The 131,258-nt window shown below is 38.8% G+C and overlaps 3 protein-coding genes across 5 annotated transcripts in view; 2 read left to right on the forward strand and 1 right to left on the reverse strand.

Moving 5' to 3' along the window:
- LOC137296166 (uncharacterized) overlaps positions 1-2,553 on the forward strand; it is a 7,540-nt gene extending 4,987 nt beyond the window's left edge. The window contains exon 2 of the mRNA XM_067827869.1: positions 1-2,553. This exon is cut by the window's left edge and continues 2,014 nt beyond it. The gene's annotated coding sequence lies outside the window, so the exon portion shown is untranslated.
- Positions 2,554-11,277: 8,724 nt separating this feature from the next.
- LOC137296829 (kelch-like protein 28) lies at positions 11,278-29,234 on the reverse strand. The gene is made up of 7 exons (XM_067828695.1): positions 28,141-29,234; positions 26,475-26,589; positions 23,849-24,164; positions 22,500-22,686; positions 21,857-22,051; positions 19,873-20,090; positions 11,278-12,023 (listed from the first exon to the last, which is right to left on the reverse strand). The coding sequence occupies exons 1-7, from the start codon at positions 29,232-29,234 to the stop codon at positions 11,854-11,856; spliced, it is 2,295 nt and encodes a 764-aa protein (XP_067684796.1). The 3' UTR covers positions 11,278-11,853.
- A 2,083-nt stretch (positions 29,235-31,317) lies between these two features.
- On the forward strand, positions 31,318-117,384 carry LOC137295958 (tyrosine-protein phosphatase 99A-like). Of its 3 annotated transcripts, XM_067827556.1 has the most exons (28): positions 31,341-31,434; positions 37,929-37,985; positions 68,438-68,767; positions 72,278-72,401; positions 73,062-73,246; positions 73,647-73,825; positions 74,406-74,520; positions 75,390-75,584; positions 76,001-76,096; positions 77,236-77,411; positions 78,811-78,937; positions 85,752-85,869; positions 87,080-87,186; positions 87,896-87,993; positions 88,533-88,626; positions 89,177-89,256; positions 89,792-89,926; positions 98,696-98,830; positions 100,893-100,937; positions 105,055-105,218; positions 106,109-106,244; positions 106,502-106,666; positions 110,251-110,421; positions 110,801-110,929; positions 112,475-112,606; positions 113,036-113,181; positions 113,420-113,555; positions 114,099-117,384. In XM_067827556.1, exons 2-28 carry the CDS (start codon positions 37,955-37,957, stop codon positions 114,273-114,275), a joined length of 3,726 nt encoding a protein of 1,241 aa, XP_067683657.1. In that variant the 5' UTR covers positions 31,341-31,434; positions 37,929-37,954; the 3' UTR covers positions 114,276-117,384. The 3 variants fall into 3 exon arrangements, with proteins under 3 accessions (XP_067683660.1, XP_067683657.1, XP_067683659.1); XM_067827559.1 differs by lacking the exon at positions 100,893-100,937 and having other exon boundaries at positions 31,318-31,434; positions 98,696-98,821; XM_067827558.1 differs by lacking the exon at positions 100,893-100,937.
- The last annotated feature ends 13,874 nt before the right edge of the window (positions 117,385-131,258 follow it).

Raw genomic sequence — 131,258 nt, forward strand, 5'->3', positions numbered from 1 at the left:
CAGTCCCTCCTGGTCCCTCTTAAATATCCTGTCCCAACTAGGCCCTTTCAAATAACCAGTCCCTCCTGGTCCCTGTCAATTATCCTATTCCTCCTGGTCCCTGTCAAATATCCTGTGCCTCCTGGTCCCTGTCAAAAACCCAGTCCCTCCTGGTCCCTGTCAAATATCCAGTCTCCCATACCCTCTGTCAAACATCCAGTCTCTCCTACCCTCTGTCAACCTCAACCCAGAACATTTAGTGGTTGTTACCTTATTGTATATGACTATACTATTGTATAATAATTTTAACGGTTATTTATAACCACTCACTTGTCCATGCCCAAGGCGCTAACTTATTACTACCACAGATAACCCAACCTGCCCCTGAGGCACTAGAAGGTCATATGACATCCCGCCGGGTACCCTTCGTGAACAATTCGTGAACAAACTCACATGCTTAAGGTGAGATCACATGTATCGCATGTGCTTCGATGTAGGGCAGGACCTAAGTCCAGGAAACTCTCAGGAATCAAGCTGCCAAACACGGTCACCCATCGAAGTACTGTGTGCGACCGATCTTGCTTAACGTCACGTGATTTTTGACCTGGGCATCATGCACAGGACCACACACCACCGCAGTATTTGATTACATAGCATCCTTAGACCTGTCATCCTGTGTAGTCTTGAAGCAAGTCTAGGTTGTTATCCGATGAGTTATGGTCCAAAAGTGTGTCAGCTGATTACACCAGGTTACAGATTGGCTTAGTTTAGTGTTTCAAGCAGGAGTACATATTCCCATGTTACCAGTTCCATATTAATGACATTTGGAAAAAATGAATTACATGAATAACTTAATGTGAGAATAACAAGGTTAATTATTTTGAGAAAAGTCATCAATCTCCGGAAGTGTGGATTATGTATTATTATGTGCGTAATAATTTCTGTGATTTTTTTTTTTCTTTTTTCATTTTTTAGCGAAGTGTAATGCATATTGTGCGATTCTCAATGGTGATTGGTCACTTGACGTCATATAGGGTCATGTTCCTGAATTGATCCGGTTTTTATTTGTGGTTGTGTGGTGGGTGTGCATTAGGTCACTGTTCCGGGAAGTCATAGTTAATTGCGTCCCTCATCCTGTACAGGATTCGCTGACTGTCACTCGAGCAATCGAAGACTATGACGACCTGTTAACAGTTTACCCGTGCTTGTGGTTTTAACCAAAATGAATTACTTTTATATGTGACCCTCGGCCTTTTGCTGCAACTAAGATGGGATCCTCTTTGCCACGTTAAACATTGGATGTACAAATGTACACACTCTCACTTACATACGCACGGACGTACATATGTAGAAAAATGAGACATGAGACCGCAAACCGTTAGTCCCTACTCATCCACATGTTTACATATGTTCGCATTAACAGCGTCTGAAATATCGAATCCTGCCCGTGAAACAGTGATACTTTCTATTCTTGTAGACGTAATTATCAGAAATCCTCCCGAGTGTTGTTGTTTTTGTTTGTATTTTATTGGGTTTTTTATTTATGTATATTTTGCTGGTGTTTTTAACAGCTGTCAGTGATCACATTGACATCACAATGACGACTTGTTTTGTATATCATTATGAGTTTTGACAATCAGTAACAATTTAGAATTATGTTAGGCAAGACTTCCCGTTCACTGCGGTTTAATCAGATTAAGAGCTAAGAGTGGTATATATAGGGGTGCGCCTATGTTACAGTATAGGAGATGCAACCGTCGTAGTGCAACGATAGCTTTGTGAAACCGGACCCAGGACACAAGTATTGTCAGTCGTCATGGTGACGGATAGAAGCGCCATCCATATGACTTGGTGGACATATGGTCACTAGGTATGTATCTCATAGGTAAATAGGTAAAATAGTATACTGCACCTGTTCTGTTTCTACAATTTTGAATCTTCTTTGAAGAAAACAATTTTTCATTATTTTTGTCCTATATAAAATGTCCGTTGTTGAAATTCAGCGTTGGAATATAACAAATTAAAACAATTAACGGCAGTTATAGCAACAAATAATTTGTAAAGGATTCGAAGGTAAAACATTTGTCAAATTTATATTCGTGAAAATAGTTATTAACGGATGTATAAGTTTATGTATTTATGAATTCTATGTTCTTAGGGGTTTCTTTGTGTTATTTAGTGTCCTCTGTGCCTTCATGTACTTTGAACGTGTTATGGTCCCATTTCACATGCTTGAATGTATGTGTCCATCAACTTTGATAGTACATTGATACCTTCACAATCATGTTACACTGTCATATTTAGGAGTACTTGACACTGTTTTTATATCACCTGTGTTACCTGTGAAATCAAAAATAGGTACTTTGAACTTTGTGTGACAATCAAATGTATGTGGCGTGTTATTTATCGAAAGATAATGACGACTTGTTATCATGAACACAAATTAGCTATATATGGCCGCGCTGGTTCATGTTACTGTTAGTTTTTACTTGTTGAAAATTACCTGTCGAAAAACTAATGAAAATAGCTTACTTTCTTCGTTGGTTTGAATAAAGTTAACATGTTCTTGATAAATGTAGGTTTTTTTTAATATTAATTTGAAATATGAGCGTGTGTGTGAGCGTGTTTCTTGTGCGTGTGCGTGTGCGTGTGCGTGTGCGTGTGCACACCAAGGATGATTGATATTTATACGAGCTGGAGCATGTAACGAATCGTCTTACGACATATTTCGCTGTACAAAGTTGGACTTTCACTACTACATATATTAATAATTGTTTCAAATTGTTTATGTTTATTGTTTCTTGAATTTTTTAAAATTTTAATTAAATTTGATAGCATTTAATGAGAAACGCACCGTGAATTAGCTGCAATATTGTTGCGTTTGTGTATTGCTGGTTTTACTGACTGACTGACTCACTCACACACTCACTCACCCATTCACTCATGCACTTGTTAAACACATTGCTATGTAAGGTAATCATAAACGGTGCTTAAAGACATACTCCAAGATTAATTCAAACCCGGCATCGTCATGCGTTTATATTGAGGATCGTTTTACGCCGCCTTTAGGAATATTCCAGGAATATTCGAGCAATATTCCAGCAATATCACGCTAGGGGAAACCAGAAATGGGCTTTACACATTGTACCCTAGTGTGGAATCGAACCCAGGATTTCGGTTTGGCGAGCGAAAGTTTTAACAGCTGGGGTGCCTATGGATTCTCTCAGTTCTGTAGGCAATCAAGTGGTTGACAAGATGGCATGCATGTAATTTCAGTTGGGATACGATGACATGTGTCAACCAAGTCGCCGTGCATGCTGATCCCCTTTAGACGCCTTTTATGACAAGTTGTTGAATATCAGCTCTAACCCGGATCTTCACCAATACACACAGTAGTCACCTGTCAAAACACTAAAACAAATGTCTATACATCCCCAAACACATACACACAGCCTCTATACATGCATTTGCAGTGGACGGAAGGTAGAGGGTATAAGCAACTGAATGAATGAAAAAGTGAATATTTTCAAATCTCTATAACAAATTGTATCTCTCAAGCAAAAGGTTTTCTCAGGTAACTTCTTATTGTTTATATCCTCGTCATATGTGGACAGTGGAGGCTGTCAAAACCGGCATTTGTCCAATTCAGCAAGTTGTCAAAACCGGCATTTGTCCAATCCAGCAATTTCAGTCTTCTCTGTGGCATGTACATTTATCATCATCTCTACAATCCAGCACATTGTCTAAACCGGACTATTTGTTCAGACCCAGTGAGTGCCGGTTTTTAGACAGCTTCCACTGTACGTTGCTCCAAAATGAATTGTGCAATAATTGCTTAGTAGGATAACTTGTGCCCAATCCTTTTCTTGAATCAATCAACGAACTTGTACGGCTTATTGCAGGTGAAATCGGGAGGTGCATGTACTATACATAATTATAACAATATGATTGTGATGAAAGCATCTCTAACATTTGTTGATTCAGAATGCAAAACTCTCGTTCGCCAAGCAGCACAAAAGCTCTTACGAGGTAAACAGGTGTCCATTTTGCGGGAACTTGGTCTATTTTCAGTATTCCCTGTAACTCATCTCAAAAGTTGCAATAAAACGTGAGACGCTTAATATATGAACACATGGTTAATCAGTACGGTACTATCATATAGGTGGAATCTCAGCTGTTCATTATCCTCTAAGTTAACGAATTAACTTCCCGAAGATTGCTACTTGTTACAGCGGATAAACTGAGTTCATTTCAATTACTAACCTGGTTATTTTTAATTCTACCATGACTTCAGTAAATACTGGATTTTGATTGGTTAATCAAAGTCATTCAGAGGTATATAATCACACGCGTTCGGTTTTAAATCAAATTTAGAGCTATTATAATTTCGTTTTACACCTCTGATTTTCCAACACAGTATGTTTATCTCCTAAGTATGGACGTACTCATTGCAGTGTTGCGCGTTATTAATCCAATCAATGGCAGGGAAACATATTTACATTAAGATTGCAAAGTTAACATTATGTTTGGAACGGTGAGCGTTAATGTTTGATTGTGGAAATGTTTCCAAACGTAAACCTTCAAACACAGAAGTGAAGCAATACCATTGAGACATACGTAGGTTCTGGTGAAAGGATTCATGTTCACGTTACCATGTTCTCGATATTACGTTTGGCGACATTGTTGGGAAGCATGTAACCATGTTGTGGATATTATGTTTGACGACATTGTTGGGAGGTATGTAACCATGTTGTGGACAATACGTTTGGCGACATTGTTTGGAAGCATGTAACCATGTTGTGGACATTACGTTTGGTGACATCGTTGGGAGGTATGTAACCATGTTGTGGACAATACGTTTGACGACATTGTTTGGAAGCATGTAACCATGTTGTGGACATTACGTTTGGTGACATCGTTGGGAGGTATGTAACCATGTTCTGAATATTACGTTTGACGACATTGTTTGGAAGCATGTAACCATGTTGTGGACATTACGTTTGGTGACATCGTTGGGAGGTATGTAACCATGTTGTGGATATTACGTTTGGCGACATTGTTGGGAGGTATGTAACCATGTTGTGGACATTACGTTTGGTGACATCGTTGGGAGGTATGTAACCATGTTCTGAATATTACGTTTGGCGACATTGTTGGGAGGTATGTAACCATGTTGTGGATATTACGTTTGACGACATTGTTGGGAGGTATGTAAGCATGTTGTGGATATCATGTTTGGCGACATTGTTTGGAAGTATGTAACCATGTTGTGGACATTACGTTTGGTGACATCGTTGGGAGGTATGTAACCATGTTGTGGATATCATGTTTGGCGACATTGTTGGGAGGTATGTAACCATGTTGTGGATATCATGTTTGGCGACATTGTTTGGAAGTATGTAACCATGTTGTGGATATTACGTTTGGCGACATTGTTGGGAGGTATGTAGCCATGTTGTGGATATCATGTTTGGCGACATTGTTTGGAAGCATGTAACCATGTTGTGGATATTACGTTTGGTGACATCGTTGGGAGGTATGTAACCATGTTCTGAATATTACGTTTGGTGACATTGTTGGGAGGTATGTAACCATGTTGTGAATATTACGTTTGGTGACATTGTTGGGAGGTATGTAAGCATGTTGTGGATATCATGTTTGGCGACATTGTTTGGAAGTATGTAACCATGTTGTGGATATCATGTTTGGCGACATTGTTTGGAAGTATGTAACCATGTTGTGGATATTACGTTTGACGACATTGTTGGGAAGTATGTAACCATGTTGTGGACATTACGTTTGGTGACATTGTTGGGAGGTATGTAACCATGTTGTGGATATCATGTTTGGCGACATTGTTGGGAGGTATGTAACCATGTTCTGGATATCATGTTTGGCGACATTGTTTGGAAGTATGTAACCATGTTGTGGATATTACGTTTGACGACATTGTTGGGAAATATGTAACCATGTTGTGGACATTACGTTTGGCGACATTGTTGGGAGGTATGTAACCATGTTGTGGATATCATGTTTGGCGACATTGTTTGGAAGTATGTAACCATGTTGTGGACATCATGTTTGGCGACATTGTTGGGAGGTATGTAACCATGTTGTGGATATCATGTTTGGCGACATTGTTTGGAAGTATGTAACCATGTTGTGGATATTACGTTTGACGACATTGTTGGGAAATATGTAACCATGTTGTGGACATTACGTTTGGCGACATTGTTGGGAGGTATGCAACCATGTTGTGGATATCATGTTTGGCGACATTGTTTGGAAGTATGTAACCATGTTGTGGATATTACGTTTGACGATATTGTTGGGAAATATGTAACCATGTTGTGGACATTACGTTTGGCGACATTGTTGGGAAATATGCAACCATGTTGTGGATATTACGTTTGGCAACATCGTTGGGAAATATGTAACCATGTTGTGGATATTACGTTTGGCAACATCGTTGGGAAATATGTAACCATGTTGTGAACATTACGTTTGACGACATTGTTGCAAGAATTGATAACGTAGACAAACGGCATATTTTTTGCAATAAATGTGCAAGACATATCACAATAAGTGTCAATAAATACTTAAACAAAAATAGAAACAAAACTTATGCTCAGTTTCCAATTCGCCAAAACAGTCCAGACTGGAATTTAGATTTATTTTTAAATAAATAGATACATGAATGAATGAATGAACGAATGAACGAACGAACCAACCAACCAACCATCCAACCAATCAATCAGTCAGTCAGTCAGTCAGTCAGTCAGTCAGTCAATCGAAATTTAAGACATGGAGAGCATTACTGAATTCAAGTGCATGTATAGTTTATCTGACAGCGTTACGTGATAACAGTATTTCATCATCACGTTGTCTTAATTAGGTTATCATGACATGCAGAATCGACATTTGTGTCTGTGTCATCGCGGTATGAACTGTTGTCATGACAACGAAGCCTTTTACCGCAATCGTGATATCGTCCAGTCGGATATCAAATATCCATTTACGCATGTAGTCGGGTAAACTTTATGATCAGAAGGTTGCATCTGTATCAGTTGACAGTGACCCGTCTGATTCTCTCTCTGTCTCTCTGTCTGACTCTCTCTGTCTCATACTGTGTGAATGAGAGATAGACAGACATATACACTGAGTGACAGAGAAATTGTGTGTAAGTGTGAGAGAGTGTGTGTGAAAGAAATCGAGCGTTATGAGAAAGACAGAGAGTCTGTGTGCGTGCGTGCGTGTGCGTGCGTATGTGCGTGTTGAGAAATAGTGTTCACATTACTTTGCCCATCGACCTTTGGAGTCGATCTTGCATTTTCGGCGTGATAAGAGATCGTTTTATTCAAACGGGCCTGCGTACTAGCATGCGTAACCCTGTCTTAACCCTGTCAGAGATTGTGTTTTATTTACCGGAGGCATTAATATCAACAACTGTTGAAGTCCCGTCATTTCAAGATGAACATTACAGTAGATTCAATCTCAACACTATTTCAGAGTAAGCCATTTTAGATAACATGCTTCTTTTTATGAACAAATCGATCATGTCTTATGGCCTGTAGAGTTTCCGCAAAGGATCTAGACAGGGTTAGACTACATGTTGTTTAGGGTTTCGTGTTCCGGACGTCCAGTGTTCCTTCTTGAGGGATATGCGTTGTCGTCCATTTCAAGATTTCATTGAGTCCATTTCGGCTGCAACCAACACCACATATGGTCCTCTAGCTCCCACTGACAGCCTCATCCATCATGCTGCGTTATCAGAGCCGCGACGTTACCAGTGTAACTCATTGGAAGGAGATTGCTTTTAGTTCCTGTGTTGACGAAACCCTTGACGCAGAATTCATGTTTGCTTATAAGATGTTGCTGTCAAATCGAAGATTAAGTAAGGTGAAGTCTTTTTTTCAGTTTTAGGTAAAGTTTAATGTCATGTGTAGCTGCTTGAACTAGACTCAACGTATCCGGTTTTATACAGGTAAACACTGCAAAGGACGCTCCGATAGAGAAAACATGATGCCAGCGTCTTTCCCTGTGTTTCCCACAATCTGACCTACCTGAATTTTCACTCCAACGCGAAATAATACAAAGTTGTGTTCTCTCAATATTCCCCGCCTCTTTGGCTCTGGTGTGATGAAACGTTATTGATTTTTTAGTAAAATCGTTACTGATTGTTTGTTCACATTTTTCAACGGCTCGCTTTCGTGCTTATTGAAAGGTAGCATGTTTTCTCCCTAGGGTGGGTAATAGCAATAGCTATCTTTAACGTCTCCATGACGAGGCCAAGGGGTAGAACTATACTACTTCCAGCTCCGGGTGGATGCTATGGTTTATACCACGTGTTATGATATTCATACTACAACAATAAAGGCATTTTCTCATTCCATTGATGCATATGCGAAATTCAAAGCGGTGCGGTGCGGTGCGGTGCGGTGCGGTGCGGTGCGGTGCGGTGCGGTGCGGTGCGAGAGTCGTGCAACACAGTGGAGTCCCGTTGAATTCCGTTCCAATGAATGCTATTCATGTTTACGTGAACCATCACGTAACGTTAAACTTTTGAACATTTAAAATCAACTATACCTTATACTCTGACATCAATGTTTACTTGTGAGTTTGAGCGTGTGTACGTTTGTGCGTACGTGTTTCGGGAATCTGTTAACTGACTCATCTATAGGAGCCTTCCTTTAAATGAGCATATAGGTTTCGTAGGTTTCCCTCAAGTGATAAACGACCCTGTCGGAGATCAAGATTCGAGTAATGAAGTAAGAGAGTACTCTTAGCGCTTAAATCGCTTTGTGCTTATGGGCCCTGCAGATCACTTCGGGTTGTGTTCTCATGAGAGCGTTACGTAACTGAAGTAATGGATGATACTCAGATACACCCAGACAAAGATAGCAATTTGACTACTTTCCTTAGCAACCGTCACATGATGACCTTCACTATCTCTACGTTTAGTCGTACAATGCTTGGTGAAACCCGACACTGACAATCGGTGCAAAAATTCTTCAAGATAATCTCAACAGGACACGTCTGCTCGCCCGATATCAGGTGATCGTCCCTCCGCTTGAGAGGCGGCGTCGCAGGAGACGACATGTGTCGCAATTCCCACCAGTGACACAGCAGCCGGCGTGTGAAAGAAGGCTTTCCTTGTCTCGATCCATCAGCTCCAGTACAACATGTGGAGACTGGCATTTTACCAGTATCCAAGCTGGACATGATGATCACGCTCTCAAGCGTCTTCACACAACTAACTAAAGTAAAGTTTGACAACCAATGTTTTCACGCTCGAGTTTGAGAGTGTGAACATTCCAACAACTCACAACTTAATAAAAAGACCGTGTGTTGTCCAATTTGGGTTAGCCACGTGAAGGCCGATTAACTCTATGTTAAAGAAAGTAAAGAGAGTGAGCTCAGTTTTACGCCGCACTCAACAATATTCCAGCTCTATGACGGCGGTCTGAAATAATCGATCGTGGACCAGAAAACCCAGTGATCAACAGCAGCAGTGAGAACCTATCCCCGCAATCGGAAACCAATTCATTTGTCAAAATAGTCGACGAACCTGACCACCCAATCCCTTTAGTCGCCTCTTACGACAAGCATAGTCGCCTTTTATGACATGGGTTCCTGAAGACCTATTCTACTTCACGGCTCTCTATGTTAAAGTACGGACGCTAAGATAGGTCTAGCTCTGGCACTTTGTGATCGCGTTGTGATGAGCATCTTCTATCTGTGTTGTAAGGATAACAAGTACTTATTTAACGACTAGCGTAAATGTTTTAGGTATATCAAGACGGTCGAGGCAGAACATGGGGTGGGGAGGGTTGGGGTGTATATCAAGAGGTGACTGACGGATCAGTTGGTCCCACTGACTTAGCTGGTGCATGTCATCATCGATTGCTCGATTGCTTTAAGTTGTTCACTGGCCACGTACGTTACCATGGGCGGATGTGCCACTAATGTTTGTTCATGTACAGGCTCAGGGAACATAAACAAATTCTGAGGGTACTTCAACCATGGACCAGTGAACAACGTATTTATCTTACCGAACACCTCAGTGTTAATTTTGAACTGTTTGAAGCACGGGTATTGGATCATAAGATAAGGCGTACCGGAGTTAGACAACCGCCCAAACAAGGAGTACCAAACGAAAGCCCACAGTTTGTCATTTCCAGCGGGTAACATTGAAAATGTTACTCGATTATAAGCGTGGTACATTGACTGGCTAAGCCAATCAGAAAACGACATTTATGTGTGAGGTAAGACACGTAGATGGAATCAGTGACGATGTGTGATGGAACACTGACAACAAACAAAAAACAAAGATACTATAAGTCTGAAACAAAACATATTATCCATTTATTCACCTAGAATGATGATATGTCTGTTCTGCCTATGAAGGTAACATGAATGCTCGAACTGTCATCAGTTTATCTTGATGTACTGGCTAATAAATCTGAGCTAGCTAGCACTTCATGTTAAAGCTCTAGCCGAGCAACATATCCTAAGTTTGCAGAGTATCAGTGCTATGCAGATTTACACTGATGGATCTAGGGGCCCAGTGGCTGGGCCAACTTGCACAAAGTGATCTCAATGCTACAATGATTGTAACCCCCATTCTCCGATATAGGTTTAAGATAGTCGTAGCGCTAAGATTCTTTGTGCAGGTGGGCCCTGGTCGTGTTGGTGCAAGTGTCTTCATAGCCACTGATAAAAGAGATATTTCTTTCACTTATCAGTATTTTCTGATACACCCGCAGCTATCATTTAAACTTTGCGTTGGATCCATTAAGACCTGTCAGGGTCATTTTCAAAGATTCTGTTACAAGCCATTCGGGCAGGGTCCTTCTCGGCTGGGGCGGTGGGGTAGCCTAGTGGTTAAAGGGTTCTCTCGTCACGCAGTTATTCCGAGTTCGACTCCCCACATGAGTACTATCTGTGAAGTCCATTACTGGTGTCCCACAACGTGATATTGCTGGAATATTGCTAAAAGCGATGTAAAGCCGTACTCACCCACTCTCTATTTCTCGACGAGGCGAGACTTAATCAATATTTTACTCGTCGATCGAATTAAGTAAAGATATTTTGGATGTTGAATTTTCAAGGATACCTGGCCATGTTGAATTACATGGAAATGAACAGGGGGCTGTTTCACAAAGTGACTGTGTATATCCACGCTAATCTCCTGTTCACAGTGATGGTAAACACTAGCGACGCCATATGACGTCATGTTTTACACGGACTTGTGACTCTTTTCTTTCCATGAGCCAATGAAGAACACGAAAATCAAGATTTCATTTCTCAAGTTTTATTCCAAATATACACTTTGAAATGATTACCATGTACAGTAATGTAAAACGAAAGAAAATTATTATCTATCCTAGCATTACTACCTGTACTGTTTTCGGGTGATCATTTTATAGTTTTAAAATTAGTGTGACATATATCTACGTGTAAAGCATTCTCTTATGATATACATTATTGCAAAATATAATATTTATTATATAAATAAATATAGTGTTATATTCCTCATGTATTCCTCAACATGATGTTCTAACTACGGTAGGGTGTACAATAGTTTTTTAAAAGTATATATAACCTAACTTCTAGTACATTTGAATAACTTACATTATAACTACTCTTAGGTTTCTAAGATTTTTACAGCATGTAGATATCATGTTGAACAAATAATTTCGCAATTATTTGTATTCCTTACACTGATATTATCTCGAATAGGAAAAACAAACCTGTGACCAGATATATTTTTAAAACAACATTTTCATTATTTGCATATTTCTCTAACAATATAAAAGGTAGGTAAATGAATACATGCAGTACAGTTCAAAACGTTGTACACGAGTCCAAATCTTAGGAATCCATGTTGGCATCAAGGGTACAGCATGATATTCCCAGTGCTGCATGTGTGAGCCAGTCTGTTCCCTCCAGCCAATCACAGGTCTCAACGTCAAATACCTCCACGTCAGCCAGTGCGTGGTTGTCTGATGACGTCACTCCACCAACGATGTAAATCTGGTTGCCTGAAATCAATCAAAAATATAAAACATCTCTAATGATTCAACAAAGTTTTACGCCACTTTGAGCAATATTCCAGCGATATCATTGACAGGAAGGGGGGCACTAGAAATGGGCTTCACACATTGTGCCATGCGGGGAATCGAGCCAGGTCTTCGGCGTGACAAGCAAACGCTTTAACCACTAGGTTACCCAACCGTCCGAACACGAAACAAGGACGATGTCAAATAACTGCCAAACGAACCATTTCGCAATCGGTGAAGAACGATCAGCTAGTTTAACCGTACATGTATTGATGATCGATCTCATTTTTGTTGTATGTGTGTGTTTTAGGTTTTAAGAATTGGTCTTCAGCAACCCATGCTTGTAAGAGTTGACTAACGGGATCGGATGATCAGGGTCGCTGGCTTGGTTGACACACGTCAGCATATCCCAAAGGCGTAGATGGACGCCCATTGTGTGCATCACTGGATTGTTCGGTTCAGACGCTTTACGTAACGACACCATGTAGCTGGGGTATTGCCGTGTGCGGCGTTAAACGACAAACAGTTAAATAACAATTATTCCGTGTGAAGACAATTTTCGCGCCTGAAACACAGCAAATCCATTTTATGATGAGCCAGGCTCTGAACTAACTTTAAAAAGGTCACAAGAGTAATCAAGAGTTATACCCTTGAACTGCCCTGCTCTACCTTTTACCTCGACAAGCACTTCAGACTGTAAATAAAACATGATGAAAGAGTGTAATTTTCGCGAACACGTTAACGCTTAATATCTGACATATTGTCCATCACAACATGAGAGCAATGGCCGATAAGCCGATAAGGTCACGGGGTCACGAGGTTATCCTGTACGGGATCGGCTTGTGATTCAACCAGCACCATGAACTAAGGCAATGTGAATTGGGTGATTTGAAGTTTATATTCACACCAGTGTGACCTCAGTGGTTTGTTATAGGATCAAGTCTAAGACTTTTCTGACTTTGTAAAATGTGTATGTGTATTCTTAACTATATGACTATATGGACAGAAATTCGTACCTTATGACGATTACAATTTATCATGTAATAAGATATGTTTAAAAAACACCTTCGAGGGCAAACATGTCGAGAGGTTCATATTTTCCATACGATGCCCTTCAAATTTCACTTTACGAGGAGGTGTTCCATGTCAAGCCTCGATTTCGAAGGGAACCAATCTTTCATTCATTAAATTTTACCATGTTTATACTTCGTTCATTCACAGATTTCGGAGATAACCTGAACTCGAGCTTCGTCTGCAATATTATTGTTCTTAAAACAGGGTTGTTCATTTGAGTATATTGTTCAGTGAAATACATAAAAACATATTCTTCTGTTATTATTTAAATCAAGGATTACAAATAACTGTCGACAAAAATGCGTACTTGTTTTATATGCGTATGGTAACTGTCGGTAAGTGGTGCTAAGGTCTTCGCCGAATTACGTTGATATTTTCTTCCGCCGCTATTACCGCTGATCGAGACGATATTATATAAGCGGATACTTCGTTTCGAGTTTAAATGATACATAATTCTTCGGTAACGAACAGAATATCATATTCGTGTCCATGTCATGCAGTGTTTACATTAACAGCGCTAAGGTGACTAAAACTCCCATACATTAACATAGACTTATGGTAGTACAACGGCACTCTAGACAACAGTTAAAACTGATTTCGTGGGGATCTTTCTTCAACAAGAATTTGCATACTTTCATTTAACCTTCAAAGCGTTAAGCGGCCTTCACACGGCAAACTTAAGTCTGACGACACATGTTGTAGAAATTTTAAAAGTTGTCAAACACATGTTGTCAAAGTTTCGTATCACTGGAGCGCCATGTATCTATCGGTGCGGCCATGTGACAGTTTCGTTGACTGTGATTGGTTGTTTCTGAACAACACGAGTTTGATAACACTTTACACGTCAAACTCGAGTTTAACCACATCGAAAGTTGGTGAGAATAAAGACCGTTCCTATTTCTCGACAAGGCGAGCTGTTGTCAAACTTTAGTTTGTCGTGTGAGGGCCACTTCAAACATTGCTTTGAAAAAAGTGATTGCCTCAAAGACAATTTGAATAGGAAATATGAAATCTAGGTCCTGATCAAGAACGCTCATAATTCGCGGCCGAAGAATTGCAGGGCAGTCGGATAACGGTATACATAGGTCGCCGCAGGCTGTTATCAACACAAACGGCTTATCAGTAGTATGTCCTTGGTAGAGAGTTCAAATATCCAGATATTGGTCGGGTAGAAGACTGTGCACACAAGCCAACATCCGGGGATCACCACGACAAATGTACATATCCCAAAGAATTATTATTGTTCACAGGAGGCAATGAGCCTCTATATCTCAAGGGTATACGACAATATACCAACCCATGACATGTCGTCCTTATACATAATCTAATTCCTGACATTCGTTTAGCGTTCTCCAAGAAGCCAATCCCATCGATTGAACTGAATTGACCTTTCTCTCTCGTAGATAGCAAGCAGCGACACATGATCCAAGTACTGACTGTACAAAATAGATGTATATGAAAACAAATAGATATAAGACAGCAACAAAAAAAAAGACAAAACATCCCAAAGAAAGAAAAAATTAAAACAACAACAACAAACAAACAAAAGAAAAAACCCAAACAAAGAACCCCCCAAAATATGTCAGTATATCACCGCGGTCAGCACCAGAAATGGGCTTCATACATATGGGCAATCGAGCCCGGGTCTTCGGTGTGACAAGCTAATGTTTTGAGCACAAGGCTGCCCCACTACACTTACTGCCATAAAGAAGTCGTACAACCATGGCCTTTCAAGGTCTGGCAATCACTTGGTACACGTCATTTACCAAGTCTTTGAAACATTAGTGCTGATATTAATTCTTCTTCGATTTTTAACAGTACTGCGTGTTTCTAGTCAGTTTGCAGGTATACCACGAACAGACAGAACAGTTTGTACCTGCAGTCCGGATACAAGAGCACTCAATACGAAACACCATGCACATATCAAAACATAGATGAACCATTACTATTGGTGGTGGTGAATCACATTCATCACGCACGTATTGTGTTACAAAATGGCAACTCGATATAACTAAATTTAAAATCAAATCTAGCTGTATTTAAAAGACGTTGATCTAAACCAATTTTATTATTTTATTTATGCAATATAATTGTAGAAAACATACAGATTTGACTTGCAAAATAATTTGACAATTCCTTAATTGTGTATGCTTATCACTATATTTTGAAATCTTGAGAAAAGGCGGCCAGCTAGAATTAATGAAAACTTCAGGACTATGGCACTCACACTGATAACATGAGAGAGAGAGAGAGAGAGAGAGAGAGAGAGAGAGAGAGAGAGAGAGAGAGAGAGAGAGAGAGAGAGAGAGAGAGAGAGAGAGAGAGAGAGAGAGAGAGAGAGAGAGAGAGAGAGAGAGAGAGAGAGAGAGAGAGATTGCATTTTGTTTTCTGATTTCATCGGATGTTTGTTTACATAACACTCACACGTCTGGTAACGTGAATGGGTCATTATGCAACTGTGTTATCGACAAATAGATTGCTAATCTATATATTGAACTTAATAAACCAGTACGACCTCATTTGCATACATATCGCATCGTGATGCCAGGTTTATCGGATGGTCCGTCACGCTGTCTACTCCACAATGATAAGTATCCTCATGAAGCGTTAACTGTGATGACGGCTTACACCCGTTATTCGCCCCGTTTCCCTGGTAACAGACAACTAATAATGCACATACCATTAGGTGACAAATGCCATCACCACGGTGCATGTTTTTTTCTTTCAAAGTGACAACGTCGAAATTGATCTTACAGAGGACGACGACCTTGATTCTGAATACGCTTTTCGCGTAACCGTGAGACGACTGCGCTTTCTAATCAAGATATGCGCTGACACAAATGGGCTGATAGATTGCATAACGGTGTTTACCAATCCTAGCAGCGTCACACGAAATGACCCTAGACATGACGACTGTGACATTGTGGACGTTAATATCTGCGGTATCAGTGACTGTGCATAAGTCAAGGCCACGTGAAGTCTGGAAACGTTATCTTTACATAATCACTAGCATGGGGATACCTGATTAAAAGAGTGTGTGAGTGTGGAACTTTCACTGTCAATCATTACCGTAAAAACTCTGTAGACTTGAACGTTTCCCTGTCCCCTGATAATGACGACGACGACGACGATGATGATGGTGATGATGATGGTGGTGATGATGATGATGATGATGATGATGGTGATTACTATGATATATGTAAATACCCTCCCCTGTGAACTATGAAGGACCGACAGTTTAACGGTTTTGTTATTTTGTGCTAATGGGTGAGTGAGTAAGTTTTGTTTTAAGCGGCGTTTAGCAGTATCACAGCAGGGAGTGGGGAGAAACACCAGAAATGGGTTTCACACATTGTAGCCATGTGGGTAATCGAACCCGGGTCTCCTGCGCGACTAATGGATCAAACATAAGAGGATTTACTGCCTGCGAGGGCGAACACATCGGGGTTCATATTTTTCATACGACGCCAAAATATAACTTTGTCATGGTAACGTGACGTCATGAGCGATGTCATGACGTCATGTTTCTTCTGAGACGTTGCGTTCTACATGCGGCGGTAGCCAGCCTGTGTTTGAAACTAGATATGGGTTCATTTTCCCCAATTTGACGACATCGGTAATGAACACAATATTACATGAACGTTTATCGTGCCTAAATTTCGATATATCCCTCGCCCTCGCTCGGGAAATATCAACATTTAGGCACTCGTGTCGTAAACACATTATGCCATGGACACTCATTTAGTATCCTCCATATATTCAGATTCAGGAATCTGTAAATTAGGTTAATGTAAAATGCATATCTGAACACTATTGTGAACGATTTTGGCGCGTCGTTTCCTACACGACTGGGTTCATTTCATAACGCTACCTTCATACCAAATAGCCGGTTTGGCAAAGGGTGTTCTTTGACACGGAGTCAAACCTTGTTTGGTCCCTAACTGTTCACAAGCATGGTATTTAAACTGGTTGTATGATGTGATCTGGGACAGAACAACCAACTCATTCTCTCCAGGCAGACGCACAATCGACTGGACTACTGAGGCGCTCTGGGGCTCCTCTCACAGAGCAACCATTACCTTTAACATTGCACTAAGGCTATCTTATTGACTCATGAACACCTTAATGCTTTGTGAAAGGTTAACTGCATGGTAAATAATTGGGCAAACACTGAAAATTCGATACGAGCCTCGGTCCTTATTCTTGAAACGTTCGTAGCCCTAAGAATTCTTAACTTTGATCGTAGCCAATGTGTTTAGAATGGGCTTAAGAAGTTCGTAGCGCTACGAACGTTTCGAGAATAGCTAGCCTGGACAAGTACATGACACACATGCGCGCGCTCACGCGAGCACACACACGCGCGCACGCAAGTACATCATCAAATAAACACACGTTTATTGAATTTTATTTCTTGGCATTTACGTATTTTAAGTTTACCCTCGTGAATGCACCTGAACATGAGTCGTACCATAAACGGGACTGCTGCCCGTCTAGAGGTGCATTCATGTTTGTATAATCGGGTACGGTCAAGGCAACAGCAATATTTCCTTGCACCGTCACATGACGAACAGTAAACACCAGCTGGTATTGCAGTTTACATGGCTTATCCACTTTTGAATGCCATGCTGACATACATGTATCTAGCTTCAGAAGAAAAGGTTATGCATATCTTACGAAACCATCCGTATGCCCCTCTTTCTAGACATTTAGCGTTGTGGGTGTCAGTGTTTAAAATAACCACACATTACGCAATATGGCTCGGATAGTTGACGTCAGTTGTTGCATAGCGTAGGACATGAAAGTCATAATTTAGGTTCAGATATACGTCCTCAAGGCTGTGTATTCAGTCAGTTAATTGAGGGATATAAAATTCAGGGCTGTTATTCTTGAAACGTTCGTAGCCCTAAGAATTATTAACTTTGATCGTAGCCCATGTGTTAAGAATGGGCTTAAGAAGTTCGTACGAACGTTTCGAGAATAAGAGCCCATTTTACCTATACGGTAATGTCCCGTAGTCTCGATCCCCTTTATTCGTCAGGTATGGTTCTCCATAATACAGACGAGACCTGTGAAGATGCGGGTTACAATTGATCTTCAGTAACCCATCTTTGTCTCAAGAGGCGACTGGTGGCATTGGGTGGTCAGGCCAGGTTCGTATTGTAGTGACTACACTGTAAAACATCCTTCAAACAGGTTGCTTGCATGTTGCTAAATACCGACCTCAGTAATGTTCCTGACCGCTATATGACGACGGTGTGTAACTATTCGTGTCTCTAGTGAATGACGTCAATAGCATTGTCCAGCACATATATTAATTGTCAAGATGGTCAGAAAGAAACCATCGTTGTATTTTCGGGTGATGAGCATGTGCACGGTATCCATTAGAACCAATTAATAAGTGTCGTAAGGTGAGATAATCTCAGCACTTCGGTTTTTATAACTCCCACTCTAAAACGCTTAAGTTCCACTATCGTGGGATCCCTTTGACCATCAGGTTCATAGCCCCCAGCACAAACCAAGCACAGCAAAGGTCTTGGTGTGTTTTTGCTTCTGTGTTTGTAATTTGAGTCGTATATGTAATACTCCCGCAAAATTCCAGCGGCCTGTAGGTATGCTGTCGGCGTGAGTTTGGACCAGACCAGCTAGTGCTTGATGTTTGAGCACCTGTCGAGTACGATGACATGTCACCAGTCTGACATCACGGAATTCGCCTGTAGCGACCAGCTGGGTTTACTGCTGACAAAGGGTCATCCATGTTTCTATATTTATCTATATTTATATATATTTATTTCCTTTGAAACGTTAAGGACTTAACCGGTCCCTATTAAGCGGAGGGTCTGAGGGTTTACTGAATTAATAAACGCCCAAGCACTTATTAGGAGAAATAGGGTAATTGACTAAAATATCAAGATCCGTGTTGTGTCTTCGTGGGGTACATATAAGCAAATACCTGATTGTGCGCCCGTGGTCAGCTACTGATTTACACAACCTATGTTCATTTATACACATGCAGGCGTTATATATAGCTGGACTAGTGCATACCGAAACACATATGGCTCATTAACCTATTCAGACACTGACCTACTTTTCTACAGATCCGAATTTTCTCGTTTGAAAGTGTAAATTGACATCACAAACAACTCTGGTTAAACTGAATTCCGATTTCTTGTTTCATAAGGGTTAATCGTATTTACAAATGAATTGCAATTTTAAACTTTAATAACACCGTCTTTCTACACTTCATGTCGAGGTTCAGGCAGCGTACATTAACTATGGAATCACAGACTGCCCCTGTTTGATGAGGCCCTGAAATGATTCACAATGCACCTGGCTTACTGGTTAAACCTGTTATGTTTTTCGCGCTTATTCATCGTAGTTCTGTAACAACGTAAAATGAGCTTGATGTAATATCAGTTCCGTCAGAGACCGCCAAACCTTTCTAGCGGCAGAGCCTCGTTTTGAGATTGCCACGATTTCAAAGTTTCCAGGTTTGTCAGAGCTCGCTGCACGACAGAGCACGCTGTGGGACATGTTGGCTAGGATGATAAGGAGCTTAGTGTTGCCATATACAAGTGCATAGACTTATCAAATCATACTGATTAATATTTATGCATCCAGTTAAATGACATAGTCTAACAATTCTGGACTGGTTATCGCGCTAAGGTGCGCCATAGGACGTACCACAGGAAACGAGACTGTTCTGTAATCAATTCTTTGACATGTTATGGCGTAAAACAAAACACAGTCACGATCTTACCGATCGCAGTAACACCGGCGTCGTGTCGAGGCACCCTGAGTATCTGCACACGATCCCACCGGTCGTGGTCGTCATCAAGACGAAGAATGGCGTCGAGGCTGGTGATGGCGTCACTATCATCGTAGAAAGTTGATCCACCAACCAGGAACAACGTGTCCTTGACCTCCACGAGACCGGCATGGCATCGGGGACCCGGAAGTGGATTCTTGCACAACCACCTGTCGAGGAGGATAAAATGTCCAACTGTGACATGTATATTTTGTTACATTATGAGGCATGTGAAAGTTCTGTAGGTGGGTGAAGCGAAACGAATAACTGATTCATATGTAGGTACTTTGTGGATGTTTCTGGGACAAAGGCCAGCATAAACCATAAAGGTCTAGAATAATTCAGCGACGAAGAATGATATACGGGATAGTTTTCCCATGTGTGCACCTTGGCCTTGTTTTGTTTCATGTGTCTGTTGTTTAACGCTTAACTCAGAAATATTCCTCAGTGTTCTGAAAAATACTACACGACATCGCAAACTGATTTTCATCATCATTTCCGTTCACAAACAATGTAAGAATGGATGATATCGTTGTTTCAAAGGGTCCATGATAACTATGTTTTGAAAACGTCTTTGAGTGGAGTCATTTAGAACGAGTAATATATGGACACGCTTTATGAATGAACAACTTCTATATTCAGATAATGATAATAATAGTGGGTATTTGTAACCGCGCCTGTATCCGTGCATTCGATGCTCGCTACAAAAAAAGGTGAATGTATGTTTAACGTATACATGACGTTACTAATGGTTAGAATTAAAAAAGGAAGAAAGATCTAAGAGAAGGCTATGGAGAAGTAATGGGTTTTCAGAAGTGACTTGAAAGAGTTCAGTGACTCGGCACATTTGATGTCAGCAGGCAGTGAATTCCAAATCAATGCAGCGGCGTACAGTACGGGCAGCAGCATTTTGAATTGTATGGAGTTTCTGTAATTACACTGAGTTCAATCCAGCATGGAGGCTATTACAATAGTCAAGTCTAGAGTAGGTGAGTGAGTGAGTGAGTTAAGATTTACGCCGCACTCAGCAATATTCCAGCTATATGGCGGCGGTCTGTAAATAATCGAGTCTGGACCAGACAATCCAGTGATCAACAACATGAGCATCGATCTGCGCAATTGGGCACCGATGACATGTGTCAACCAAGTCAGCGAGCCTGACCACTCGATCCCGTTAGTCGCCTCTTACGACAAGCCTTTTATGGCAAGCATGGGTTGCTGAAGGCCTATTCTACCCCGGGACCTTCACGGGTCCAAGTCTAGAAAGGACAAGAGATCTCACTACGGCATGGGCACAGTCTGTGGTGATGTATCAGCTGATTGAGCTAATGCTTCTGAGGTAGTGATGGCAGACATTACGTAGATGGTTGATGTGGGCCTCTAGTGATAGATTGGAGTCTATGTTCACACCAAGGTCCTTGGCAACTGAGCAGGGTTGAATGACAGAGGAGGCTACCTTGACACCTGAGACTGATACTCCATGCAGTTGCCTATGGCTGCCGACTATCAATAGTTCGGTCTTACTGTCATTGAGCTGAAGCATCCTAAATGTCATCCATCTCTTTTTGTCAGACACACAGTCATCTACAGTCTGCAGGTCTGTCAGTGGTGAGCTCCGTCTCAAGATGGTAGTGAGCTGGGTGTCATCTGCATATCCATACATGATGCGACGTTTTAATACAAATTTGTCACGCTGGTTTGAATTTGTATCGAAACGTCGTATCGTCTGAATAAAGAAGCTGTTCATCCATACAGCTTGTCATATATGTTTTGAAAAAATTTCTGCAGTGTCAGCACAACTAGCAGGTGAGTAAATGGGAGATGAATTAAAAATTATCACGAATGGGAAACATCAGTCTTACCGCTAGCAACCCCATTTCTAAAATCGACGTTAAACGCACTCAATTACTTACTCTGAAGTCACATAGGTACGTACCTATTTTTCCTCGGGTCGTAACATTCTACAGTGCCGAGAACAACCTTCTCATTCTCTGTTTCAAGGAAGCCACCGACGACGTAGACGAGGCCGCGATGTCCTGCCGCAGCCGCTCCTATCTTCGCTTCCGTCATGGCGCTCACTTCGCCCCACGTGTCGGTGTCAGGGTTATAGAATTCCACAAATGGCAAGCTCCTGGGTCAAGATCAAATGATTTAGGGTAAAATGTTAAAAACCATTGCTCAAGACACTCTAACCTATATACACTCGAATGGCTACGAATATAATTAATCAAAATCTCATTAAAACATCTACAAGCTGATTAGCTCAGCTGGAACAGTTACTGATACTATATGTACCTATTTTATAAACTTTTAATCTTTTGTAGGCCAAGAACAAAAAATGTCAATTAAGCCATACCCGTGATCCCACTGGATTTAATATGAAAACACATGCATCAGTGAGTGAGTATGTTTTTACGCTAAAAAGCAATAGTCCAGAAATATCACGGCGGAGGTCAAAAGGCATGTGGGATCTTATTATTGATTGAATCCAAACTTCAGTTACCCTCGCTTTATAACTGAAATAATTTCCTTCAAACTGAAATAAAAAAAATATATTTAAAGTACAAAATTTCACATACTCCCCAAATTCATTCTGCCCGCCAATGGCATACAGAACTCCGCCAAGAACGGCAACTGAGTGATACATCCTCATGTGGTACATGGATGCCACGCGTGTCCAGAAATTTCCATGTGGGTCATACCGATAGCAGATGTTGGTAGGGTTTGCCAGATCCCCGGGGTCGCTACTCTCAACCAACGACCCTCCTGGAAATAAATAAAACAAGTCACCTTTGCTGAAAATGAAATTATACGAAAGCGACATTAAATCCTTGACTATGTGCAGAGTTTGCTGTATTTGTTTTAAAAATATAGTTATCGCATTTTCGGTATAAAATGTGGCTTCTAAGTTGTAGGTACATGCTAAAAAGGCACGTTTATGGTACATGCTGGAAGGACGACATTAAATACTTGACTATGTGCAGAGTTTGCTGTATTTGTTTTAAAAATATAGTTATCGCATTTTCGGTATAAAATGTGGCTTCTATGTTGTAGGTACATGCTAAAAAGGCACGTTTACGGTACATGCTGGAAGGGCAGACGAGACTGGTGAAATGACGTCAATATAGTGTGACGCCATGCGAAAAGTGTATACGCCTGATAAAGTGCTGTAGGGGCCTTTGATGTTTTAGCAAATCATCTTAGAATTCAAGGCCCCGTTTCACAAAGCTCCCGTAACCCTAAGATCTCGTAAGTTTTCTCGTAGCATTCGCACACCGTATGTTACAGTGTCGTAGGTACGAATGCTACGAGAAATGTTACAGTGTAGAAGGTACGAATGCTACGAGAAACGTTACGGGATCTAAGGCTTACGGGAGCTTTCCAAAACGGAACTTAGAGCAGCACACATGTTAGTTTAGTACACATAGGGAAGCAATGAGTTGGGATTAGCGCCGCATTCAGCAAAAGTCAGAGGTCCACATGCACAAAACGATGTTAACCGCTAAAGTGATAAAACTCCAGCTTATATATAGAATTGTACTTCAGCAACACATGTTTGTCGATAGAAACGACTAACGGGATCGGGTGGTCACTCACTGACTTGGTCTTGGTTAACACACGTCATCGTATACTACATGTTGATGTTGATCAGTGGATCAGCGGATAGTCTGGTCCAAACTTGATTATTTACAGACCGTCGCCATGCAGCTGGAATACTGTTGAGTGGGGCGTAAAACAATATACAAACTAATAGGTTCTAAATTGCGCAGATGGATGCTCATGCTCTTGATCACTTGATTGTCTGGTCCAGACTCGATCATTTACAGACCGTCGCCATATAACTAGAATACTGTTGAGTGCGGCGTAAAACAACAGATAAACAATAAACCACCGGCATGTCATTCTAGTACTGGCTGCTAGGACTCACCGATGACGTAAACCTGGTCGTCCAGAACCGCCGACCCATGATGGTGCCTTGCATCCGGCAGTCGAGTTAACAAGCCCCAGGTGTTGGTGTAGGGGTTATACTCTTCCACAAGTCGACAGGGAACATCTCCGTCCACGGACCGGAAGGGGTCGATCCCTCCACTGGCTATCATTAGCGGAGGGCGGGGAGGGAGGGTCTGGTTGTGGGCGCTGTTTTTTGAGCTCAGTGCTACCAGTGGCGTCGGAACATAACAGTGTGCCCGGGTGAAACTTGTTGTGACGGTTTTCGGGTCTTCTTTCGTGGGGATGATCTGGAACTGAGAACCTCTAAATAACGTAATGGAACAAGGACATTTACACACTTTACTGAAGAAATACACAAAAGGGATTCATCTTCTTTTGATGCCAATTAAGAGTGAGTCGGGTTTTACGCCTCTTTTATTAAAAGCCCCGTTCACATGCACAATATTCACGTGTGTAAACATATATATATACGTGTGTAAACACATATATACGTGTGTAAACATATATATACGTGTGCAACAGTAAATTTACGTTGAGTTCACATTGAATTTATGTACAGTGAGTAAACTTGAAAATATGAATAATATATTGTCAAATTGTCTTATCTTGCCTCTTAAATTCAACAGAGAAAGATGCTCTCTTATCACTGATAAGTAGTGCTCTTGGAAGAGGTCAGTCTGTTTGGTGGACGGTCATGAATAGATATAGCAACAACAAAGACTGATACGATACTGATCGAATGAACAAACGTGTTTTTGATCTCACCGGCACACAACTTCAGGGTTACTTGAAAGCTAGTGACCAGGCTGTTCGCCAGGCTTTAGATGTACGAATGAAAGTTGCAACTGCCATATGCTAGATGCTTTCATCTTCAGACTATAGATAGAACTGTGGTCAATTTGTTTAGTGTTGGGAAGTCCACAGTTTATAAATGCATTCTTGAAGTTTTTCAGACCATGTGTGATGTTTTGCTTCCGGAATATGTAACTTTTACCCTAAAAGATGACATGACAGAGTATGCTCACATTGCAAATTTGCACGTGTAAATATACTTTTGTACCTGGTCCTGACTACATGTAAATTTGCATTTGGGGGTGGGTGGGTCGAATTTCCAAAGTAGGTATCTAGTACACTTGCAGCTATGTATGTATTCTCCATGTTACAACTCTGTGTATCACTTGCTCGATAACGGCGTTAGTACCTACGCCGAAACGTCGCACCCATTGCTACAAAGAAGTTGACTATCCATAGAACTTGGCTTTCCTTCACCTATACAACTTCTAAGATGTCTTTCAAAGTAGTCATAGTTATTGTAATCCACTTCGATACTGTGTGTGTGTGCGTGCGTGCGTTTTCTGCATGGAAAGGGAAGGGTAAGGGAGGTAACTCATATTATATAGAAACTAAACTTTCCGCCAGTCTCAATGAACATGAAGGCATCCTTAACATCGAAATGTTTTTTTGAGAACTTTCATTCGTTTTATTAGTCATTCAGTCAGTTTTATTAATATTATACTTGTTGCAAACTTGATTTCGAATGAGACTGACCACCACGGTATTACTAACCACTTTGAGGATGCATGGTTTATAACTCGAATTCTAACTGGCCCTAATACCTAATACCGTAGCCAATCGAATTGGAACATGGAAACTTAGGGCGGGTAATTTGAGATTAGGAGTGAGTGAGTGAGTTTAGTTTTACGCCACACTCAGCAATATTCCAGCTATGTGGCGGCGGTCTGTAAATAGTCGAAAAAGCCAGTGATCAACAACATGAGCATCGATCTGCGCAATTGGGAACCGAACTCCCGAGGGGCGGAGCCCCTAACATATATATATACCGTATATTGATGGGTAGTTACAACGTAGATGATCATTAAATGAAGCTACACAACAATAACTGAAGCGCGCGTAAAATCAATTTAACGACAGTAACTATAAGTATATAATTTAACCCCACCACCTTTCCCGGCCCGGTTGCCGTGCGGTAGAGCGTCTGTCTGCGGATCTGACATTTACTGTTCCTATCCCGCTTGGGAAAACATATGTAGTATCTTGAAAGATATTTTTCAACTGATTTCAAACACCCATCTATCATTTAAATGTTCATGTAAAGTTAGGACAAGTAAAACCTGTTCCTCCAAAGCAAAAACCTCAAATGTGGTTATTCTGGGAAAACAAGAGATGACCTAATATATAGTGAGAAGCGCACGTAAGGTTTATATATCGGTTGAAACCCATTTCTGATGTTCCCCGCCGTGATATTGCTGTGGAACATTGCTAAAGCGGCGGAAACCAAGGTCACTCAATCACTCACTCACTCACCTGGCCTTGTGATCGCTTAGTAAAACGCCACCCAGCCAGGTTACATAATAGATTTGCAGAAATGCGAGTCATGAACATAAAAAGGATGATCCACAAAATGTGTGATTAGTATTGGCCATATGATATAAAACTGCGGAGAATGTAAAACAATACCTACACATGTGGTTTTGAACGAGAAATAGCCTTCCATCCGTAATGTAAACAGTTAAGACATGTTTGCTCAGACTCAGTATACCATCAATATTCTACATAAGGAAAGCAGAAATGCGGTACTTTACCGACGACTTGCGCTTGCTGATGTTGACCTCACTTTCTCGTGGATGATACTGCCGTTCAGGGAGCACCCGCTGTGATGACGTCAAGGGACTTCCGCTATACTTCAGTGCCTGGTATCTGTAAGCACAGCAGTGATTACCATTATTAAATATTTAACATGTTAACATACTTGAAGGTTCCAACATCCTTTTGTTAAGTGGGGTGTCCAGCCCTTCATGGCCCTATTAAACACACCCCTCGAATCACCACGAACTGACAAATTTGAGAATTCGTAGTTGAAGCGTTATCAGGTCATTCTTAATTAATTCGTAATATAGTTGTAGTCAGGTCTTGTTATTCTTGAGCAATTCCAGTCGAATCCAACGGATCCAACTTTACCGTACCTGTGTCGTAACCGAATCGTGGAGTCACGAATTGAACCAGAAAATTTGCACAATTCCAAGAATCCTCACGAATTCTCAAATTTATCAATTCGTGGCTATACGTGGGATTCGTTGTCTGTGTGGAATAGGGGCATTACACGAATTTCGGTCGATGGATATCATGAAATATTTAGCAGCCGAGCGAATGCCAAAATGTTAAATGTGGTATTTCATTTCATTGATAATATATACGCAAAACAAACTAAAATGAATACTTATGGCTTACTGTCAACCGTTTGTACGTATTATTTATATACGCCAGAATACTTTGTGCAAAGTAGATAACTCATATAAGCTGCATAGGAAGCCTGTCTTCTATATGCACTAGTCTGTTGTGTTTGGGTGATGTGCTAGTGTGTTTCAACATCCTTGTTTTTGACAATGTTTCACTTCACACAAACTCGACGAATATTGAATCGGTTGCTTTACTGCATGTTCTAACATGTCGACTAAAGTGCCTATTAAGCGCACAAAAAGTCGCATTTACCTTAGAGTATACATCACCTCACCAAGTTTTAGTAGATACATGACTCTCAAGATTTCGGCTGTTCCCATACTTTTTTGTAGTATATGTAATACTTTGTTTGTAGTATATATAATACTCCATGTCGCTTAGTTTTAGCCTGTCAGTACCAAGTCCATATTGCAACAGAGAGTGAAGGCGCATGTACCCACTGTATCTATATTTGTTCTTAATGTCTTATCTACATTTGAATATTCATATAAGAAGTTTGTACAAAGTGTAATGATGAGACTGTACAGCCCATGGGACACAAATGAACATCAACTGTAGGGGTTAGTGATGTAGCAGACATATTCACTGGTCCACTGCCGGGTCCTTATTGTTTGATAGGTGCTGGTTGTATAACGAGCACTGACTGTAAATTTTGCTTAGTAGTGAGATGACCTGTTGAGCTGTATGCCCGTTGTATGGTATATTTGAATTTCACGGATGACTGAGTGAGATTTACATCGTTCTCTTATATCACGAGGTATCACCTTGATATAAATGTAATGGGTGAGTTTTACGCCGCTTTAGCAATATTCCAGCAATATCACGCCAGAAATGGGCTTCAAACATTGTACCCATGTTGGGAATCGAACCCCTGTCCGAACCTATGATCGTGTGTGTCTAGCGTGCTTAAGGGCTCTGCGATTCCCCGCGACTGGCGACTGGTCAACTTGCTTGTGCGAGTTAAATATGGTGATCATCCAGAAATGGTAAACATGAGTGCTATATGTATACCTGAATACGCCCATCAGGAGGTCCTTGCAGTCCTCAGTGGGAAGGGCTTTAGGTTCGACGTGAGAGACCATCTCCTCTGGGGTGATATAGGCAAAGCGGACGCACCCCAAGACGTCTTGAAAATACTGCTGCCGGTCCTGTCTGTTGTAATCCAACCATCTGGTGGCGGCAAAGAAAATATCCAGTTCTTTCTGAACACAGAGGTTGTCGTCAGAAAGGAGATGACAGAGGTCTGCGTGACTTGCGCGAAGAAAACTATCTGTTTTTGTCACTTTGTTGAAATTGAGACACACGTAATCGTAAACGTTCGAATAGATGTCCAGCAGTTCGTGTTTTCGTGCTATTTTCATCACTTCTAGTGCCTCCTGGACAGAGTGGTCCAGCAGAAACCGCTTACCTTGTTCCAGCAGATCTGTGATGCTAAGGTATTTGGCACAAGAGAGAACAGAGTCTACATTTTGCAGAGTGATGTCAATCTCGGATGTGTAGACATATCGCATCACCTCTTGCGCAGCTTCAAAGGAACAGTTCGGGATGGGTACATGGGTCACGTCCGCGGTATTTTTGTTGACACAGAATTTGTTGGCAAATCCTGGACTATGTGCTGCAAGAGCTAGCTTGTGTCCTGGAAAATCGTGACCGTCCACTTTCAATATTATATCGCACATGCGCTGGGACTGCCACATGTTAAAAAGGCAGCCAGCAACGTTTGATCCTTGTCTCTCTTTCGAGCTGGCGGCCGACGGATTAACTTGTTCAGCGTTTGCTAAGTTTTGGTTGTCGTTTCTTCTTTCGTTTGAAAGCGATGCAAAAGCTGAATTCTGATTTTCGTTAAGATCAGCAATACGTCTTGTTTCAGATTGGATGTTAACTTGGTCAAGATCCAAGGATGGGATTTGTGACATTGCTGGCTTCTTTTTCTCAACACGGAGACGATCTGCAATTCGTGATGTGGCTGAAAGACTCCTGGGTTTTTCCCTGACACTTTTCCTTTGAGGTGTATATTCAAATCCCGTGTCCTTCACAGGTATGTCCTGAATCGGAGACACAACAAATGTGTTGTGTTTTCCATATGTCTTGTTTAGTCTCTCCATTTGGCCAGTGAGCAGTTCAGAATCGCTTTCGGACAGGTTCAGGCTAATGGAAGCTTGGGATAGACTTACTGGAATCCTCTCTTGATTTTCTAACACTTGGAGACAATTCTCTGTTACCACAGCCAACACGCACGAGTCTCTTGGAGAGGCATTGATATTATCTAGGTCATATCCATTTGTGTGTGAATTTACTTGAATCCCGGAGCTTTCCATCTCACCGCCATATCTGTAAAAACGGAAGATATGACGTCATGCCATTGATGACGTCATCCAATTGTTTCTCGTCACACTACTGATGACGCCTAATGTACCCACTTACGTTCCAAGTCCAAAGTGACCTTGTGTGTTCATACTGTTCGTAATGTATATTACATTTGGTCTACCTTTTTGAAACGCAAACCTTACAACGCATTAAATGATAAGGTGCGTTATATTTAATATCAAATAACCTATCGGTGTGGTGTGGAGCCTAAAAAAGGAAATAATTACAACATTATCATTCGTAACTACTCGCCTCTTTGCGTAACGGAATGACCCGAGTAGTTACGAATGCAACATTATGTGAGATGATCATGCTTATGGTGGTGGTGATGATGACGGTGATGCAGCAGTTGTTGTTGAAGACTCTTCTTATTCTTTTTATTCTTATATTCTTAAATTCTTATAATGATGGTGGCGATGGCTTGATATCAATTTTATATTCCTGAAAATCATCATCACACCCTCACATAAACACCCGCTCGGTCGTTGATTGGTTGAATGGTTGGATGGTTAAAGTTCATCTCCGGATCGTTTTTCAAACCCTTCACCCAACCTATCGAATTTTAGCGTGTCAGATACAGTTTTGGACAGACTGCAAAGCCAAATATGACAATCAATTAATTCACAGAAAGAAATGCCAAGTGAATCACGACAGTTTCTTTTTTCAAACTTTGGATGAGGGCAACTGCGGCGCTTCGTCCAGGGGCATGGTTATATTTTAATACGCTTCTCGCACTCTGACTTACAATTACTTCCCTTGCACTAGTGCACCATTAATACTTCACGATTGAGATCAATAATCAGTTCAAAACTTTTCGTTTGACAGTAAAATCGCTTTTGTTCAAAGAGACAAAATAGTTTGCAAAATTACGGAGTTTTCACCCATACTTGTCTATCTTAATCGGCTATATACATACGCATGTATGTTAAGGTAAACTTAAGGTAAATATCTGTTCGATTTATAATGTAGCCTGCATAATACATTTTACAGGTTGTATGTTAACTGTGGTTAAAACATCGTCCGTGAGAGTGAAACACAACATGAAAAGCACTATGCGCAATTAAGGACATGTTTTCAGTTACCTGGCGCGCAGAAAATATTTGGATGAATCTTTTAATGAAGCGATATACTCTGTATTTTGATCTATATATTGATCTTACTTCCCATGCGTTCTTATTTGCGTGTTGTGATGTGTGCTTTAAATGCGATGAAAGTTGTGTTTATTTCTTTAGTGGTACACTAGCATTTTACAGTCACCGACACTTTAATGAAATATTTTCTGTTTTCTTATCCGTAATATTTGCAAATATTTTTTTCTGACTAAAGTCCAAACTTTAAATTGAATAAAATATTAATACATTGCCAGCCGTATAATGGTAGACATTTATATACCCAACAGAAATGGTGAGACATGTATAATAAATATGGTATCCACTGAAACGTGCTATTTTTTAAAATTGAAATAGGAAATTTTTATCTGTTGGTTTTTAACCGTCTGAACTGAATATGTTATCCTCTGAAATTGCTCCAATAACGTGTCGTCTTGTCAGATTTTGGGCGTACCCATCATCATAGAACAACGTGAGTGATAAATCTGAAATAAGTATGGTTAAATAAACAGCTCACTTGATATACAGAATTTTCGGATAAGATTTATTTCATATCATTATTATATTATTTCAGATCTATTCAATGTTCAGAATAATGTTATTGGGTTACCACGTAGACAAGCATTTATACTTCCGTCATTTGAACATCTACAACGTTGAATCAGTCTATGGGAATGAGAGGCGCAGCATTGACAAAGGGCACCGGGTACTCACGTGACCGGAAGTGTTGAAGCTGAGGAAGATGGCGGATCCGGACGAATATATGTGAATGAAATTGATAACATGATAGTGATGTAATTATTGAAGAAATACTGATAATATCCCTCTTGTAAGTACACACCTTGAAAGTAAAACCTTTCATGATGCATATGTTCTCATGAACACGCAAGTGAAACGTAATCGGGGTCAGAATTTTTCAATGGTAACGGTAAATTGGGTCTCTCTTCGTTCACATAATCATTTTATCTGTGAATGTCAGCTATGTATTTTGAAGATCGTGCAGTATTTCAGCTGCGATAATTCACCGTAGGCAGTATATTTCAGATTCTTCGTTACCTAGAGTGTATGCATTCCCTTGTGGTGAAATATTTACGTTAGACTTGGTCGAACTGAAACCGACATTTATACCAGATGGCTTGACATTCAACTGACAACTGACATGTGTCTGTGGTATCATTCATTGTTTATTCCTTCCTGAGCACGTGTATGTATACAGACATGCACTGCATATCTTTACGGTGGAAAAACCTGTGTGTCATGTTCAAGCACTGAGAATAGTTTTTTTTTTTTATACATCATTACATTTTTCTCACAGTCTTTTCCTGATGCATGTTTGAAATACTAAGGCATTTCCAATTTAAACATGCTGAAGGTGTCTTTTTCGTACATCTTCACAAGATGAATTCTGACTAAGTGGTAATATGTTGACAATTATTGTTTCTTACCATTAATTAATGTTCACAAAATGTGAAAAATACTGTATGAGTAAGCCGCATTCATGGTAATTGGATCTTTTTAGAACCTTTTCTTTCTATAAGTGTTAATATTTGCAACTATGCAACAATCCTTTTCTCATTTTAAAAATTGTTCTGTGGGAATATAATTTTAACTACAATGAAAACAAGTACATTATGTCTTTTGGTCAGAGATACATGATGATGATCATGATGGTGCTTAGCTGTTTATGCCTGTTCCAAAAATATTTTGTTGGTGCATTTATTATTTAGACCCTGAGACATCTCCAAAGCCATTCTGTTAAGTCATATACAATTTGAATCTTTTCATTGTGATTTTGAAAAATGCACATATTTATGCCATGAAATTACCCAAATTGGCTATCAAGTTTTGAACAATATATCCTGTGGTTGCATCACAAGCTGCTATTGCTCATGTTTCCTCATGACTATACTCACATTCCTTTCTATGTTTGTTTAAAATTAATGCTTACTTTATCCACGTGTAAACATCATGATGTGCATATATATTTGTAAACTGTTTTTTGTAAGGGTTGTGGTATATGTTTTAAATCGTACACCAATCTTACTCAGTATGTAGAGTAGATGTTAAATCTCCAAATCGTTTATGTCGCCTTTAGCAGTGTTCCAGTAATATCGTGGTGGGGTCACCAGAAAAGGGCTTCATGAAACCTAGAGTGGGTGCCAAGGTAGATTCATGAAAGTAATAGTGGTCAGGTAACTGGACATTACATGTTGACTACCAATATACAATTTACATATCAGAATAAATGCTCACCATCTGTATTGATGGGTGATCTCTGCATATAATTCATGGTCAAATGCTAACAACGTGCAAGTCTTGCTGGTTTAATGCTTGTATGAAACCACGACCAGTGGTTTAGACCATGTACATGTAATACACGACTAGTGACTCGCAATGTGGGTGTAAAATGGGTGTTTCCATATGTATCTGAACCAACTTCCTGGAAGTCAAACCCATGAAGATCTGGGTAAGAATTGGTCTTTAGTAACCATTGTAGTAAGAACCAACTAACGAAATCGGATGGTCAGACTCAATGACACATCATCATATCCTAATTGTATGAATTAATGCGTATGTAATTGATCACTGGATTGTCTGGTCCAGATTATTCACAGCTCACTGTCATACATTCTCTTCCCACAGAGGTTACTCCTGTCATATCTTCCTAACCTAACCTCATATCTTCCTAACCTCTGTTCTAATACTGCCCTTTCATGGTGCAAGTGTTCAAGACTCGCGATTGGAGGCGTTCAGATTTAGTTGTGCAATCAGAGACATTGTTCCAATAGTGATCATTCGCAAGATCGGTAATTTCCGAATGCATCGGGAAAACTTGCCACGACCAGTTTTTGTTTCTACAAACATATCATGGCGATTGATGCCTGCACTCTGTATTGCCAGTTGCTGATTTTCGGTTAAACAAGAAATACCGAATCTTTCCTTCACATGTTGCTGAACCAACCAAATGGGGGCCACCATATATTGGAGCTAAGTCTATTTAACGCATGTTCTGATTGGATAGTAACAAGGGAGATAATTCCTGCTGCGAGTTTTTGCCGCAAGGGGATTTCGCGATCTGCGGGAAATATGGCCATATTAGAACAGAGGTTAAGTAGGAAGATATGACAGGAGTAACCTCTGTGGAAAGAGAATGACTGTCATATCGCTGGAATATTGCTGCGGGAAATACGGCCGTATTAGAACAGAGGTTAAGTAGGAAGAAATGACAGGAGTAACCTCTGTGGGAAGAGAATGACTGTCATATCGCTGGAACATTGCTGAGTGTGGCATAAAAACAACCAACTTGGATGTTGAAAATGCAACATTATATACCAGATCCATCAATTCTGTCACAGAGTGTATTTTTGATTCAGTAGAAGAGAAGAAACACGGTTCAGATGCAGTGAAACAAATCAGAAATTGTGTAGCTTCTTAGATAAAGACACAGCAGTAGAGGGCAGAAAATACAATTCAGTCATGTGAGTGTGCAGGCTCACAAGGTTGTGAGAGGATTATAGAGATTACTAACAAACTGTGTCAAATATTGGTTTGCAGGTTCTTATCTCTATCTGCTTATTATTGTGATTACAGGACGTATGGAATCATTTGTAATCATTGTTGAATTTACCATAGAGTAAGAATGTAAGTGAAGACTCTGGTACACAGTCGCTGTCATTCTTATTGCTAATATTAACCAGACACATTTATTTACACACATTCATACACATACCAAATCATATTTTATGAAGGATATATAATGCGTGTTGCTGAGTCAGGAGTGAAGCATATAACTTCATGGATGACATAGTCATTGTTTTTGCCTCTGAAATGGTCTCATCCAATTATGTACCACTTGTTATTTAATTACACGCTTTTGTAATGTTAATCTGCTGTCATAACATACTGTGTATCAGAGCTCCAGATAAGGTGTGTATTTGCATAGTTTACTCAATAAAAGTTACATTTACTCAATAAATTACAAATTTGGGAGTACAAAAAATGCATAAGAATGTCAAGTATTTAGAAATGACTGTTTGGCAATATGACAAATATTAAAAATTGAGATGCATCTATATTTATATATTTGGAAGAGTTGAGTACCCAATAAGGATAAGAAACTCTTAGTAAAAGTACTCTGTTCTTTTAACTAGTGGGTGTATACAAAATGCTAGTTACTCCTAAAAAAATACAAGTACTCATACTTAAACAGACATGGGAGTAAATACCCAGTTGCTCGAAAAATTATCTGGAGCTCTGGTGTATTGACATTGAAACATTGCATAAACAAGAAGTTGTCATCCATTAAGTTGAAATCTTCATTTTTGAAGGATATATAGTTAGAATCTACTTAGATTTCTCATGATGAAGAATACTTCAGAAGACTCTTGTGATTAGAGATGTCATGATGCAAAAGTTTCTTGACTTGATATGTATCACGATACTTATGTCATGTTTCGATACGTATTATGATACTACTTCACTTGGCATTAAAGTGTAAATTTAGTTATATTCTGAGCATAGATATTTCATATTTAATTAATGTCCATGAAAAGGTCAACATTTTTCATTCTCACAGATTAAAAAGTTCAAATTTCTCTTCTTAGTGAATGAAGAATAATCATTTATAACTTTCATACCATCAAAAAACATGATACCATTGCAAAATGTAAACGATGCATAAACATATTTAAACAATACTTTCAAAAACTAAATATCGATACCATTTTGTATTGATAATGGTATCGTCTGAGGAAAACTTGATACATTGAAGTATCATGGCATTCCTTCTTATGATTGTTTCCAGTTTCGGACATTACATACACAGTTTTGGTTACAATGTATAAAATCTCCCTCAAGGTTTTGTGTGTGGTTGCAGACATGTCAGTGATTGTAAAAAGTAATTGATTTGAATTCTTTGCAATTTACAACTGTACAACATGCCAATCACCTTCCTAGCTTATGCTAATTGGGTAATACTGATTACGCAACCAGTTTGTCCAGTTTTGAGTTCATGCAACTGTCATCTATGAGCTGAGACACCTGGCCTTGCACAGTTTATGTGGACACAATGCTGATTGAACGCAGTACATAAGGTATTAGAAGTGACAGCTTGGAGTGCTACAGGGATCTATATACACCTACTCAAAGGCTGGTGTTTATGCGTGGGATGGGGATTATGACAAGTACAGCTGAGTCTGCAGTTTTACATAGTAGTTCGATGTAAAAAATGCCATTTTTAATCCTGGATGAACTTATGTCTGAAAATCTTTTCAACCACCATGCCATGCCTTTCAGCCTTATTGCAAATGACTGATGTTTTTGAGTATGCTGTGCTGGTTTGGTTTACATCTTTGTCATCTGAGCATCAATGAAATATAATCTTTTTAGTATATGGTTTATGGTGTAAATGTTACAGAATTCGTGCATGGTAGAAAGGAACAAAAAAGGTCGCTGGTCTGAGGCTAGTAAATATATAGAGGGACTAGTTGTTTTCTCTTACTTGTCACTAGCTTCTCATCCAGAATCACCTCTGGCTAGTTACATGCAAGTGGTTGGCGCCGGCTCCTGGTGGTGTTGATATTGTGATGTTGCCTAACAGATATGTTATGAACTTACAGTTTAAAACATCTTAAATGGTATGGTAGGATTGGCTTTTGTGGCATGAATTTCCATTTCAACTCTGCTAACACATGGGAATACACAGATCCTGGGCCTGTTTCACAACGCTATCATTCTGCTCTGACTGTCATAAGTCTTTGTTACAGTATAGGAGATATGACAGTCAGCAGCCCTATTATAACTTTGTGAAACAGAGCCCAGTATCGTGTTAAAAGATGCAAATCTCAGGAGCCCCCAAATATTATGCATTGAATGGTCAAGTAATCTGAAGATCTAGAACAGGTCTATATGTTATCCATTGTCCATACGGATTTCATGATTGATCCATGAGCAAATCTGGAGACAATGTGTCAAATAGATGGTGCTCTACCACCTGATTTTGATTCTTACTGTACTGTTGTAATATAGTGATGCCTTTGAAGTTCACAGCATTACTGTCAGACCAGTCTGAAACCCATTCTATGTTCAGTCATGTAATTCAAAGGACTTGGTGAATGTTATGTTTGATTTGGTCTTAATCCTGGTATGTTGGAAAATATCTGGCTAAAGTTAATATTAGTATGTATTTTATAAGAGGAATAGTTATGTAAAATGGTTTTTCCTTTTTCTAGTGAATGTTCAGGTGTTAGCAATCAAAAGCATTTTCACAGCACCTGATATTGAAATGACTCAACACTGGGTATGATGTGTATGAGAAATTCAGCAGACTGGAGGCTAATGACAGAATCAGTGGTTGTTAAGAATCCATCAGAAAACCAGGACTACAGGTTCTGTAACATGGATAGGCTCAGTATTGAGTGGATGGGTTTGTTTAATGTCGCTTTTAGATATATTCCACTTATATGACTGTCTGTAAATAATGGAGGATAGACCATACAATCCTGTGATCAACAGCATGAGCATCAATCTATGCCATTTTAATGTGATCCTAACAACCCGGTGTCTTTGGCATCTGTTAGTAAGTGTTAGATTTAGATTAAGGAACATATATGTAGTTTTGTAGTTAAGCTTGGAAATCTGTTGAAATATTTTGGATGCTGTTAGCATGATTTTAAAATATTGTGAGGAGTATGTCTAAATTTCTAATCATTGCAGAGCCATTTATCCACAGGGAATAGGGACAAGTTCTCACATGTTGCTATTGATTTTGTGAAGACTTCATCATTTTATAATATAAATGCTATTTTGAGATAACAATTATTTATCTAGACCTACTCTCAGGTCAATATTTGCCTAAAATCTGAAGCGAATGTCAGTAAAAAATAAAAAATTGGAATTAAAAATTTGCCAAGTGATGTTGTTGCAGCGATAAGTAATGTTATTGCTTATATAAAGCCAACTTATATTTCACTGATAGCAAGACCAAAAAACTAGACGATGCCTTTGATGTGTAGTTTTTCATTGAATGGAATATTTAAATACCTTGAGTTTGAAAAAAATGGTTTTAAAGAACATTCTTTCCAGTCTTTGATAAGTCCTTGCTTATCAAACTGAATGGCCATATACATATTTTCTTGAGCGGCTGATAATTTTTGAGAATATGTTTATGAGTAGGCTTTAATGACTTGTGTTTAAAAGCAAAGAGTGTGCTAATGCCTGAAGTACAGGTTAAATACAAATTCAAATGGATTATTGTTGTTGGTAGACTGGTTGTTTGTTGGTTGTTCACTAGTATTAATGATATAATTTTGGTTGATGTTTCAGCAAAGGAAGAGAACAGCCTAGTCAGTATGATTGTACTGGTCATTCTATCACTTATAGGTAAGTTTTTACTTATATTTGTACACCGTTTACTGATCGAACAATGCACTTAGTAATGGGGACAATATCATGAGCAAGACATGATGTTTTCATGTCAGTACTTGTTCTGAAAATGACAGCTGGGGAAGCTAAGGTCTGAAGAGTTCCTCGTATGACATGGGATGGTTGAATGTCATTTTAATCTGATGGTTAGTCAGTCATACAGACCCTGAAGCAAATATCTAAAAGAAAGCCCATGCAACTCTAGAAAATGTGGCAAGTCTAGATTTCCACATCTGAAAATGAAAGTCTGAGGGCTCTTTTTTATTATATATTACTATTTTCTGTATGAGCTTTATTTCTGTAAAATGTGTTCAATATGCATCACAATACTGGTACCTGAATCACAGTATATTGCAGTACAGTGTATTTACCAATACACAGCCCCAGTAATTTATCTGGACTACTGACTATGTTCACAGTTGCACCATTCTTATTGCATCAGTTGACTTAGCGCTAAGATGACCTTACGTGGCAATTGCCAGATGGCTTGTGTCTATCACTGCTCAATATACTGAACTTCCTGGCTTGTGTCCATCACTGTTCAGTATACTGAACTTGCTGGCTTGTGTCCATGACTGCTCAGTATACTGAACTTGCTGGCTTGTGTCCATCACTGCTCAGTAAACTGAACTTCCTGGCCATTCATGATTTGTCAAACAGTAAAACATCATGCTGAAAATGTGTTTTGCATTGGAGGGCTTGGCTAAGCCTTTCGGAATATGCGAAGGTGCAACCGAATACGGAAAAAATGCAACCTAATATTTATGTCCACATGATACAGCTGCATGTGAAAGATTTTCAAAATTAAATCTGCCTAAGTTTGCATGTCCACACAAAGATGATCTATGAATACATGCCTTTGTACTGATACTAGTCCCTAGTATTTCCAGTCTGTCATGATTTCATTGACTTCCTTCAGTTTAGGGTCCTCCAAGATTAGGTGTGCATTTATCAGATGAGTTTTCCAGCAGAACACAGTTAATTAACCTGACACAGGCAGCAGTGCAGCCTAGATTTCTATTTCGATAAGTTTTCAGAGACTATAGACTAACGCTTAGTCTCTGAATATACAAGATTTTGATAGTAACAAAACATATTTAAATTGAAAAGTAGCCAGAGGGAGAGCAGAGATTCAGAAACCAAGGAAATCTAGACTTGCTTTACTTAGACTTTAGCATTGCAGAGAGGGCAAGGCAGTTGGGAAAATAATATGGTTCAGGGACTGTGAGAGAAGACAAGACAAGAAAGATGACAGATCAACCTGGTTTTGTCTAACTTGGGTTTCATTTCACTGTGAACCTGGTGCAAGTTGCATCAACTTCCTAAAATCTAACACTGCATCGCTCTGATCACAAGGATATGGGACAGTTTCTGGACACGCCTTCTGTTAGTATTGCTCCAGCATTAGATTTTATTTATTTTGGTGTGGCATATTTTCTGTCTGGGCAAACTTGAAATGAAATTGTTGTGTGCACTTCTTGAAATCTGATGCCTGCTCCTAGGAATGGATACGTTCTTGTCATGAAAAGGTTGTATTGGTTTGGGAATTGAGGCATGTTAGGGGAACAGTATGTCATCAGCATGTGAAAAACTCATCCAAACTGATAATGTGTCTTCATCATGTTTAAGTCCAATTTCTTTGATTTGATTCCACAATATATCTATCAGGTATTTCAGTTTGTTGTATAAAAGCTGTCGTCCAGAACTTTACAGTATTTCATCATAGACGTTTTATCAAGATGTGAAGGGAGTAGAAAGACTGTTGTTGCTCCATGTGTGTAGCAATTCAGCAACATTTGTTGATTAAGTTGAAATTAATTCATTTGTTCCATAATTAATAATCATAGTAATATTGAACTGATTAGAATTGCTAATAATCTTTTTATGAGTTTGGTTGTGAGTAACTTTGTCATGCCTAATACCAGTTTACATTTGCCTTGCAATATGTTTAAATTTTCACATTTTTTTGTGATGGATGGTTTCCAGCTTTTATTACATATTTGTTTCTTGTCTATACTGTGTGCATGTTGTGTATAAAATAGCTATTATTAAAGTTCTGTTTTTCCTTTGAATGTCATTTTAAGTCCCTGATAAAATAAGGGGGGATGTTTTATGGATGTAAACTTCATTATCATGACTAACTCAATCTGTTGTAGTATATTCTTACCCCATTAGGTCCATGAAAATAAGGACGATAATGATTTGGAAATTTAACATGCTTTTTCTGACATAATGCCTATTTGGCACACACACCCGCCAGGCCAAGTAATGTTCGATTGAAAGAGAGGTGGTTTGACCATTGCAACCTGAAGCAGTATGCAAAGTTTCCAGTTTTGCCAGACACCCTGGCTATGCCTGATGTTTAATGTTTAGGATATGTAGTAAAAATACAAAATTAAGCATAAATGTCCAGTGCTCCTAGCTGTAACCTAAATATGAAAAATCATATGCTAAAGAGTCCTGAGATAGAGGTACTGTTGGAACAAATCTCAAAAGCCCCAGAACCTCACCTACTTTCAAAAGTCTGCAATTTATGTTTTGTGTATCCTATCCCGGCCCACCTATTGAGACAGGTATTTCTTGACAAATTGTATTGCTCAGTAACAAACCTAACTTCAGAGCAGACCAGTGTACTGTTTTCTACACATTCCCTCAAAATATGATACTGAAGTTGAAATTTACTGTCTATGCACTATAGACCTCCAGTTAAGTAGCCTTCAGGTCAAGATGACCTCCAGGCCACCAGGTCTCTCAGTCGCCATCTGTACTTATTTCCCCTACTTCCGAGCCTCCCCTGCAATACTAAAGCTCTAAATGAAGCAAGTCTTGATTTCCTCAGATTCTGAATCTCTGGTCCTCCATAGGGCTCCCTTTCAATTTAAATGGGTTTATATGTTGCTAAGAAGCTTATATATATTCAGAGACTAACCGGTAGCCTGGGTCCTGATGTGTAGACTTTGATAGATATCTTGCCCTGAGACAAACAATTTTATTTCACCCTTCCAGACATTTTCTAAGAGACAGAAGTTATTCCTGCTTAAACATCTTGAGAGTTTCATCAGGACCAAAAGAATAATCTTTGTGAATAGTTCCTTCTGAAAAAAGTCTTTGATTTTTTCTATGTAGTTCCTGGCCACTTTCCTTTGACTTCCTGGTTGAAAACTGATAATCTCTCAGGTACACAGTTGGCTCTAAACCTTTTACTTTGTCAGGAAAAGGAGACAGTGGTTTAACAGGCTACAGCCAGATGTATTCTGACAAGCAACATGCTTTTAACTGGGGCAGACAGGATCGTTAGTTAGCCGTGTTGCTTGCACATAAATTTGTATGTGTCAATATTTCATTTTGATTGTAGTGCCAGGTAGTTTCTTTCATTAGTTACCATTCTTTTGCAGTAAAGGTGCTTGGTAGGTGGAATGTTTTTTTTTTTAATCAACTAGAAATTTCAGATTTGATTGTATAAATGTGTTGCCATCTGTGCAAGAGTCATGTCAGACATGTAACTTCAACCTTTACGAGCAATCATGCATGTACATTAATTGCAAATGGAAAAAAAAACGAAGCTGCATTCCGTTTTATTTCGTTTTTAACTTTTCTTTTCATTTTGAAATTAAAAAAAATTAATGTGTAGTTTAAACTTTTTTTTTTAGTTTTATGTTAACATGTGTCTATTCCTTATAAAAATAAATTTGCTGATGAAATAGAAGAGACCTGCTTAAAATATCTAAACCGACAGAAATTGGTGACGGGGTATGCTTTTTGACCACACCCAGTTCATATGAAGTTAATGCATTCAGAAGAAAAATAGCTGGTGTTATTTTGTTATATTGTTGGAGGTATCTATGTCATAGGTGACATAACCAGCGTGATTTAGACCAGGACTACCTCAGTAATGGTATGCTGTACATGTGAACTGTTTGGAACCAGTGGTGTGGAACAGAGTATTTCAGTGCCGAGCTTTGTTGACATTTGAGCATGTTAACTATTCACGAGGGAATAGGTATTTGAGGATTAATGCTAGAGTAAACTCTGGTATTGATACATTCGTTTGACGACAGATTATTCATGACTGAAGTGTTCTAAATAAAACTGGGTCCATGGGGTCGGCCATGGTATTTGAATCCGAGAACCCTTAAATCTTAAACATTTGGCATGTTACAAGGACTCCTTGTCCTTCGTGCTTGACTTCAGCTTTTCTGTCTTTAGAAGTAGTAGTGGGGTAGCCTAGTGGTTAAAGTGTTTGCTGGTCCTGCTGAAGGTCCTGGTGCGATTACCCACAGGGGTACAATTAGTCTGTCTCACAGCCACATGTCTGTAAGCCACATTATTTCCCCACTGCCTAGCTGCTCCTGCAATGCTAAAGCCCTAAATGAAGAAAATCTACATTACCCCAGGTTCTGAATTTCTCATCTAAGTGGGGCTCCTTTTCAGTTTAAATGGGTTTACATGTTACTGCCAAAATTATATGTTTTCAGAGACTATATGTTAGTGCAATGTCTGAAGCCCATTTTATGACATGATATTGCTGGAATATTGCTGAAAAGTGTGCAAAACTAAACTGACCCACTCACTCTTTCACAAGAACAGGTTTCATTGTTGCTTGATCAACAGTGGTACATTCAAATAATGTTAACAGATTCTTGAGAGTTAGTGTTATGAGGCAGTGAATCAGTTGTTAGATAGGACTGCTCATATGAGAGATACAATTCATTTAGAACATATATATCAACTAATGGAGTTTGTGGAGTAGTGTACTATTTTACTGACATCTAGGAAATTCGTTATGTAGAGTTACATCCCTTTGGTGAGTCAGAATCCTGTGGTCACAGGTTTGGAATACAGATTTAGACTTAGGTTTGTTATTGCTTTAAATGGGGTTGTTGCTTTTATAGTAGCAATAAATTTTTCAGACCTGGTTCACATCCGTCTTTAATATATTCCAGACATTAAAACTCACTCACTCACTCACTCACTCACTCACTCTTTACACCGTCATATGCATGGCAGACTATTTTTCTAGGCTTGAGTCTTAATGATAATTTGTACTTTTCAGTTTCTTTACAACAGTACAAATTCAAAGTAACGTTTGGTTTGATTTCTTTGGTGGATTTGTGTTTTTCGGCCCTATTTTCATCAATTTACTCTGTCAAATATAATGCTGTCATGGATCCATCAGTGCCATTTTCAATTTGTGACACTCGGTGACTCACTTTCATTGTGGCTGGCCATCAACTGTCCAGGAACCTGAGGGCCATCTCAGGGACTAGCCTTGGGCAGACTGAATATCTTTCCTTCATTTCAACAAAATATTTCTTAGCAAGGGTTGTTCTTCATATGCAGCAGTTTGACACATGCGTTGAATAAATATCATGTAGAGTATGAGTGTACCAATTAGGTATTTAGTGAAAAAATGCTTAATTATTTTAAAATGTTCACCATTTTTGAGATTCTGCTTGGGCTGTTTCCTGTCTTAGTGTTTTCATGGTTGTAGGAATCAGTTTAATATGCCATGAGATTTATTGAAGCCATCTAAAAAAAAACAACTAGTGCCATGAGAGCATAACTTTAATTGGCAAATGAAGAAAAAAAGTGTCTTCTATAACTTGTTTTGAGTAATATGCATAAAAAGAATGTTCTCTTCTCTTCTCTGCTGTGATTGTTTCTCTTGTTTACTGACAAAAAGATGTACTTTTCATGTGTTGTTAAACTCGATGTCTATCAATGTTCAACTTAATTTTTACACTGTGCTCAAAAATGGATTTGGTTGCTGTCTTTATTCAGTTGAGGGTGGTGTCGTAGCCTAATGGTTGTACGTTGGTACAATGTGTGAAACTCATTCCTGGTTCCTGCCATGATATTGCTGGAATATTGCTAAAAATGGTGTGGTCCTAAACTCACTCACTTTGTCCTGTAACTCATTGAGAATCCAAGATTTGTATCCATACGCTGTCTACCCCATAGACGAAGATGTAGCCATTATCCCCATCAGCAGTAATAGGAATTGCTTGTTTCAATCACTCAAGCCAGCAAATGGTTGCATAAAAAACGCAATTATTTATTGATTATTTCAAACATTGACCTGTATCTGTGAATCACGCTAATCAGTGACAACCGAAGTAGCTGTAAAGCAACCTTTGTGGGATACTAGCAAGTAATAAAGGCATCTTTGTTAGGAGCACAGTTAATGTCTTGACCTGCAAGGTATTGCTAGCATAATCAGAGCAAATCTTGTCACTCACAAAGTAGAAATTAGCCGTTATAAGTCATCTACCGCAAGCCATAATGACTAATGGTTTCCTGAAGACTGATTATGGTATCCCAAAGCCTGGATGATCTTCTGAGGTGTTTTTAGGAATATGCTATTGTGTTGAGGGCATTGTGTATATGTTAGTTATTATTTGTACCAGGGGCTTTGTCATGTTAATGTTTTGAGTAGAGATTAGCCTGCATGCTGATAAGATGGTTGAGTAGTATAGTGGTTACTGTATATGTTGGTTACACTGAAGGCCTGGGTTTGATTCCCAAATGAATGATGAGCAATTGTTTTAACCACTAGGCTATCACACCACCTCATGGCATTGTTGGAAAATAGTATGCTCTTTTCCAGCTTAAATAAACTAGGGGTTGATGTGCCTGTACTGGGAAAGGAGCTCGGATTTTAGTTGTTGATTAAATATCATCTAGTTTGTTCCAGCAGGATTTCTACAAGAATTAAGATGCAGCTATTTTTCTGAATTTTCTGGAAAATCCAGAACATGATCTTACCATTCCAGTAAGACAGTTTAATAATCATATTGCAGGAATGATTAGAACCTTTCAGGTTGTATTTTCCTTGAGAACATGTAATTATTAACAGATCAAAGGAAAATTTTGGTTAAAAAATCAAGATCAAATAGGATTTTCTCCAAGATCAATTCCGAGCTCTTAAAATCAATCTCTGCCTTGGTAGACGATCAATTATCAGTTATGAAAGACCATGAAAGGACCATAAAGAAGGATCTTGAACATTGAAAATGCATCACAACGGAATGGATTTTGGAGAAGTGTTACAGGATCCAAGAGTTACATTCGCGTAAGAGACTGACACAAGAAAAGCTGTAGTACATCAGAGACAAGGGATGAGGAAACAGAATCTTTGCATATTGGTTCGTGTAAGCCAGATTTGATTATTTATGGGCCACCATGAGGCCACCAGAACTATTTCAGTTGCAGTGAGTAAACACTCTTTCTTCATGTGTTGTATGAATATTTTCTGAAGGGTCCAGAAATGAGGATGGGTGTTAAAATGTAAATGTCTCATTCTCGGTTCTCAAACCAGTTTGTTCTGTCTGACAGGCTTTGTAGCAGACTCACTTGTGAAGATCCTGGCTAGAATTGATCTTCAGTAAGCATGAGCATCGATCTAGAATTCAATGGGATACGATGATATATGTCAACCAGCAAACCTGACCACCTGATCATGTTAGTTGTCTCTTATTTCACAAGCATGGACTGCTGTAGGCCAGTTTTCTAACCCAGACCTTCACAGGTGTTATTGATATAGAAAGTGCATCAGTGGCTCAGTTGGTCAAGGGACGGTGGAGTAGCCTAGTGGTTAAAGCTCTTCATGATGACCCGGGTTCAATTTCCCACATAGGTACAATGTGAAAAGCCAGAGCTGACATTTCCGGTGCCTGCCATCGTGATACTGCTGAAATATTGCTAAAAGCAGCGTAAAATAATACTCACTCACTCCAAGATGGGACACTTCAGTTTGTGAAGAGTTGTACTAGAAACATATCATCATTAATTCAAATCCAAGACTAACAACGAGTCTCTGAAATGAACATATTTTACTGAAAAAAGTTCATACTAAAAAACTATAATATAATGAAATGGAGCCCTGAGGCTTCTTTCATTTTCAGAAGCTAGGGGAATCTAGATGAGCCACATTTTCTAGACTTGCATTGGCTTTCTTTGAAATATTTGCTTCAGGGTCTGTACGACTGACTATTCAAATCCAAGTTTTAGTCATGCCCCGATTTCACAGATTGGCTTATCTACAGTCTTCAATATTATTCCAGTTCAGCTGCAGTTCAGACGTTATTTCAACACACAAAGGTCCTATTTTTTAAAAATCATTTGCCATCTCCACATGACGTCCCTTCTAAACAGAATATGTAATAGCAGTATAATTATTTTCAAAATGTTCTGACTATAGGAGATCTCAAGGAGAATTTTGCCCTGTTACCCACATATACGTGAACTTACAGTAATGGAATTCATTGTTCCTCCCTGTGCCATGAAGAGAACATTTGCTGCTGTCAGCCTTTGTTATTATGTAAAGAGGTCTCAGCTCACTGTGAGTCCTGAAGAGTTCCAACTTCAGTATTTTGTAAAATCCAACTTAGTATGTCCATATATAATAGCTTGGTTTGGCTGATGGCAGTGAGTGGCCTGTAAAGCTAATTGATTTCGAGACCAGACAGTCCTGTGATCTACACTATGAGCAAAAGTGCAATTGGGATACGATGGCATCTCAACTAAGTTAGCAAGTCTGAGCAGCTGATTCCGTTAGTCGCCTCTTATGACAAGCACTTTCCTGGTCTTCAAATATTATAGCACACTTTTTAGAGCACATGCATAAAATGATCTTAGTGCTAATACTTTTGTAAGTCTGTGTCAAACTATGGGAATTATGATCTCCTTAGCGGTAAGGTTTCTTTGTGAACATATACTCTCATGTTTAAAATTCTTTTATGGCTTATGATGAACTGTGTTTACTTTCAAATAATTTAGACATTTAAAATCATATTGTAAACAATAAATATTTATCTATGACAGTTTTCTTTGTCAAAGTCATGGATAATTGTCTTTCTCCCCACTAAAGATTTAAAATATTTTGCCACCATTGCTCACTCACTACTATTTTTTTTATCCCAATATCATTTAAAACAATGTCTAAAATACAATTAAAATGACATTCAAAATAAGATTTGAAACAATATCCCAAGTATGATTTTAAATGAAGTACTGATCAGTACTGATCAGTCTGTTCACAGTTAAATTTATCTGATGACAGGTCATTTTGCCATTGAGTATGTGAAAATATTTTCTGAGCATTTCCATTTAATGCATTAACGACAGAGATTGATGGTGACCACCATTTAACATATTCTGATCAATAGTTGGAGGATGGTTACTCTTTGTGGCCGGAGGAATTAAAGGGTTCGTTATCGTGCCAAAGCTTTTTGTAGCTGTAGGTTTCACAATCGTCCTAGGAAGGAATTTAACATCATAGTCATCACTGCTTTGGTGTTGACTGTTGTGGGTTGGAAAGAGTGTTTTAGGGTCAAGCCTGGTGACATGACTGTGTCACATTTTCAGTTTTTAGAACTGAGGCATTCAAGTTATTGGTCCTTGTCATGTTCTGTTAACGTATGTTATATTTGTTATTATACTTTTTCAGTAAACTACAAATTCTAGTACTTTATGGGGTTGAGCTGCCCCCCAAACTCTCAGAGTCAGGCACATAATTGCCAGCACACAAAGGCAGCCATCTAACCCACTCAGCTCTCTGCAGTATCATATTCTAGGGGTATGGGTTTGAAATGATGCCTGTCTAGACTAGACTAAAATTCTGTTTGCCTAAATGTCATGGATGTCCTTGACCCTGCTTCCCAGTCAGGGATGGATGTTTTCAGCAGTTTCAGTGCTTGTCATCGATGATTAATCATGGATTCAGCTTTGAAAATGTTTGTGAAGGTGGGATGGTCTTTGATCTTCAGTGTTTTATAGGGTTTTCTGACATTGAAGTAAAGAGTTATGTAGCTAACAGTATTAATTAAAGTGATACTTATCATGTCACCTGTGGGTTGTCCCTGTCATTGGTAGAGGACCTGCGAAGATCCAAAGTAGAGTTGGGCTTCAGTAACCCATGCTTGTGTTGAGAGGCAAGATTCACTGATTTGGTAGACACACGTCATCACACCCCAGTTGTTACATTGATGTTCATGCTGTTGATCACTGGATTGTCTGTCCCAGTCTCAGTTATTTACAGACTGCCAAAATATTGCTGGAATTTTACTGAAGGGGTAAATCTAACTCATTCACTCATCTGAGGTGCCTCAATGCAATGAGTTCAGTCCCTTGGGTATTTCAGTTTATGGGTTTGTGACCACACTGCTCTGGTTTTGAAAACAGTGGTAAAGGTGTGAGACCTGTATCAGATGGAACATTCCTTCTACAGTAAGTACACCCACTGTGACATACCAGAACTGGAATACTGTAGCCAAGAGCGCGTACCTTAATGCTTCAATTATAGTTAATCTGTTAAAGTATTTGAGTTGCAATCACTGTTGCACTGGCAGCTCACACAATTACTGACTCTAGGAATCAATATCACTGGTTTAAATATACAGTGGAAACTGTCTAATCCAGCACTCATTGGGACTGGGGAAATAATCCATTTTAGACAATGTGCCGGATTGCAGAGCTGATGATAGATGTACAAGCCATGGGAGGGACTTGGATTTTGTGCCGGTGTTGACAACTTGCTGGATTAGACAGATGCCGGTTTTGACAGCTTCCACTGTAGTGAATTTTTTAGTGTTCTTTTTTCACCTTGGAGATTTTATACATTGGTTTTGCATTTCTGCATTTGACATTTTTTTTACTAGGTAAAAAGTGTTGTCCCCTTACTGTCCCATAGTGAGAGTATTGTTTTCTGTATTGCGAGGTAAGGTGCCCTCTGTGTGAAGAATACATGTGGAGAATGTTAGTATGCAACCACATCACTATGCCCATACTTAAAGGTTATTGTCAAAATTCATGTGAAAACTAACTGGTGCTGAGGACATCCAAAAGCCTAATGATGATCAATCAATCTCCTGTGTGGGGGACACCATTTTGTAAGCATCCAGGCCACCAATAACAGGAAATAATAAAGTAGTAAGTGTCTTCGGTCTCAGCAGAATACTGAGAAAACTGATTGTGATCTTTCTCAATTCTTGAGTGACATGGCAAGTCTGGACTGCCTCATTCAGTAATTATCCATTGTTCTGGGCTCCATCTGAAATGTTGATTTGAAGACATGCAGATGGGTAACATTGTTTCCAGAACAGAACATTAATATAGGGATATGTGGAATAGATTCTGTATTGTTAGTGGATCCCAGAATTTTTGGGGGTAATTTCAGGTCTGTAGCAAATGAATTAGACTGATCCCTTTTAAATTGAAAAGGAGGTCGTTGGAGGCCAGAGATTCAGGACTACATTTTTGAAGCTCTCTTAGTGCTAAGATAGTCTTAAGTGCCGTGAGACTGACTAGAAATGAATAAGACAGGAGTTGCACCATGTTAGTCTGAGTGAATTGGATGGGATGTTTCCCTGCTTGATATCATCATCTACAGCTGATAGACATTGACCAGCATGGAGATGTGTTACTGGCAGTCACCTGTCCCAAATTTACCCTGACGTGAGAATTCCTAGGAGTAGCTTCATACACAGATAGTAGAGATTCACCTACATATTGACTCATCATTGCCATGGCAATAGGGAAAACCCCTTTCACCACTGTCATGAAGCCAGTAAATTATTCAGTGAAATAAGGACTAGTGCATCAGGAGCAGCCGGCCGTTTGCATTGTCTGCTTTCATCGGATCCAGAGCGGTCCATGTCGAGTGTGGACATGGTTGTAGCAAAGCGTATTACTATTTGGGGATTCTGAACTCCTGTTGTGTATTGTGTAGGGTTTGTTGTATGTGTATTTAAGATTAGCACATCTCGGTGAATTAAGCTTAATTGCTATGCTGAGTTAGAGAAAGCCACTGTCCGTAAGTGTGAGGCTGGTTTTACTTTCTGCAGTGTTCCAGAATATCATGCAAAACCTGAAGTTTGTTTACCGCATTTTACATTGTGAGAATCAAACATGGGTTTTAATCCTGATAAGCCAAAGTTTATGCTACTTGAGAAAACATTGTTTACAAGAAGCTGTTATACAGGGAATATTGTTCACAAGAGGTTGCAACAAACGAGAGGTAATATTGCTCACAAGGAGCTAGAAACACACTAGGGGCAACATTACTGACAAGGGGCTTGAAACACACTAGGGGCAACATTGTTCACAAGGGGTTAGAAACACACTAGGGGCAACATTTTTCACAAGTGGTTGTTATAAACTAGATGGAACATTGTTTATGAGAGGCCATAACAAACAAGAAGGAACATTGTCTACAAATTTTATAACAAATCAAAGGGAACATTGTTCACAAAAGGCTATAACACACTAAGGGCAACAATGTTCACAAGATACTATAACAAACCAGGGACAAAATTGTTTACAAGAGGCTGTTTTAAACAAGGGGCAGTACTGTTTTTCAAACGGCTGTAACAGACTAGTGGCAAAGTTAACAAACTAGTAACAGTATTGGCAAAAGGCTGCAACAAATTATAGGGAACATTGTTTACAAGCGGCAGTAACAAACTTGGGGCAACATTGTTTACAAGTGGCTATAACAAACTTGGAGCAACATTGTTTACAAGTGGCTATAACAAACTAGAGGGAACAGTTTTCATGAAAGGCTATAACAAAGTAAGTACAACCATGTTGACAAGACACTACTACAAACTAGGGGCAACATTGTTAACAAGAGACTATAACAAATTGGAGGGTTGTTTGTTCAAGATTGTAAGAAAGCAGAGGGAACATTGTTTGCTGAGGACAATGTCAGACTGCATGGAACATTGTTTTCATGGGAATATAAATGATGCCTTGCATTCTAATCTCTCCTGTGATAACCTGCCTTGCCCCACCACCCACACACAATGACTGCAAGTAGAGGAAGATGGAAGACCTGAGTATGAGCTAACTGTGAGGTTTTGGTTATGATACACCAGGCAGAAGATAAGATGGTTGTCTGCTCATATGCGTCTGCTCTGCAATGGGCTGTGAAATCTGACAAGTTGCAGGTTGGCAAACTCAATAGCCCTCCTGATGTAGTGGACTGCTCGTGGTCTCCCAGTGTTCGTCTTGACTCACACTCACTGCCATTAATCAGATGAGCACCTAGTGGAGGGGGTTGGTTGGATACAAATAATGCTCAGAAATTTGCATCATAATTTGCATTAGTGATGGATGTTTTGACAACAGAAATATTGCATGATGTTAATAGCATGTTGCCAGTGATGCGATTGACCTTTTAAGTTTAATCGGAGACGTCTGGTGAACAACTACTGTTTATTAACTGCTGATATTCAGTGCAAATTGGATTATGGGTATTTTATATTTTTTTTTTAAAAGGACAAAATTGATTGATTTTCATTTTTCTCTTTGCTAATATAGTTAATAATAATAGGATTGTATTTTTAAGTGAAAAGAGTCAGAAAATATAATTGTTTCAGGTTGTATTTGTTCAGGGAAGGATTTACATTTTCTCTTTGGTATGACTGATTGCTAAAAATAGATTCATAAGAACTGCATCATCCCAGTAATCAGTCTCTTAACAAAAGGAATGGAGTGCATATAGAGCCAGGACCCAGTCTTCAGGACCTCATTTAATACCCATAAGTTTTGCAGTTCTTTGTAGAAGTATGTCATATTTTCATTGTGTTGCAATGAGTCAAGGCTAGGCTTGCAATACTAATATTCAATAATATCAACACTTTATGAATGAAAAAACATGTACTACGAAATGTAATATCTTTGCTAGTACATAAGGGGGTGTGGATAAGCTTACTGGTTAAAGCGTTTTCTTGTTATACTGCAAACCCCAGTTTGATTCTCTTCATATGTATATTGTGTGATGCACATTTCTGATGTCTCGCGCCTAAATATTGAAGAAATGTTGCTAAAATTGGCGTAAAATCATATTCACTCACTCACTACTAAAATAGTCACAATAGTAATTTTTTAAGTATTTTTTGAAAGTATTTTTTATCATGCTAAGCCAGTGTGTATTTACCATTTATACAGTTTTTGTCACTTGAAGACGTTTTCCTTAGTGCTGCCGAATTCTGCTGAAACTTTCAGTGAAAAAAATCTTTCATATTGGCAAATGGAACAATATCTCATGATATACTGAAACCTGCCTGGATCTGCCTTCACTCCATTAACACCCCAGCCTGATAAATGCCAACCACATGCTTTGTAAGAACTGGATCCAGTGATAACGATGCCCCATAATGTATACCATTAAGACAAGCGAGACTATCAACATACACCAGGAACACATGCTTGTTTATCTTGAATGTGAGACTGAGGTATTCCATATCCTGATGTGAAGGTGATAGAATCGCTTCTACTCAGATGGGTTTTGTTTCATATCTGATGTTCAGTGTGATCTTATTGGGTACAATGGACACAACATTCATTTTTGATATTGTAATAGAATATATGACTTAAAGAAAAAGCAAATTATTCTGTGCTTTTTTTACCAAACAAGTGTTTGATAGTTACAAGAATCACTAGCATCATGGCTTAGAGTCTGTCTGTCTGTCTGTCTGTTTCTTTTTTTGTGGGACTTTTTTTTTTATTGTATACATTTCATGCTTCATTTTCATAATATTCAATACGTTGTTGTCTTTTGTTACTATGGAAACTAACCGACATTATGATGAGTTCCTCAATATGACACTTTATTGAGGGAACACAGTATAAAGTTTTAAATGATATCATGACTGAAATATAAGTCAGTAAAAGTCCAAATGATTCCAGGATGAGTCAGTGAAGTTCACCCAAGCATTTCCTGAAGCTGCCTAGAAATATTAGTATTGGACAGTTGGTTTGGACAAATTGAGTTACGTTTTCTAATTTCCTTTTATACTGGAACAAGATATGTGAGATGATTTGTCATTATATAACCTCGTGTCACCTGAAGTCACAAGTCAAATGTTAGAATTTTGTTAAAATTCTTTGTGTGTTGCTAGTTATTGACTTAGTCTTCTTCTGCCTCTCAGTTTCTTTGATTCTTCTTTTTATGGACAACTCATCCATATGTTTTGGTAAAAGATCTGTGTCACGTGTCAACAATAAAGACATATCAAAAAGATGTCATAGGTTACATATTTTTCCTTTGAAAGGTAGCTTTTTGATAGAAAATTATATCAAACTGTCAGTCACATGTTGAATAAGAAAGTGTTATATATTACCTAGACCATTGTAAAGTCAAACATATAACTTATCATTGTAGATATTTTAGCAGCTTTGGTTGCTTTTTTGAGGTGACTAACGGGATTGGGTGGTCATGCTTGCTGACGTGGTTGACAAAATATCATCGGTTCCAGTGAGTTGTGTGGATCGATGATCATGCTGTTGATCACTTGATTGTGTGGTCTGGACTCGATTATCTATAGACTGTTGCCATATATTTGGAATATTGCTGTGTGTGGCGTAAATCTAAACTAAATGCTATAATACCCATGCTTGGCTGCTGTGCCTATGTGGTAGGCTCCAACAGTGTTCATTGCTTCATGATTGAATCCTGTTAAGCCGATGTGCCTTAAAAAATCCCACAGACTTGACTGTAGTAAAGTCCCTTATATATCTGATATACTCATGAAAGCATCATTGAACACACTTTTAAGGCATGTTTTTATGGATTTTTTTCTTTACCAGTAGAAACAAAATAAGATAAAAGGTTTCAGTGTGTGATTTTGAATGATAGTAAATAATCAATGAGTTTAAAATGTTTTTTGGTTCCATGTGATTAAACAGTAGAGTTCAGTTAACATTCACTCCCTCAAATCCTCCTTGAAACTATAATGTTTTTTGAAGTTCAGTGTTATGGCAAACAGTTCATCATGGACTCATTCTTTGGAGGCTTTTATTGACAAAGACCATGATTTCGGCATTAAGTGTTCAGTTGAACTGCCTATTCCATTTTGGTTGTTCGTTTTGATGACTGATTCATGAACATCAAGTTAATTCCTTAATAGTTTTTCATCAATCTCTCAGATGTTAGATGCAGTAATTTAATTTAATGGCATTTGACTAATTCAGTCTAATCTTTTGCTTCATGGAATTTGTTTATAATAATTTTCTCATTGTTATGTCATGCATCAGTATGTGTGAGTGACTTCACATAGAATATGCAAAGTTGAGCTGGACAAATTTTCTGTTTGTAGAAATGAAGTGGAAAATCATTTCCGTGATAAAGCTTACATTTGAATATTCAAGACTTTGCCGAAAGAATTATTCCTAAAGCTGTTACATTAACACAATAACTGCTATTAAATGTAGGAAGAAAATTATATGTCTATACGTATATAGGGCCGTCTCCTATTCTCACGGGTTTCCTATTCTCGTGGTAAACACATTTTCTGCCGAGGTCGCCGATGTGTGATACTTAGCGGTTGTTTACATCACTGACCATTAACTTATGAGGAAGTGGCCCAAGTCTGTGAATTATCAAAATTTTGCAATGTAACGAATATTCGTGAGTTTTAACCAACTTGGAAAAATCGTAACTTTTCCCTGCCCTTCCCGATAAGATTCCCCTTCCTTACACGTAATAACGTTACTTTCTGGTTGTACCGCGAGAATAAGAGACGCCTCGAAAAGTCAGCGGCGGACGACCATGTTTTTCATCGAACTCAAATGAGATAATACACTTGATGGATCAAGCAGTTGATTGATGCACATGTTAGAGGGCTAATGTCTTCATTTTAAAAACAACAAGCATACATATGAAAAGAACTGTTATATATTATTTTTTCAGCTGATATTCATAAGTACCGCGAGGATAGGAGACGCCAGTATACTTGTAAATGTCACATAAAATTACCTGCCATTTAAACTACCAGTATATATGAGTTTGAATGTGTTAAATGAATTCAGACCAATGTCTGTACTTACTGATAAATGAGCAGTGGGGTAGCCCAGTGGTTAAAGTGTGTGCTCGTCACGCTAAAGAACTGGGTTCAATGTCACACATGGTTACAATGTGTGATGTTGCCAGATATTGCTAAAAGTGATGTAAAACTGAACTCACTCTGTGATAAATGACTGGTATTTTTTATTTGTAGACATCTTTATTGACATTTTGCTTTCAGTTGGGTTCAGTGTTTGCCATTGAATTTTGAATTTTGGCGAGACCCAACTCTACCATTTAATGAGGCAAATTTAAAGGCACCATGCTTCTGTTTCTAATTGTAACCAATTGTCATCTTTTCGCATCTGTGTTAGCTTCAGAGTGCTGAAAACATAAATTCTGTAGCCCCCCAAAAATTACTCTCATGGAAATCTTTCAACATGGTTCAGAACATATCGCCAGAAACTGATTCATTTTTTATAATTTGGCTGTTTATTTGGAATTGGAAACTATACAATTAGTTGAACTATTTCTGATTCATAAACCTGGAAAAGCATTATAAATCTGCAAAAGGCACAGAGGCATGAATATTTTCAACACGTTGATATGACTATGTGCTGTAACACTGAGAGAGCAGGAGAGAGAACACAACCCGGGCACACTCTATCTATATGAGCTGGCACTTGCAATGTTTACTCTCCCAACTTAATACTTGACCATGTTGACTTTACTGATTGACTTTCAACAAAACTCAGCATTCTGGGCATTTCTGTCATCACTAAACTCCCACCTACACACTTGTATCTCATTGCCCATGTGCGATCATGTATTTGCAGGTATTCATCAAGAAGGGTTAGACTGAATGCATTCTAGCTGGAACATCCTTCATCTTTACAGTAAATACAGACTGCGTTTGTTGTACTGCAGAACCTGATGCCATAATGCTGTCATTGTGTTTGTCATTTTGATTGCAAGGGAGCATAGATCATTGATCTGTTACAGATAAATAGACCTACATGAGTGTGAAAGTAACCTGGCTCTTTATGTTTGTATTCATATTTTTCATATACTTTGAACGTTTGTTGTCATTGAAATGAATATTTAGGGGTGGAATCAGCTGTCACCCAGTTACATCTAGTACATCTTTCAAGAAACAGTTTACATTGGTCCAATAAATATTGGTTAGTTAACTGTTAGGGATCACTGATTAATATGGATGCATTACAATTTATAGTTATAATGACTATGCTTTAGACAAGATGCTGCACTCCTTTGTGTGCCCCCTATGGATCTATATCTTGACAATCATATCCTGGATCTGAAAAGGGAAACAACCCTGCAATGCAGTGGCAAGGTCAAATGCAGATTAGTATTAACCTATATCTTCAGTAACAAGGTCAGTTGTATCAACACGTGTTAGTATAAGCATAAATATGTTCAGGTTAGTGAAGTATTATAACTCAGCCATATTAAGAATAGTGCAAGGTGGAAGGGAAAACAGTAATGTTTGGGACTGTGAGAGACTAAACATGGTTGGTCCATCGTCATGTGTAAGTTGTTACATATGCAGGTTCCGTGGTCTGCAGTGATGGAGGAAGCCCCAGAGGCTGACAGAGATTGATGGAAGGTGATCTAGGTAGAAACACAATCACATCAATGTGACTCTTCGATCAATACCAATACATTGAGGTCGTGTTGACCTACTTGATCCGGGTAATCAGTGTGATGGACACATGCTTTCGTCAAATCTCATTTGTTTTGTAGGAGAATGTGCTGGGATTATCAAGTTTCGCTTGCCACAAAGTGGAAGAATTAATGTTGTACAGGATCAGTTGTTAATCTTAGAATTTGGATGGACTAGCTGTCTTCTCTCAGAATTTGGTGATTTCACCACTAGCTTCTAATGACTACATATATGTACTGTAAAACATAGGCCTCATATTATTTTAACTTTTTTTTATATTTGGTAACCAATTGTTTAGCTTGGTCAAAAAAAAAAAATATGTACTGAGGTTTTTGGATTGTTTCATTCTATTTTTGTCATGTGAAGGACATAAAAAGTATAAACTATAGTGTAATACTATCAGAGGATTGCATTGTACAAGACTGCACAGAAAGCATTTATTTGGTGGTTGTAATGAGCATTCAGTAAGTTAATGGTTATGCTAAGTTTGTCTGATTTCTGTTCTTGTAGGGGATTTCGTGGTCAAACTTGCTGATTTTGTTGATACATGTTATTCTATGACAATTGTCTGGTCCTGACTCGATTAGTTACAGACCGCTACCATATAGGTGGAATATTGCTAACTAAACTCACTCACTCACTCACTCACTCACTCACTCACTCACTCACTCACTCACTCACTCTTGTGTCAATCCTCATCGTAGGAAAAATTCTGGAGGGCACTTTTTGGAGGTTATGATAACTGGTTATGCCAAAGTCATTTAGCCACTATGGTCCTTTATCTAAGTGATTATGCTGTAGAAATAAATTCTGAATGTCATTTATTTCTGTTTATCATACGAAGTGAACGGATATGGTCTAGCCCGACTCATGTGCCAGTAGTTTATGTACTTCATGGTTCCACTAGTTGTGAAATAGGCAGGAATTATGTTATCAGTTGTCATGTAATCAGTATCTTGTAAGCTAATTTGGAATGATCTTTGCTGTACCAGTATGTAATGACCAAAACAGCACATTAAACAGGTTTTAAACAGGTATCATTCTGTGGTTTCAATGCTTCATACCGACTAACGATTTGTCGACCAAGATTTCTGTCAAGGTTACAAATGCAGTAAATACAGAATGATTCCTTTAACCACGTTCCAATGCCTATTGTAAGGGGATAATAGTTGCCATTGTTAAAGCCTAGCAATCCGTTCTGTAATTTCTACAGATGAACTGTTTTGTCCTCAGTCTATCCCCTAGGTCTGTCTGACACAAGGCCAACTTCCTTTTTGCATTCATGCCCCAAGGCCTCTGTTCTCGTCAAAGTGAAGTCGAGGAATGATTTAAGGGCAGGAAGCATCGAAAGAGAGACAAGGTTGTATTGTGCCATGGTGACTATGCCAAATAATAATTGCTGGAAGATGATGAGCTTTATTGGGTGTTTGCTGACATTGAGAAAATTGGAAAAAATCACATACTCCAATTCTCAACTCAGTGCTGAGATGTTGAGCTCATTGGCACCTGAGGATCTGTGTTGAGGTGGGGGCCTGATCACATTCCAAATGACACTATTATGTGATTGGAATGATTTATTTGGGCAGATCATTGATCATTATATACAGAATTCCAGTATGTAGCTTCACTGTTGATCACTGAATTGTCTGGTCCAGATTTGATTATTTGTAGACCACCACTTTATAGTTGGAATATTTTTCAGTGGGGTATGGATAGGTTCAAAGTCACTTGATACGTAACTGTCCATGCATTTTGGGTTATGTCAGTGTTCAAGAGATCTTCAATATTGAACTTTGGTTTTGGATGCATAAAGCCATTCCCTTGAAGATCCGGTGACAGTTGGTCAGGCTTGCTGACTAAATGGTTCACACATTGTATCCCAACTGCCTTGGATGATGCTCACGTTTCCAAGATGGCCATTGGGTTGCATAACACCTGAGTTTGATTATCCACATCAGTGCAATATATGGAGCCGTTTTCTGGTGTCTTTCACCGTGCTATTACAAAATACTGCTAAAAGTGGTGCAAAACCTTGTTCCCATTTTCAAGTAGGTATTATGTATTTTGATCCTCTTCTATGGGCTCATTCTGAATTTTATGCACCTATGAAGAATGGTTATGCTGATTGTTATGGTGTGTAGAATGGAAGCATTCAACCTATCTGCATTGAGAGTCACTCCGTTCTTCATGCCATGAGATCTCGCTGTGGTTCATCTGAAGAAATGCACACCATTCATGTAACAGTAAGAAAGGATCAATAGTGTACTCCGGGCGTCGAGGAAGTTGCTCGGAGTGTTTCTTGGTCTCCTGTTTTCACAACCAACATCCGTTCATTCGTCAGATACAGGAAAAGAACATAATGCAAAATTTACATGAATATTAGATGTTGTCGTCCTGGTGATTGCATGATTGGCTAAGTGCTGTGTTGTTGAGGGGTACATGAAATGTGAGGATGTGTTGGATAAGAGTACGTAGCGTGTGCTGGAATGAAATCATAGAGATGTACATTTGTGCCATAAATTGCTCAACAGATGCAGAATGTTGTATTTAGGGATGGTGACTTCAGCCTGAAAATCAATATCATAAATGTTGGCAGATGCCAGACAAAGAATTGATGGCGACTCGATGTTCAGTTTTAGCAACATGGTTCATTTGTGGAATTTTTTGTAACAGTCTGTGACTTACCTTGTTTTTGCTGAGAGAATGAATTTACTTGTGCACGTTTTGTGTGGTTGTATGTTTGATTGATGTTAAAAGCCATTCTCAGCAACTTTCCTGATATGTGACAACACTCTGTAAATGATCTAGATCAGACTATCATGAGATTGACATCTTGGGCATCGATCTGAGCAAATGGGATATGATGACATGTGTCATGACATTCAGTGTCGCCTCTTACGACAAGAATAGGTTATTAACTGAAGATCTATGCTTATCTGGATCTTCAAAGGCCTGCATTATGTTACACCTGAATATTTTGGTATCAGAGTCACAATGATGTAGGAAAGTAAGAAGTGAAGGAGAACTTGCAATGCAGGTGAAAAGTTAATTGTGTATTTCCATTAGTGCTGCTGGTGTTATTAACTTGATGCACTGCATGTAAGGTTCTATCTTTCATTACATGGAATTAATGATTTGCATGAATAACTCTTTTAATTCTATGCCCAATCAGCACCAATCACAATCACAATCATGCCGTGAACTCCCATTTCAGCAAGATATCCTGCAGATAGCCACCTTTAATGTTTGAAATAGTTGCGGATGGTGACATAAAAAAGTCTTCATCCTCCTGAAATGTTCATCTGGCTGTTGAAGGGAATCAGTTTTCATCACCCAAATCAGATCAGCTTATAGCGTCAGGCTGTCAGCTATCTATTATTCAGGACCAAGTGAGTCCCACGTTTTTGGTATGTACACAGTGTAGCAGAGAGTCCATTGGGGGGACCTACATCAGTGAGGACTGTTGTCTGTCTCTGGTTGTTGGCATGGGTAATTGAATTACGTGTTCGCAATTACGAAACCTGCTGGACAGATAAACCTGTTTAAAAATTTACTGATAGTATTTGTAGGTATAGCACCTGGTTGAAATGTGTAAGAGTGAGTGAGTTGAGTTTTACACCGCTTTTAGCAAAATTACAGCAATATCATGGCAAATTACACCAAAATTGGCTTCACACATTGTACCTATGTGGGAAATCGAACTCGGGGAAATGTGTAAGATGTTGGTCCATGGTGAACAGTGTTTTACGTGGGATGTGACCACTGCTCTGGTGTAGTGTTGAGAGTGTCCGCCTGGGGAGCAGAAGGTCGCTGGTTTGATCCCTAGCCACATCATAAAAATATGGTACATGGTGGTCCCTGCCTGGTGCTCAGCATTATTGGGTACAACATGGACTGGCCGTCCTGGAGTCAGTAGTATGTGTTTGAATAGGATATTCATTCTTACTCTTTACTTTTCTTTACTGTGGCATATATATATCTATATCAGTGAGCTAGCACTCTAAAACCAGCGTAAGTCTTGACTAGTACTAGACTAACAACTAGTCTCTGAAATGAACATATGTTACTGAAGCAAACGTTCATAGAGAAAAAAAAATAATATAATGAAATGGAGCCCTGAGACTTTCTTCATTTTCAGAAGCCAAGGAAATCTAGACTTGCCACATTTTCTAGACTTGCGCAGGCTTTCTTGGATATATTTGCTTCAGGGTCTGTACGACAGACTAGACTAGTACATGCTGCCACACAATTGCGTGTACGTCAACATATGTGTTTAATATTCTGAAGTGTGATGTTAAACCCCATATTACCTCACCGCTCCTAAACATGGAATAACATAGTGGTCATCTGCATATGTTCATATCAGTTGTATTCACTTCCGGCCATGGTGACTATTATCATTTAACATCCTAGCTATTCAGAATTAAGCCTGAAAGTTCTGAGGTCCTTGTGTTAGTAGCTCTACATCTTTCCTAAGCCAAACAGTACAGGTATAGAAGCTCAAGACATTATTATGGTCGCTTTGTGGATTGATACTCTGATTCTGAGGGACATTTAATCTTATATTAATGCATCATACCTAATGATGAAGCTCACCACTGTCAGCTCCCTTACGAAGTGAATGTGATGTAGTCATTACAGTTATGAGTTTATGAGTCAAATGAGTCGTTAGTATTCCTTGTCCTGTGACCGTCCCATGTTGCAAGAGCCTATCCCTGACATATGCCTTGATGCAGGGATTGTCCTGGTGCTGAGTAGCTGATGCATGTGTTCAAAATACTCATGTTAATTTTGCTGTCTGGTCGACAAAGCCTGTGCAACATGTGTTGGTATTCAGTCTGTCATAGTCAGACTTATAACCCCAGGAGAGACATGAACATCCAGGTTAGAATGGGTCCTCAGTCATCCATGCTTGTTGAAAGTGGCGCCGCCATATAGCTGGGATATTGCTGAGTGTGGCGTAGAACTAAACTCACTTGCCATAACAAGAGGAAGGACAAATGTTTAAGTTGGTTTGTTGAAAAGACGAAGCCAGAGTGATGTGACTGTGAGGATGAACCAGCCTGGAGTAATTACAGCATGGGAAAGAGTCAACTGACTTGCTCCCTGGCAATCACTTCACTGCCCTTTCATTATCTCATTCTCATCTCTCCCATGGAGCTCACTGTAGGGGAGGGGGGACCAGTGATGGGAGGGGGGATATGGTATGAGAGACAGAGACCTGCTATGTGTGTCTGTGTTTGGAGGGGGAGAGGAGGATGTTTAGGGGTGGTGGGACATTATGAGACATGGTGTTTGAGTAGTGCAGCGTTAGGCAAGGAAACGAACAAATTGAACAATGAGTCTTTTTATTGCCTTAAATGTAAACTATCTGGTTTGTTTGCCCAACAAGTTTTCTTCTTCTTGTAATCACTGTTTTACCACTCATAAAACATACATGGCGCTGTTTTCTGTGTTAGGATTAGGAGTAAGTGAGTGATTTTAGTTTTACACTTAATATTCCAGCTATGTGGTGGTGGTCAAATAATTGAATCTGGACCAGTCAATCCAGTGATCAAGATCATAACCATTGATCCACGTAATTGGGATTTGTCATGCCATATGTCAACAGCAAGTCTGACCACCTGATCCTGTTAGTTGCCTCTTACAAGAAGCATGGGTTACTGAAGATCATTTCTGACCCAGATCTTCACATAGATTACACCTGTTACGTCCCAACATAACAAAATGACACGGAAGGATATGAGTCATGTGCCCTTTCATCATGCAATAAAGTAAAACATCATTTTTCTGTAGACCAATCAGGCACAATTCTAGCAAGGTGGATGAAATCATTCATTCACTCAAACCCAACTATTTGATATTGAACAAAATCAACCATTTTCTTCAAGCATAAGGTTCCTAAATCCACAAATCCATCTTTATTATGTACCTCCAATCACCATACTCCATAACCCTCTCAATGCTCTTGCTCGGGCTACTTGACCCTGGGTGATTCAATAACCCCATCCTTCCCTCCCATGCCTCATCAGTGCAGCTCGAACCTCATCCATAATAAAACCAGGCTTTGATCTCTGCCTTGTAACTACCAGTCAGGTTCTATCAGGCAAACACACAATCCTAGCCTGGCCTGATTGAAGTTGAGTTTATGTGCTCTATTCCTAGATAATAATGATGACACGACATGCACGCTGGGAACCAGTCTACTGGCTTGGGTGATTGTTGGCTTCCAGTCGGAGGTGGTGATTTCTCACAGTTCTGAAAAGCCTTGGTAGTTGGGTAGTTGGGTAGTTGGGTCACTGTTGACTGACATTTCTTCCCAGAAATACATTTATGTTATTCAGAAATATATGTCTACAAAATAATTAGGAAATCCCAATAGAGCCCAGAGTAATCATGGAATTAAATAATTGTCATTTAAGACTGAAGAGGGGTTCATGGAGATAGATGAGTGAGTGAGTGAGTGAGTGAGTGGGTGGGTGGGTCAGTCGAAGAGTGAGTGTGAGCGAGTGAGTAAATGAGTGGGTGGGTGGGTCAGTGAGCGAGCGAGGGAGTTAGTGTGTGAGTGAGTAAGGTATTACGCTGCATTTAGTGAGGTATTACGCTGCATTCCAGCAATATCATGGCAGAGACACCTGTTGGGAATGGGCTTCACGTTGTAGCCATGTGGGGAAATCAAGTCTTGGTCTTCATCATGACAAGCAAACTCTTTAACATCAGAATATCCTGTTACCCTGGAGATAGAAAAGGGTCACAGTGACAGAGTTTGAATATTATCATGTGAATCTTTTTATCTGTATACTCACTATATGTGTATGTAGTAAGTGACAGTAAGTTAATCTCAGAGACCCTGAGAACGAATAGAATTAGAAATCTCTGGTATCCCGCTACCATATAGAATGATTTTAAAACCCAAGATTGTCTAGCGTTGTTCTGGATTTGGATTTTAGTTGATATTTTGTGGAATATTTTATGATAAGATCACTGAATTTCTGGAATTAAATGCTTACCTTAAGTATGCACAATGTTAAGCATTAACATCATTGAGAGTTCAGTGTTTTCAGTTTGGATTCACAGAAGCAGAAGACCTCGGGAACACTAGTATAGTAGCCAGGATGACATTCTTCTTTGTGTATATAGATGTTTTTGGTGAACTATAGACATATTTCAAGCTTGAATATTTGAAGAGATCAATTTTAAACATCATAATTGTAACAAAGTGGGGAGCCAGTTGTCCTTTATTTATCTGAAAATAATTCAGCCATTTGAATCATGTGATTATAGCATTGGAGTCCATTTAATTTTGGTTGCAATCAAACTTGCTCATGTGTGATAAAGCTAAAAGTGATCTGTCGTTTTTGTCAATCCTTACCCACTCATCTGAATCATGTAATTATAGTATTGGAGTTCATTTCGTTGAAGTTACAAATGTACATTTTTCTCTTCCTACATTGCAAAGTTCCATTTCAGTTATTTTATCTAAAATCGAGGCATATTTTCATGGAGTAATCTTAAAAACGTAAAAAAAATTCAGTTATTTATTATGCTTGACTGAATCATAATTTCATAATATCAGAATATAGATGGACGTAGACACAATACCTTGTATGTTTTATTGATCAAAAAAATATCTCACACAGGATTGGTCAATTATGAAGGGATAAAATGAAATCTTTAATCAAATGTCAGCCTAGGATTGAGAGTGGGATGGGTTGGGTTGAGAAGTTGTATGGTTGAGTTGTGTGAGACTGGAAGGGATGGAAGTAGTCTGGTTGTTATGTTTTAGATATATACACTAGTTTCTGTCAAGAGAGTGTTTCCTTAAGAGCACAGTACATAATGCTACTTTCTCCCTGTGATGAGGACCTGTGAAGGTCCAGGGTAGAAAAGGCCTTCAGCAACCTATGCCTGCTATAAAAAGCAACTATGCTTGTAAGATTTGACTAACGGGATCAGCATCAATCTATACAATTGTGATATGATGACATTGTGTCATCAACAAGTCTCACTGCATGATCCCTCTTCTTGCCTCTTACAACAAACATGATTGCTGGATCAATTCTAACAAAGATCTTAGCATGTCAAGGACGTAAAAAAATCATTTTAGAAATGTTGTGTAAATAAAAACTAAATACATTTTACCTTCAGTTAAAATTTGAAATATAGGGTAGCCAAGTGTTTAAGTGTTGGCTCATCATGCAGATTCAATATAGGTGCAGTGTGTGAAGGTCAGTCTTGTGTCCCTGATGTTTTTGCTGGAATATTAAAAGGAGCATAAATCCACACTCACTCAAGGATAATTAAATTTTTGTTCATCCGCATCACCAAGATACCAGTCTTTTTAGCACAAAGGATTCACTGAATTTGTTTTGAAGGTGGTTTTCATGGCCCTGACATTTTGAATACTGAAACGTATTTGAATTTTTAAAAAGACATTGTAACTACATTGTAGATAAATATTTGATGACAAACATATCTCTAGGGGCAAGGATAAATTAACACTGATTTGTTCCGGGAATTCAAGTGAGACAGGCAAAATGATGGGAATGTGGTGTTCCTACTGACTGGAGTAAATCTGCCATTGGGAGACAGCTAATGACCAGGCCTGGCCATAAGCTCTTGCAGTGAAGAGGCTTAAGGGTCCATTTCACTTCAAGGCCGCCATTATCCTCCCCTTACTGTATCAAGCTTCAGTAGGTGTCCTTGTGCCTTAGGTGGCTCAGGAAATAGTTCTTCCTTCGTCCATGCGTAGAAGCTTCTTCAGTGATGTGGGTGATTGAGCTGGGTTTTACGTCACTTTTAGCAATACTTCATCAATATCACGTTAGGAGAGACCAGGAACTGGCTTCACACGTTGTGCCCATTTGTGGAATCGACCCTGAGTCTTTGGTGTGACGAGCGAATGCTTTGACCACTGGGCTACCCACTGCCCTCTTTAGTGAAGACAGGTTACCACATCTAGATGTTTGCTTATTTTCTTTGCTGTTGTGTCTCATCCTAATGATGGCCATAATCAATGCCTGACGTTCAAGCTGCTACTTCATGGTCTCAACAGAATGTCTGCTCAAGGTACTAAATCTTTCTCGAGGTGTGGTGGGGTAGCCCAGTGGTTAAAGTGTCTGCTCATCATGTCGAAGATCTTGTTCGACTCCACACATGGGTTCAATGTGTGAAGCCCATTTCCGGTGTACCTGTTGTGTTATTGCTGGAATACTGCTAAAAGCAGCGTAAAACCACTCACTTGCTTCCTTACTGCCCAAACAGAATGTCAAAGTGCTACCTTGTACTCCCTACAGAATGTCTGTTCAAGGTGTTGCATCTACTTCCATGTCTGTTCAAACCACCGAAGTCTTCCCCACAGAATATCCGTCCAAGATACTACCCTCTCTGATATAACATTCAAGGTACTATCCCGTCTCCCCGTACCAAGACTCTACTCCCCACAGAATGTTGGCACTAGTAATACTGCCCTCTCCACGGAATGGTTGTTCAAGGTGCCACCTTCTCTGCTATGACTTTCAAGGTACTCTATTCTATTTCCGTATGAAATTCCTGTTGAAGATGCTACCTTCTACTTCCCACAGGATGTCTGTATGAGTAATACTGTCCTCTCCAAAGAAAATTTTACTAGTTACTATATACCCCCTAACCACAGAAGTTTCACAGTGCTTCCTTTCACCTCCCCACAGACTGCCTGTATCACCAACTCTCCCTCCCCCCACCAGCGTCAGTGAGACATGGCAGCAGTCAGTAGCCAGTCGTGGATTTAAGGCATGTAATTCAATCATGTAATCAATACTTAGTCTTGTACTCGCCAGTGTCTGTCTGGGCCAGAGGTTTAGATACTGTTAGTATTATCACATCTCTGCCAAATGGCCCTCAATGGGATAGTGGCACTAACACAACCCAGGATGGTCAGTTCAGCTATTAATTTCCATTTGTATGTATAAGACTGACCAAGCTGCAGTAGAGTGGGTAGTACTACAGCTTTACTAGACATAACATGGATTGTTGTATAGATATTGATGAAGCAGTAATATGATTTTAGGAAAATGAAGAAATTAGGTTTCATTAGTACAGATGGAGGCTGTATAAATCAGCCTTGTTGCATGTATGTTTGAGATATCTTACTTGCTAACACAGTATACTGCAGCTAACTCCACTTGGACAGGATAGAGTGGTTTTCACGATGCTTTCACACATCCTTGAGAAAGCCTGACAGTTTACTGTACAAAATCATTTAATTCGTTTCAACCTTGAAAAGGCTCCAAATGCCAGTGGTTTATTCTGAAATATCATATATTTAGTACAACTTGACAAGTTATTATTTTACAAGAAACTAATACATATCGGGAGTAAAAATACCTTGCAATGACAGTAAATGTTAATTAATCTGCATCACAAAGTCAAGTATTCCCAGTGCAGTGATGGAGCTAAGAGTTATTTCTACCCTTTTGTGGTCAGTCCTACATTTGACCAACCTTGTGTGTATTCAATATTATGGGTTATGGGTGCTTCTTTCTTTAAAGTAGCTATTTATGCCTTGAAAAGCCTTCATTAATGACTTAATTTTGATCACTATAATCTGTATGAATACTATTTTGTTTCCTTGAACAGCAAGCGTAGGTGAACTGTATTCTTACCCTAATTCCCCAAGGGGTTCACAAAACACTGTATCAGCCTGAATGTGAATCCTGTTCTGTCTCTCTCTGCTGACACACTTCTCCCTTAGCCAGGGGATTAAGTCATGAATCATTCATTCACCATTAATGGATCCCAGACTAAAAGCAGCTTACTACAATGGATTTGGTGTGATTTTTTTATGCAAAAGTTGCAAAGGGTTCTGATGAAAATGTATATTCTGATTGCTCAAACTGAAATTTAGTGATTGGGTTATTATGAATGTAGAAGATTCGCTGAGTCAGCAGTTTGGCAGCCTGTTGTTGATTTTAATGTGAATGTTTGACATTTTTATGTCATGTTGACCCAAAGCATGGACACGACTGTGACATATTAACTGAACATTATTTTAATTGTAGTTTCAAATGCTATGATCTCTTGCTATGAACATTAAATCCCATGACTGCATTAGAGAAAACACTGATATTTTGTAATTATTGCTTTTATTCTGTCATGACATGTCATGTACACACAAATGTCTAAAATGGATGTCTAGATTCTTTTTATGTTTGTTGCATAACAGTTATGTGGTGGTGGTCTGTAAATAATTGAGTCTTGACCATTCAATGATCAACAGCATGAGCATCAATCTACGCAACTGGGATATGATGTGTGTCAACCAAGTCACATGATCTTGTTTATGCGCCGCCTCTTATTACAAGCATGGATTGCTGAACACCATTTCTTTCTAACCCATATATTGACGGCTAGATTGAATGCATATATAAATTCCTAGTATATTTCATCTGTCTGGGTGTCAGGGCAATGAATATGAAAATTTTGTAATTAAAGTAGTCAAATCTAACTCTCCAGCATAGACAAATAATTTTTATCATTGCTTACAGTATATGTCATCTTTATATTTAATTACAATCCTGTATGGACCCTTTAGATTTAATTAGTGGGGTCTATTATTGACCTCTAATTATATATGTCGAGGTATTGATCTGATTTTCTGATATCTCTGGACTAAAGGTCATGCATGAACATACTTAAATTCCACTTGAGAGGTGCGATTGGATGTGGCACAGTGGTTAAGGTGTTCACTTGTCCCTTAGAAGACCCAGGTTTGATTGCCCACATGGGTAAAACGTATGAAGCCCATTTCAGGTGTTCCTGTTGTGATACTACTGGAATACTGAAAACATCATTTTAAAAACTCACTCACTGATGGTATGGAATGAGGTGGATAGAGGTTTTAGTCATTCTTCAAGTAGTTCTCATCAAAGGATGATTAAATGTTTTTCTGTCTTGTTTCAGGTGTGACAGTAGGTGAAGACATTACAATCCACACAACGACAGACAATAATGTGACGTTGAAATGCACCAAAGTTCGTGGGGACGAGAAGGTGGGAGGGATTCTGTGGTATAAAAATGGCGTTTTCTTCGCATCGAAGGGAAACAGCAAGAAGATCAACTTTGCCGACCCGGCATACAAGGACAAAACGGACATATTGGAAGATCACAGTCTGGTGTTGTACACGGTCAGAGTTAGAGATACGGCCAACTACACGTGTAAAGTGTATGTTGAAGACTCCCAAAATGCGTCGATGAAGGAAAGGAACGTCACACGTATTTTAGTTGTGCAAGGTTTGTAACTGGAAGTTATTGTTATTTTAAGTTGGGAAAGATATCCGTATGTTTCTGTGAACAAATTTTAGGATGATCTTTTTAAGGATTAGCTTAATGGACTTTGTAACTTATCTTGTGTCAGTTTAATAGTGTGACAGCGTTGCACTGTCTAGGCTGTGTTTACAGTCTGGACTTGGTACAATACCTCTTTGTAATGAGGTCAACTCTTTCACCACTAGGTCTGCGAAGCAGACTAAAAAGATTTCAGTGAAGATTGTATGGATATATTTTTCCATGGTCTACTTTGAAACTGTTTTTCTGGTGTGGAGAAGTGTAGAAAAGTTGACAAAAACATGTCAAATCTTTGTTGAGGTCAATTTTAACATTCAAACTTTTTCTCAGTACAAGTGTGATCTACAAACAGGGACTTTGTTCCATGGCCTGATGAAGATTGAGGTGATCTTATGACAGTCATAGCACTAAGATGATTGTAACATCTATACCTTAAAGATGGCTTACAACAGTCATAGAGCTAAGATAATCGTAACTTCACGCCTTAATATTGACCTGTGACAGTCATAACACTAAGATGATCGTATCTTCTATACCTTAATGTTGACTTACGACAGTCATACCAGTAAGATGATAGTAACTTCTATACCTTGACATGAACTCATGACAGTCATAGCGCTAAGATAATTGTCACTTCCACACCTTAACATTGATCAGTGACAGTCATAGCGCTAAGATAATTGTCACTTCCACACCTTAACATTGATCAGTGACAGTCATAGCGCTAAGATAATTGTAACTTCCACACCTTAACATTGAGCAGTGACAGTCATAGCGCTAAGCTGATCGTAACTTCCACACCTTAACATTGACCAGTGACAGTCATAGCGCTAAGCTGATCGTAACTTCCATACCTTAACATTGACCAGTGACAGTCATAGCACTAAGGTAATTGTAACTTCCACAAATTAACATTGACCAGTGACAGTCATAGCACTAAGATGATTGTAACTTCCATACATGAACAATGACTTACAACAGTCATAGCGCTAAGATGATCGTAACCTCCATACCTTAAAAGTGACTTATGACAGTCATAGATCTAAAGTGGCTTTGTGAAAGAACACTCAGATTACATTGACGAAGTTAGAGATCTGTTAAGGACAAGTCAGATATATAGTGATTGCCAGTTGCACCAATCCAAGTTCTTCTTGGGAGCGATTTCGATTCCTCACATGGTTTGAATGTGTGAAGTCCATTTCTGGTTGCACCCTGTAAAATTAGCATCAAACTCAACTCACTTACTCACTCTTCTTAAATTCATCTGTCATCACCAAATGCACCATGCAGAAACACTGAAGGCTTCCAAATCTGAATTCAATATGAATGAGTGAAACAGTACACAGATACAATACTTATTAGAGTTGAAAATGACTGAATTATTTCCAAGGTCAGTATGTAAGTGATACCAGTGCAGCAGTTATTGTAATTTGTGGGTTGGTGGAGAGGGGAAATGTTTCAAACTGCATGCTTTTAAAAACCTTATTTATTAATCATTTGAAGAATTAACAATTTGACATAGTGAATAAGTTAAGTAGAATCTTAAAGTTTTAGTTGTACCTGTTTCTTTTGATAAGGAAGAGGTTGCTTGAAACAATGGCAGTATTTTTAAAGTGTGTTAGTGTTAATCCACAACCCTGAAATGACTGTAATTTATTCCATAATTCTCCTGCGGCTATGTAACAGAAAAGATGGGTGAGTCTGAGTGTGAAGCATGGCTAATTTCATGTCTGCACTGTTCGTTGTGGAAACAACTTTCCTGACTCTGATTTGACCATTTGTGTTCCAGCCTATCAATTCATTCTGTGCAGTTATTTTGAGAGAGCATGACAGATTGTTCACAGATAGTCTCCATCACCACCTTGCACCTTTGTGTCTTCATCTTCTTTTCCTCATCAACTTCTTGTCATTTTTCTCAGTCATGAAAAAATGTCTTCTTGAAATGATCCTGTCAGAAACTAGAATTAGGTTCTGATTCTGCACAGTCTTTATACCTCTCTTCTACTATTTTAGATGGCTGGTAGCTGATGCCAATGTGACCTTTACCTTTTAGGTAGTAATTGGTGCATGGCACATTGAAATGTGGTCTGGTGCCCAGTGGCAGTGTAGAAAAAGTTAGGGTAGTGGGTATAGGTTTGCTGGTCACAAGCCAGTCCTTGTTTAGTTCCTGAGATGGAACTATTTACTATGATTGTTCCCAGATTTACCTTGTTCTTAACATAATAAAACATTTGTATGTATGTCAGATGGTAAGTAAATGTATATTTTGAATTTGGAATTGTATATGAAACTTTAAACTGATAACTTACTTTATGAAACTTAATTGCATGCAAATTCTAAACTTATTCAAAGTACTTGGTTATGATTTGTTGAATTTTACATGGTCATCATTTACATTCTTGGAAACCATGATTCAGTCTATGTTACAGATTATGAATTACGGGTAACATATCTATATGTCAGTCCATGATTATTTTCTTGTGAGGAACTGTTTCAAACTGTTGATTGTATGAGGAAAACTTTGGTGCTATGAATTTATCGATCTGTTTAACAGTCATTCTCATGAAGAATTAGATCTTCATACTGCTCCAGAAAGATCTGATAAGTCACATTTCGGGACATGTCATAACAACCTTTTACCCAACTAATTGGAACATCCGGAAATGTTTCCTAAACTTGAAACCTGAACCAAAACAAATGTTTCAAACTTCTGAAATTGAAAGTCTATTCTTTCTAAGCCGTTTAGATGTTTTCGCACAATTGCTTTTTCTGCAGCATTTATATTTTGGATCAAGAACCATGTGAAAATTGTTTTCAAAGCTTAGGCTTTGAAGCAAATTGTTGTTCTGAAATACCAGTGATGATCCAGGTCAGAATTGTACATCATCAATCCATCCTTGTTGTAAATGGTAGCTAACGGAATCAGACAGGCAGACTTGCTGACTTGGTTGTCCCATCTCATTGTAATCCAGTTGTGTAGATCAATGCTCATGCTGTTGCTGATTGTCTGGTCCAGACTCAATTGCTTGCTTATTTACTGTTTGAAACTAGTGTCATGTAGCAGCTCCTTCGGTGGATAATGTAGACTTCCTGTTAGACATCTCTCGAAACTGAAGCAAGTATAAGGATCTGGTTTTAACAACATTGATTCAAGGTCTTTATATTTGACTTAGCAGGAACTTTATCTGAAAGAACAAGTCAGAACTGATATTACGTTTTGTGTATAATTGTTTTAAGTGTTCATTATGTGTATAGCAACCAGAGTTTTCTGTTCATTCTTTTGATCCCTGGATTGTCTGATCCAGACTTGATTATTTACAGGCCAGCTGCCATATTGCTGGAAAATTGCTGAGTTCAGCATTAAACAACTTATCAGTCAACTTAAATTTTCAGTATTGTACAAAGTTATGCTGACATGTTGGTGAAATGTGCTCAAGTTGGCCCATTATGTTGTAGATGTTCCAAGTCCCCCAGGGAAGCCAAGAATCCTCAACATTGAGTCGCGAGAGGTGAAGGTCACATGGGACAAGAGTGCCTCGGATAACAACAGTCCTATATCTGTCTACATACTCCATGTTAGGTGTGTTAAAAGTATCATCACTACTTCATTCAACTGAAGATAAGTTCTGAATTGATAACAAAAGTAAATCAGTTGTTTTTTAATGTTTTGCTTATTTGTGGGTGACTGTGTTTGTATTTTTAGTGCACAGAAACTTTAGTCAGGAACAAGGCTTGTACTCCTTTGCATTGGGTCTATGTTAAAGCTGCTTCCTTGTGCTTGACCATAAAGGGTGATGAAAAGGGTTTGGTGGATCAGATTTTTCTGTGTGGTTCACCAAAGAACATTCCTCATTTTCAGTGGGAACATTGCTCATAATATAGATACTGACCAGTGTTTTCCTAGTAAAATCATTTTCAGACCACTGTCAAATAGATGAAATATGTCTGAGTGTGCCATAACAAAATCCTGTGAAGAAACAGGTGAGAATCGGTCTTCAGCAACCCATGCTTGTTGTAGGAGGTGACTAACGAGATAGGGTGGTCAGGCTCGCTGACGTGTCATTACATCCCAGTTGTGTAGATCGATGCTCATTTTGTTGATCACTTTAATGTGTGGTCCAGACTCTATTATTTACAGACCACATTACAGCTGGAATATTGCTGAGTGTATGGTTAAGCAACAACCAACCAACCAACCACAAAACAAAACTTAACAGATTGTCTGTTGCCCATGTTTCAGTAAGTGCACAGCGTCTCAAGGACCTCCAGAGGAGCGGGACGTTGTGGTGGGTGGGTCAACATTGGAAATCACTGTCAGAGAGCTCAACCCTCACACATGCTATCAGGTCAAGGCTCGAGCCAAGAATGCAGTTGGGCGCAGTGAAGACAGCAGTTTCAGTGACATGTTTTTCACATTAGAAGAACGTAAGTATTTGATTTGGGGATTAGATTTGTTGATCTGGAAATGTTTTTAGAGTTTCTTGAACATTTTGAAGAACACACTTTGAGAAAAAGTAACAATTATGCATTTGCCTGTTGGTTTAGGTGAACCAGGGCTGATGGCTGAAAATGTTTCTTTTTTGTTGACCCAAAGAATAAGTTTCTGTGTTATCATAATGAATCCACACTTGGTTGATTTTGGCTAGGTGAAAAGGAGGCTTCATCCTAATGCTGGAAGAGTTGCCTCCCCTTCTGAGTATTATTGACATGGCCTTATTCCGCAAAGCATAGCTCATAAATTTCCCTGAAAATAATATTGAAAGACAATGAGACTTGAATCAGTAGTTGGGCCATGGTTTATCAGACCTTGTTGATCTTGCTCCAGCACCCTCCGAACCCCCATTCAACGTGAAGGCCGACAGTCCGGACAGCACCGAAGTTCATGTCAAGTGGAGCCATATACCCAAGAACAAGCTGAACGGGGAACTGAAGGGGTATGAGTTGACCTACAAGGCTCAGGGTGGACAGCCAGAGAGAGTTCGTCTTGAGGACCCAACAAGACATGTAAGTGACCAGACAGGAATCACAGTCAGTGTGGTTTTCTGTGTTCACTCTTCTGTGTCTCTGCAGTTTCGGTCACCTGGGTCTTCAGCGTCTCAAGTGAACACTTTAGCCAATAGGCTACCCCACCAACCCTACAAATGTTAGAATCCAGTTTAGATCTGATTGTGGTTTGAGTATACGAGAAACAGTTAAGATCTTTCAGGGTTTACATCTGTTTAGTTCCTTGAAATTTGTCATGCTGAAGATCCCATTTGGGAAAAACACATTTCTTGTGTCCAATATTTCTGATATTGCTGGAATATTGCTAAAAGCGGCATAAAACTAAACTCACTCGCTCACTCGTCAGTCTGTAGAGATACTGGCTTAGGACTGGTCATGTAATGAGGTCAGCTTTGGCAATTTGCTCAATAGCATAAAGAATGAAAGCTGGTGGATCAGCTTATGTAAGAAACATACTGTTTTGGTAGAGATTTTAAGGGTCAAGTTAGGACCGCTGCTTATAGCGGCTCATCTGTGGTAATTAGATATTTTAGAATGGTATTTAGTTATGTTTTGTCTACACTTTTTGTATGTATTATAGAACATGGTGCTGTATGGACTAAAGCCTTTCACCAAGTACGAGATTCAGCTGACGGCGTACAACAGTGTCGGCTCCGGGCCCCCAGCTAATGTGACTGTCCGAACAGCTGAAGGAGGTAAGTCTTCCTGTAACTACCCTGTGGAGATCCGGGTTAGAATGTGACCTAAATAACCATGCTTGTCATAAGAGGCGTCCAACGGGTTCGGGTGATCAGATTTGACTTAGTGGATACATTTCATTGTATCCCACTTCTGTAGATCGATCAGTGCTCATAACATCAATCACTCGATTGTCTGGTCCAGACTTGATTATTTACAGAATGCCATCATATGGCTGAAATATTGCTGGGTATGCTGTTAAACTACAAACAAAAAACCAAACAATTTTCTGATGCTTGTTCTCTTAGTTACCATCACTACCAGTGTGATGATTGGTAAAACAATTGCCTTCCTAAAATATGATGACACACTTTGCTCCCAAATCTGGTTTTAGACTTCAAGCCTAAGCCCAAATGTTTTAGATATCATGTCACAGATGGTGTACTTTAGGTTGATCTACTTATCGGAATAAGTCAGCAGACGTGCAGTTTGGTGATCCAATGACCTGAAGAAAGCAGCTCTGCCATCTTTGGCCTTTTTGGTTGAATGTGTATTTCTTTTCCCACTGGAGACTTTTTTGACAAAATCAATGAATTATCCTCAGTACTGTCTGGCTCAGAAAAATCATTGCTCTGTAACTTTGGTTTTCACCTTGTTCCGTTCAGTTCCAACTAAACCTCATATCACACTCACACACACATCACCATCAAGTCCATGTCGTTGTCTGTCCACACTTCATCTCACCATTCTACTTACAGTTCCAACTAAACCTCAGATTTGACGCGCGCACGCACGCTTCGTTCCTGGTCCACACTTCATCTCACCATCCTCCCTTTAATTGGATGTTCTTCTTTGCCCAAACTCCATCTAACCGTTTTTGTTTCAGTTCCAAGTAAGCCTCGAATTACACACATCACCAACAGAATGTCTAAGTCGTTCTTTGTACACTGGGAACCACCCAAAATTCTAAACGGACGCCTGGAGAAGTATGAGCTGCAGTGGAGCTACAACAGCAGCTCAGCAACTCGCATCATACAGGGGGACCTCAACAACCCAATGTCCGCCTTCATTAGAAATCTAGGTGAGTACAGGAGTTCCAGTATATAAATTACAAACAAGTTTGACTTTCTTCAGTGAACACTGCATTGATACCAGTACAGACTACTTCCTCCATATACAACTACAAAATTCAGATGGATAAAATCTGTAATGAAACTGGGGTGGTGGGTAGCCAAGTGGTTTTAGCATTTGCTCATCACGCCAAAGACCTGGGTTTGATTCCCCACATGGGTACAATGTTCAAATCCTATTTGTGCTGATATTGCTGAAATATGGCTAAAAGCGGTTTGAACATTAACTCATTTGCTCATTCTGTAATCAGACTAATGACAAGGACATTTTAAGCTTCATGAATTATGTGTATATATCTTGTATCTGTGTCATGGAATGGAATGATTCATCTATTTTACCCATCACTTGTGTGTGTCGTCATTCTAGAGCCCTACACAGAGTACAAGATCCGAGTGGCTGCCTACACTGGCGGTGGAAAGGGAAAGTTCAGTGACGACTTCCCTGGCATCACGGATGTGGAGGGTGAGTTTTCATTTCTCAATCACAACCGAGTTAGAATTGGACTTCAGCAACCCATGCTTGTAAGAGGTGATTAACAGGATCAGGTGGTCAAGCCCTCTAACTTGTTTGACACATGTATCCCAGTTGCATAAATTGATGTTCCTGTTGTTGATCACTGGTTTGCTCCAGACTCACTATTGCTTGAAAAGTGCTGAGTGCAGTGTAAAACAACAGTCTTTCTCGAACAATTGTCTCTGTGGACTTGTACAAACTGATGATACAGCAAAATGCACTATACGATCACCCCAAATAGAGACTGTTAAAGCAGAACATCCCCTATGGTGATGTCTTTTGTATCTATCTTAATGCATATTCTGAAATTCCCTTAGATCATTGAGAATACCCTTTAAAATTTGTGTACTGTCAGTTTCACAACCCTTGAGCTTCTTGAGTATTGATCACATTTTTTATCTGGCATCAGAATTCTTTGGATTTGAATTATTTAGCACTTTTTGAACAAACCACTTGTTAGTCTGGGAGAAAATGGGCAGATGATTGCTGTTTGTGTCTTAGTTTCCATGGTTACCTCAATTTCTACTTAACCTTCAGGTCCAGTATGCAATATATCTTTGTCAATATCTCCAGGGTATACATTCCAATAAATCTCCACCATACCCTTGATGCATCTACGGCTGCATAATTTTATGAACTCCCTTTGCTGGCTCCACATTCTCTCAGGAGCTAGTCAGCTAAGCCACCATTACAACCAGACTTGCCATTGTCAACAAAGATAACGGTTGCAGCTGTGCTGGTTTGTTCACTTCAATTTTAGGGAAATTGTACATAGAATTTGTCCGGTCTGAAACCTTAAAAAAGATATGCAAGAACTACTGCCTCTTTTCATAGTTGCTCTGTTACTCTGCATGATTTGCATTAACAAGTTTAATCAGTTAGATAATTTACGAAACTGAGTTGTGAGTTGTACGCTAAACTTCTTAGTGTAGACACCTGATTAGACAGAAAGTCAGCCAAGGGAGGTAATAAATTCATTGGGCTGATCTGTAGATGCATTGAGGGTATAATGGAGACCTTGGAGATATCGATGATGCCTATATATCATCTCCTTGGTGTGTACTGACTAACACCACTTGTGTTTACAGGTCCCAGTGCCCCGTACATCACCAACTTCTCTGTGGTGGGCCAGGACAGCGTCTACATACAGTGGGAGCCCCCAGATGTCTTCTACAAGACCATCAACAACTACTTCATCAAGTGGTGGGATGTGGTGGAAACCTCATACTATCAGGATGAGCTTATTGATGGAACTGTAACAGAGGTAGGTGATCTTCTTGTTACATAGTTCTCTACATATTGCTTCTGAAGATCTGGGCCCCGTTTCACAAAACTCTCGTAAGCCTAAGATCTTGTAAGTTTCCTCGTAGCATTTACACCTCCTATGTTACAGTATGCCAGGTACAAAAGATACGAGAAACGTTATGAGATCTTAGGCTTAAGAGAGTTTTGTGAAACGGGCCCCAGGGTTAGAGTTGGTTTTCAGCATGCTTGTCAAGGAGCCGACTAACAGGATGGGGTGGTTAGGTTTGCTGACTTGGATGACACATTTCATCATATCCAAGTTGCGTAGATCGATACTCATACTGATCACTGGATTGTCTGATCTATGCTCGATTACTGACAAACTAATGCCATATAGCTGGAATATTGCCTAGTACGGAGTTGAAGAACAAACCAACCAAAAACCCTGCTTGTAAAACCCATCAAATTTGAATTGGTTGGATATAGTGTTACACCTGGTGGTTTGTGACACTTTACAGAGATTCAACTACCTGCAAATTATTAATGATGGTCGAGTTGGGTCTGTGACTGTGTTGAGTGAGTGTGACAGAGGTACATAGATAGGCCTTTCTGACAAAGCTACTTGTGAAGATCTGTGTTAGAATTGGTCTTCAGCAACCCATTCTTGAAGTAACAGCTGAATAAGGGATCTGTGGTCAGGTTGGCTGACTGGGTTTATAGGTCCTTGTGTCCCTAAAGCTGGTACCGATGCTCAAGCTGTTTATCACTTCATTGTCTGATCCAGACTTGATTATTTACAGACCTCTGCCATATAGCTGGAATATTGCTAAGTGCTAAAATTCTCTTGGCCTTTTGTTCATCTTGTCCTCTTCAGGTTTACATGTCCGAACCTGATAATTACAAGGCCACCCTAGAAGTGTAGCACTAACAGAGGTGCCAACCTCTACAATTTAACATAGTTGCAACGAATTTTAGCCTTAAACTACGCCAATACGAGTACACTAGAAATTCTACGAAATTTGAAGAAAATATGTTACAATTTGGATCTATAGGCAAAAACATACATTTTTGTCAATTAAATATATTTTTGCCAAAAAAGAGACAAGCAGAAGAAATGTAATTTGGAAATCTGCTGTTGGAGGAATGTGAAATTAAAGCTACACTCTTGATTATTGTCATATTCATCATGAGTTTTAGTATCTAGTTGACTACTAGTTTTATTGTCAAACTACCCATTTTGATTCCTGAAACTACTATTTGCAACACCTATCTCTGCTTTGACACAATATTCACTCATGATGATGAACCAAGACCAAGCACAGTGGCCAAGTTGGACTCACCCACTTTGTAATTGATCTGTATTGTTGATCGTTGTTTATTGAGATTGTGTCCCTGACATTTATTTATATTTTGTGTAGACAACCCTAACAGATTTACCCAAAAATGGCCGTTACCGCTTGAAGATAGCTGGCGTCACACATGGGATCTTCAGCAAGACGCACTATGTTGGAGAGTTCACTGAGGCGAAAGAGTTCAAACTTGGAGGTATGAGGACACTGCTCCCCTGACAACTAATAATGATAACAGTGCCTGCATATTACTAGCTTGTAAAAAGCTGGATACTTTATTTGCTGTCGTAACCATTTTGTTCAAATGAAGGCTTTTTGCTGCTCATGTAGATAATTCTGGAATTGTGCATAAAATAATACTATGCATGTGATACTCTCATATCGCCATTCTGAATAACAGTTATAGTAAAGTTATAGTGAAATTATAGTAAAGAAAATTCATTTTTAGACAGACTATCCAGAACTAATATTCTAGAGGAATATTCATACATATTCTAAAACTGGCATGGCCATCCATCCATCCATCCATCCACATTCATTCATTCATTCATTCATTCTAAGCTCTCCTGTTTCCAACATATTTTTACCAAATGAATGCTGTTTCCAATTATAACAGTTGAAATTTTGAATTTAATGAAAGTCTTTGCGAAAGGAAGTATACTAATGCTAATAAATGCCATTGGAACATATTCGTCCATTCATTCATCCACATGTTCATTCATTTATTCATTCATTCATTCTAATATCAATTCATTCATCTGTGCATTTATTCGTTTTCCACCTTTCATAGAACATTCATTCATTCCATTCATTCATTCATTCATTCATTCATTCATTCATTCATTCATTCATTCTGCTACCAGCATCTTGTGACATCCTGATTACATGACTATCACCTCTGTTTTCCCTCCTCCTCCTCCATCTGTCTCTCTGCTAATCTGTAGTGTGAAACCGGTGGTGTTTTATGCTTTATAGGGAGTCAGTCTGATATTTCACGTGGTGTCGTGGATACGGAGATTATTCGAGACCATGGTAGGTGGATGTTGTGAGGTATTGTCTGGTCCACACTGTGATATGTTGGTAGTCATCCTCGTTATGACATGATTTATAGGTGGATGTCATACACCAGTGGATGGTCACAGTTTTTTTCGTCACAGTTTCGCTAACCTCACAGTACAGGTTTTTCTTCCCTTTCATCCTCAAAACCTCTTGTTTTTGCCATGTTACAGAATTAACAAACCAGGCGATAAGGTTGTCAAAGAATCTGCTAGAACAAGAATAATGTTCCATAGGTGCTTTGGTTGGAAAAGTGGCATCACGTTTGCTGCTCATAATATTAATCACGTGGTTGTATGGTCCAGACATTTACAAACAGGTACAGGTTGTAAAGCTTTGTGTTTAGATAGTACAGAGGGCGTGCTCAACTTTTTTCAGCAACAAGCACATGTAAGCTTGGCTGTTTTTACAATGGTAGCTACGGTCCAGACAGGCCCATGTTATGAAGCTGGAAATTGCCGAGTATGGTGTCAAACAAGCATACTTTCTCTTAACTTTAAGCAGATGTTCAATAAGCACAGATTGATATTAGATGTTGATAAGGACAAGATGACAGCCAATCTCTTCTTGTTACCCGTGAAATTTGTGGCCAACATTAGATGTGGCGTGTTCACAATACATTACAAGTCACCTACTGTGATCTAGGGTTAGTATGTAAAAGTCATCCACACACAATCTGTTAGTTTGGTGGTCATGTAGAGGAGGCGTAGACCTGGGAACACTGTTAAGTTAGAAACCAGCTGATCATGTTATTCGTCACTGATCCCTCCGATAACTTGCATAAACAAAAAGGAAAAAACAACATGGTTTTGAGGATGGTTTTCTGTGGCATAGGAACCAAAACAATAACTAATTGATACTGCTATGCAATGTTCATGTTACGACGATCGTAACTCTACAACTTAAGCACTGACTTTTGACAGTTGTCGTGCTAGCAACACTTTGTGAAACAGGGCCCTGTGCAGGAGGAAAATAATTTTCTATGTAAGGTGGAAAATCTATCAAGCAGCAAGTCTGTGGATCCATGGCTATGATATCATAAAGTGGAGGAAGAATCTGTACTATACAACAGTTTGCATGGTGTTTGTCTTACTATGGCACCGTTTGTGCTCTAGCACTACTAGTTGTAGCCCATGTCTTGCTGTAGACCTTAGCGTTTCCTGGGAAACAGTTTCCTCAGTTTTAGATCCTTTTTCTTGGTTTTTCAGTAGTGTTGGGACTTGTGTTGGAGATTTGTTTCCTTTCTTTTAGTGGTAGGATGCTTTGTCATCATCTTTCCTCTTCATTGTGCACTGATTTGTTTCTTAATCTAATTACCTCGAACAACTGTTGACACATCTTAGAAAATATCCCCAATTTTGAAGCATATTTTTTCGTTATAAGTTTGAACTGGTCTCAAACTTGTGCTTCAGTTCTAATTTATTTGACATGAGTTTGGCGTTTAAATGTTTTCTTTTGCTGTTTAGAGAAACATGGAATTATTGACATGTTTCAGATATTTTCTGTTTTTTAACATACACTAAAACAAAACGTAACAAAGTGTTTGTACTGCTGTCTGCAAAGTTTGGGTGTTACTACAGCTGATGTTAATCAAAAGACATGTGTTTCCTGAAAGTTGGTGCATGTGCTATTTATTACTTGTAGTGCCTGTTCTCTTCTTGTGCTTCAGCTGACTTATCATAATCTCTGATCTTATCATCATCTATTGTTGTCATGCCTCATTGAAGTATTTACATGTCATGTCTTACATGTTAAGTCCAGGATATTGGAACCAAGCTCACCTAGATATGAAGGTGTTTCAAACATTTAGGGCCCGGTTACATTCAGTGATCTTCCACTTCATTTGCAAGTTCAAAATGATGGTCTGTAGGAATTCATCCTTGTCCAGTAGCCTCAACTTCCAGGAATAAACAAAATGTTTCTGATAATTTATGTTAAAAGGTCAAGGTTACAAACATTGTCATTGTAACCTGTGTTCAGCCTATTCATTCATACAACTGATATTAGGACCAAACTTTTGAATGGTCATTGCCATAAAAATATTGTGAACTATTTTTAATGCCCAAATGATTATGGGAAACATTTTGAGAGTTCATTGGCTGAGTTCAGTTCCCTGTTTCAGAAAGTGATAGTAATACTATACAGGACAAAAATAGTTAGGGATATACAGTCAAATCCCGATGAGTCGAATCACAGGGGATCAATTTATAAATTTGACATATTGATATATTCGAGACATTCTATGTCTATGGGGGTAGAAAAAAAAAGAATAATTTTTATATTCGGCACATCATCATATAGCACAGCAATACGTTAGGTGACATAGAAAAAAACATAGTATATAGTGAAAACATAGCCTATGAATATGATCTCATTTGAATACTTGCACAATGGAATACAAGACACACGTACCTCTTAAAATCCATGAACAAAATCTATCAGCAGTTAACAGATATACATGGCACTAATCTGCCTTTTGAACTCAGCAGTGAATGGCGGTAAGGCATGAGCTGCGCTGGTTTGTTAATTGGATCAGTTAGCTGCACCAATTGACTTCTCTATGACTGACTTCGGCTTTTGTATTCAAGATTGCTTTTGTTTGAATCTCATGGGAACGAATTTCCTTCTCAAGTCATCATGAGTATTTATGAGACGAATTTGAGTAATCAGAAATCAGGTGATGATAACCATAACTGCTCGGGACCGACATGTACTTCTAGTTGTGTATTATATTCGAGATTCTGGCATTTGACTCATTGGAATTTGACTGTATGTAAATTATGAATATGGAATTTGACTGTATGTAAATTATGAATAATGATCTATTTATTCATTGACAATCTCATGAAATATCAATCATAAAAATACCAATATCTCTAAATTATTTTGTCCAGTATATATGACTTACGTCAGTTGTAGCACAAAGATTGCATATGAGGTGTGGCCCAGGGCCTTTATTCACGAAATGTCCGTAGCCCTAAGAATTCTTAACTTTGCCAGTGTGTTAAGAATGGGCTTAAGAAGTTAGTAGGGCTACGAACATTTCGAGAATAGCTAGCCAGACTCATAGATAGATCTTGTGCTGATGAAGTGACTGGATGCTCAGGCTACTTTGTGAAACAAGACCAAGGGAAACATGCTCATGAAACAGCAGCTTGTCATCACTACTTCACGGTTTTGTAAATAGAACCTGATTTCATGAACATTGTAAAGGGGGGAACATGAGAGTGTGTTTAGTTTTATGCCGCACTCAGCAGTATTTCAGCTGCAACGAGATGGCAACTAGGCTATGGCGTATTTTGTACACATTGAGGGAGTTGGTGAGTTATTTTTTAGCTGCTTTCATCAATATTCCAGCAATATCATGAGGAGGGGGCCACCAGAAATGGGCTTTGCACTTTGCACCTGTGTAGGGAATCAAATCACTTGTTTCGTTGGCTACATACTGACTACACTGCCAACAGGTTATATGTATGCACAAGTGATAGGGGTGGTGGGATGGCCCTCTGGTTAAAGTGTTTGCTAATCCTGCTGAAGACAAAGGTTCAGTTCCCCAAATGGGTACTACCCCGGTATGTGTGAAGCCCATTTCTGGTGTCCCCTAGGATTTTACTTGAATATTGCCAAAAGCAGCATAAAAGCAATGCTCACCCACATATACTTATGGATGGTAGTTTGGCCACATGGTAAAATCATTCACTCATCCTGCCAAAGACCTGGGTTTGATTCCTGACATGGGTACAATGTGTGAAGTCCATTTCTGGTGTTACCCCACGTGATGTTACTGGAATATTTTGTTAGATGGGGCATAAAACATTACTCACTCACACATGATTCAGGAACATACATGTGTATACAAACCGATGAAGTATTGATGATGTGTGCAATTGATCTGCAAGGTTGGAAATACTTGTCAAATATGAGACATGAATATCCTGGATTAGACATTGTTGTATGAAGTATTTTACTCAACTGAGAGTAACCTGTCATGTCTTCCTTCTCAAGTCCCCTATGCAAGTGAGTATACGTACATGTTGTCATCACTCACGTGGTAATGGGCTGTCATGGACAATCATTCTGCACATTCCATCACTGGCTGATAACAGAGGAGGTTGACATAAAGAGAAATCTTTGCAATAAGCCATTCCAATTTCATTAAAATGAAACCTTTTACTCTAATATCTTACTTCTGTCTAATAAAAGGCAGTGGGAGCCCAGTGGTTAATGTGTTCACTTACCATGCTGAAGACCCAGGTTCGATTCCTCACAAGTACTGTCTGTGATTCCTATTACTGGTGTCTCCCACCGTCATCTTGCTGGAATGTTGCTAAAAGTGGTTTAAAACTTAACTCACCCGCTCACTAGTGGTGTTAAAGCAATTGCTTGACATGCTTACCTGCAGCATTTAAAGAAGGAAAAACTTAAGAAAAAATGTTTTTCAAAGGCATAGACCCTGCTTCCACAAAGCAGTTGAGTGCTAAGGTACTTCAACTCACAAGCTTCTATGCACATTATTGTCCATTGCTAAGACCACTTTGTGCAGACTGGCCTACCAGAATTCAATTTTTTGCAATCGACTGCTTATAATTGTGACAGTGGGAGGATTATGTCAGTTCTTTGAATGGGTTCATTTGCGAACTCATAAAGATATGGTTTAGAACTGGTCTTCAGCAACCCATCCTTGTTGTAAGAAGTGACTGACGGAATTGGGTGGTCAGGCTTGCTGACTTGGTTGACACGTCATTGCATCCCAAATGCATGGATTGGTGCTCATACTGTTGATCACTGAATCTTGTCCAGACTTGATTATTCATAGACCGCTGCCATATAGCTAGTATTCTGCTGAGTGCACTGTTAGGCAACCAACCAACCAATCAAAATTGTGAAGCCTGCTTCTGGTGTCTCCAAGCATGATATTGCCAGAATATTTCTAAAAGGTAGTGTAAAGCCATCACCTGCTCAATAATTCATGAATGGATGTAGAAGTCTGCTTTATGTCAACCTTTTCCAAATCACTGTGTCACTGGTGTCATTCATTGTTTTTTCAAGATAGTGATTTTCAACACCTTTTTGAATCACAGATCTGGAATCTTCCTTTTCATGCTAAGTGAATTGAATTTTCAGCAGTTGCATCTAGATAACTCTCTTGTCTTTTGTAACATTTTGTAGATGATAAATGCTAATTAATACAATACTTAAAGTTTTGCCTTTCTTTGGCATAGATCATAGGATAGAAGTAGTCGTAACTTTAAATTATATTTATTGTGTCAGTGTTTCAGATGTAATTTAGCTTTCGGATGGATTTGACGATTAGAAAACTTTATGAATAACATGATCTGATTTATTGCCATTTCTAGTGTTTTTATATAAATTCTTTCAGTGTTATGTAACTTCAATGGAATGGTAACATCAGTGTTTTACAGATATATGTCTATTAAGCAGATTATGAAATTGAAGATAATGCACAATATAGTTTTTCATTGTATTTTATTTAGTATGACATATAGCAGTGTCCTTTGTTTTTAGATATTAGCAGCTCTAGGTGTACCGTTCTGTTCGATGTTTAGTCGGTTTTTTTGTAACTTATCTGTTAGAAGTTTTGACCATTTTTATATTTTATGTTAATCTCAGAAAGTTTTGGACCTATTTTCAGTAATAGAATTATTTGTGACTAAGTAATTTTCTTATATTGGAATATCATGTTTGGTAAAATGATCATAAACTTGAAATAACAGTAAATGATGACATTATTGTGAAAGTAGAGTATAGAAAAAAAATATTTATTGTAATGTCAGTCAGCTCAATGGTGTTGAAGAATATTATCTGGTAACTTTTGCTTGTGTGAGCCATATATGTATATAGATTTGACGTGACTGAAATGACCATGAGCCTAGAGACAGACGGTTGTTGTAGAGTTGTTACGATGTACGGTTGTCATGATAATGTTTCAACAGATCCTGAGATGGAAAGCGCCAAGAATAAGGAAGCGGTTATGTCTGCTGGGGTCATCGCAGGCGTCATCATTGCAATTCTCATCAGCCTTGTGGTCGTCATCATCTTTGTTGGATATAGGTAAGAAATATTCATATTCAAATCACAAATATTTATATAGCTTTAAGCATGTTCCATTACATTTTCAGTTTTTGTTTCAGTGTATAGATCTCTGATTACCAAATCATAAATTAAAAGTATATCAGTATTACCAGAAAGTCAACCAGATCCGGGTTAGATTTGGCCTTCAGCAACCCGTGCTTGTCTCCTTGTGAAGATCCGGATTAGAATTGGTGTCTCCTCATGAAGATCCAGATTAGAATTGGTGTCTCCCCATGAAGATCCGAACTAGATTTGGTTTTCAGCAACCCTCTCCTATCTCACCGTGAAGATCTGGATTAAATTTGATCCGCAGCAACCCGCCCTTGTCTCATCGTGAAGATCTGGATTAAATTTGGTCTTCAGCAACCTGCGCTTGTCTCCCAGTGAAGATCCTGATTGGAAATGGTCTTCAGCAACCTGTGCTTATCTCCCCATGAAGATCCGGATTAGTATTTGTCTTCAACAACCCATGCTGGTCTCACAGTGAAGATCCGGGTAAAAATTTGGTATTCAGCAACCCATGCTTGTATCCTCATGAAGATCCGGATTACATTTGGTCTTCAGCAACCCATTCTTGTTTCCCCGCGAAGATCTGGATTAGAATTGGTCTTCAGCAACCCACGCTCACACTGTGAAGATCTGGATTAGAATTGGTCTTCATCAACCCATGCTTGTCTCCCCTTGAAGATCCGGATTAGAATTGGTCTTCAGCAACCCATGCTTGTCTCCCCTTGAAGATCCGGATTAGAATTGGTCTTCAGCAACCCATGCTTGTCTCCCCTTGAAGATCCGGATTAGATTTGGTCTTCAGCAACCTGTTCTTGTTTCCCTGCGAAGATCTGGATTAAATTTGGTCTTGCTTGTCTTAACATGCGACTAATGGGATCAGCGTTGGTGACTAACGTTGATCTTGTTGTGAAATGCATTCATTTTCTTCTCTTATAAAGTTTGACATTGTTCATACTATGACCCACTGATCTCATTTGCCCAGACTGGAGTATTTACAAGCTGTGCTGATATAGCTAGAATTGAAATTGGAGTGCAGAATCGATGAACAGACTAATTTAAAGCAGTTCTGCTACCAGAGAGAACAGTATGCACCTGATTGACAAGAGTTGAAATCAGGGTAAAATATTTAACCAGACAAATAAATTAAGGAGGTTTTACGTTACTGTATTTTTTATTTCAGATCATTTGCGTGTAGAAAATGTTACCAAGCAGCCTATTACTACCTGGCTGTTCCCAGCAACTCCCAGTCAACACCACCGACTGTCGTCACCGTCGCCGAGCCCGCAGGTATGGCATTCACAGTAAACTGGTATTTTAGATTATGGTTGCTGTATAGAGCATTTTCTGAGCATCTCCTCTGGACAAATCTGTAAATTACCATAATAAATGCACCCTAATAAGTGACAGTCCATATTTTCTTATATATGGTACATATTTGCTTACATGAAACAGCAGTGTTGAAAGAGTATATAATTTTTTCATGATGATTATCACAAATGAGTTTCAATAATGTTTGCATAAAGTTTTATTCTCAGTTTCTAAGCAGGATTATGGCTTGTTCTGCATGATTTTGGGCAATGGGGTAGCCTAGTGGTAAAGCATTTGCTCATCACGCCCAAGATCTGGGTTTGATTTCCTACAAGGGTACAATATGTGAATCCCATTTCTTGTGTCCCCTGCTGTGATATTGCTGAAAGTGGTCGAAAATCATACTCACTCACTCACTCTGCATAATTGATATGAATTTACTGGTGAGATAATTAAGGGGAGATAACTTTGTAAGGTTATTGCAATCTCCCCCTGGTTATGATTTCATCGACCTATTAAATAATGCACAGTGTTCTTGTCTAAATCACAATGGTCTTGCTTGAAGTTACAAGAAATCAACAGTTCTTATGTCAGTAGTGAAAGACCTTTTTCAAATTGTCTAAAATTCTTCATTTATGACAAAGATTTCAGAATTTACTGTATGCATTGAGATGTACTTTTGTTTCAGACGAGAAGGTTTACCCTGAAGTTACAGTAAAGGGATTCATCCAGCATGTGGAAACTTTGCATGCTGACTCAGACATCGGCTTCTCTCAAGAATTTGATGTAAGGATGGATTGGCAACACTTGTTATACACTATATCTGTCCTCATCACCTCTGGGAGTTTGGCTTAGAATTACTCAACAGGAATGTATGCGTGTCAGATGGTCAGGCTTTGTGATCTAATGTTTGTGTCATCACGCCTGCCATAAATTGGTGCTCACAATATTAATCATTGGACAATTCATTGAAATATGGTTTGAATGTTTCTGAATAAAAGTATATTAAAAAAACACTTGTATAATCACCAAACAATTTCCCAGCAGACAGCTCTTGGATTTTATATCAAGAGACTTCCCTTGATTTTAGCGCCATCTTGTCAGATCAAACTAAGATGGCTGAGCCAGTGTGATCTTGTTGATTGGAATTCATTGCATCTCTGTTCAATCACTATTTTAAGACCTGGGATAGATTTCCCATATGAAGTGGAATGTGAGAATATTAAGATATATACGAACACTAGTGATGTCACTGGAATATTAGTAAAAGCTGCATTAAAACTCACTCACTCACTCACTCACTTTCTTTGTGTCGTTTTTTTCAGGACATCAACAAGAACACCAATGTGGATTTCCGATGTGAGAGTTCCTGCCTGCCCGAGAATCGTGGAAAGAACAGATACATAAACATAGCTGCATGTATGTAGACTACAAATAATATTTTCTTGAAATTGTCAAGACGTCTCGCAGGCAGTTCAATAGGCAGAATATCATGCTTGATGAAAACTAGACTTAGGTGGTTACAACACCATATTTTCTTTTCTGTTGTGCATACATTTTATAAAATGTATTATGGGGTTGTTGCATAATAGCTGCAAACAGTGAGGTTTTGATTTTCGACAGTGCATTGATCTTACCTTGAGGGTCAGATGGTAACTGTGGTTACATATTTCCTTCTGTGTTGTACAGACTTTCTTTTTCAAAAATAGCTCAGCTGTATTGTGGGGTTGGTATATAGTGCCTGTAAACTGTGAGTTTGGTGGTTTTTCCAAGTGCAGCAATCTTATGTTGAACTCGTAGCAACAGAAATACACAGTCAGAAGATCTGTACAGAAGCACCAAGTTAATCCTGTTCTTACAGGAGGAAGTTATTTGAAGTGTTCTTAGTGTGTCATGATGTGAGACATCGCTGATAGTCTCTGTGTTCTATCCTTTTTCAAACTGCTAATTGTTTCTGTCTGGTTTTCAGTTGACCACTCACGAGTTGTGTTGAAGACAGAACTGGGCAGACTCCGCCATTCTGATTACATCAATGCAAACTATATCGATGTAAGTAACCTCTGTGAGATGATGAAGTGGCTGTTGTTTTGTGTATTATTCTTCACTCAAAGTGTAGATTGGTGCTCATGCTTTCGATCCCTGGTTTTTGTTCCACACTCAGTAAACTGCCAGGATTACTTGTATTATTACTGAGTGTGGGATGAAAATGTTACTTTCACTCTGGTTTTTTTTCTGATATCAGTGTTTGATAACATGTACTGTTTTAGCGAAGTTAAGGAACAATAATCGTTGATATTTTTAATATTATTTTGTCTTCAAATCAGTTTTGGGGAATATACTGGTCATTTTTATTTAGTTTTATATAAAATCTGTACAAAACCTTCACGAAAGAAAAGGGTTACCATCTTATGTAATTTTGTGGCCTAAAGGTTAAAGTGTCCACCTGTCATGCTGAAGACCAGGGTTCGATTCCCATATGGATACAATGTGTGGAGCCCATTTCTGATTCCCCACATTGATATTGCTTGAATATTAGTAAAGTCAGCGTTACAACATACTCAGTCACATATTCAATTTGTTCTAGGGTTACCAGAAGCCCAAGGCTTACATCGCCACTCAGGGACCATTGCCGCAGACATTTGCTGACTTCTGGAGAATGATCTGGGAACAGAACTGCAGTGTGATTGTCATGATAACCAACCTCATGGAGAGGGGCAGGGTAGGTAGATGTCTTCACCTGGGGTTGCAGGCTAGTTGCCTTGTGATGTATGGTGGTGGTCTTGTGCATGGAGCCTAGGCCAGAAATCAGTTAACACTGGTCACAGAGAGTCTTTGGATAGGGAACCATGCTTGGCAGTTGACTCATGAGAGTTTCTTAGGTCCTGACCCACAACAAAGCACATGTGACACATCTGGTCTCGCTTTAATCCTCTCAATGCTGCCGTCTAACCCATTCGACAGGAGTGCAGGATAATGACGTCTCCAAATAAAACTTGCATTAATTATTCAACGAGTCGGATTTACGTGTCATATGAATTATGTATGGGGTGTACTAATCCTCACCTTTTTAAATATATAACGTTCAATACGTTTATATACCTTAAAACGAAACGCCCGCGAAATAAAAATGAGATTGCCGAATTTCTCGGCACGCAGTCGAAAATAACGGCCATTGTTGACTTCTAGTGCACCACGTCGTGTGGTACCCAGACTAATATTTTCTTCATAATGAAATATTTTTATATAGTTTAATGAATATTTTTTCTTCCTTGACAAAGAGAAAGCCCATAAGTTTCCCATTTTCTAAAAATTAGTAACTTTCGGCTCAAATAATTATAAACAAAACCAATCTAAATATTACATCATCGATTGGACGAACAGCAACGATCATGGTAACGGCGTTAAACAAACAACTCCACATGTATCGTGATGCCGAAGAAAATGTGCCATCCTTTTGACATATCCAACTATTTTATCTGGAATTAATAACACGGTGTGAATCGGTAAATGTTATTGTCTCTGCACAGAAATTACCAGATTTAGCGATTTTATTTTGATTTTGTTTGATAAACTTTCCAACATTCACAAAGTTGACAGCCGTAGATGACCTGAAAGGGCGTGGCCAAACTCGCGGTCTTTCTAAGTGGCAAGATACGAAGGATGTTTGAAAATACGTGTTCATAAGCAGAATCTGAACACATATACATTGAAAGAAAACGACTCAATACCTATATAATGCAGATCATGAAACAATATCACAATATTTGTAATTGTACCCACCATTGATGAAACCGGAAGCACGTACACGGCATGGCACTCGTGGAAGTAAAATAGGAGAGGCCACGGTGACGTCAGTGTTTTGATCACGTGACGCGCCTGAGTACTTCCGGTAGGCAGAAGTTAAACATAAACACGAGAGAACCACACAAGCTGCATACATTTGATCGTTGACTTGTCATGCGTAACAACTCCTCCCGATCTGGTTTTCTTTTTTCTTTTGGAGTTGTATAATGAGACAGGTACACAACCTTTATTTTTCTAAAACATTTGTGGAAAGTATCTAATTGACAATATCCAGATTTCATACTTCAATGAAAGCAAGAATGTAATGCAAAAACTCCCAAGTGTTTGTCTCGCATTTCTTTCAAACAATACAAATTTTAAACAAATAATCCCTCACATACTGTTTCTTTGACATAATCAGGAAAGGTGAGTAATCTGCCTCACCTGCCAGTCATACATGTTACATAAACACCACCCCAAACCTTCCTTGTCAACTATAACAACACATGCATCTAAATGGCATTGAGTTACCATTTTATCACAGCTTTTCCTTCTTATGAAAACAGATAAAGAAGTAGCATTGATCTAAGCTAAATCTTTAAATGGCATTGAGTTACCATGTCATCACATTAATTCCTACTTATAAAAAACACATACAAAAGCAGCCTTGATCTAGGCTAATCTCACCAACAGGGTGGTTTCAAAACTTTCCAGACACACTTGTAGTAGGCATCAGCAATATATTCTTTATTCCTAACAATTCAATATGTAAGTTAAACAGTCATCTCACAAACATAATTTTCTCGTAGCAGATATCCAGCAAGCACAGAGGTATTTTGTCATCGACATTGTGGTACTGTGTCGGAAAAACGTGTCCACTTTCCACATATTCATATGCTTTCAGTTACTTGAGGGTCTCACAGATTCGAGGGTGAACTGACCTGGGGTGTCTATCAGATAGAAATAAAATGTTAAGTACATAATCCGACCATTGTTTGCCTTTCACGCTACACCGGTTCCCATCGTTATCATCAACCATTGTGGCTTTCTGCCTACCCATGTCTGAGTGAGCGTGGTTTGTGACGTCACTTCCGTAAACATATGGACACCGCTATATGAACGAGTTGGAAAACGACCATTGATACATTTTCTAAACTGATTCAAATTCCCGTAAGATCCATACTATACACCAAAATTACCTTCAGTCATCCTCAGTTATTTACTGTTAGTTGTGTTCAATAGCAGTTGTCATTTGTTGCTTGTGTTGTAGTATTTCTCCTCAAGTAAGCCGTCGATGTGTTGATCTTTAGTTTAGCAAATCCGAAGTCGATGATTTTTGCGGTCTATTTTTTTCAAAGATTGTTCTGACACGGGGAGATATATAAATTGTCAGTGTGTCGTAACAATAACATTATATTGTTATGAGTACATCGTCACAAGAAGTACAAATTTTGATGATTGAAGATGTCATGAAAAAAATCATTTTTCCTTTTGCAGAAACGAACGAAACCAGAGCTAGTGTAGGAATGTAACGTACAGTAAATGTATTTCATAAAAATTAATTACTGCTTAGAAAACAACTGTCATCGTCTTTGTGAATCACTATTTATTTTAGACATTAAAACAGCTAAACATCACATCTTTTGTACACGAATTTGGAGCAAAATTGAAATTATTTTGTTACTCCAAACAGCTGAGCTTTCGGTGTTAATTCTACCTAGTATAATGCAGGTAATGTTTCAGATCAAATTGTTTGACGTGTGTGCATATTTGTATAAAAAAATCATGTCATGTGGCTCAGTCCGTGGCTCCATACAGCTTTTAGATATTGCACTAGTGCAATCTGAACTGCAAAATGTACCTCATGTTTATGACCATACTTTTTACCTACTTGCACAGTGTCTATGTTCATGTTTTACTGTAACAACAGACTTCATCTGGGAAACAGACTGATGATCCAAACTCTATGAAATTATCATACCAGACCTAGAATAATTTTGTTGAAGTGATGTTTTGAATATGGAATATCAAAACTACAAGTGACAGATAATTAAGTGTTGAGCAGGAGGTGCAACCTGTGTTAGTCTGTGACATCAAGGTAATCATGTGGTGGCACCAGGGACACGTAGATTTCTTTTTTCCTAATACTGAGCTCTGCAGTGAGTTGTTTTTGTTGTCCAGTTTGGAGCTATTCATTATGATTTCAATTTAGATTTTTTTCATTGCCATATTTATATGACAAATACATATATATCAAATGCTTCCAGATCTTAAACGAAAGACTGCTCAGTCCTTGGCATTTTGTTATTCAAAGAAGACTGGTCTTGATGTTTCTTGTTTTATGATGGTTTAGGCTATTGAACACTAAATAATTTTAGTATATCACCATCAGACACTTCAGCAAACAGAAACAATCCTTGAAAGTTCAATAGACTCATTTCATATGACAGACTTTAAGTGTCTTTGCCCTTGTCTATTTTGGTGAGAAAAATAATTGTCATATTATTAATTTCAATTAACATGTTAAAATATATGAAAAGATTTAAAGTTGTAACCAGTTATGAAACATAAGGCATTGACAAATCTATCACAAATATTCAACAAGAACGTTAATTTATTGCATAAAATTATGAATGTAATTCAACTTGTTCTGAATTTTTCCAATCGTAATATGAACGCAATATTTATCAAATCTTCTCCGATTTCATGTGAAACTATAACTGAAAATATATTTTAGTTTATAAAACATGTATACTGCAGTTTCTACTACACTAAGCCGTCACAAAAAGAAAAGCATGAATGTTATTTTGAAACACAAATGCCACGCCCATATCTGCGCACCTGTTGTTGAGAATGATGTTTGTAAATCTTTTTGTGTCGGACCATGTGAAAAAAAGAATAAGCTGGGATCAACATGCATCACACTTATATCTTTGCTATCTTTATATTCAGTGGACAATAAAGTAATGTGCCTAATATGAACAAAAATTCAAATAAAGATACTGAAAAACTTGCATGTGCAGTGTTGATCGACTACTGTTTCCGGGTCACGGGAGCATACAAGGTCAAACTGGTTCGGCTATGTGCGAATTATATAGTCAAAATACACCAAGAAAATTTTATGAGCTCTGATTAATCATTTTAAACAGTTATTTGTGCTAAAGTTGGGGTTGTCAGACGAAATATCTCCAACTTTTCTGTTAATATTCAATAACGAATGAATTTCATTAGGCAATCCCTGTCTGTGACATCACATCCGGTGACCTTTGGATTTACTAGAAAACAAGTTAAATTTCACGATCTTAATTTTCGTCTGTCTCTCGTCATACTAAACGGAAAATGATACATAGAACACTTGTAGAGTGAGAAATTCTCCCTCTTTCGCCAGGTCTTACACAGAAGAGTTCTGCAATCTTTCTTCTGACCATAAAAGGTATTTTTTATGTAGGATTTGGACGAAGCGCGCCATGTTTGTTTTTCGTACGTGTAACACGATCAAACACTGTCTTTTTTGGGTTTGCGCAAAACTCATTGAACCATAACACTTGAATGTTTATAAATCATGTATTTTACTCTGCTATTTTCATGACATGACGCGTTTGAATAAGCGTAATAGTGCCATTTCATTAAGACCTGTCATGACATCGAAGATATGATTTGTTTACGAGGAACGTTTTCGATTATTTTTTTCAGAATTAATTTTTAATTTGTCGTCACGCGGATATCTGTCGATACAGATATACGAAATTAAAGTCAGATACTTATGAAATATCAGTAGTAAGAATATTGAAGTCGGTTTGCGATAATTGGACAATCCTAATATAAAACGCATCCGGCTGATCGAGCAGTTCAGTTAAATTAGCAAGTCCACACCATTTTTAGATCAACGGTTCAGATTTTTAAAACTATTTTGCCAAGGTTTGTTGATACATCAGCATTGCAACAAACTTTACCTGATTAAATTCTGTCCATCCGTTCTTGATCAACAAGGTGATCAAGTCAACTACTGTCAACTCTGAGAAATGTCCACATTTCCATTTTTGTGAAAAAAACGTCACACCTATTTATTTCAAGTACCAAACTATTTTAAGTAAATGTTGTTGAACCACAAATATATTAATAGTCTTTTCTATCAGCACAGTGCTTTCCAGAGGAAAAATGTTTCATCTGGAATTATACGTCTTCTTTGAACATCCTAGAACTTCGAATCAACGTATGTTTCAGGTCTGCAGAAGAAGAAAGAAATGGTTCATTAAACATCAGGACTGATGTACAGTGTCAATGTTGGCAAAATCAGTATCTAAACACTAAATTATTGAAACAGATTCAAGTTAGAGTCAAGATTATGAAGTGCTACCTTTGTTTTTAATCAGTTAAGATGAACTTAAGATTGTAACATGTTTTCATATATTCTAATCTTAAACCTGTATCACCAGTGTTGAAGATTCAATTTACACTGTGCTTTTGAAGACAGTGCTGAAGATACCATGTTTCAAACCTGAAGCAAATCTGATGCTGAATTATATCAGTGTGTGTTGCGCGTATGTTGTGATGCTGTAATGTGCAAAAAATACTCACTCTCTACCCAAATCTACATCATGTGTTTATGTAAGTGCTATGACATCCACAAATGAATAATGCTGAATTCTGCTTAAATTAAAAGATCAATAAAATATTGTCAGTTTTCAAATATTACTATTATTAGCCACAATTTTGTGTTCTATGGCTGTCACTTTTGGATACAGACAGAAAATACATGTAAATCTGAAAATAACATACATATTGCGCAAGGTATTTGAAACAAATAATGCTTTCCTACCTGTTTAATAATCAAAGTACACACATTTGAACACTTTAAAACATATTAAGCATGTTAAATAAAATTACTCAATGAATGAGTTAATGACACGATCATTGTTAGCTGGATTCACACATGGAGTTGTCTGCCCCTGGCAATACACCCCTCCCTCACACAAATCTATCTGAAATGTGCATCCCTGGTTACATTAAGTTAAAATTTGTTTTATAATGGAGAGGATTGATGTGTGCTTATGATAAAAATAATCTAAAGTGTGCCATCGATTGATAAAACAAATTTCAATGTTCAGCAATATTTTAAATTGTTGGAAAACTATGAAAGAACAGAGCAGACCAACCTTTTTTGCCAATGGCGCCAACGCGGGAATATCTTCTAAAGGGACCAGTCGTTGTTTTTCACCCAAATACATCGTGGAAAAAGCCAGAACGCGTAACACAAGGACCCCCAAAATTGGACCAGGTTTTCATGAGTACTACAGAGTTACGTTCCTTGGCAACTCACTTAGTGTGGACTTGCTAGTTAAATTCAATAAAATTTACTTTATTTATGTTTGTCTTGTAATTAATATCTGTACGTTTAAAATTATCTGGATATTTTTTTTATAAGAATGTTTATTTTTGTATCTAGTATTAATGAGCCGAATATTTTTTCAGTCGTTCCTTATTTAGTGACACACCGACTGTTTGAAATCACCCACCCTCTTATCAGTGCCTTATGCTGAAATTAATTCAGCAGGCTAAAGGTTAAGTAAGTGAGTTTGTTGTAAAACTGCCTAACTTGACCTATCAGAAAGTGAGTACCCAGTGCCATTTGAGTATTTAACCCTCAAGCGTCCATGCAGCATTGAGTTCATCGCTGCATAAGTGGCCATGGTTGTTGTAGAGCTGCTTTGAAGAGTTTTAAAGGGGCACTGATGCGGAGCAGTTTCCGTGGACTGGTGTAAACTTTGGTTATTGTTTTTCTCCCGTGAGTACCCGGATGATATCCCAGAATTCGTGACTGGTTCGTGACCTCTGCTGCGCAGTCCGTAAGCGCAATTGATAGTTTAATTATAGACAGATCAACTGAGGTGAAGTCATTTGTACTTCATTACAAATGTATTATGAAAACAAATGAAACACTTTGAAGGTTAATCATCTGCCAGTGGTAGAAATGGTAAAAAAACTATTAGGACGGGAAACTAACGAAGCCAATGTACGTCTCTATATTTTGTCTCATAACCCTAATTAGTTTACTGTCATATTTGTATGATTCTGAAAATTAATAAAAGAACACACGATTTGCTCATACTCATAGTAAATTTCTAACATAACAGCAACATTTATACATTGTATAGATTGCCAATGTGGATCCTATTTCACACACATACGCGATCTAGTGTGTGTTTTCTGTCATACAGATTCTGCTGAATGCTACAACAAATAAATTAAAACAAAATGCAAACAATGAATGTAAAACAGACTAATTTTATAGCAACAATGTCAGGCTACTACCTTGTTCAGGAATGTATCCATCAATATCCACGTAAATGAAATCGTATTCCATTCATCTGCAGCTGGTAAATAATCCTGCTCTGTTTCGCGTGTCTTACAACTGTCTCATTTGCGAAAAAGTAACACATCGTTTCACGTCTTTCATTGGTGAAAACCAGATAAACCTCTCATTGGTCTCCCAAGATAGTACACCTGGCAACTAATTGTATGATGTCCACTATTCTAAGTAATTTAGTTAACCAATATTGAGCAATCAATCAATCAACGCAAGGGTGGTTAATTCTTTGAAGGGAGGATGTTGTTTTTGCACTCACACTTTACGACAGGGTGTAGTCATCTACACACACTGCCTTTTGACAAATCCGCTAGAAGATAAAAGTAATTAATCAATCAGTGTGTTATCGGTTAATCCTTTGATCGATGTTTGTTTTTGTAACTCAGCTGATAAACCCTCTTGCATCACTTATATTACATAACATACAATACATTTGCCATTACAGACCTTAATTTATAATGTTGAGTATTTACTCCAGACAGGAGAAATGCCAAATGGGAACCTTTGTTGAGTAACCGAAGTGGTGTTGCTACTAATTATACCTGTTATAAATTCATGAATTGACCATCCAGAGAATGATGACAAATAACACGTGTAGGTTTACACCATCAAACGCGAGTTACAGCAAGGAAGATGTAATCTCTGTGTCGCATGCAGCCTGAAAACACTTATGGGCCGAAACTGTTTTGAGGATACCAACGGAATTTCGTTACATAAGGAATACACACAGGCATTTGCTGTGTACTTTGGTAAATAGGTGAAATAAGGGGTTTTTTTTACGTAAGACAATTTTCAGATTTCTCTACCAAAGGCAAAGTCATCGTTTTTTGGTTTACGAATTCAAATACATCAACTGTGTGTTATTATTATCATAAATAATGAACCATTGTAGCTACCATAGCTACCAAAATTTACGTATGCTATTTGCTATCACAGCAAATGTAACATGATTAAATATCGAGGTTAAAAACACAGAAATAGGATCAAATTGGATCAGTAAGTATACCATCCAAGCATCCGAAAAGAACTACACTGCTGGGATATATGGTTACGATCAGACAAGGAATACCATGGATATTTTTAAACAAATGGCATGTGATGGGCATCCGGCCTCCTGACTGCTTAGGTGAAGAAATTCTGCTAATATGGACAGGAGCCCAGTTCCTTTGTCTGTCACGGTCGAAGGAGTGGGCACTGACCAATTTGCGGTCTGCTTTCGTAATTAGACCGTTGGCGAGAAGCATTATTCGCTCCGCATCAGTGCCCCTTTAAACTGTGTGACCTTGCCTGATGATCATTGCTCATTTCTTTAAGTAAATATGCTGTCTTTGTTTCCAGCGTAAATGTGACCAGTACTGGCCAGGCGATGGACTGGAGATCTATGGCAGCATGTCAGTGAAGCTGCTGAACACTATACAGAGAGCTCACTATACAGTGCGCGTATTTTCAGTCCGGAATATGAAGGTAAAAAAGGTATGCATGCCCTGCTCCGTGATGGCTGGCTTCGTGTTGGTTCTGTTTCGCCTTTACTTGAGTTCTTCACATCGGTTCATGTAAGATGCAACGATTGTGGAGGATGTCGCTTAACAACATTCATGGTGAATAGTCAGCTGGAAATTGCAAAATTGTTGTATTCTTGTCAGATGACTTAAAAGTTTTTGGAACAAGAGTGTTTAAAGTATTTTTCTTATTTAGGAAACTGAACAGTGATGACAGTTCTTCTCAATTATTGAGTTACAACATGAAATTTGATTCACCTTACCTTTGTCAACCTTTAATATTTACTGATAAGAAGACCTACATTTGATTCCTCACTCTGATACAGTGTGTGAAGCTCATTTCTTGTTTGCCCTGCCGTCATATTTCTGGAATATTGTAAAAGAGGCAGAATATCAAACTCACTCACTACTGCTGAATGTCTGTCGCAAAGGCAGTACATTAGTACCATGAAACTTTCCAAGTATAATCTAGATCTTAAATATTTGTTGAATTCTGTTTAATAAAGTCTGTTCATCAGCTTCAAATATTTGTTTTTAAGCGACACCTCTTGTTTAGTATTTTTGTCATCACTCAATTTAATAGCATGTTTTTGTTCTTTGTTTTCATAACAACAGTATATTATTATTACATACAAGTTTGAGATTTCAAATATTTAATTCAAATTCAAATTTCATTTTGACTTATCAATAATATTTTGTCCTTTTGTCACTGAGGATAGGCATATCAACTTCTCTCTGGGAAATAATGATTTAAAAAGTTGTTTAAAAAAGTTATGAAGGAAAATGTGTTTATTTAAATTGCCACAACATCTTCCAGCTGGACGAGCTGACATTTCCACACAAGGTATAATGGCCTGTTTATATAGAGTCTTGCATTAAGAACTGCATAGATGTTAGTGTTCTACATTGTCAGGTCATATCCTAGCAAAGGAAACATCCTACAAACTGGGTAGAAACACAATAAAGGAATACTTAAAGTAGGGAAGATAGATTGTCCTTTAGTTCTGCCTAGCGGGTCATAACTGATATATTATGAGATATTATTTTCATCCAAATTGTTTCTGCTTGTTTTCCATTGCAAAGTATTGAAAATGATTGTATCAACAAATCAATTGTGTAGTTCATATGACACATGAATATTTGGTTAACCTATGCATTGTGTTTGTCAAGTGAAGAAAGTAGGAGACACATATACTGTATGCGCCGTGATAACCCCCCTGCTGTAGTAAGTACCTCCTGTCCATCCTCTTGAGCAGTGTATGTAGCTCGACAGGTAAAGTGTTCGCTCATCATGCCTTACGACCTGGGTTTGATTCCCCACAATGTGTAAAGCCCATTTCTGGTGTCTCTGCTGTGATATTGCTGGAATATTGCTAAAATTGGAGTAAAACTTAACTTGCTGAAGTTAAACCAGTATCAGCCCACGCATGACAGTATGTTACTTCTGCCTGGAGTAAGTTTTTCAAATCATTTTGAGAAAAGGTAAAAGAGATTTAGGATGCCCCCAAATTCTATACTCCTTGATAGGATGTGACTTGACAATGGTGATCCTTACTTTTGCCAAATGTTTTGACATGTTCTCAGCTTTATGACATGAAAACTATGATTCCTGTAAACATCAAGTAAATGGTTGCAAAATCTCTACTGTTAAAATTCTGTTTCAAATCTGCCTAAGCTTAGGAAACAAACGCAACATGTAGGGTTAAACAAATAAACATGGTTCTCATACACATGCAAAGCTTAATGTAAGGGAGGCAATGTAGGGATGTTCTATGCAAGGGTATTTATTTTTAAAATTAAAAATCAAAATTTTAAAATACAATTTTTAAGATGTTAAAAAATTTAAAATTTGAAATAAATAAGTACAGTGATTAATGACTTGAGAACCAAAAATGATATTTTGTTGAGCCTAATGTTGCATACTGGATGAAAATGAAACTGGATGTTCCTACTGAATGTTGTCAGCGTTCTTGATTTCGTGTTCTTGGGATGCATCTTGCTGCATCGTGGTTGATGTTGCTTTGTTTTGTCGCTAGCATTACCTCCATGAGGCCGAGACCAGGCATGCACATAAACACCAGGTAGTTTATTTTGTTCCGTACTTTAACGTATCCTGCCTCTGCCTGACCGCTAACCACTGCCTGATCTAGGTATCTTGTATAGCTCACAGCGTTTGATCTATTTAGCTGAGACTGTTTGACTTACATAGAGTTTTTTTCCTTTCCATGATGTATGATTTTCGTCTTTTACGTACAATTCATGTTGTGCCAAATTTATATTTTCAAATGTGATTACATGGCATTGCATTGTTTTGATGGTTTAGTATTTTAAGTAACAAATGACACGGAAACAGAGATAAAATGTAATTTCTTGTGGAATATTTACCATATTACCACATCTCAGAAATGATTATATAAATATGGTGCACTGCATGAATTATTGACATGTTCTCATGTTATGTACATGGCACATCTGATAACATCCATATTTCTAGTGATGTGTTCGAAGATTTATTGTTTCATTATCTTTTCAAAATAACCAACTAACCATCACTGCTGCTTGCCTCAGCACCTTCTGATTAACTAGTGACTAGCGAAATACTGGGCTGTAGCTGTATCTCATTGATACAGAATGGCTAGCACAGTAGTCGGAGGCACAAATTGCTGTGCAGAGTTGCTTCCCTTTGGTGTGACAGGAGCCTCTAATCATGTATTTGAATCCTAGTTCATCTAGAATGCAGTTTACAGGGTGCAGCACCGACCAGCCACCACCCTTTACGATCCTTAGGGTTTGGGTTTGGGTTTGGCACCCTTTACAATCTATAGGATTAGGGCATGGGGTTAGGGTGAGGGTGAGGGTTAGGGTTAGGGTTAGGGTTGGGTACCCTTTCTGATCTTTTGGGAGCTCTAATTAATCTGAAAAAGTGCCCTGTAAAGTGCAGTACTCCCCACTTGTTAACCCTGATCATATTTAGGTTTGTGTGCATCATACCCATCTTTGGGTTTCTCCAAAGTGTCCAGTGTCTGAAACCTATGTACAGGTTCCCACAGATGTCAAGCTGACATGCCAGAATATGTAACTAAAAGTTAGCTGAAAGCAACGTTAACAAAACTCTCACAAGTAAGTGAGAATGTGAGGGAATGAGGAATGGGTGATCACATTAGTAGTTCTGAACTTTGGTGAATTATCCTTTCCAGAAAATCTGGACAAACAAACTTGTGCTATATAAGAATATTCATGCAAGAGAAAATGTGAATCTTTGAAAAACATGTTGCATATTGTAACGTCCTCCTGTGTGAATGAAGAGCACCCTGAGGAGATTCCTGTTCTTGTTGTAAAAGGCGACATAGTGTTCTGGGTGGTCGACGCCATGCTCCATAGTTGTTGTGCTTATGTTATCAATCACTGGTTTGTGTGGTCCAACTTGATATTTGGCCTGTGAAGGTCCTGGTTAAAATGTGTCTTCAGTAACGTCCTGGTAGAATAGGTCTTCAGCAACCCATGCTTGCTATAAAAGGTGACTGTGCTTGTTGCTTGAGGCGTCTGATGGGGTAGGGTGGTCAGGCTCGCTGACATGGTTGACATATCGGTACCCAATCATGCAGATTGATGCTCATGATGTTGATCACTGGATTGTCTGGTCCAGACTTGATTAGTTACACACCACCGCCATATAGATGAAATATTGCTGAGAGTGGCATCAAACTAAACTCACACACTCCGTCAGCAATTTGATATTTACAAGCTATGTTGAACCAACAAACGTAATCAAACATTGAGGGTACATCAACCCATGGACACTGAGGGACCGGTGAACAACATATTTTTCTTACCAAACACCTCAATGCTAATTTTGAACTGTTTGAAGCATGGGTATCAGATCATACACTTCAGTCAGCTTTTAGGAATCAAACGATTTGAATCTTGTATCTTACTGCTTTTCCCCACAGGTATTGTTTTAGTAAAGTTGCTGGGGTGTAATTCCCCTTCTTAGTACTGACAGGGACTACATTTGAATGGTTTTTTGTCAAAATTTATGTATTGGAATGCGAGGCAGATCTTTTTGTAGCCATTGCTAAATTTTGTAGATGACACAAGAAAAACAGATTTAGTATTATCTCTCTTCCATCCATTCGCAAAACATGGGTAATCTCCATTCAGTGTTATTCGAGATAAAGAAGTACTACCACTAAGTACCAAATGAGTTACCAAATAAGCGAAGAGCTTTTAGCCAATCAGAAAATGACATTTATGTGTGAGGTAAGATAAATTTATTTATCCACGGTATACCATGCTTTATACTGCTATAATGCTGCAACAATTTGCTTTGAACAGCAGCTTTTGCTGACTACATCTTTCTGTAATAAGTTTATTAACAAATACTTAAGCCCAAATGCCTGCTTGAATTTTAAAACGTCGACGATTGTTCAGGGTTTCTTGTTGATCTAAAAAAGAAATTTTACTGGCCCAAGGCATGTGATTAATTTTATCAATCAATTAATACCTTGAATGGTGGTGACCTGTGAAGGTTCTGGATAGAATATTTTATCTTTGGAAACCCATGCTTGTTGTAAAAACAGGATCAGGTGGTCAGGCTTGCTGAATTGGTTGACACATGCCATAAGTTCCAAATTGCGCAGATTGTTGCTTATGATGTTGATCACTGGATTATCTGGTCCAGACTTGATTGTTTACACATGCCACCATATAGATGGAATATTGCTGAGTGAGGTGTAAAACTAAACTCGCTGATTAAATGGTTTTATGTTGTGTCTTTGAGTGCCATACAGGTCATTTTGTGTATGTATCAAAAACAGATCATAGTCTTTGTCCTTTATATATTCTGACCCAAAATCTTTGAGAACATTTATGTGACTGTGTGATTATCCAAACCCAGGAATGTTTTGTTCTTGCAAATGGCAGAATGAATTTGTTTTAATTGAATTATTTAGCTGCAGCGTGACAAGGTCGTGGTGTTTAAGGGGGCTTACAGTTGATTACTCAAAAGCTAGGCATCTTTCATGGGGCAGTCGGTGCTCATGCTGTCGATCACTGGATTATGTGGTCCAGAGTTTGTTCTTAACAGACTGCCGCCATATAGTTTTAATATTGTTGAGTGCTGCGTAAAACAAGAAACAAACCAAAACATGGGACAGTCTTGGCTAAGTTGGCACACCCTCCTGTGCATGGTATGTCAGATCTTTTCTGGGTGGTGGGGTAGCCTAAAGGTTAAAGCATTCACTCATCATGCAGAAAACCCAGGTTTCATTCCCCACATAGGTACAATGTGTGAAGTCCATTTCTGGTGTCCCCCGATGATATTGCTGGAATATTGTTAGAAATGTAAAAATGGCTTAAAATCAACCTCACTCAGATCTCTGCTGAGAGGTTTGATAGTAAGAGATTGTGACACATGTTCATCAGTCGTCGCTGATGTTGTGGATGTTGTAGCCACTGTAGACTATGGTCACCTGTCATCATTACTCTGGCAAACCTGTAAAGATCTGGGTTAGAATTTGCAACCCATGCTTATTGTAATAGGGATCTGGTCAGACTCCCTGACACATATCATTGTATCCAAAATGTGGAGACCAATGCTTATGATGTTAGTCACTGGATTGTCTGGTCATGACTGTTATTTATGGACCGCTGTCATATGGCTGGAATATTGCTAAGTACAGTTTTTTATCATTATTTTAGGATATTTATATAGCATACTTATCCACACAACTAGTGCTTGCTGAAGGTGCTGGTATGTCAAATACAAACAAACACAATCATTACAGTGGCAGTAACTACATATCCATGTAGATTATACATATGAAAATTGCTTGTACAAGTGCATGGGAAACCCTTTGTTATCACAACTGAAGTATTGTACTGTATGGTCTTTATCCATTTCAGAGCACAGGCAAATACTGAATGTGTGTCGTTGGGCCTCTCATGCTGATAGTGTCTTTCAAGCCTCTACAATAATACTGTTTAGTACTTCACCTCCACACGTACTCTGCATTTTCGCCGAGTGGACAAATATATTCATGCTGCTTTAGCAGATAAGGAACAAGTGTGTATCTCATGTGTTGCTGACCTTTGGTGGAAGGTCTCCAAATATGAGTTTCTTATATCTGTTTGACCTATGAAATAATTTGACTGCCAAATGGATTAGTGATTGTTGACGTGTTGTGTTCTTGTCTTCAGAAGCACTCTGTGAAGGGTGTGGGGGAGAGGTTGGTGTACCAGTTCCACTACACAGAGTGGCCTGACCATGGGGTCCCGGACTACACACTGCCTTGTCTCACCTTTGTCCGCAAGTCTGCTGAGATGAACCCAGAAGGGGGAGGACCTATAGTTGTACACTGCAGGTAGGTCGACCTTGGGGACTAAGAGTTGTCCACTGCAGGTAGATCGATTAAGGGGGACAATAGTTAGACACTGAAGGTAGGCCGACCTCGGGAAGTATAGCTGTACACTGCAGGTAGGTCAGCCTAGGGGAGTATAGATGTACACTGCAGGTAGGTCAACCTAGGGGAGTATAGATGTACACTGCAGATAGGGAACTATTGTTGCACACTACAGGTAGACCGACCTAAAGGAACTATTGTTGCACACTACAGGTAGACCGACCTAAGGGAACTATTGTTGCACACTACAGGTAGGCTGACCTAAGGGACTATAGTTGTACACTGCAGGTAGGTCAACCTTAGGGACTATAGTTGTACAGTGAAGGTAGGCAACCTAAGGGACTAAAGCTGTACACTGCAGATAGGTCGACCTAGGGGACTAAAGCTGTACGCTGCAGGTAGATCTACTGAAGTACTGCTTGTCCATCTGCCTTCTTTTGGGACCCAATCCTCAAAGTGTTATTATTGTGTTGACTGAACTAAGTTAACTCTTGCTCTTTGAATGACCATATTTGTACATTTCAGCTACGCTAGTCAAAGGTCTGTAGATGTAATCTTGTATTCTGTACATCTGTCAAACTGAGGGAGACCTATAGCTTAGGGACTATAGTATATTACAAGGACAAGATCATGTAGGGAACCTGTAGTTGTTCACTGAAGGTCCAAATATACTGTTGTGCTGTGCTGGACCAGAATGTTTTTCAGAGGTCATACACTTATCATCTCAGTGTTAAAGCTTGAGTAATATGAGAGATCTCTACATTAAGATGCTAGTTAATAAACCTCAGTATCTCAAGGACCACTGATATTCTGACACTGTGGGTACAGTCACAGAGATGTTTCTGTTCCAGTGCTGGTGTTGGGAGAACAGGAACTTACATCTTGATTGACAGCATGATAGCCAAGATGGAGGAGAAGAGTCTCATCAATATTCCAGGATTCATCTTGCATATCCGGAAACAACGAAACTTCCTTGTGCAAACTGAGGTACTTGATACTGTACTCACTGAATTCTTATCTGATTGGGGTTCTGATCAGTTTCAGATACTACCATGGGAACGAGCTGAAACGGCTAGCAGATGACACTTCGCTGCTGTACCCGTACTCGATGTGAATAAGTGCAGTCAGTAAAACCCATGTGGCCGTTTGTTTTACTTCTGTGTTAACAGAAGAACATCATTACAGGCCAATTTCCTGTTCTCCTATTTGTGACACATAATAATCAGACATGTTGCACGTTCCAGGACCAGTACATGTTCATCCATGATGTGCTGGTGGAGTATATTCTGGGTGGAGGAGACACAGAGGTGACAGCAGACACTCTCACAGCGTACATTGAGAAGCTGACCATGCCTGCTAGAGATGGAGCAGAGACCATCCCAGAGGCCTTGCTGGAGAACCAGTATAAGGTGAGGGGCAGGTGGTGAAGGGTGGGTTGTATCTTGCTTTACATCTTGGTCTTGCATGAGAATCAGTGTAAAGTGAGGGTCAGGTGATGAAGGATGGTTGTATCTTGGTTTGTATCTTGGTCTTGCATGAGAATCAGTATAAGGTGAGGGTCAGGTGATGAAGGATGGTTGTATCTTGGTTTGTATCTTGGTTTGTATCTTGGTCTTGCATGAGAATCAGTATAAGGTGAGGGTCAGGTGATGAAGGATGGTTGTATCTTGGTTTGTATCTTGGTCTTGCATGAGAATCAGTGTAAGGTGAGGGTCAGGTGATGAAGGATGGTTGTATCTTGGTTTGTATCTTGGTCTTGCATGAGAATCAGTATAAGGTGAGGGTCAGGTGATGAAGGATGGTTGTATCTTGGTTTGTATCTTGGTCTTGCATGAGAATCAGTGTAAGGTGAGGGTCAGGTGATGAAGGATGGTTGTATCTTGGTTTGTATCTTGGTCTTGCATGAGAATCAGTATAAGGTGAGGGTCAGGTGATGAAGGATGGTTGTATCTTGGTTTGTATCTTGATCTTGCATGAGAATCAGTATAAGGTGAGCGTCAGGTGATGAAGGATGGCTGTATCTTGGTTTGTATCTTGGTCTTGCATGAGAATCAGTGTAAGGTGAGGGTCAGGTGATGAAGGATGGTTGTATCTTGGTTTGTATCTTGGTCTTGCATGAGAATCAGTGTAAGGTGAGGTTCAGGTGATGAAGGATGGCTGTATCTTGGTTTGTATCTTGGTCTTGCGTGAGAATCAGTGTAAGGTGAGGGTCAGGTGATGAAGGATGGTTGTATCTTGGTTTGTATCTTGGTCTTGCATGAGAATCAGTGTAAGGTGAGGTTCAGGTGATGAAGGATGGCTGTATCTTGGTTTGTATCTTGGTCTTGCGTGAGAATCAGTGTAAGGTGAGGGTCAGGTGATGAAGGATGGTTGTATCTTGGTTTGTATCTTGGTCTTGCATGAGAATCAGTGTAAGGTGAGGGTCAGGTGATGAAGGATGGTTGTATCTTGGTTTGTATCTTGGTCTTGCATGAGAATCAGTGTAAGGTGAGGTTCAGGTGATGAAGGATGGCTGTATCTTGGTTTGTATCTTGGTCTTGCATGAGAATCAGTATAATTTGAGGGTCAGGTGATGAAGGATGGTTGTATCTTGGTTTGTATCTTGGTCTTGCATGAGAATCAGTGTAAGGTGAGGGTCAGGTGATGAAGGATGGTTGTATCTTGGTTTGTATCTTGGTCTTGCATGGGAATCAGTATCACATGAGGGTCAGGTGGTGAAGGGTGGGTTGTATCTTGGTTTGTATCTTGATCTTGCATGAGAATCAGTATAAGGTGAGCGTCAGGTGATGAAGGATGGCTGTATCTTGGTTTGTATCTTGGTCTTGCATGAGAATCAGTGTAAGGTGAGGGTCAGGTGATGAAGGATGGTTGTATCTTGGTTTGTATCTTGGTCTTGCATGAGAATCAGTGTAAGGTGAGGTTCAGGTGATGAAGGATGGCTGTATCTTGGTTTGTATCTTGGTCTTGCGTGAGAATCAGTGTAAGGTGAGGGTCAGGTGATGAAGGATGGTTGTATCTTGGTTTGTATCTTGGTCTTGCATGAGAATCAGTGTAAGGTGAGGTTCAGGTGATGAAGGATGGCTGTATCTTGGTTTGTATCTTGGTCTTGCGTGAGAATCAGTGTAAGGTGAGGGTCAGGTGATGAAGGATGGTTGTATCTTGGTTTGTATCTTGGTCTTGCATGAGAATCAGTATAAGGTGAGCGTCAGGTGATGAAGGATGGCTGTATCTTGGTTTGTATCTTGGTCTTGCATGAGAATCAGTGTAAGGTGAAGGTCAGGTGATGAAGGATGGTTGTATCTTGGTTTGTATCTTGGTCTTGCATGAGAATCAGTGTAAGGTGAGGTTCAGGTGATGAAGGATGGCTGTATCTTGGTTTGTATCTTGGTCTTGCGTGAGAATCAGTGTAAGGTGAGGGTCAGGTGATGAAGGATAGTTGTATCTCACTTTGTATCTTGGTCTTGCATGGGCATCAATATCAGATGAGGGTCAGGTGATGAAGGATGGTTGTATCTTGGTTTGTATCTTGGTCTTGCGTGAGAATCAGTGTAAGGTGAGGGTCAGGTGATGAAGGATGGTTGTATCTTGGTTTGTATCTTGCTTTGACGCCGTCGGTTCCAAATGCATTCCCGTGCTCCAAATACTCCATAACACCTGGAAGTTGGCCAACACATGATGTTTATCTCCTAATTTATCCCCCGGCATGTATTGGAGGGGGAATGTAGTCATCGCCTTGTCTGTGCGTATGTTCGTAATCATTTGGTTTCTGGAGTATAACTCAAAAACCATTAAGTATTTTAAAACCAGAACTGGTATATATAAGCTGAACCTAAGGTTGTGCCTTCTGCTATTTACTGATTTTTGTCCCCCACAACATGTTTAACACGGGTTATTAAAATGGACTCATGCCCATGCACATTTGTCTTTTCTGGAGCGTAACTTTCAAACCATTCAATATTTCTTCACCAAACGTAGCACATGGATAGATCAAGGGGTGCACTAGTGCCTTTTGGTAGTTTTGGAACACTGAATAAAATAGTTTTTGCATTTATGTGGCAGCAAGTTTGACTTATACTGAAGTTGGTGGATCTACTCTTTTCCAGACCAGAACTTCAAAACTGTTCACTATTTCTTCATCCAACTTGGCACATGGATAGATCTTGTAGTGTGCTGGTGCCTTTTTGTAGTTTTGGAATACTGAATAAAATACATTTTGCATTTCCATGTCAACAAGTTTGACTTAGATTGAATTTGGTGGGGTGTGCTCTTTTCCGGATCAGAAATTCAAAGCTTCACTATTTCTTGTAGATCTATGTAGATCTGGTGGTGTACTGGTGCTTTTAGGTAGTTTTGAAATTCTGAATGAAATATTTTCAATACTCTCCTTTCACTTTGTCAAAACATTTGACAACATCATAATTAGTAGACATGTTCATGAAGAGTATTTTGCCATTGCGTGGGATATTGATGACTTTGTCTTCATGTTGGCATTTTTATTTTTCTTGGTTAACGTGGAAACGATTTGGACATATTATCAAAGGCAGGGGTGGACTTGCCAAATATCTGTTAACAGCAAAAGGCACAACTTCAAGATCTGCCTCATATATCTGCCATGCAATGTTGAAAGATATAAAATGGGTTTTGAATTGTGCTCAGGAAATGAATCCCTCCCTTTAGAGATTAAGTCTGAATTGTTTCCATGGAAATCAAGTAAAATAAGTGCCAAAACTCTGCAAAAGACACCACTTTGGGATCTGCCTCACAAATCTGCAAGGGTTTGCTGAAAGATATTAAGAAGTTTTAGAGTGGTGCTCTGGAAACGAAGCTCATCCCTCCCATTTGAAACTAAGGCCATGATATTTTTGTTATTCCCACCTGAACAATTCAAACTTAGTCTAAACAAACATCAAATAACTATCAGATAATTTGTTCTTTCAAATATGTGGGGTCCGAGGGGATATGTCATCTTTTGATGACTCGTGTTTAATTCCAGCTGGTAACAGCCCACAAGAGGAACGATGATGAGATTTCTCAAGCTCTCAAGCCAGTCAATGAAGCTAAGAACCGCAATAGCTCCTTTCTGCCTGTCAATCTCAAACGTGTCTTGCTGCCTGTGAAGCCTGGCGTGGAGGGTTCCGACTACATCAACGCCACCTATATGCAGGTTAGTACAGACTCCTACACATTTGAAAAACATCAGGTGTGAATATCTGAAAATGGAAAAGCTGGTGGTTTAGTCTTGGAAACATGTTTATAGGTTTACATGTATTATAATTTCAATTCTCCCAGATAAGTACAGATTCTAGTACCTTTATTAGGTTGAGTCCCATGTGGGATTCAAACCCATGCTGTCACCTGATTGCCAGCACACAAAGTCAGCCACTGTGTCTTCCACTGTAAATACTTTGTGTGACCAAAAACAAACTGTTGATCTGAGAAGGACAAGGATATACAGTCTGTGCTCTGTATACAGTAGGGGTGGCATTGTGCAGATACATGGGAAATGTAAAACAATAAATTTATATATTCTCCTCCTTTGCCAGGGTTACAGCAAGTCAAATGAGTTCATCGTTACCCAGCATCCCCTGGAGTCTACTGTAGAAGACTTCTGGAGAATGGTGTGGGACAGGAACAGCCCTGTCATCATTGTCCTCTCTTATGTCAACAAAGAGGTGAGTGGAGTTTGTATATCAGAAAACACGCCTGCGAGGTTTTGTTAGACAATGTAAAACAAAGGGGAGGGAAATGTCATGACTCGATGGTTTCATATTGTCTACCAAAACTGAGGAGAAGTGTTTTCTCTAACATATATTCTGTCAATGATGGGTAATTACAACGTAGATGATCATTAAATGAAGCTACATAACAATAAGTGAAGTGTAAGTAAGATCAATTTAATGACAGTAAGTATAAATCGTTAATTCCACCCCACTTCCTTCATCGGTCAAGTAGCTGTGTGGAAGAGCATTTGCCTACAAATCTGAAAGGTGCAGTTCCAGTCTTACTTTGGAAAACATATGCACTTTGAACATAATCTTGAATGATATTTTTCAGGTGATTTCAAACACTCATCAATGTTGATTTTATGTATAGGAGAGAGCATGCCTCCAAGGTTTTGGTAGACAATGTGAAACTGACGATGGAGGGATTTCCAGACCCCAATGGTTTTACATTGTCTACAGTCTAAGTAAACTTACCCTCAGTACTTTTTGTTACTCTCCACTACTGAGTCTAACAAAACCTTATGGGAGGTCGCGTCAGGTGATCTTTTAGATTGACCAATCAGAACAGAGCTTACCAAATTGCGAAAGTGGACATTCGCACATACCTTTTGAACTTTTCATCTCGGAAAGGTTCGTACCCGAACGATTCTGAATGCTATTTAGAGTACGCTTGCTTCCGGGTGATGCACACAGCGTACGCACAACTATGAAAACAGTGAGTAAACAGTCGCTGAAAATGGTGTTTTTGGCAATATTCAAGGATGCTGTCTTGCGGAAATATTGGCTAATGGTAACCATGTCAACAAAAAACCCAAAGCGTATATACTGCAGGTCAAATAACTGTGTCATATGCGTTTTTTTGTATGTGGAGAGTTCTGTGTCAGTGACCTGAATATTCTGATAGTCCCTCTGATCCCTAAATAGTTGTCGTTTTCTGATTGTTTAAATCTGTTTAATCTATTTAACTTTGCTTTATTTTTTTAAACAAAAACCTCAAATGTGGTTGTTCTGGGAAAACAAGAGATGACCTAATATACAGTGAGAAGCACACTTTAGGTTTATATGTAGTCAAAGACAGTTGTAGGAAAAGACAATTTGAAAAAGTAAAACCTTGGAAGAGGTCTTACTAACGACAAGATAAAACCCGTGAAGAGGTCTTATTTGCAAAACAAAAACTTCAAGTGCTGTTGTTCTGGGAAAACAGGAGATGACCTAATATTTAGTGAGAAGCACACTTCAGGTTTATATAGCGGAGTGAAAGAGGCTGCATTGAGCAGCAGTAAGATGTCTTTATCTCTGCAGAGTTGCTTCCCATGTCAGTACCAGGATACTATGACCTTGCAGTATCTCCTTGCACTTTTCTTTGAAGTGATTTTAGTCATAACTAAAGGAGAGTCATATCATGCTGTTAGACTGCTTCCTTTAAGCTACCCACATGTCCTTGAGTTATTATTTCATGACGAAATAATTTTTTAACCATTTACTTATCAACAGGATTTCAAAGAATTCTGGCCAAAGAAGGAAGAGCCTATGGAGTTTGAAGCTTGTCCCTTCAAGCTGACCACACGGGAGGAAGAGCAGGTGTCCACCTGTGTCACCAGGGGGTTCCTGTTGGAGTCAACACAGGTTAGTTACAACAGAGTTGCTCCCCACTTTGCTGTCAGGATCTGCAGGTCATATATTGGAATCCCAGAATTGCCCCTATCATGATCCTTGTGCCACAACCTGTGACAGTTTAGACAGTTCATGGGTTTAGGTCACTAAGATAACCTTAGAAGAATATGGGAATTAAGGTTAACCTTAGTAAAGGTTGCTTCATGAAAGGTTACATGTGGTCTCATTACATTACGGAAGTTAGTTCGTTCAAAATTGCCTCTGTTCACCCTGCAGAAAGTGGATATTATGAAAAACTCACTCTCACTCTCAAAGTTACTCCCTCACTCCCTTCCTTTCTCACTCCCTTCTGCACTCCCTTCCTCGCTCGCTCACTCACTCACTCACTCGCTCAGCTGCAGTGTTAATGATTCAAACTCACGTGACGTCTGTTTGTTCCAGTATGACTACACCTTCCAGACGAAGCTGATCACAGTTGATGGATGGCCGGGGGCATGCTCTCCACTACACACAGTGTTCCATCTGATTGAGACAGCACAGAAGTGGCAGCAGGAAAATGACATCGGACCTGTCATAGTTGTTGACAGGTTTGTCAAACTGATGCGCTGCTATTTCATTGTGATTTACTGAGATTCTGAGGCAGGATTGGTTCGTACACATCACAAGCTTGCAAACAGACAATGTCAAATGTTAAAAGTCATAATCATCTCAATATTCATTTTGGGTTGGATTTCTTGTAGCAGGAATATGTCCACTATTAGTTTTGTTAATTGTAGTTTGAACCTCCTTATTGTTTGTCATCATGATGTGTGACTGCGTCCCCAGGTATGGCGGCGTTGAAGCGGGGAAGCTTTGTGCATTGTGGACAATGTACAACCAGCTGACACAGGACAAGAATGTGGATCTCTACCAGCTTGCTAAACTCTACCATCTCAAAAGACCAGGCATCATTGGAACTAAGGTTTGTCTGTCATTCCAGTGTGAACCGAACACACATACAGACCAACTCAAAATTCGTTCATAAGTGTTTGGCACTCATTGAGGTTAGGAGTATATTTTAGTCTAGGTGTTTCAGCATTTACACCCAGTGCCAGTGCAGCTGGAAAATTCATCATGCTTATACCTACTTGTACCCAGAGCATGTTAATATTTTGTTGTTCAGAGCTGAAGAAGAAATTGATGAGTGATTCACATGGTACGTGATTCACATGCCACATGATTCACATGCCACATGATTCACATGCTACATGATTCACATGGTACGTGATTCACATGCTACATGATTCACATGCTACATGATTCACATGCTACATGATTCACATGGTACGTGATTCACATGCCACATGATTCACATGCTACATGATTCACATGCTACATGATTCACATGCTACATGATTCACATGCTACATGGACATTATTTGAGTGACCCCCCAGCCATATATTATGAACAGTCCCTAATCTTAACTCACTCACACTCATTGGTGCTTCCTTTTTTCATTTGCAGGATGACTACCTGTTCCTGTACAAAGCAATCGAGAGTTATCACAAGGCAAGTCTAGAGGAGGGCGGGGAATCCGTCAACTCATCACCCAAACACCACAACTCAGTTCGCAAGAACGGCACTCTCCCACACACCATTACACTGAGTCACAGCAACAGTAAAACAGAGACCAATATATGACAGGGCGTGTAACCCAAGGGTATTGCTGAGCAAATCCAAAATAACACTCCTGACTTCACAGAACAATAGCCTTGTGTTGAGAATAGCAGCATCGACTTGCTGATGAAGAGAATGGACTCTAATTGGCAGATCGGTATAGCCTAGATGCAAAGCCTTGTGATCAAGTGAGTGTTTTGATGGCTTGAAAGGAACATTGAAGAGTATGCTCGATGCTTAAAGGACATCACATCGCTGCCAAATCCTTCGATATCACAATTATCCTACTGAGAGAGAGATTTCATGGGATGCGAATCATAGGTTTCATGCATACCAGTCAATGAAATTGAGGCAGTTGTGTTATGTGCTAAAGAATCTCAATCTCTTTGTTGAGGGTTTTTTGTTGGAAGGAACACTTCTAGCATGCTTCAGTAGCGCGCTGCAGCCTGGGACGTGGTACAGGGTGAGTGTGGTACAAGGTGGATTCGGTTCCAGTTGGATATGGTACCTGGTAGGTGTGGTGCCCGTCAGCTGATCAGCTTTTGACCGGCACAGACAGTCAAATGCTGCGAATTGAAGAAACTCTGAAACAAATTCTTCATGGAATCAAAACTGATTGTTATATTGTATTTTAGAAATGGTCCAATTTTATACCAGGAAATTGTTTTCTGTTTGGGATCAGTTGTTGAAGGTGTCTCCACCACTGTAGTCCAAGTTCCTCACCAGGAATTACACCATAGAAGATGCATCAGAATTAAGGGAACGGTGTCTGTATCAGGAAGTTCCGGTGTGGAGACATGGATCTTACCCCTCATCAATATTTTCAGGAGATTATGGAAAGCCCAGTGAAGAAACGATTGATCTGCTGTCTACCAATTCCGCCATGTTGCACTAGGCTCATGACCCTGCATTTAGAGGCTTTGCATTTACAGTCTTCGTGTTCGTTGGTTGATTTGAGCAAACTTATTCAAGCACTAACATGTAACAAATTACTACATATTTGATACTAATAGAAATTTGAGCTCACTCTTTATCATTTTCATATAATCACAATATTTGAAATTTAGAGGAAAACATATATATGTTACAGATATAACATTTTGCAGGTATTATTGATGTTTAAGCAGAATATTAAGGTGTCTGAAGTAATTTTGAAATACATAAGTGATAAATGAAGAGCAGTATTTATCTCACTATATTAATTTTGCATCGTAATCTGTACCTAACATCAAATCATGACATTAATGTTTACACTGGATTCTTTAAAAACAGTATCTGTCTCCGTGTCTCTAGATTGTGGAAATGTGAATAACTTAACTGGATACTGTGGAATACTTTGGACCCATTTTAGATCACATGTTTTGAATTGTTTTCATAAATTTAGTCTTCCTGTTGACAAATTGTTCACAATGTCCAATCTGATGGTTTTTGTGTCACTGGAAGATAAGGCATCAGGTAGTTTCATCATTGTACAGTGATAATGTGACACAAATGTCAGGAGGAACAAACATCTTGCGTAAGGAAGTATGGATACTATTTTGAGATATATACTATTTAAGAAAGAAGGGGATATTGAATTTACAAGATAGATATGATGGAAATTATGAAGACTAAGAGGAAACAGATCAAGAGAAAATGTTGCAATTTTTTCCATTCCTTTGGGAATGTTTAATCTGTATGGATATACATTACTTTTTCTCATATGCATTGGCATTGGCTAGTGGTATGGTCTCAAAATGGAATATCCCCAACTTTCTTTTAATGGTACATGTCAATCAAAACATAGGGTCTTGTTTAGGCAGTGGGAGCTTGTGATGAGGTTCTTTGACTAAACTGTGACGTCACCAGTGCTGGTTGTTAATTACCCAGAGTTGAAGTGTTCATGGTACTGCTTCTTGACCACAGTGTCCAGTGACAATAGCTGGACATCCATACTATTGAACTATTTTGTGGTTAGGCCACACCAATTTTATTTCTTGTCTTACAGACTTTTGTCCTCAGAAATCCTAAAGGCAGGAGGGAAGAAAAATAAGAATGAAATCATCAGTCAAATGTTCCTTCTTAATATGAAACATTTTTTACTTCTGGCAATTTATGGGAAGAAAAAAAAGAATCAAGTAAAATGTTTTCTTGTAAGTTTACATTTTGTGCCAATCAAAACAGAGGAATTTATTTTTTGAGCATGGAAAATTAATAATTTTTTTCTTATTTTTATGAAAATATGACTTGTTGGTCTGTGAAATAAGAAATAAAATTGGTTTGGCCTTAATAACAGTTCTTCTAGTCTTCTGAAATGAATGGGTCCAGATTAACAAGGTTCTATTTTATCATGTCTCACTGAAACAGATCTGTATGAACCGAAGGTTGACACAGTTGGAACCAGTGGAATGATGATAACCGACTAAACACACAACAGCATGATCAGAATCATGGTGCCTAATAATGGTCCATGGTTACACTTACATAACATAATAGGTATTTTCATAGTGATGTCTTTCTAATAAGTACATGATCAATGGGATCATGATCAGACCAACCGCTGCTTAGTGGAACAGAATAGTGGCACCAGATAATGGTAAATGGTTACTGTTTGATAGTACAGCAGGTATGTTAAAGCTAAATTCTTGTGAGGTTCGCTCAATTCACAGGATGCTTCTGTCATGTATAAAGGTTGTCAGAACCAGAAGTGGTTTGTAGTTACATATTAGTCACAACTAAACTGAAACAATCAACGACAACGGTGACACAATGAATACGAGATAGTTTCCTAAATTGTGTACCACAATGAACTACTGCCCCTAATGTGCTTGTTTAAACTCTGCTGCAGATGCCTGTTAGGTTGTAGACTGCTTTTTGTATACAAGTTTTATTTATGAAGTATATTATTTGTGTACTACTTATATCTAGTCATTGTATATAAACATGACTTGTATTTTACATACATGCATACCCACTGCATATCAGTTATGTTTTTTCATGCTGTATATGTTTAAGACGTTAGGATTTGTGTATATGTTCGCTCTGTATACAATGAATGCGTACACTTATTCAAACGATTTTGTGTGATAAAAGTGAAGGTGATTTTCTTGTTTAAATTTTGCGTATAATGGAAGATGGTTTATGTTCACAAAAATTGTTGAAGGATCAGAATATATTTGATCATGACATGTTCACTGAAGGTTATTGGATCAAGTGTTCGGTGACAGGCATCTGGATGTAACACTCGACATCAACTTCCTTCTGTAAACTGGGGGATATATGTTATCACAAGGAGTCGACAAACAATAAAATGGAAGAATTTTCTGAAAATTCTCACCACAGGTGGAAAAATTTGTCATCAAATGTTGGCACTTTGGATCACATATTTGGTATAGAAAAATAATGAAATAAAAAAAGTCTTAATATCCAACAAGTATCATCAAGTATTGAATCAGAACTTGATATGGATATGGAGAATGTTTCCTTTTGAAAATGTCCTCTTATTCCCATAATATGGAATTACCCAGACGATTGTTTGATTTTGTTTACGAAAGATGTCTGCTTCTGTTAAACAATGGTCCCAAGCACACAGTCCTTGCCTCTACTTTAAAACTGGGCTATTTCCACAATACGGTATACCTCATTCAGCTCCACATTCCACTGACGAAGTCAGTATTTTCACACAGTTGTACACAGGAAGTTTATATGCAGGTAACTTTGGAGGCAGGGCAGTGTGCGGAAGGAGCATTAAGCAGCTCCTTACCTGACAAAGGGAGGTAACTCTAATTATCTAGCTTTATAATGCCATATTCATATTCAAGCAAAGATTGTCTTCAAGAATGCTGGTCATTCTTTTAAATGAATAATGACTGTAATTGTTTAGGTATTAAGGAAATGGAGTCATGTGACGTATGAGCAAATTTATAGACTGATTTCTGATTCCTTAATGGTGAAAATTTAGTATGACTTTGATTGATGTTTGTTGGTGTTTCTCATATGGTTGTGTTATATTCTACACAAAAACTACCAGGGTAGATTTTCTAAATGGTAAACAGGGGAGGAAGTTGATGTCTGGAATTCTGTTCAGCTGTCTGAGAACTCTGATCATTCTACACAACGATACATATATAATGGCAGACGAATCCAAACTGTAAAGTCCTGATGACTGCATCTATTCAGGACAAAGAATATTTGTATCTGGAGTTGTAAGTGCATAGATGTTGTCAGCTTCCTACTCTGATTAGACAGCAAGGAAGCACAGGAGACACCATACAAAGAGCCTAGATTGTTACCTAGATGATGTCCTTTATTTGCCCGAGAAGCCTAGATAGTCCCTTGCTCATGTGTCTAAAGACGACCATGGTACGACCATGTCCGACTTTCTGCACTCCGATACATATCTCTGAGACGCAATTGCTGTAAATATTTATTTTGGTATACATACATTTCTGCCGACATTACATTTGTACATACACATGACTTCACATTGTATGATAAAGTAGTCGTGGGCCAAGTGTCGTAGCAGCCACAGTGTCTGTCTTCTCAAGAGTAGAATCTCGCATGCGCCTGTAATTGTCAGTGTTGTGATGTATTAACGTGTGTGTGTGTATGACAGTATTTCCCTAATGACTACCTATGTTCAGTGTCTAACTTGGCTTGCTCTTCTTTTGATGAGAATGTACAGATATTATCTAATGAGTTTCTGAGGGTGGATGTCTTTTTGATTTTGTGAATTTGGATTTTTACAGTGGGTAGTTCTCCTTGAAATGAGAAACTGGTATTGTAAGGAAAACTATGAGTCTGTTAACGCCAATTTTCACTGATTAATGCCCAGTGGAATTTCACCTTAGAGTTCATTATTTTGTCTAAGGACTACTCATAATATTTAATGATGTGCACATGTTGTACATGTTATCCCAAGAAGCACATTCGAAAGTCATGTCCATTTTGTTAAATTTCTATTTCAAATCTTTTTTAGGAATAATTTTTAGGAACTGCTGAAGTTTTCTTTCAGTTGCGACATTATGATATTCAGGTTTATGTAGAGAGGCAGCATCATAGTGACTCATGAACATCTCTACTAATACCAGGGAACAATATCTAAAAGGCGAGTCTGTCAACTCGCCTGTCTCCGAGTTTAAAGCTACCTGAACAACTGCTCATATAGAGTTATACTGCAACCTGCTGAATATGTACTTACAGGTATCCAGTATGCTAATGGCAGGATTTGCTGATTTCATTTGTCAAGGTTAAGTTTGTCAGCTTGTGCACGTTTTCTTAATATGAGGATCACATTTGGAATTCTTAATCAGGACTACTGGACAGTGAAGTATGCGAGGGTATTTTTGTTGTTCAGTTAAGTGAGACTTGTATGGTGTTTTTGATGTAGGAAGTTGGGAGCTGAATGCTTGTGCTGAACACACATTGATTTGGTCTCTCTGCCAACCATAGGCCAACATGCAAAGAAATGACTGAGACATCGATTGTCCCTTCCTCACTCACTCACTCACTCACTCATTCATGCCTGTAGCACAATCATGACAGTTCAGGATTTGCATGTTTATGACACCGTGATGTAGATATTACCTTAAAGGAAGAAGTTTGGCAATGAAAGGCAGTCACATAAATTCTCAAAATAGAAAATTTAGTCTCCAGCAATACTGTTCTTGGTTATTTGGTTTAGGCATTTGCCTGCATTGTCTTTCTGAGGCTGTTCTGTTCCATTCTATTGGGTAAGTTTCTCTTTGTTTTGATTGCAGTGATATGGCAGGAACACAGCTGTTCAGGCTTGATCTGGTTTGGTCTGGTAAAGACCAGTTGTTCTAGATGACATCTGGTAATGACAGCATTGTAAACAACTGAATTTGTCATAATGTATGTTACCTGTCATGTATGAATGAAGACAATTGTATATGATCTCGAAGCAGGTTATGATTTTACACAGGAATTTTGGTGTGCAATTCTCAGTGTTGTTACTAGGATCATCTGACATAATAGACATTCATCATCATTGAGAATCCTGAAGCTTCAGATGTTGTTTCTGTCATGATGTGCCAAGGTTTATATTCGCACTATGAAAAGGAATTGGGTGCATCATCACTGTTCCTTATATCTGTGTTAAGAGTCTTAAGTAGACACATTGACTTAAGTCAAATCACCTGAGTGTGATTCTTTAAAATCTCTATAGTTTTGAGTAGAATCAAGTGAAATGTCTTTCATGCTAAGATATCATGAAATCTGGCCAATGCTTCACAGTCTGGTGCCAATTTTTAGCCTTTCTCTGGACTTAGTAATGAGTGCCACGTGCAGAAGACTAAGGTGTTGCTTGCCCAAAGAAAGATGATATTATTTGAACTTTCCACTTTTGGGGCCAGTTTCATGGCCAATGTTCTCATCCTCAACTGTTTTTTACCCCATTGTGCACAATCAGCATGCTTTCATTTCCATTTCAGCCCGAACTTTCAACCCTGAAAACTGTTCTGTGTATCAACTTTTGCATGTAGAGATGTTGTAGTTGGATGTGCTTGTGACAGTGACAGTCTTCTTAAAGGGGAACAGTGCTTACAATCATCACCATCCAGGGTTTGGAATTTAATCTGACAAATGTGATGTATTGCGACTTTTCTATTCAAATCTTCAAAGACACTATGAAAACACATAGTTAAATTTTATAGAATTATTTTTATTAATTATTTTTTTGCCCAGAATGCAAAGAAACTGTTCTATGTTAGTGATGCCCAAAGGTTGGGGTGGGTTGTTGTTTAATGAATAACACCTCAGTCAGCAATATTCCAGCTATATGATGGCGGTCTGTAAATAATCAAGCGTGAATCAGACAATCCTGTGATCAACAGAATGAGCATCATTTTGAACAATTGCGATATGATGACATGTCTGTGAACCTGACCCCATGCCCCTCTTAGTCACCCCTTATGACAAGCATGGGTTAGTGAAGACCATTTCTAACCCAGATCTTCATAGGTAGGTGTCCAAAGGCATGCAACATGGCTACGATTGTGTCTGAGTTTGAATCCCCATACTATCACACCTTGACATAAGCGAGTTATGCTGGTTAACAGGAATCTGAATCCCCAAAGCTGTTCCAAAATGCTTCATTATGCATATGAATAATTTGTTGTTTTTTATTCGAATGAACCTTCTGGAGATTCGTTTGAGGGAGGGAGTTTAGATATAGGTCACTTTTAGCAATATTCCTGCAATATCATGGTGAGCCAAAAATGGGTTTCACTTGTTATGCTCATGTGGGAATCAAACCTGATCTTCGGCATGACAAGTGAACACTTTAACCATTAGGCTACCCCCAATACCTGGGGATTGGTTTAAGTGTTGTTCCCCTTTAGGTGTGGTCATACAGCACTGATGTTTGCCACATATTGACACTGTAATGTTGATGGTGCTATTACTGTAGCAGGTCAGGCCTCCTCAGAGAATGTTTGAGTGTTAATTGAAGAATACTGGAAAGTAATATATGACTAAAAATATTTACTTGGAACTTTCAGTCATTGATGCCTTAGCTAAATGATGTGTGCTTTTTCAGGGAAAGAAAAAAAAGAATTCTTTGAGGTGATCTGAACACGTCTTGAATTAAATGTATTTCACTTGCTGTCTGATAAGTATTGACATCTTTCTTGTGTCTGTTATCTCAAGTGTTAACTGTTGACACAAGTTTATTAATTCAAGTGTTACCTTAATAAGTGTTAACTAAAACATTAACTGGCGACAGGTGTGTGTTATTTGAACATTAACTATTAACACAAGCATGTTCTTTATCTCAACCATTAAGTCTACATTCGTATGTTGTGCGATATTTGTATTTGTCATAGTGGTACAGCACTGCTCTTCATTGCGATGGAGTAAATTGAGTAGCAGAGATGAAACAGTTTAAGCTGTGCTTCAGCAGGGACAATAAACTTGATGTCAAGACAACTTTGCAGTCTAAGTAAACTTAGTCTCAGTACTTTTCGTTACACTCCACTACTGAGTCTAACAAAACCTTATGGGAGGTCATTTCAGGTAACCTTTGAGATTGACCAATCAGGACACAGCTTACCAGATTGCGAAAGTGGACGTTTGCACATACCCTGTACCCGAATGATTCCGAATGCTATTTAGCTTACGCTCGCTTCCGGGTGATGCACACGGCTTGCGTACAACCAGGACAATGGTGAGTAAACAGTCGCTGAAAATGGTGGTTTTGACAGTATTCAAGGATGTTGTCTTGCGGAAATATTGGCTAATGGTAACCATGTCAACAGAAACCCCAAAGCGTATATACTGCAGGTCAAATAACTGTGTTATATGCAGATTTTTGTTTGTGGAGAAATCGGTGTCAGTGACCTGAATATTTTGAAGTCCCTCCGATCTGATTGGTTAAATCTATTTAACCGTCTCGCGTTTGATTGGATGGTTATTGGTTGCTCAAAGGTTGCCTGACGTGACCTTCTACAGGGACTAAGGGACTAAGTTTACTTAGACTTGACAACTTTGTCATTTTGAAATTGTTACATTTGTTTTCTTTATCAATATGTCAAATGTGAGTCCACATTTTTAATTAATTGCATTTTTTAACAGAAGCCTGCATTTCTATACTGAGCAGCAAAGACAAATTCAAGAGAAAATGAAATCACATATAAGGAAAAATTCATGTTAATATCTTTTATTTTTTATACATGAAAAGAGGCTAGAGTTTCCTTTGCTGTTCACACTGGTTTTTTAGTAGTAAAAATGTAATCAACACGTGATTATTGTCTGAAGGCATTTTTCCCCTTGCTTTTTTGTCTGGGTAGGGGATAATTTTCTTTGGGTAATAAAAGTAAGTGGACATAGATTTTTTTTTTCTGTTCTGATACATGCATCGTAATTAATGGTGAAGTTAAGATGGATTTGATATTATCTCTTCCTCGTTGAAACAAAGCCTCCACGTCATAAGCCTAATCATGCCAAGAGCCATTCTCATAGCATCCATTCAGTTGTTTGATCTTGGAATGTACTTTTGACTTAGAAAATACATTAATGGCACATTTTGTTTTGCACTTGCATTAGAGAGTTTACTATATATTTTTTTAACTGCTTCATTTTATCATGTTTATAGATTTTAGTTGATTTATAGTTTTGTTAATTATGTAATTCTTGCCAAAATACTTGGTGTTTTGTTTTAATGTAATTAATTCTTTCTGAATTTGTTGAAACATGTTTACATGTGATGAAGGCATTGTTCACACTTACCTCGTAGTTACCGATATTAAACGGCATTATTGGAATGTTCCAGAATTCCAAGGGTATTCCATAGCTTCTGTGATGAGTTTGATGCAGCTCTTTCTAGAATTTTTTCAGTATCACTGGAGTTCCTAGGTTAAATCAGCCATCAATCAAAACATACGGTCTCATCCATGAAGCCAAGACTCGCTTATTGCCGACACAATTAATATTAACAGGCAGGCTGTGTTTCACTAACAGGTACTGTGGTAGCTGTTTCTTATTTACACCTTGTATGTGAAATTGAATAATTTTCCTTTCTTTTTAATTTTTAGGTTAATTATTTATTGACAGATCTACAAAACTTTGAGTTAATCAAGAACCTCTATGTGCTTTGCAAATCAATCTATTACTGTAACATGTTAGATTTAGGATTACACTTTCTCAGTTGCATACAGATCCTAGCACTTTTCTTCTGCTCAAGGACTCGACCGTGAAAAGGTAACCCCATTCATGTTACATGTCATATTTTACCACTTTCACATTCTCTTTAACTGCCAAACAGGAGTACATTGTTACAATTAACCAACAGAACTGATCGTATTCTTCCACATAGATCACACCAGCAAGCCACCAACATTGGTGTCTGGTGGCAAGGGGAAGCAATGCTGCATTCAGAGCATTCACCTTAACTAAAGATACCTTATATTTTGTTGATTATTGCTTTATCTGCATTTTAAAAATGATCAGGTTTGAGTTGAAGGGAATGTTTATTTTTTATTTCATTTACTGTCTGAAATATGGTCAATGTCGAAGGCAGAATGACACCACTGTCATCCAACAACTTGTGATAGTAGTGATATTCCTGATATAAGGTTTTGATGAAGATCTAAAACTTTATGCATTATTGATAATGTACAGGCATTATGAACTTACTTCATAAACAGGTTAGTGATTATAATATACGACATAAAACCATGTTTTGTAAGCATATTGGATAATGAGGCAATTTTTACTGCTCAAGTATTACACTGACTAGTAGCAGGAGACTACCTTGTGCTCACCGTCATAGTCACATCTAGTATTGTGTACATTGTCAGTCCAGCGATAGTGCATGTTATTATGGCTATGTGTGGTCTCAAGGACCATCTTTATGTGGCTCCATGTCGCCTCTTATGTTTTATACATTGTGTATGTATTGCCATAATTATTGATACACTCTGTAATGTATGTGTTTGTCATGCTTTTTTTAATCATTTTATGATTAAAAACATTCATAAATTAACAGTTGTGTTATCTGATGGGTGATAATATTCTTTGAATTTTTCATTTCTGTCGTAGGATTTTGGAGTAATTTGGGTGTCAACAGTGAAGATAGCCATGAAGATCTGGGTTAGAATTGGTCTTCAGCAACCCATTCTTGCTGGAAGCCTTGGAGCCAGGTTTTTAGCGTGACGAGCAAACGCTATAACCACTGGGCTACCCCACCACCTTGGTGCCTATCTAGTCAAGGAGGTTGCAGCAGGATTCTGGAAGAGTGGAGATCTATCTCTTCACATCACCCAGTTGAAGATGAAAGCGGTGATGCATGTATATCATTGGTTGACAGCACCGAGAGACAAGCTACTGATGATCCTTACGGACAACTCTATGGTAGCCTTCTAGGTAATCAAGGGTCAAGGAGGCCTCGACCTCTACTACACTTCTTGTCGTTTCTACCCTTCGACGTATCTCACATACCAGGAGCCTGCATCTTCATGGCAGACGGCTTATCTCTCCCCCTACGTATATCACCAACAGAGAATATTGTGTGTCGAGACACTTTCAAATAATCAGCTTCTAGAGTGGGAACAATTGTTGTACCATCCTCACCTGGATCCGCCGCAATTTCATCTTTGTTCATCAAGTGGCGAAGTTAATCGCCCGGGAGCACAGGATTTCCACAGGATTTCCGTGGACGATCGATGCGATGTCCCTGTCGTGGGAAGGTCTGGACTCAAAACCTGAGACTGCCTTTGGTCGCGCCTTGGTGGCCAGCCAGGTCATGGTTCCCCGACCTGCGTCGTCTCGCCAGCAGAGAGTCGTACCAGCTTCCAGATTAGTTACGTCTGCTTCGACATCCGCACAGTCTGCAGTTTCATCTGGACCCGCTGAGGTCACTTTTGGGTCATATGCAGAAGGCATTGAGAGTTAAGGGCTACTTCTCGTGAGTGGCAAGCGTCCTAGCTCATTTGAGAGTTTTTGTGTTCAAGACCACAAGATCCTATGACAGCTTCTCCACAGTTTTTAGCGAACTTCCTCCTGTTCCTGCATAACTGCAAGCATCTTAGAGGCAGTACCTTGGGGACTTATCTGTCGGCTTTGAACTCCTTCTTGGCGATTAAAGCGGATAAACAGATTTCCAAGGTACCAGAGCTTATTGCGCTACTCAAGCCTTTCAAATTCCAGCAACATCGTCCTACAACATCTTAGAGGACCTCCGTATGAGCCTTTAGAGGAAGCCAACATGACTTACATGACAACATGACTTAGAGGAGGTGCTGCTGTGTCTCGTTCGAACCCTCAGATGTTACATCCGGAAGTTGGCTTCTAAGAGACGTTCCCGTAAAAGAATGTTCATCCCACTTTCGACTACCTGCAAGGGGAGGTGAACAGGAACACAGTCGACTTATGGCTTCGATCCACGATCCTGACGGCTTTTGATGCCAAGCATCTACCTCAACCCACACGAGATCAGAGCCCTCCTTAGAAATTGCACAGTGCCACAAACTATGGAAGGCTGCTTTTGGAAGTGGTCTACTGCCTTCGCTTCCCCCTACCTGGGGGACTTGGTAGTTGAGGACTACAGTCCGTTGGTGGTTGCCCAGCAACTTACCCGGCCGGCCGCCCTTTAGGTAATAACACTGTTTCTTACCGTTGGTTTTTTCTTTGGAGTTCCCTTGGGTTACACTTTGTCCTGCTTCCAGGTTTGTCCTGTGACATGTGACACCACCATCCATCTGTCGAAGCCATATGCATAAGACCTATGGTAAGGTAAGTTAAAAATTTATTAAAATCTAAATATTTTAGATATTTAAATACTTTCCTTACCATAGGGCGGTGACTCCTCCTCCCCACTCTGGACTCTTCGGACCTTCCTGTTGCCAGTAAAAGTGATTTGCGCGAGTGAGGAGATCACGTCACTTCCGTGACTACATTCGTAGATTACATGAGGTAGCCATCTAGGGAATGGCAAATCAACTACTTGAAGCTTGAGGTGAGGTGAAATGGGGTCACACTCAAGAATATGTGTGTATATTTGGCTGCTTGTACTAGCCCAGACATGAGACGATGAGCAGTTTAACTCCTGAGAGTTTCTAGGACTTCGGTCCTGCCCCACAACGAGGCACATGGGAAACCGGTACCCGGTGAGTGACTATAACCTTCTAGCGCGTAAGAGGCAGCTTGGGTTATCTGGATTAGAAACTAGTCAGATGGATACTAGGCGCTACATAAGTGAATTATTATCAAGTCACAGATTAGCTACACATACCGACACCAAATGCTAACTACAGCACCATTGACACCCAGGTCATCTCATCCTCGAACAATATGCACACATTGGAGACACAATTGAGGTGTACAGTGCTTTATTATCAAAGTAAGAGAGCCTGTGTAGACACTTGAGAGTAGCATGTATGGGAAAGTCTTGAATGAAGATGTAGATCAAATGACTGATCTTGACGATAAAGGATAAGTCCTCAATAAGGTGGATACATCCTCCCTAGTCTAGATAACAATCTGTAAATACTATTTGTCTCTGATCCATAAAATCATCACTTCAGTATCACCACCTCCAACCCCCTGACAAAAACAAAAATGCAAAAAGAACAAATGTAACATGTTAAATGTTGAAGGCTATCCTAGTAAGATAGTAACCTGAAAGGATCAAACAAATACTTTGAGATGCATGTGGAAAATACATTAAAAAAAAAAATAACCCTCATAAGCCGCAGTAAATGTTTCGGAGACTAGAATACGCTGCTGAGATTGAAGTCTGAATCTTGTTCCATGCACATCCTTACCCAAAATATATTTATGTACAGCAGGGAATGAAAGCAATCTGGTACATGAGGATTACTCTAGAAATAGCCTGTATTAAATGTTCAATTAGACCTACAATATCCCTGAGGACATATTGACATTTTACAGAAAAGTCATAACCATTCCTTATCAGAGGACATTTCAGACAGTGGATCAGTAATATCATCCATAAAATATGCCAGTTTAACAAATGAATATGTCACTTCATATAGTCTACATATTTACTGCACCAAGCAACTATTAATATATTGATATCACTTCCTTCTCAACTGTTTGGACAAACCTTGTTAAAATCATTTGCCACGTACATGTCCTAGAAATAAAACCTTGTTATATTTGGAATCTGAACAATGTATAATTCATCTAAAGGCCGAATCTCTACATACACTCTAATCATGTAAGGGGAAAAAAAAGGGTTTTATGTATGCAATAAAATAATAAGCATACAAATAAATATAAACTGAGAAGGGTGACCCCTGGGAACATTTGCATGCGAAATAATGTAGTTCCTAGACTGTAGAGTATAATTTAACTTACTACAGCAATAATGTATGACATAGTATTGTACTTGAGTAATTGCCTATACACAATGCCCTTATCAATGTCAATTTGGGATGATGCCCAGATTACACAGTTTCCAGATTAAAGAGGGTCATTACTGTATCAGACAATAATTATTGTCCATATAAATATTCTGTGCATATAAAGGTCAATAAGAAACATTTTAACATAATTTAAAATAGATAAAAAAGTGTTATTACAAACACCTCCATAAAAAGGATAGAAAATGAAACCTTCACATATTTCTACAAACACAGCTTCAAAAGTACCAAGTATATAATCGCAGGATTTAAATGGTTTGGAAAAGGTAATGGTTTTCACAACTCAGAAAAATAATTCACAGACATGAAGTTCTTTACAAGGTAAGGAGAAATATGTTTCAAAGGCACAGAAAGTCACAAAGATGAATTTCATGAAGACAATAAGCTGGTTGAACAGCATATTTATCCCAGTTAATAATACTCATTGTGGTGAATACGAGGTAACCACTAATTTGTCAGTCAAACTGGAACATGGGTCCAAATGTAGCATATTTACTTCATAATAATCTTATTGTAATCATATCTTATACCTACATTTGGTTGAAATTTTACAGGAAATTGGCTTTAACTCACTTCCAGCCACGTGAATCTTAAGAGTCTTATCTGTCTCAGGATATAAATATTCATGCATGACGAAGGATAAGTAAAATGTGAGGGATTCACTCATTAAGATGAAGTGAAAGATGAGAAAAATAGATTTCAAAATGACAAACAGTTTACGAACTCTGGGACAGAGCTGAATGGTTTTGATTGGTGTGCAGAAAGTGCTGATTGTGCAGGTTCTATATTTCTCTATTGCTAATGAATAATATTGTAAATAAAGCTAACAACTCTATAAAGCTGTAAAAACATAATAACGTAATAACCAGCAACTAGGACAAGCTTACATTGGACAGTGGCATGACACTTGCAACTCAGGTTCTTATCAACAAGTTTCAATGATGGCGGGGTAGCCCTGTGGTTAAAGCATGTGCTCGTCATGCTGATACACCTGGGTTTGATTCCACACATAGGTAGAAATTGTGAAGCCCATTTTTGGCATCCTGTGCCGTGGTGTAAAACCCAACTCCCTCACTCATGCAATGGCAATAGTGATGAGTGACCAAGTGGTACAAAGCTACTGTTCACCACCCACCAGTTAATGGCTATCTGGTTCAATGAGACAGTAATGTATCTGTTAACATTTCAGAATCTCACAAACACATGAGTGCACAATAAACTTTGCTTTGTATGTTTGTTGAGAATTAACATTAGGAACATTGACCAGGATAATGGTAATACATGTATATTATCATATTATATTTTTAAAAACTGAAAGAACAAATAACACCACCAGCCACAACAGATTAAATATATCTATATGAAAGAATAGGTGTTCTTTTACCTCCTTTGGATAAAATATCTAAAGTATATAAACTAAAACATGCTAAAACCTTCTAGAAAAAATCCATGGTTGAAGTGTCAGCCCTGTCTGTACCATATATACATATACCTGTCTGTCAACAACAGCACTGCCTGACTACGTGGCATGAAATATGTACACACAATATACATGGAAGACTGACATCCATCACTGGATGTGGCACTAAGATGAAGCTACGCAAGCAGGAATCTACCGACCAAGGAATGCTCACATCCAAGTTATTGCTAAAATCTGGAGTTACCTTTAACATCTTACAGGCTGACATATTTTCAAACTTGAAACTGTGAGATAAGCTGGGATCACAAACTTTGTTCAGATCAATATATCATGACTAGATGTACACATTTCATAGGATCACAAAATATGACAATTTATGATCAAACTGTATGATCCCACATGATCACTTCAAATGATAATACCATGTGAGCACACCATATTTTCGTACACTATGATCACCTGTCATGTTATATGATCAAATACATTATCCTTCCACATGGCCAAATATGATCATACTATATGATCACACAAATTATCTTTCATACATGATCATGATATATGGTATATATCATGTGTATATCACACATTTATCTCGCATACAAATATGATCACATGATATCACAAAAGTACCATGCTACATGATCAAATATGATCATAACATCACACGTTCTCATTACATATGATCACACACCATGATCATACCTATAATCACAATATTTGACCACAAAACAAAGGATCACACAATGTGATCACACCATGATGATCTTCTGATCTGAGGATATGATCACTGACATCACTCAATCAGTCACCAAGGTTTAAATCAGTTATATGATCAAGGTGCTGCTAGGGGAATTTCCACACATAACTGATGTTTTCCCAACACTGTTTCATATAAAGAAAACCATTACAAGTCTTATTTAGCATGACCATTTAAGGATAATAAACAGAATCACACAGACACAAGTGTATGATCATCAAGTTTCTCCTACTGGGGTGGGTGAGTAAGGGTTCCCTGAAGAGTTCTATATTTTCATCTTGAATTTCGCAAAACAATTGAAAGTTTTGGGAGATTTCTGGAGTGAGTTAAAAAAAAATAATAGCTCCAGCTCTTTTATCAGCTTTCAGTCATACTTTGATACAGGCTTTCTTTTACACAGTAAAGTAAGATTCAATGGAGAACTGAATCTCTTTCAAAGTGCATTTAATTTTTTTTACTCCAAGTTTTTATACCTGGATACTTCATGTCAAAGGAAAGCCCAAGTAACAAACCTAAATCCAGCAGAACAAGGGGGAATAACTGTACAAACTATTCAGCAGCACCTCCTAAAGGGTGGAATGCTTACTATATTCAACACATTATTTAAGTGTATCATAGCTTTGTCTACAGAGTATTATACTACATAGGCAGACCTATCGCACTTCTTGTTCACAATATGTTCACCTACACTACATACTGCATGAACATGGACACCAAATGTAGTATTACTCAAAGAAATAATGCAGGGCATGGCTATAAGCTTATACAATCAATATATATATAGCAAATACCTAGGCTCTCAAATGAAAGTAAAAACAAAAGCTATCTAAGTTAAAAGCACATGCAATCTGTAGACCAAAACAACCTTGCCTTCAAACTGAGTTCTATGATTCTATTCTCATACACAAGAGACAAAATATACATTATTATACAACCAAAACGACACAATA

This window comes from Haliotis asinina, chromosome 9, assembly GCF_037392515.1.
Source record: "Haliotis asinina isolate JCU_RB_2024 chromosome 9, JCU_Hal_asi_v2, whole genome shotgun sequence".
Taxonomy (NCBI): Eukaryota; Metazoa; Mollusca; class Gastropoda; order Lepetellida; family Haliotidae; genus Haliotis; species Haliotis asinina.

Bases quoted from the DNA above. Each gene is read 5' to 3' on its own strand.
- LOC137296829 (XM_067828695.1), bottom strand. From the start codon at position 29,234: ATGGAGAGACTAAACAAGACATATGGAAAACACAACACATTTGTTGTG. The intron at 24,165-26,474 runs GTAAAGTACCGC...AGAGGTTCTCAG, and splicing joins TCAGCAAGCGCAAGTCGTCG to TTCCAGATCATCCCCACGAA. The intron at 20,091-21,856 runs GTACGTACCTAT...CCTCCTCGACAG, and splicing joins TACGACCCGAGGAAAAATAG to GTGGTTGTGCAAGAATCCAC.
- LOC137295958 (XM_067827556.1), top strand. From the start codon at position 37,955: ATGATTGTACTGGTCATTCTATCACTTATAG. The intron at 100,938-105,054 runs GTAGTTTATTTT...TCTTGTCTTCAG, and splicing joins GGCATGCACATAAACACCAG to AAGCACTCTGTGAAGGGTGT. The intron at 105,219-106,108 runs GTAGGTCGACCT...TTTCTGTTCCAG, and splicing joins CCTATAGTTGTACACTGCAG to TGCTGGTGTTGGGAGAACAG.